This window comes from Scyliorhinus torazame, chromosome 1 (genome assembly GCF_047496885.1).
Source record: "Scyliorhinus torazame isolate Kashiwa2021f chromosome 1, sScyTor2.1, whole genome shotgun sequence".
NCBI classification, from domain to species: domain Eukaryota; kingdom Metazoa; phylum Chordata; class Chondrichthyes; order Carcharhiniformes; family Scyliorhinidae; genus Scyliorhinus; species Scyliorhinus torazame.
Window position 1 is genome coordinate 398,046,825 of NC_092707.1, and position 144,179 is coordinate 398,191,003.

Sequence of the window (144,179 nt, forward strand, 5' to 3'; positions counted from 1 at the left end):
ACACTGAGTACATCCTCGCCCTTCCTCGGGAGACCTTGGAGCAGTGGATCGGGTGACTCAGATCAATGCTCTGGGGACCCGAGTTCGAATTCCACCACGGCAGTTAGCGATGATGAAATCTGAACTCAATAAAAATCAGGAATTAAAAGCCTGACGATGAACACGAACCGTTGTCACAACATCATCCTGTCCTTCAGGGAAGGGAATCCAGGCCGGTTGAAATGGCCCAGCAAGCCACCAGTTAAATGCTGTCCCTGCCAGTGACTCCCTTGTCCCATGAACAAAAACAAAAAGATCCAAGGAGCTGCCAGCACCGACCCGATGGGCTGAATTGCCTCCTTCTGCGTTTTTAAGGCACGGCTAGAAGCACACGGGGCGGTGATTCAGAAGCACAGGAGGAAGGATGCACTGTCTCTCTGGATGTGTTTTGATCATAGAATAGAATCCCTACAGCGCAGAAGGAGGCCCATTCAGCCCATCGAGTATGCGCCGCCCCTCTGAAAAAGGATTCCACCCAAGCCCACTTCGCCACCCTATCCCAATAACCCCTTAACCTAACCTGCACATCTTTGGACACTAAGGGGTAATTTATCACGGCCAATCCACCGAACCTGCACATCTTTGGACACTAAGGGGTAATTTATCATGGCCAATCCACCAAACCTTCACATCTTTGGACTGTGGGAGGAAACCGGAGCACCCGGAGTAAACCCCTGCAGACACGGGGAGGACGTGCAGACTCCGCACAGACAGTGACCCGAGGTGGGAATTGAACCCGGGGCCCTGTGGGTGTGAGCTCCCAGTACTGGGTTTCGGCGAGCTTGGGAGGTCTACAATCTGAACCTGGGCAGTTGACTCGAGCCTGTTGAGAGCCCCTGGTCTGGACATGGCATCTTGGGGGCTTGGCCCTGTCTGAATTATTTGTCCATTTGGAAGCAGTGACAATGGTCAATAAGTCACCTCTCGGTACCCATTCCTGGCTGCCTTCAAGTCATTGAGAGGCAACCGGTGTCGGACTGCACTTACACTTAGGCCACAGCATGTCGGGAGGTTCCTTCGGGTGAACATTAATGTTGTTCCTCTCTGCAAAGCTGCCAGACCTGTTGTGCATTGCCCGGGCAGTTGGTGTAGCAAAGCGGATGCGCAGTAGACCAACACTGTCTGGGTCCTGAGCTCCGGAATGCCTTCCCTGAACCTTTCGCCCTCTCTCCCTTTAATAACGCTCCTCAAAACACACCTCTTTGACCAAACCTTCGGTCACCTGTCCGCCTTCAGCCCTCGTGTACAATTCTGTTGACTTCTGTGAGGCACCTTTTAAAAAGAAAAATGGTGTAAGTGCGACATAAATGTAAGCTGTTGTAAATGCAGCGGAGCCCCATATTGCAGGATCAGCATGTTCCCACTTTCAAACCATTCTCAGAGTCATGCAGAAAAGATCCCAAATTTGACTGTTTTCTTTTCCTATAATCAGCAAAACGATAGCTGCACTCCTGTTCCTAGAAGTGCGACCTTGTAATTATAACTCAATGTTCATTATTGTCAAGGCCACATCTCTGAACAAGCAGCGAGGGCTTGTGCTTTTGGGAGCAGCAAAAGCTGGTTCTGTCATCTTTGAATTGAACTCAGCAGTTTTAGTCCTTTTTAAAAAAAAATAAAAAAATTTTTATTAAAGGTTTTCATAAAATATCAATAACAAAATGAGAAAGAAAAAAGAACCCAACAGGGTTAAGTACAAAACACACAATCTAAAAAAGCAACCCCCCAAACCCCTCCCCCCCTGTACCTAAATAATAAATTAACATTAACACCCCGACTTAACACAACAGGTGTATACACCCCCTCAGACCCTCCAGTGTAAATAACAAACAAAAATAAAGTAAACACCCCCCCCCCCCGAGCTGCTGCTGCCATTGACCAATGTCTATTGTTCTGCCAGAAAGTCTAAGAACGGTTGCCACCGCCTAAAGAACCCTTGTACCGACCCTCTCAAGGCGAATTTAATGAACCCTGCCATATCGCTGATCCAGGATTCCACGCTTGGGGGCTTCGCATCTTTCCACTGAAGGAGAATCCTTCGCCGGGCTACCAGGGACGCAAAGGCCAGAATTCCGGCCTCTTTCGCCACCTGCACTCCCGGCTCCTCTGCCACCCCAAATATTGCGAGCCCCCAGCCCGGTCTGACCCTGGATCCTACCACCCTCGACACCGTCCTCGCTATGCCCTTCCAAAATTCCTCCAGCGCTGGGCATGCCCAGAACATATGGGTGTGATTTGCTGGGCTCCCTGAGCACCTAACACACCTGTCCTCACCCCCAAAGAACCGGCTCATCCTTGTCCCAGTCATGTGTGCCCTGTGCAGCACCTTAAACTGTATGAGGCTGAGCCTCGCGCACGAAGAGGAAGAATTCACCCTCCCTAGGGCATCTGCCCACGTCCCCTCTTCAATCTCCTCTCCCATCTCCTCCTCCCACTTACCTTTAAACTCCACCACCGAGGCCTCCTCCTCCTCCTGCATCACCTGGTAAGTTTCCGAGATCTTCCCCACTCCCACCCACCCCCCCGAGAGCACCCTGTCCTGTACTGTGTGTGGCAGTAGCCGCGGGAATTCCACCACTTGCTGTCTGGCAGACGCCCTTACCTGTAAGTACCTGAAGGTGTTTCCCATACTTCTCCTCCAGCTCACCCAAGCTCGCGAACTTCCCGTCCACAAACAGGTCCCCCTCAGTTTTATTCCTAAAGTACATCACCAATGTTCATTTATATAGCGCCTTAAATGTCTCGAGATGCTTGACTGGAGGGTTGGTGAACCAAAATTGACACTGGGTCACAAAAGTGGACACTATAGGACAGGTGGCCCAAGAGGGGGATTGTGAGAATCATAGAATTTACAGGGAAGAAGGAGGCCATTTGGCCCATCGAGTCTGCGCTGGCCCTTGGAAAGAGCACCCCACTTAAGCCCTCACCTCCACCCTATCCCCGTAACCCAGTAACCCCAGCTAACCTTTTTGGACACTAAGGGCAAATTATCACGGCCAATCCACCTAACCTGCACGTCTTTGGACTGTGGGAGGAAACCGGAGCACCCCAGGAGGAAACCCACGCACACACGGGGGAACGTGCAGACTCCGCACAGACAGTGACCCAAGCCGGGAATCGAACCTGGGACCCTGGAGCTGTGAAGCGACTGTGCTAACCCACTGTCCTACCGTACCGCGAGGACTGTCTTGAAGGAATGGTGAGAGAGACCGGAGACGAAGAGATCTAGGGAGTCAATTCCCACGTTTAGAGTCTGTCCGTCTGAAATCTCTGCTGCCAATGGTGTAGCAAAGGTAAGTGGGGGGTGGTGGTGGTTGCGATGGACGGCTTTTGATCGGGTGGAGTGGGAGTATCTGTGGGAGACGCTGGGAAGGTTTGGTGAGGGCTTCATTGACTGGATGCGGTTGCTCTACCAGGCGTCGGTAGCGAGTGTGTGCACGAACCGGCTGAGGTCGGGGTACTTTAAGCTACACCGAGGGATGAGGCAGGGGTGCCCCCTCTCCCCGTTGCTGTTCGCTCTGGCTATAGAGCCGCTGGCCATGGCACTGAGAGCATCAAGGAATTGGCAGGGGCTGGTTCGGGGGGTGTTGGAGCACTGGGACTCGCTGTACGCGGACGATCTGCTCTTGTACATCTCAGACCCGGCGGAGGGGATGGGGGAGATTATGCAGACCTTGGGGGAATTTGGCAGGTTCTCGGGGTACAATTTGAACATGGGAAAAAGTGAATTGTTCGTGATCCAGGCAAGGGGGCAGGAGAGGAGACTGAAGGAGCTGCCGCTCAGGGTGGTAGAGAGGAACATTCGCTGCCTGGGAATACAGGTGGCTCGGAAATGGGAGGCATTACACAGGCTCAACCTTACCCGGCTGGTGGAGCAAATGGAAGGGGACTTGAAAAGATGGGATATGCTCCCGTTATCGTTGGCAGGGAGGGTACAGACCGTGAAAATGACGGTCCTCCCCAGATTTTTGTTTGTCTTCCAGTGCCTTCCCATCTTCATCCCTAAGGCCTTTTTCAAGTGGGTAAACAAGATTATTTGGGCTTTGTATGGGCGAAGAAAATGTTTTTGGAGCGCAGTCGGGGGGAGGGTGGGTTGGCGCTGCCGAACTTCTGCAACTACTACTGGGCGGCGAATATAGCGGTGATTAGGAAGTGGGTAATGGGGGAGGGGTTGGCATGGGAGCGGATGGAGGCGGCGTCATGCAAAGGCACCAGTTTGGGAGCACTGGTAACGGCACCTCTGCCGTTCTCGCCGGCCCGGTACTCCACTAGCCCGGTGGTGGAGGCGGCATTGAGGATCTGGGGGCAATGGAGGAGGTATAAGAAGGTGGAGGGTGCGTCTGTCTGGAGCCCGATTTGCAATAACCACAGGTTCGCACCGGGCAGGATAGATGACGGGTTCCGGAGCTGGCAGAGAGCAGGAATTAGACGGATGGGAGATCTATTCATAGACGGGAGTTTTCCCAGTCTGAAGGCGCTGGAGGACAGGTTCAAGCTGCCGCCGGGGAATGGTTTCAGGTATCTGCAAGTCCGGGACTTTCTGAGGAAACAGGCGTTGGCTTTCCCGCTGATCCCGCCCCGGGGGATACAGGACAGAGTAGTGGCCGGTACCTGGGCAGGGGAGGGGAAAGTGTCAGATATCTATCAGGGGTTGTTGGAGGCGGAGGAGACCCCGGTGGAGGAGCTGAAGGGCAAGTGGGAGGAGGAGCTAGGTGGGGAGTTGGAGCCGGGTCTGTGGTCGGACGCCCTAAGCAGGGTTAATTCCTCCTCATCATGTGCCAGGCTCAGTCGAATACAGTTTAAGGTGGTCCACCGGGCACACATGACGGCGGCGAGGATGAGCAAGTTTTTTGAGGTAGAAGATAGATGTGCGAGGTGCGCGGGAGCCCAGCAAACCATGTCCACATGTTCTGGGCATGCCCGAAGCTTAGAGGATTCTGGCAGGGGTTTGCCAGGGCAATGTCCACGGTGCTAAAAACACGGGTGGTGCCGAGTCCGGAGGTAGCGATCTTTGGAGTGTTGGAAAAGCCGGGAGTTCAGGGGGTGAAAGAGGCCGACGTTCTGGCCTTTGCCTCCCTGGTAGCCCGGAGATGGATCCTGTTAATGTGGAGGGACTCGAAGCCCCCGAGTGTAGAGACCTGGGTTAGTGACATGGCTGGGTTTCTCAAGCTGGAGAAAATAAAGTTCACCTTGAGGGGGTTAATGTTGGGGTTCTCTCGGAGGTGGCAGCCTTTCGTCGACTTTCTCGGGGAAAATCAAAATGTCGGCAGAAGCAGCACTCTGAAGGGGATGTACAGAAGGGGTTGGGTGGGAAATGTCTAGTTTACCATGTTGATATTTATGTTATTATTGTTTTGTTTGTTATTGTTATAAAAATTTGCAAATGCTTCAATACAAATATTTTTATAAAAAGGAAAGTGGGGGGGGGGGGGGGGGTGGGCGCGGAAGTATCCCGAAATGGAGGAGCGCGGAGATCTCGGAGCGCTGTATGGAGATTACAGATATCTGGACAGGATGAGGCTTTGGAGGGATTTGCAAACAAGTTGCCCATTTTAAAACTGGAGCACTGCCGGACTGAATGCCGATGTAGTCAGCGAGCACGGCGGCAATTTAGTTCCCTCTGGCAGTAGACTGGGCTTCTTGAACCCAGTGGTTAACCTGGCAGGAGGAGTAGGTGCACTGAGAAGTGGGCACCGAGGGGTGAAAAACACAACTGATTTGTAACAAAAACCTCCCTGGCTCAGGAATACAAAGGGTAACTCTCTAACCCAGATCCTGACCTCCCCTTCTAGGCTCCCTCCCCCCCCCCCCCTCACAGGTTACTTAACTTGGGGGATCAGGGGTGAACTGGCAAGGTGGATACAGAACTGGCTAGGCCATAGAAGGCAGAGGGTAGCAATGGAGGGATGCTTTTCTAATTGGAGGGCTGTGACCAGTGGTGTTCCACAGGGATCAGTGTTGGGACCTTTGCTGTTTGTAGTATATATAAATGATTTGGAGGAAAATGTAACTGGTCTGATTAGTAAGTTTGCAGACGACACAAAGGTTGGTGGAATTGCGGATAGCGATGAGGACTGTCAGAGGATACAGCAGGATTTAGATTGTCTGGAGACTTGGGCGGAGAGATGGCAGATGGAGTTTAATCCGGACAAATGTGAGGTAATGCATTTTGGAAGGGCTAATGCAGGTAGGGAATATACAGTGAATGGTAGAACCCTCAAGAGTATTGAAAGTCAAAGAGATCTAGGAGTACAGGTCCACAGGTCATTGAAAGGGGCAACACAGGTGGAGAAGGTAGTCAAGAAGGCATACGGCATGCTTGCCTTCATTGGCCGGGGCATTGAGTATAAGAATTGGCAAGTCATGTTGCAGCTGTGTAGAACCTTAGTTAGGCCACACTTGGAGTATAGTGTTCAATTCTGGTCGCCACACTACCAGAAGGATGTGGAGGCTTTAGAGAGGGTGCAGAAGAGATTTACCAGAATGTTGCCTGGTATGGAGGGCATAAGCTATGAGGAGCGATTGAATAAACTCGGTTTGTTCTCACTGGAACGAAGGAGGTTGAGGGGCGACCTGATAGAGGTATACAAAATTATGAGGGGCATAGACAGAGTGGATAGTCAGAGGCTTTTCCCCAGGGTAGAGGGGTCAATTACTAGGGGGCATAGGTTTAAGGTGAGAGGGGCAAGGTTTAGAGTAGATGTACGAGGCAAGTTTTTTACGCAGAGGGTAGTGGGTGCCTGGAACTCACTACCGGAGGAGGTAGTGGAAGCAGGGACGATAGGGACATTTAAGGGGCATCTTGACAAATATATGAATAGGATGGGAATAGAAGGATACGGACCCAGGAAGTGTAGAAGATTGTAGTTTAGTCGGGCAGTATGGTCGGCACGGGCTTGGAGGGCCGAAGGGCCTGTTCCTGTGCTGTACATTTCTTTGTTCTTTGTTGTTCTTTGTTGCACTGAGATTAAATAGAGGGAATGATTAAAGAGAGGCTGGGCCATAAATTGAACATTTATCAAGGAGACTTAAGGTTATAGCGCTTGCTTCTCTGCAATTGTTTGTAACCCAACGTTGAATGAATTTTAAGATTTGAATTTTATGAGGCAGCACAGTGGTTAGCACTGCTGCCTACGGCGCTGAGGACCCGGGTTCGATTCCCAGCCCTGGGTCACTGTCTGTGTGGAGTTTGCACATTCTCCCTGTGTCTCCTGGGTTTCACCCCCACAACCCAAAAGATGTGCAGGGTAGGTGGATTGGCCAAGCTAAATTGCCCCTTAATTGGAAAAAAAATAATTGGGTACTCTAAATTTATTTAAAAAAAGATTTGAATCTTATTTACAGCAGTGTTCGGCACTTGGACCCCTGTTAACAAAGCTCCACTTCCCTTAACAGTACCTCAAAAGCCTCTCCTACTCACATAGAATCATAGAATTTGCAGTGCAGAAGGAGGCCATTCGGCCCATCGAGTCTGCACCGGCCCTTGGAAAGAGCACCCTGTCGAAGCCCACACCCCCTCCCTATCCCCGTAACCCAGTAACCCCATCTAACGTTTTTTGGACACTAAGGGCAATTTATCATGGCCAATCCACCTAACCTGCACACCTTTGGACTGTGGGAGGAAACCGGAGCACCCGGAGGAAACCCACGCACACACGGGGAGGATGTGTAGACTCCGCACAGACAGTGACCCAAGCCGGGAATCGAGCCTGGGACCCTGGAGCTGTCAAGCAACTGTGCTAACCACTGTGCGACCGTGCCCCCCCCCCCCTTGATTTTAATTTATAATAGCTCCTTTAATGTCTCAAGATGCTTCACTGGAGAGTGAGCAAACACATCGGCTGACCAATGCCTCAATTTTAAAATTCTCATCCCCCTGTTCAAATCCCTGCAAGGCCCCTCCCCTCACTATCTCTGTAACCCCCTCCGACTCCACATCCCTCCAAGAACTTGACTTTCCTCCAATGCTAATGTTTTGTGCGTCTCCTACTTTCTTCCCCCACAATTGCCCGTTGAGCTATCAAGGCCCTAACCTCTGTAGTTCGCTTCCTAAACCCCTCCAACGCTCTCTCTCTCCCCCGACAGGGTTCTAATTGAAGCCTACTTTCCGATGAAGAATTTCCTTGCCTGTCCTCATGACTCGTTCTTTGACGATGTGTGAGAAGGATTGAGGGGTGACTTGATTGGAGTGTATGGGACCCTGACAAGGTGGACGCGGAAAGGATGTTTCCTAGTGTGGGTAAGTCCAGAACTAGGGCCACTGATGAGAGGTCGCCCTTCTGAACAGGGGTGAGGAGAAATCTTTTCTCTTTCGCGGATCGTGCGGCTTGGGAACTCTCTGCCTCAGAAGGCGGTGGAATATTTTTAAGGGGGAGGCAGCTGGATTCTTGTTGGGGAAGGGGCTCAAAGGTTATCGGGATAGATGGGAATGTGGGAATTCAAACACCTACAGATCAGCCATGATCTTTTTGAATGGTGGAGCAGGCTCGAGGGGCCGAACGGCCTACTCCTGCTCCCAATTCGTATGTTCATCTGTGTCGATTTTGCTTGAAGTGCCTTGGGATATTTTACTACATTTTTAGAACAATGAAAATCGATGTTGTGGAGAATCCATGTTTATACTGTTTCTTTTAAGCGGGATTTTTGGGGTCCAGCACTTGGCTCTTGGGGTTTTTGCTGTCAAATCCAATTTCCTGAGCACTCAAAGAGACTGCTTGCAAAGAAGATGCGTCTAAAGGGCCATTACGTGATCCATTGTTGGTTTTAGGTCCTGCGTCCCCCTTCTAAGCGGGACGCCGGTTTACGTTGGCTAACTGATAACCCACCACAAAATACAGGCAAATGCAGGTGAAAGAGGCCATTCGGATCTTCCTCTTCCATCCGTCCAGACGAGAAATGAGCAGCGTCCCCATCACATCTTTCGGGCAGCATGGTAGCACGGTGGTTAGCACAATTGCTTCACAGCTCCAGGGTCCCAGGTTCGATTCCCGGCTTGGGTCACTGTCTGTGCGGAGTCTGCACGTTCTCCCCGTGTGTGCGTGGGTTTCCTCCGGGTGCTCCGGTTTCCTCCCACAAGTCCAAAGATGTGCAGGTTAGGTGGATTGGCCGTGATAAATTGCCCCTCAGTGTCCAAAATTGCCCTTAGTGTTGGGTGGGGTTACTGGGTTATGGGGATAGGGTGGAGGTGTTGACCTTGGGTAGGGTGCTCTTTCCAAGAGCCGGTGCAGACTCGATGGGCCGAATGGCCTCCTTCTGCACTGTAAGGTTCCACTTACACAGGAGGTCATTGCAAGAGCCGGTCACTCAAAGTGAAGCACTCCTCTCTGAAATCCCAATTTTCCTTTTGTCGCTTTTCGTCCATGTCCTTGACCCTTTGACCCTGTCACACAGGGGACCCATGTTCCAGGCGAGGATCAGCTCTGCTACTTGGGATCTTGGTTTCCAGCAGGATGATTAGAGGTGGGGGAGGACCATTTGTAAATCTCCGTGCTCGGACGGTACAACCACAGATTCTGACTCTGATCTAAGCTGAGCAATCGCGGGGGGAGGGCTGACTTAAAGCAGCCAATTAAGGCCGACGTTACAGATTGACCACCCTTCAAAAAGTATAGTCATTGGTTAGGAAGCACTTGGGGACATTTGGGATCCCGCAAAGGCGCTAGATGAATGCCAGTTCCTTCATTGATGGTCTCAGGGTAAACGGCCCAGCCACCTGTAACCTCTGCCCCACATGAATCACCCAGTTTGCCCGACAGGCACTGAATAGTCGTGGCATCGTGACGGTGGCCACAACTTTGACCACATCCCAAGATCAAAATAAAAATCAAGGGAAGAAACGTATCAGGTCCCAACACTGAAGGAAGCCATCACAAAACAACAGCGGGGCTTCCAAACTGACCAGAAGTGGAAGAAAAGAGTGGGCCTAGTTCAGCAGAGCACCAGCACAACCAGCGGCCTTCAACATGTGGGACATATAGAGGTAAATGTTGGCTGCCAAGAGAGTGAAAAATGTTGTTTGCGCCCGGTGCCGTTCGACTGGAAAAGGGCTGCATTGTTCTTTACATCACATCAGTAAATGGTAATGCTTGAGATGTTTAGGCCAAGATACTCTTGTGAATTGGGCCATTGTGTTGAAGCTGGGCGTCAGTGCCCTGAATACGTCATGCGTTGCCAATTGTGGACTTAAAGGGGCATTGTGATCAGATAGAGGGCCTCACAAGACAATGTGGCAGGCCCACAGATAGGATCCCACCACATGCTCTTTAGCGACACAATGACCTTTCAATGTTGCCTGAAGAAAATTGATTCTCCCCACCAACCCCTCGGGGCCTGCCCCACATCACCACTCCCCCCGCCCCCCCCCCCCCAACCCCCCCCAACAAACATTTACAAACCGTGACCCTCTCAAGAAACACATTTCCTCCCGCCAAGATGCGATCTTCCACTGCAACATTTCTAGACCGTCCCATTCACTTAGCTGCCCTCCCCTGGATACGAAGGAAAACAGTGCCCGTTTGACAACATCCCTTCACGTGTCAAAGCAAATCCAACAGTGCAGCTGAATGCTTCTGAGTGACTGACAGTTGCTGAATAGACGTCCATCAGAGAGGCGTGACTCGACAGTCAGCTTAAACACAACACACTGAGGCCCATCGAGGTCAGTATCTGAGCCAGGCCTGCCAGGGGTGGGTGGGATGAGGGCGGGTGGACCGTGGGTAGGGGGTGGGAAGGGGTAGGTGGTGAGTTGGGTAGAATGGGTGCGGGTGGCGATGGGGTAGTGCGACAATAGACCTCAGCATCATTTGTGTGGAGGGAAACAATTGAGCCAGGACTCCCTTCTCCTGCTTGTTAATCACTGATATATGTCAGTGACTTCCATGTGTCAGATAGTGGGAGAGACCATGTGAGTGTGTGTGAACGTCTGTGAGAGAGAATGTGAAAGTGTGCATGAGAGTGTGTGTGAGAGTACGTGTGTGTGTGTGTGATGTGGGAATATGTGTGAGAGGGAATGTGACTATATATAAGGGGGGGTGTGAGAGTGTGTGTGAGAGAGTGTGTGAGTGTGTGCGTACGTGTGTGAGAGTGTAAGAGTATGTGTGTGTGAGTGTTTGTGAGAGAGCGAGTGTGTGTGTGAGAGAGAGTGTGTGAGAGAGTGTGAGAGTGTGCATGTGCGAAAGTGTATGAGAGTGTGTGAGAGTATGTGTGTGTGAGAGAGTGTGCGAGTGTGTTTGTGAGAGACAGAACATATGAGAGTATGTGTGTGAGAGAGTGTGAGTGTGTATGAATGTGTGTCTGTGTGTGTGTTTGTGTGTCTGTGTGTGTCTGTGATTGTGTGTGTCTGTGATTGTGTGTGTCTGTGTGTGGGATTGTGTGTGTGTCTGTGTGTGTGTCTGTGTGTGATTGTGTGTGCCTGTGTGTGTGTGTCTGTGTGTGTGTCTGTCTGTGTGTGTGTGATTGTGTGTGTGTGTGATTGTGTGTCTGTGTGTGCGTGTGTCTGTCTGTGTGTGTGCGTGTGTCTGTCTGTGTGTGTGCGTGTGTCTGTGTGTGTGTGACTGTGTGTCTGTCTGTGTGTGTGTGAGTCTGTGTGTGTGTGTCTGTGTGTGTGTGAGTCTGTGTGTGTGTGTCTGTGTGAGTCTGTGTGTGTGTGTCTGTGTGTGTGTGTGTCTGTGTGTGTGTGTGTCTGTGTGTGTGTGAGTCTGTGTGTGTGAGTCTGTGTGTGTGTGTGTGTCTGTGTGTGTGTGTGTCTGTGTGTGCGTGTGTCTGTGTGTGCGTGTGTCTGTGTGTGCGTGTGTCTGTGTGTGCGTGTGTCTGTGTGTGTGTGTGTCTGTGTGTGTGTGCGTGTGTCTGTGTGTGTGTGCGTGTGTCTGTGTGTGTGTGTGTCTGTGTGTGCGTGTGTCTGTGTGTGTGTGCGTGTGTCTGTGTGTGCGTGTGTCTGTGTGTGCGTGTGTCTGTGTGTGTGTGAGTCTGTGTGTGTGTGTGTCTGTGTGTGTGTGTGTCTGTGTGTGTGTGAGTCTGTGTGTGTGAGTCTGTGTGTGTGTGTGTGTCTGTGTGTGTGTGTCTGTGTGTGCGTGTGTCTGTGTGTGCGTGTGTCTGTGTGTGCGTGTGTCTGTGTGTGCGTGTGTCTGTGTGTGTGTGAGTCTGTGTGCGTGTGTCTGTGTGTGCGTGTGTCTGTGTGTGCGTGTGTCTGTGTGTGCGTGTGTGTGTGTGTGTGTGTGTCTGTGTGTGTGTGAGTCTGTGTGTGTGTGTCTGTGTGTGCGTGTGTCTGTGCGTGTGTGTGTGTGTATGTGTGTGTTCAGTGATGGGCTGGGTATTTAATCAGACAGGGTGGTAGCAGGGTGGACCACGCCGCCCTCATGCCTCCACCTCAATTAAGCCCGTGCCCACAGCCTTCCCACCCTGTCATCAATTGGGGCTCTTAAGTAGGGTGGGGTAATTAATGGCCACTTAAGAAACCCATCCCGCTGCCACTGGGATTAGCACAACAGCGGGTGGGTCCACTGCCACACGTGACGCAGAGCACACAAAGCTCTGTGAGTTCTTGTGCATTCCTGGGGTTGTATGTGGGGCGGGGACGGGGTAGGGGGATACACATCCATCAAAGGCACTCTGTACTGGTTTGAAGGTCCCGGTCTTGGGAAGGGACGGCCCCCTGAGAGCCGCACTGCTGCCCTTGTTGCCGATCTCCCTTCCTCCACCACGACCTCCACACTGTGAAATCCGCTCCCAGCATCGCTTACCCTGGCCTGGGTCACTGTGCAATCATGGGCCTCTGGAAGGTGTATTTCCCACAGCAGCCACCAATCCCTGATGGCGCTGCTGAGCAACAAGGGCTGCCTGTCTTTGATTGGGTCCTGATTGATGCCTGGGTCCTGATCCCGTGAAAGACCTGCCGGTGGCCCGTTAATTGCCCGATAGGGTCGTAATTTGGTGGGCCCGCGGTCGACGGAGGCAACGCAGGCCTCTCACCAACCCTCCGTGCCCCGTCACCTCCATAAAATATGCCGGGTTGCCAACCCTCCAGGATTGGTGTAGAGTCTCCAGGGATTGCAGATCAATCCCCACAACACTGCTGTGTGGAGCCCTGGAGAAAAATCAGCGGGACATTAAAAAATAAATCATTGTTAAATTTCCTTTGAACATTTCTTTTTACCAGGTATTTTAAATGGAGGGGGGGCGGGGAGGGAAAGTCTGTTTGACTGACAGGCAGGCATCATCCAATTGGACAATGAATCTCTTTGCTTTTCAATTGGCGTCGGAAGGCCGTGTGTCGCAAAGATCGATGTTTTGGCCGACTCATGGCTGAAGCGTGTGTGGGGGGGGGGGGGGGGGGCAGGGGAAACAAGTCATGTGATTAAAGTTCCAGGAAAACAGTTCATAACAGATGGCAACCCTACCAATGTTTGCGTGTGCGTGTGTGTGCACATGAAGGTGCATGTATGAGTATGAGTGTTTTTGACTATGAATGCGTGAATGTATGGATACAAATGTGCCTGTGTGTTTGTGTCAATATGAAAGTGTCTGAATGTGTGATTGAGAATGTGTGTGTGTGCATGAAAGGAGTGACGTTGTGGATGCAAATGTGTGTCTGAATGCGTTTGAGAGTATGTGTGTGTGAGGGTCTGAATGTATGTTGGGTGTGTTGTCATGTGAGAGTACCTTTAAGAAATAGGTGTTTATTACTGCAGTGATGTCAGAGAGTGGGTGGAGCTGGCCTGTCTGTCAGCTTTTTACTTTTGTTTTAGGCTGTTTGCTGCAGGGTGTGTTTTAGTTTTGTTGTCCGAGCTGGATAGCTGCAGTCACAGACAGACGGTGTATGAATCTCTCTGTAATCTAAAGACTGTAAATCGATCCTGGTGATTTAAAACGAATAACAGGTGTGACTTTAACCTGATGTGCTTCTGGTAAAAGGTGTTTTAAGTCTTATGGATGTTAAAAGGAAAGTTTAAAGGATTACTTCGTGTTGTATTCTTTGAGGGTTGTATTTGAATTAATGGTTGCGAAGATGTTCACTGTATGTTTTAAAAAGGTTACCTTGAGTTCATAGAATAAACAATGTTTTGCTTTAAAAAATACTTTTCCATTTCTGCTGTACCACACCTGTAGAGTGGGCCGTGTGCTCCCCATACCACAACCTATTAAAAGTTGTGGGTCAGGTGAACTCCATGATACAGTTTGGGGTTCTCTAAACCCTGGCCCATAACAGTGTGTGTGTGTGTGTGTGTGTGTCTGTGTATGTTACAGACTGACATTGATTTACCTCTTTGAGTAGGTTTTGATCTCATCATTGCCACTGTTGCGTGGGCCCCATTGGAATCAATATTGATAAATCTGTGCTAATTGTGCCATCGTAAAGGGCAGCAGAGAAATAAACAGCTAGGCAGGAGCTCAATTCTCAGTCTGCATAATACGCCAGGTAAACTGTCACATAAAAACAAAATTAATTGTTAATTACAACACTCACACTCAATAGAAATTGATCCATTCAGCAAATCCTTGGAGATATTGGAAAGGACCTGTTGGCTTGCTAATGATGAATGACAAAATGGAAAGTGACAAGAATAGAAACATTACTGTGATTCAGCAGAACATTGAATGTCAGCAGGATAAGAAATTCCAACCCAAGTATTAATGGGGAAAGGTTCTCTTTAAAATATCAGCGGCATGTTCTGCATGCAGTGCAGGTAACTTAACCCTTTCGAGGACGAGGAGTTATTTCTGCATCTCGTGTCGCCTCCCCATCAACCTGAGTTCGTCCAAACTCTGCTCCTCAACCCCTGACGCGCGCCAAGTCCGGTTCACTGATGACCCCTGTGTTCACCCACCAACATTGTTTCCTGGTTCTGGAATGCCTCAGGTTTAAAATTTGCATCCTTTGTTTCAAATAAAGCACTCGCTGAACAATCCTGAATGTGCTAATAGCTACACTAACAACTCATTTAAGATAATCAGTTGAGCTCATAATGTGGGTTATTTATGCTTGCATGAAGTGATACACACTCATGCAGAGGGGCCTCTGCATTCCTTCAACTCTGCCTTCTTTTGCACACCCTGCTAACGTCGCCTCACCATTGGCAGCTGTGTCGTCAGCCACGTTGAACTTAAGCTGTGGAATTCCCTCCCTAAATCTCTCCGCCTCCCTACATCTCCCTCCTCTTACTTATCAGCTTTGTGCTTACAGGGGCCGATTCTCCAATTTGGAGCCCAAGTGTTCGCGCCCATCGTGAACGCCGTCGATTCTGGCCCCACGGCACTGGAGCAGTTCATGCCGCTCCAGCCTCCTTTCCGCCACGCCAACCCGTGCATGCGCAGTTGGGCCGCTCCATCCTGCGCATGCGCGGGGGTCTTCTTTACTGCGCCGGCCCCGACTCAAGATGGAGTCGGTGTTCAGGGGCCGGCCGCGCCAGAAAGTAGGCGCCGGAGGGGAGAGGCCGGCCCGCCGATTGGTGGGCCCCGATCGCGAACCACACCCCATCAGAGCCCCCCCCCCCCCCGGTGAAGGAGCCTCCCTCCCCGCCCCACAGGCCGCCCCCCGACTCTTCGCGCAGAGTCCCCACCGGCAGCGACCAGGGATGAACGCCGCCGGTGGGACTCTGTGGTATCGGCGCGGCCGCTCGGCCCATCCGGGCCCGAGAATCGGCGGCCCCGCCGATTCCAGCGGCTCGCGGCCGGCGGCGCGTCAGCACAAATGGCGCCAATTCTTCGCACCTCGGAGAATCGCGCGCCGGCTTCGGGGCGGCGTGGTGCGGTTGCGGCGATCCTCTGGGAGAATCGCCCCCCTAGTCTGGTTGGTTTGGCATTAGTAGTGGCAGAACAGTTGAGTGTACGGGGACACTGATAAACCGTGAGAAAGAAACATAACTAACAAAAGGCAGATTGGAGTTCCAAATGGCAATGCGCGGCTTACATAATGTCCACCCAAAATGGAGGCATATCAACTGGTGACATGTCCTGACACTGGAAAGGCCGTTGATTTTTTTTAAATTCGTTCTTGGGATGTGGGCGTCGCTGGGCTGGGTCAGCATTTGTTGCTCATATTTCTAATGACCCTTGAAGCGAGTGAGGCCATTTCAGTGGGGGGCGGGGGGGGGGGGGGCAGTTAATAGTCAACCGCAACACTGTGTGGGTTTGGAGTCACATGTAGGCCAGACCGGGTAAGGACGGCAGATTTCCTTCCCTGAAGGACATTAGTGAACCAGATGGGTTTTTACGACAGTCGACAATGGTTTCATGGTCATCATTAGACTTTTCATTCCGGATTTTTATTGAATTCAAATTTCACCTTCTACAGTGGCGGGATTTGAACTCAGGTCTCCAGAACATTACCCTGGGTCTCTGGATTATAGACTAATGACGATACCACTGTGACACCGTCTCCCCGATTAAACTGCCTCTCCAGAGACATACCTCTTCATTCACCTGAGGGAGGAGCAGTGCTCCGAAAGTTAGTGACATCGAAACAAACCTGTTGGACTTTAACCGGGTGCTGTAAGACTTCTTACTGCCTCCAGAGATTGGCAGTGAAGGTGAAGACTCCTAGGCTGAAAGAAGATGAAGCGTTGGCGGGGGGGGGCGGGTGCACGGTGAGCATATTCTCTGCTGCATTCCCGACATTCCAACAGTGACTGTTCTTTAAAAAGGACTTCACTGGCTGCAAAGTGTTTTGGGATGTCCTGGGAGCATAAAAGATGCTGTATAATTGTAAGGCTTGGTTTTTAGAGTTGGACAATAATTAAGCGAGAGAGCAGTAACTGACGGGGCTCCCCAGAGGCCAATCCTTGGACCTGAGCTTCTCCCAGTCGGCATTTATCATCTTGATAAGCAGTTGGACACGGAATATGCTGATTACAGTAGCAGATGGGAATATGGGGAAGAGCCTGATATTATTCAGGAGCCCGTGCTTGGAGAGCACTGTGCAATGTGAATAAATGGCACCTAATGACTATGGATGCTGTATACATTGATCAGAAGATGAATGAGCAAAGCCAGAAGGAGGTGGGGCAGGAAACCTCGAGAGCAAATGTAAAGCAGTCTTTTAAAACATCTCCGCCTTACGAGATGGTGATAAATGAGGTGATTGTAGACTCTTAGCATTACGCAGAGCACAGCCCCCAAGATCAAGAGTGTGGTAATGGTTTTATGTAATCCACTGGTGAGGTTTTTCTCTTAGACATCACGTGAAGAGCATTAGGAACACCAGGAAGACATTCAGCCCCTCGCTCGTAAAAACCCTAAAACTCAGTCAGATCATGGCTGACCTGCACCTCAACTCCATTATTTCCGCATCTCTTCAATACCTCCGCCCAATAAATATTCATTCATCTCGGAGTTGGATGATCCAATTCTCCCCAACACTTTTAGGAGGGGCGAACGTAGGGCAGGATTCTCTCAGCCCGGGGCCGGGCTGGCGAATCCCCGCGACTGGCGCGAATCGCGCCACGCCACCCCGACGCCGGTGGTGCGCTATTCTCCACAGAGCGGAGAATCGGTGCCATTGGCGTCAGCGTGGTTGGCGCGCCGCCGGTCGGGGGCCGCTCTTTGAGCGCCCCCCCCCCCACTGCCGATTCTCAGCCCGGGATGGGCCGAGTGGCCGTCATAAAAAACCCGAGTCCCGCCACCGTTCACAACTGCTCTCAGCCGGCAGGAACTTGGTGTGGAAGGGTCCGGGGGTAGCCTGTGTGGGGGGGGGGGGGGGGGGGGAATCCGACCCCGGGCAGCGTGGATCGCTCCAGTGCCGTGCTGGCCCCCTGTAGGGGTCAGAATTGCTGATCCTGAGGCCGTGTTGACGCCGCCGAGAATCGCGATCTGATTGGCCAGCACCTCTTCTGGGTGGTTCTTCCTCCCACTGGGAGACGGAGATCCCACTCTCACCCACTTAAGGCTGCCTGGTGTGCATTCTAGATGCTCCATAGCTGCATTATAGCAGCTTTGTTTAATGTCAGTTGACATTCCTTCTGGAACCTACTACTGTCAATCCCCGCCCCCCCCCCCCGCCCCCTCCGCCACTCCCCCCCCATACCCGACCACTTCCCCTGACTGGAAGCCAGTGAGCAGTGGCGTACCACAAGGATCTGTGCTAGACCCTGTGGTGATACACCACTGTACCTCCCTACCATTGTACATAGTATATAATAGTTGTGCGTAACGTGGCCCTGTAATACTGTGTATTGTACTGTAACTCTGCAGAGGTTCGGTCACTGGTAGGTAACCCGACCTGGCCACGGAGAGTTCCGCCTTAGCCACTCCCCCGGGAGTCAGTATAAGAACCTCTTCTGGGACAGGCCCCATTCTGTCTGGTGTCGTCTGTGTCGGGTAAGCCTCCCATGTAGTATATTAAAGCCTGAGTTAAAGTCTCACATGTCTTTGTGGTTCTTGACGCTTACCGCATCAGACCCCCATTTGTTTGTCATTTATATAAATGACATAGATGAGTATGTGGGGGGTAGGGTCAGTAAGTTTGAGGATGACACAATGATTGGCCGAGTGGTTAACAGTGAGGTTGAGTGTCTTGGGTTACAGGAAGATAGAGGCGGGATGGTCAACTGGACAGATAAGTGGCAGATGGAATTTAACCCTGAAAAGTGTGAGGTGATTCACTTTGGACGGAGTAATTTGCTGAGGAAGTATTCAATGAATGACCTGACACCGGGAAGTTCCGAAGAACAAAGAGACCTTGGCGTTTGTCCATAGATCTCTGAAGGCAGAAGGCAGGTTAAGAGGGTGGTAAAAAAGGCATATGGGACACTTGCCTTTATCAATCGAGGCATAGATTACAAAAGCAGGGAAGTCATGTTGGAGTTATACAGAGCATTGGTGAGGCTACAGCTGGAGTACTGCACGCAATTCTGGTCGCCACATTATCGGGAGGATGTGATTGCACTGGAGGGGGTGCAGAGGAGATTCACCAGGATGTTGCCTGGGATGGAACTTTTAAGTTATGAAGAGAGGTTGGATAGGCTTGGGTTGTTTTCGCTGGAGCAGAGAAGACTGAGGGGCGACCTGATCGAGGGGTACAAGATTATGAGGGGCGTGGGCAGGGTGGATAGGGAGCAGCTGTTCCCCTTAGTTGAGGGGTCGGTTATGAGGGGACACAAGATCAAGGTGAGGGGCAATAGGTTCAGGGTGGATTTGAGGGAAAACGTTTTTCCCCAGAGGGCGGTGACGGTCTGGTACGCACTGCCTGGGAGGGTGGTAGAGGCGGGTTGCCTCACATCCTTGAAAAAGTACCGGGATGAGCACTTGGCACTTCACAACATTCCAGGCTATGTGCCAAGTGCTGGCAAATGGGATTAGGTTGACAGGTCAGGTATTTTTCATGCAGACTCGATGGGCCGAATGGCCTCTTCTGCACTGTATTATTCTGAGATTCTGTTATTCTATCAAATTCAGGCTCAGACTTTCTACACTCCTTCTTGTGAAAGGTCTCCAGGCTGATTTTTCTGTATCTACTCAAGCAAATTCTTTTCGCATCTTAAACACTTTGAGCAGATCACTTCCCAAACTCAAGTGAATGCACTCCAACTTTATTGAACTTGTTATCATAATTTAACCCTCCAAGGAGGTTGAGAAATTGTGATTTCAATGCACCGTAAGGCGGAGGAATGTGGAAGTAGTGCCAAATTTGAGACAGTTCTGTGGTTTGTGCCCAGGCCTTTGTTCTATAATTCCCTAATTCCCTGGCCAAACAAGGCAGGATAATTTAATGATGGCACCACCGACAGTGTAGCTCCTCCCTCAGTGCTGCACTGGGGTTGAACCTGTATGAGGTTCTCCAGCCTCTGCAGCAACAGGAGGGTCACCAGATGAAACACGGCCCACGTTTTCATGGTGGATGTAGGAAAATGAAGCAACAGCAATCAATCACAATTCACCTCCAATGGGAGAACATGGGCCGGGATTCTCCAATCCCGCGGCCAGGTTCTGACGCCGGCGTAAAAAGCGCTGTGAGCCACTTTGGCGTCAACGGGCTTCAAGTGGCAAGTATCCACCCCTTCCCAGGGGGCTAGTACGGCGCCGGAGTGGTGTCCGCAGCTCCGGCGCCCGAAAGCCGGCGCACTATGGCCGGTGTGTGTTCGCGCATGCACGCCGCAGCCGGTGCGAGTTCGCGCAAGCACGTGGGTTCCCGTCTCTGCGCCGCCCCCCCCGGGCAATATGGCGGAGCTCTACAGGGGCCCGGTGCAGAGGAACATAGGCCACCACGGAACTAGCCCGCCCGCCGATCGGTAGGCCGGTGTTGGAAGCGGTTGCGGAGGCAGATGTTTTAGCCTTCGCCTCGCTGATCGCCTAAAGGCGGATCCTGTTGGGGTGGAGGTCAGTCTCTCCTCCCTGTGCCCTGGCGTGGCGGGGGTGGGGAGGGATCTGTTGAGTTTTTAACACTCGAGAAGGTGAAGTTTGAGTTGAGGGGAAGTTTGGAGGGGTTCTGCAATTCATGGGCTTTGTTTATTATGCACTTTCAAGAATTGGATGACATCGAACATTGGTGCGATTGGGGAGGGGGCGGTAGTTGGACTGTGCATGTTGTTGGTGACTATGTATGGGGTGGATGGTGGATTCCTGAATCCTTTCCTTTGATGTTTGTATTTAAATTGTTGATGGTTGTTTGGGGGTTGGTGGGTGGAAGGAATTGTTGGCCAGGGAATTGACATTGTATTTGTTACCGTTGGCTGTTTGTTGGTGGGTGTAAATTTGGATGAAAATGTGAAAAAGAAGAATAAAAATAGGTTTTTAAAAAAATGTATTTGCTCTTTTTCTCAAAGATATCCTAAATCCACACGGCGCAACATTATCCTAATTTGCTGTTGAACATTGAGAATTACACTGCTCGGCATAGAAACATCTCAAAGTGTCCCATTTGAACCAGTCTTTTACCTCATTAACTTTGCAATCTTTTTACCTTGTTGCATTTTATTATGCGGTAAAAACATTCTAAAAAGGCCTCTGGGGTATGGTTTAAGCTCTCTTGGAGCTAATAGTAACTCATTCACAATTTTATCACTCAGAATTTATTAGCTCATTCCACTGGGGGAATATAAGTCGGGACTTCACTCCCGGGCGTTCATTCTCAGCTCAGGTCAAGGTGGGACTGGGCTGGTTTTTATCGTAAAATTGTATCAAGCCTCATCACATCGAACTAACTTGACAGGGGACTGAGATCCTGAGAGAAGGTTCAGCAGGGATAGATGCACAGCCAAAATTAGAAGAGGCATCACGTGAGTCAGGAAAGCATAGAATGTCTGGACCAGTTACGTCACAAGGGATGGTATTTAGTTTAATGCAAGGAGTCTGATTAACAAGGCAGATGAGTCGAGGGCACAAATTAAAACATGGGGGTATGATGTCATTGCTGTCACTGAGACACAGTTGAGAGAGGGGCAGGATGGGCAGCTCAATATTCCAATATACGGGATCTTCAGGCGAGATAGGGAAGGAGATAAAAGAGGAGGGGTGTCGGAATTTTGATCAGGGAATCAATTACAGCAGTATGAAAGGACAACATCTTAGAAGATTCTTCAACTGAAGCCATAAGGGTAGAACTTAAAAACCAAAAAGGAGCAATCACATTGCTGGGAGTGTTATATAGGCCCCCGAACAGTCCGAGAGAAGTGGAAGAGTAGATATGTACTGATACCTCAACCACTTGCCCTGCTCCGTTACCTAAAATTAAGTCCAGGCCCATCCCCCCTCTTGCAGATTCCTCTACGTACTGGCTTAAAAGGTTCGTTGTATTTTAAGAATTCCGGTCCCTGTAAACCGTTTACACTATGGCTACCCCAGTTAATATTGGGGAAATTGAAATCCCCCACTATCACTACCCTATTACTTTTTCACTTCTTTGGAATTTGCCTACATAATAATAATAATAACATGCACAGTCTGTGCGGAGTGTGCACGTTCTCCCCGTGTCTGCGTGGGTTTCCTCCGGGTGCTCCGGTTTCCTCCCACAAGCCCCGAAAGACGTGCTGTTAAGTAATTTGGGCATTCTGAATTCTCCCTCTGTGTACCCGAACAGGCACCGGAATGTGGCGACTAGGGGCTTTTCACAGTAACTTCATTGCAGTGTTAATGTAAGCCTACTTGTGACAATAAAGATTATTATTATGTAGGCAAATTTCAGAGAAGTGTAAAAGTAATAGAGTAGTGATAGAGGGAGATTTCAATTTCCCCAATATTAACTGGGGTAGCCATAGTGTAAAAGGTTTAGAGGGAGCGGAATTCTTGAAATACAGAGAACCTTTTAAACCAGTACGTAGACGGGCCTACAAGATCCTGGATTTAATTCTAGGTAACGAAGCTGGGCAAGTGGTTGAGGTATCAGACAGGGAGCATTTTGCAGACAGTGATCATAACTCCATTAGATTCAAAATTGTTGTGGAAAAGGATAAGGATGGGCCTGAGGTCAAAGTTCTAAACTGGGGGAAGACCGACTTTAATAAGATCAGATATGATTTGGGCAAAGTGGACTGGGAATCAACACTTTGAGATAAATCTGTGACAGAACAGTGGGACGCATTCAAGAAGGAAATAGGGAGTGTTCATGGCCAACATGCTCCAATCAAGTAAAAAGGGTGGGACCAACAAATCCAGTGAACCCTGGATATCGAGGGATATACAACATTGGATCAGGGGAAATAGGGAGACTAATGGCAGTTATCGAGGGCTCAAAACAGCAGAAGCCCTGGAGGTGTATAGAATGTGCAAGAGGGAACTGAAAAAGGAAATTATGAGAGCACAAAGGGGACATGAAAGGAAACTGGCAGGTAAAATAAAGGAAAATTCTAAGTTGTTTACAGGTACATTAAAGGTAAAAAGGGTAAAAAAATGAAATGAAATGAAAATCGCTTATGTCACAAGTAGGCTTCAAATGAAGTTACTGTGAAAAGCCCCTAGTCGCAACAAGGGAAAGAGTCGGGCCCATTAAGGGCAACAGTAGTAATTTGTGTGTGGAGCCGGAGGATGGAGGTTGGGTTATAAATGAATACTTTGAGTTGCTGTTCGCTCATGAGTGGTAAGATACGGGCACAGCAATCAGGGAAAGGACTGTAATAAAATTAGAGAGATTAACAAAGATAGAGAGGAGGTTCTGAGTGGTCTGGCAGGCTTAAAAGTAGACAAGTCTCCAGGGCCAGACGTGGGCAGCACGGTCGCACAAGTGGCTAGCATTGTGGCTTCACAGCGCCGGGGTCCCAGGTTCGATTCCCTGTTGGGTCACTGTCTGTGCGGAGTCTGCACGTTCTCCCCGTGTCTGCGTGGGTTTCCTCCGGGTGCTCCGGTTTCCTCCCACAGTCCAAAGACGTGAGGGTTAGGTGGATTGGCCATGATAAATTGCCCTTAGTGTCCAAAAAGGTTAGGAGGGGTTATTGGGTTACGGGGATAGGGTGGAAGTGAGGGCTTAAGTGGGTCGGTGCAGACTTGATGGGCCGAATGGCCTCCTTCTGCACTGTATGTTCTATGTTCTATCCCAGATTGTTGAGTGAGGCAAGGGAGGGAATAGCAGGGACGCTGGCAATAATTTTCAATTCCTCTCTTGCCACAGGAGAGGTGCCAGAGGACTGGAGGATATCCAATGTGGTCCATTATTCAAGAAGGGAGGAAGAGATAAACCAGGAAACTACAGACCAGTCAGTCGAACCTCAGTGGTGGGGAAAACTACTGGAAGCAATTCCGAGAGACAGAATTAATGTGCATTTGGAGAGGCAGGGGTTAATTGAGAACAGTCAGCTGTTAAGGGGAGGCCATGTCTGACCAACTCGATTGAATTTTTCGAAGAGGTGACCAGGTCTGTCGATGAGGGAAGTGCATTTGACGCAGTCTACTTGGACTTCAGCAAGGTTTTTAATAAGGTGCCACATGGGAGACTGACAGCAAAGTTAAGAACCCATGGAATCCAAGGAAATTTGGCAAATTGGATCCAGAATTGGCTGAGTGGCAGGAAGCAGAGGTTGATGGCTGATGCTTTTTTTTCGACTGGAAGCCTGTGTCCAGTGAGGTTCCGCCGGGATTAGTGTTGGGGCCCTTGCTGTTTGTGATTTATATAAATGATTTAGATATGAATGTAGGAGGGTTGGTCAGTAAGTTTGCGGATGATATGAAAATTGTTGGTGTGGTAAATAATGAGAAGGATAGGAGGACAGATGGGCTGGTCAGATGGGCTGATCAGTGGCAAATGGAATTCAATCCAGATGACTGTGAGGTGATGCAATTGGGCAGGACAAACAAGGCAAGAGAATACATGATAAACAGCAGGACCCTGGGAAGCACCAAGGATCAGAGGGACCTTGGTGTGCATGTACATCGGAACCTTAAGGTAGCAGAGCAGGTAGATGCAGTGGTTAAGAAGTGTTATGGGCCAGGGTTTAGAGAACCCTAAAGTGTATCATGGAATTCACCTGACCCACAACTTTCCTAGATTGTGGCATGGGGAGCACACGGCCCACTCTACAGGTGTGGTATAGCAGAAGTGGAAAAGAATTTTTTAAACAAAACAATGTTTATTCTATGAACTCAAGTTAACCTTTTTAAAACACACAGTGAACATCTTAGCAACCATCAATTCAAATACAACTCCCAAAGAATACAACACTAAGTAATCCTTAATAACTTCCCAAACAACATCCAGACAAAAGAAACACCTTTTAACAGAAGCACTTTCGGTTTACATCCACTACTGAGAACATTTATACTTCTGAATTCACCACATGATCAAGAGATAGTCTTTTAAGGCAGAGAGATCAACAATACACCTGCTCTGTCTGGCTTCAGCTCCAACACTGAAAATGAAACTAAAACACACCCTGCAGCCTGCTCAAAAACGAAAGTAAAAAGCTGACAGACAACCCAGCTCCATCCACTCTCTGACATCACTGCAGTAATAAACACCCATTTCTTAAAGGTACTCTCACTACAGATATTTATATACACACCCATTTATAAACACCCATTTCTTAAAGGTACTCTCACATGACAGAAGGCATATGGTATACTTGCCTATATTAGCTGAGGCATAGAGTTTAAGAGCAGGGAGGTTATACTGGAACTGTATAAAATGTTGATTAGGCCACAGCTGGAGTGTTGTGTGCAGTTCTGGACAGGGCGTGGGGCGGGGGGAGGGGGTGATAGCACTGGAAAGGGTGCAGAGGGGATTTACCTGGGCTGGAGAGTTTTAGTTATGAAGAGAGATTAGATAGACATGGATTGTTTTCCTTGGAGCAGAGGAGACTGAGGGGGGACATGATTGAGATGTTTAAAATTATGGGGGGCATAGGTAGAGTAGACGGGAAGAAACCTTCCCATTGGTGGAGGGGTCAGTGACCAGGGGGCAGAGATTTCAGGTCAGTGGCAGGAGGTTTAGAGGGGATGTGAGTTTGGAACTCGCTGTCTGAAAGGATAGTGGAGGCGGAGACCCTCATATAATTTCAGAAGTATTGAGATGTGCACTTGCGATCCCAGAGAATACAAGGCTGTGGGACAGGTACTGGAAAATGGGTTAGAATGGTTAGGTGGTTGTTTTTGACCAGCGCTGACGCGATGGGCCGACAGGCCTTTGCTGTGCTGTACGACTCTATGAAATACTCCACACAATAAACCAAAGTGAATGCGCAGTCCGCCCCTAGCGAGGGTCCCCAATCAGCAATGGGGGTGGGTCGGAGGTTAATCGGTAGCATGGTAGCATTGTGGATAGCACAATTGCTTCACGGCTCCAGGGTCCCAGGTTCGATTCCGGCTTGGGTCACTGTCTGTGCGGAGTCTGCACAACCTCCCCGTGTGTGCGCGGGTTTCCTCCGGGTGCTCCGGTTTCCTCCCACAGTCCAAAGATGTGCAGGTTAGGTGGATTGGCCGTGATAAATTGCCCTTAGTGTCCAAAATTACCCTTAGTGTTGGGTGGGGTTACTGGGTTATGGGGATAGGGTGTGGAGGTGTTGACCTTGGGTAGGGTGCTCTTTCCAAGAGCCGGTGCAGACTCGATGGGCTAAATGGCCTCCTTCTGCACTGTAAATACTATGATAATCTATGATGATAATCGGGCTTTGGTGTTGGTTTGAGGGAGGAACGTTGGCCAGGACACCAAGGGATCTCTTGGCCCTTGGTATAGGGAGCAGGCCGGACTGTACAAGGTGGTTGATGTGAAGAACAACACCCAGACCAGGCCTGATGGGCAGAATGATTACGCTGCTTTGCTTTGGTATCCGACACTTCTTTAAAATTGTGCTGTGGAATGTTTTGAAGCAGATTGAAACAAATACATGGCACCTTTAACTCAACCATCTATCTTCATCTATAACTCTCTGTCTATATCTACCTATCTACCATCAATCTCTCTGCCTGACTACATATAAAATATATATATTATAACTCCTAATTTAATTAAGTTTTTTCTTTGAGTATTACCATTATGCTGTATGAAATTATTTAGTGAAGCTTAAGAGTGCTTATTACTGTCGGCCTGTCCAGATAATCCAGCTCCTGTAATTGAGACAGAGCTGTGATATCTCACCCACGTCAGTGCTTTTGACAGTCGATGGAATGTTAGATTAATGGAGGAAGAGAGATATAAAATCAAGTTTCAATCTCAGAGAGGGCTGATGCCAATTCACGGCAGGAATGGATATGCCAGCATTTGGAGCCTGAGTTTGCACAGCCGTCCCTGGCACACGGAGGAGCAGAGTCAGGGTTACCCGAATGGTAAGCAGTGACCATTGTGAACCAAAAAGATTCAGGCATGGAATTGGGCGCAGTGCTGCTGCCCACCATAGTTGAATAGTTCTAAGGGAGGCAGTGGTTAGCACTGCTGCCTCACGGCACTGAGGACCCGGGCTCGATCCCAGCCCCGGGTCACTGTCTGTGTGGAGTTTGCACATTCTCCCCATGTCTGCGTGGGTCTCACCCCCACAACGCAAAAAGATGTGCAGAGTAGGTGGATTGGCCACGCTAAATTGCCCCTTAAGTGGAAAAAGAAAGAATTGGATACTCTGAATTTATATATTAAAAAAGTTGAATAGTTCGCCAATACTCGCTGTCCAGTTTCTCGCACGGGAAAAACTGGGGGCCGGATTTCCGCTGTCGGGATTCTCCGTTGCGCCGGCAGCGCACCCACGCCTGGGGATTTCCCGACGGCGTGGGGCTACCCACAATGGGAAACTCCATTGGGCTGGCTGGCAGGCGGAAATCCCGCTGCTGGTCGGGCGCGTCGCACCGACAGAGAATCCCTGTGAAAGATGTGTAAAAGACAACCCCAACAAATCTCACCAGCCTTCAGGAGAGGAAGAATATGGGCAGAAACGTTGCAGGAAGACATGAATCATTTTTATTGCAGCGATACTGTGTGTCCACTTGAGAACCAGGTATCAAACTGTAGCGTTTGTGGCATTTAATTAGCCACCCAATGGTTAGACATCCACATGACCACTTGTAGCCTCCAGTCCCATTCCACAGACATGAGTGCGTAATTAAGGCTGACAACCTCAGTGCAATACTTGCGGGAGTGCTGCACTGTCGGGCGTGCTGTTTCTTCGGATGAAGCATGAAGCAAGACTTTGTTTTCAACTAATGTTTACAGAATGTGTGCGTCGTTGACGAGGTCAACATCTATCACACCAAATGGCATGCCATGCCATTTCAGTGGGAAGTTGAGAGTGAACACATTGCTGGGGGTTTGGGGTCACATGTGGGCCAGACCGAGCAAGGGCGGCAGATTTCCTTCTCCCACCAGATTTTAAAAAAAACTTTTTTTTTAGATTACCCAATTCTTTTTTTCCAGTTAAGGGCACTTTAGTGTGGCCAATCCACCTACCCTGCACATCTTTGGGTTGTAGGGGTGAGACCTACGCAGACATGGGAGGAATGTGCAAACTCCACACGGACAGTGACCCGGGGCCGGGATCGAATTCGGGTCCTCGGCGCCGTGAGGCAGTAGTGCTAACCACTGCGCCGTCGTGCCGCCCCTCACCTGATGGGATTTTATGACAATGGTTTCATTGCATAAATTCAGATTTGAATTCAGGTTGAACCCTGGGTCTCTGGATAATTAGTGCAATGGCAATGCCACAATGTCACTGCAGATATGAAATAAATCCCATGACATTACTTCAAAGAAGAGGAGAGTTTCCCCTGGTGCCCTGGCCAACGTTAACTCCAAAACAACATCATGAAAAATCCGGCCTTTATCATTTTGCCATTCGTGGGAGCTTGCTGTGCATAAATTGGCCGCCACGCTTCCCGTTTTTCAACTACACTTCGAAAAGTATTTCATTGGCTGTAAAGTGCTTGGGGAATTCCCGAGGTCTTGAAAGGTCCAAAATAAAGACGAGTCTTTCTTTACTCTTCGTGGCATGCTGTAAAAGTGAATTTATCATTGTGGTCTGGCTGCAGGAAGGTGAACACAAGAGTTGCTGGGTGCTTTGTAATGAGCCAAGCCGTTCAGCAAAGTGAACCGGCCACGTCTGGGTGTAAAAGCGATTCCAGTCTCATATTTGTGACCGTATACTAACGCCCGGGGAAGCCTCACCACCTTCTTCTCTGCGGTGTGAATGCACCCCAGCCCACACTGCCCCATCACCACCTGTGGTTGCCAACATTGTTTGGATTTAGCTCGGGAAGTTTTCATCACATGCCCACCCACCTCCAACGGCCCGCCCTCCGAGGCTGCCGCCCTCCGAGGCTGCCGCCATTCACAGAGTTCTGGCAGCGCGGAAGGAAGCCATTCGGCCCATCGTGTCAGCACCAGCTCTCCAGACGAGCAATTTGCTGAATGCCACCCCCTCCCCCCCCCCCCCCCCCCCCCGGCCTCCTCCCTGTAACCCTGCTCAGTCTTCCTTTTCGGACAGCAAGTCGACTTCCCGGTCGAATGCTTCGACTGAACCTGCCCTCTACCAGGCTTTCCGGCAGTGTATTCCAGACACTGGCCGAACACTGCGTGAAAAAGCTTTTTCTCATCTCGCTTTAGCTCCTTTCCTCAATCACATTAAATCTGCGCCCTCCTTCTCAATCCTTCCACAAGTGGACACTGTTTCTATCTGTCTACTCTGTCCACACCCTTCATAATTTTGAGCAGCTCCATCACGTCTTCTCTGAACGAGGGCAGCACGGTACCATAGTGGTTAGTCCTATGGCTTCACAGCACCAGGATCCCAGGTTCGATTCCCGGCTTGGGTCACAGCCTGTGCGGAGTCTGCTCGTTCTCCCCGTGTCTGCGTGGGTTTCCTCCGAGTGCTCCGGTTTCCTCCCACAGTCCCAAAGACGTGCAGGTTAGGTGGATTGGCCATGCTAAATTGCCCTTAGGTTAGATGGGGTTGCTGGGTTATGGGGATAGGGTGGAGTTGTGGGCTCTTTCCAAGAGCCGGTGCAGACTCGATGGGCCGAATGGCCTCCTTCTGCACTGTAAATTCTGTGAACCTTCTCTGCTCTGAGGAGCCCCTCATCTCGGGAACCGTTCTCAGGAATATTGTTTGGACTCTTTCCAAACTGTCTCATCCTTCCCAAAGTGTGATGCACAGTGTCGGACGCAATGCTCCAGCCATTGGTCGCCTGGCCTGTCCCTTCTTGCGATAGCCAATTGGATAGCGCTAATTCATTGTTATCTGATTGGATGATCTTGACCGCCAATCAAACAATCCTTTTCTCCTGCTCCTTCAGCGTTCATGACCAGTAAACCAAACGTCCAAAGAAGATTAAAACTAAATTTCAAATGCCCATGTAATATTTCTCCTAGATTTTACCTGTTGCAGTCTCCCGGAGATTAATCTTTATTCCTGGAGGGTCTCTCACAGCCTGAGGACAAGCATCGATTTAAACAAACGCATAAGCCCACCATAAATTAAAGGGGAGAGAGGCTCTGTCAAAAATACCCTTCTGCGCCTGCAGCACCTTTACGCTAATCCCAGGAAACCGTGTCTGCTAATTCGGAGAGGAAGTTCAGGAATGGAAAGCAGACTTTGCTTATTCACGTCACGCGAAAGGTCACGTTGCAGCCTCCTGGGACATCCCATAGTTTTCTTCGCTACTGATGCTTTGTATCTGAAGAACCTTGATCTTTTTTTAATTTGTTAGGGGGAGGCGGGGGGGGGGTGCGGTTGGGGTAAGACGAGGAGTTGGGGAAAATTGTGAGTTTGAACATGTCTGTCAGCTCCAGGAGTTCGCAACAGGGCTGGGATGGTTGGGGTGTGGGGGAGGGGTGTGGAGGGGGAGGGGGGGGGGGGGGGTGGAGGGGGGAAAGGAGTGGGGGGGGGGAGTCGGGATCCAGGGCATTGAGCAGTCACCTGCCTCTAGCCTGGAGAACTGAGCTGATCAGTGTCAATCGTACAATCAAAGCAGGCTCTCTCTTTTCCTGGTTCTCTGTCTATTCACTGATAAACCAGGGATCAGATTTCAGTTCAAACAGGATTTCAGTTGCATGACCCTATTGACACGAAGTCAATGGGATGTTGCATTGGATTTTGCCTTCCTGCCTGATTCCGCAGGGAGAACGGCAACAACAACTGGCATTCATATAGCTCCCTTAACCCAGTCGAACATCCCCAGCTACTTCACAGGATGATTATCAGGCAAAACCTGATCTTAGCCACACAAAGAGCTGTCAGGGTAGCTTGGTCAAGGTCGTAGCTTCGAAGGAGGACCATAAGGAGGGAGAAGGAGGTAGGGGGAGAGGGGGGAGGAGACATTTAGGGGGGGCACTCCAGAACTTAGGATCCAGGCAGCTGAAAGCACGGCCAACAGCAGTGGGGAGAAGGAACTCAGGAGTGTGCAAGCGGCCAGTACCGGAGGAGTGTGCATCTCTAATCCTTTCGGCCTCGCGAACACTCTCCTTGTTCACGAGTCCTCTTAAAGGCTACCGAGAATCATGAAATAATAACAGTGCAGAAGACCATAAGACCATAAGACATAGGAGCAGAATTTGGCCACTCGGCCCATCGAGTCTGCTCCGCCATTCAATCATGGCTGATATTTTTCTCATCCCCATTCTCCTGCCTTCTCCCCATAACCCTTTTCACAGTAACTTCATTGAAGCCTACTTGTGACAATAAGCTATTATTATTAATATTATTATTATTAACCCCTGATTCCCTTATTAATCAAGAACCTATCTATGTCTGTCTTAAAGACACTCAGTGATTTGGCCTCCACAGCCTTCTGCGGCAAAGAGTTCCACAGATTGACCACCCTCTGGCTGAAGAAATTCCTCCTCATCTCTGTTTTAAAGGATCATCCCTTTAGTTTGAGATGGTGTCCTCTGGTTCTAGCTTTTCCTGCAAGTGGAAACATCCTCTCCATGTCCACTCCATCCAGGCCTCGCAGTGTCCTGTACGTTTCAATAAGATCCCCCCTTATCCATCTAAATTGCAACGAGTACAGACCCAGAGTCCTCAACCGAAGGAGTCTATTCAGGCTTTTATGCCACAACTAGCCCTCTGCAAGAGAAACCCAGTTCGTCCCAATCCCTCACCTTTTCCCCAGAGCCCTGCATATGTTTTAAATTCCGATCATTATCCAATTCTCCTTGGAAATGCAGACTCTCGGAAAGTTCATTGTACGCCCTCGCCACTTATTGCATGCCAATGTTTTTCTTCATGTCGCCATTGGTTCTATTGCCAATCACCTTAAATCGGTGTTTCGTGGTCCTCGATCCTTCCTCTATCTACTCTGTGCAAACACTTTGTGAGTTATAACAGCTCTCTCAAACCTCCTCTCTCTTCTCCAACGGGAACAATCTCAGGACCTCCAATCTATCCATGCACCTGAAGTCCCTCAAAGAATGAACAAAAATAACATATTTATTCTGGCAAATCGTAGCTGCATCCACCCCAATGTCTTCCCTCAAGTGTGGCGACCAGAACTGCCTGCACGCTCCAGCTGAGGCCAAACCAGTGTTTTGGGAAACGGCAACATAACCACTTTGCTTTTCTACTTCAGGCCTCTCATTCGAAAGCTGAGGATCCCGCGAGCCTCATCAAGCGCTTTGTCAATCTGCCCCGCCACCTTCAACAATTAAGAACATAAGAACTAGGAGCAGGAATAGGCCACCTGGCCCCTCGAGCCTGCTCCGCCATTCAATGAGATCATGGCTGATCTTTTGAGGACTCAGCTCCACTTTCCAGCCCGAACACCATAACCCTTAATCCCTTTATTCTTCAAAAAACTATCTATCTTTATCTTAAATTGGCGGACATATACCCACGGGTCTCTCTGTTCCTGACCCTCCATCGTCTCTCCTTTCCTCGTCCACTTTGACCATCTTTGGCCAGTTGCCTGAATATCTCTCTCCATGATTTGCTATCTGGTCTTGCTTTATAATGCCCCTGCGAAGTGTCTTGGATTATTTTCCCGTTAAAGGCGCAGAATAATTACATTTTTCTTTCAATTCTTTCATGTGATGCCGGCAAGTCCAACATTCGCTGTCCATCCCCAATTGCCCTTGAGAAGGTGCTGGCCTTTGTTCGTTGTGACACTGTCCTTAAAAACGGGACAGTCCTTGAATCTGTCGCCTTGCTCAACTTCATATTTCACCACAGAAGAAAGTAAACACCAAGCTTGTTTGCTCATTTTGGTAAATACAACAGAATGTGTAGAACTGTACCATGCAAGTCAGAGATTCGGTGATCGAACAGCATAACTTTTAAACAAGACTGGGGACTTTTCACAGTAACTTCATTGCAGTGTTAATGTGAGTCTACTTGTGACAATAAAGATTATTATTAACCAGAGTCCTTCTAGAATACAGCCATTAATTTAACATACATTGCTTGTGGCACCCACATTCCACTAAATATTAAAGTTCCTTCCAGTCGCCTCTTTGCTAATCCATTGCTTGTTTTTTATGAGATTGTGGCCTTCCCTTTTATTCTCCTTATCAGTCGAGATAATCTCTACGTTTCTTCATTTTATTTTAGAATCATAGAATTTACAGTGCAGCAGGAGGCCATTCGGCCCTTCGAGTCTGCAACGACCCTACTTAAGCCCCTCACCTCCACCCTATCCCCGTAACCCAGTAACCCCACCTAACCTTTTAGACACTAAAGGGCAATTTAGCGTGGCCAATTCATCTAACCTGCACATCTTTGGACTGTGGGAGGAAACCGGAGCACCCGGAGGAAACCCACGCACGCACAGGGAGAACGTGCAAACGCCACACAGACAGGCACCCGAGGCCGGAATTGAACCCGGGTCCCTGGAGCTGTGAGGCAGCAGTGCTAACCACTGTGCCACCATGCCGCCCTTTGAACCTCTCTGTCAAAATGCCCTTAAATACAGAGATTCGCTCGCCAACGCCTTCTCACAAAGCAAGACTCTTATTGCTGGTGTCAGTCTGGTAAATCTGTGTTGCACCTTGCTCAGGGTTGTTATTTATTCTGACGGGAAGCAGTCCATAACTGCACACTTCACTTACAAGCAGGCTTCCAATCTAAAATTCCCATCCTCACTGTGAGCTCTTCCAACCCTGCAAGACTCAGCCTTCTCTGCGCTCCTACGCTTCGAACCTGTTCCAGCTTCACGTTGCTCCAGGATCGGAGATTGTGCCATCAGCTGTCTAGGGTCTAAACTTTGGAATCAAACAGGATATTCCTTCGGCTGCCCGCAATAGGCAGAGTACAGGCCGCAATCAAGCAGCCCACACTTGCAAAACACAAAAAACAAAATCTGCTTTTGGGTGCGATTCCATGATTGGCAATGCCAGGGTGGCACTGCCAGAGTGGCACTGCCAGGGGAGCAATGCCAGGGTGCCAGGCTGCTCAGAGGCCCACCACACGGGGGTCTCCAATCACCTCGGAGACCCTCCAGATACCGTTCTGCCTGGTACTGAACGGCGCCCGCTTGGGGTCTCCTCGGCGCGGCCGATAGAAGCTAGGTGGCCGTCAGATCCGGCGCGGGCACGGCTAAGTGGGTTCTTGAACTGACTTAGCCGTGTGAGACTGGGTGGGACCCAGATCGCGACGTCTCACCAGATCTGGTTAGATCCCACAAAGCATACCGGCTGTCAGGAATCCCGTGGGAGATCTCTCCCAGGATCTACCGGCCGCATCTTGCTCCGGTTCCGACGGGGTGCGGCCGGTAGATTGCGGCCATGGGTGTGGGTGAACTTGAACTTCGCTGGCCTGCTCTTCGGATTAATGTTTCTTATTATGGTCGACGCCCAATCCAAATGGTTAGACGTACATCGTATGTCCTCCACGAGTTCTCATGCAACACTCGAAAAACTCCGGCCAAGTGGCTGTATCCACAGCATACCAGAGGACCCTGTTTCCGATAATGGTCTCCTTTTACCAGGGTTCCCTAGCCATGAAATTGGCTGGGTTCCTCTTTACAGAACCGCACCATACCACAGCGATGGGAGTCGCACCGGTGGAATTGTTAACGAGACGTCGATTGGGGACCAGGCTCAGCCTATTGTATTCCAGAGGACCGGAAAGAATCTTCAGAACAGGAGATGCCGTCTATGTGCGGAACTTTGGAGATGGCTCCCAATGGATCCCAGGGGCCGCGCCTGAAAAGGCTGGTCCGGTTTCACACAAAGTCAGAGTCCCAAGGGAATGCCGTGAAAAAACACTTGGACCAACGGAGAAGCAGAGTACCCACTCCAGCAGAGAGGGTTTCAGCAGAGGCGACGTCCTTGACGCCTGCTGCGGCTACCACCCGCACGGGAACACAGCCTGGGGAGCCTCAAGAGTGCTTCCCCCAGGACGATGAATATTCCGAGTCCGAATTGGAGACCGGGGAGATTGATCCTCCTCCGGAGGTCAACATCGAAGACAAACCTCCGCCTCTGGCCCCACGGCACTCAGAAAAGAAGCAACAATCCCCAGTCCGCTTCATCCCGATCCGGGTCCATCTGCCACTAACTTGTGCCAGGCGATGAAAGAGTCCTCTGCGGAAGTTCGGGGGATGATTTGGACTTGAGGGGGGGGGGATGTGATAACCCTCAAGAGGATGACGGGGGAATCATTGATTGATCTCCCCGTGGGCTCTGTAGAATACAAGTTCCTGTGGTGAGTGGGTAGAGGTCCACCCAGATGGGGCTCGTTAGCAGGACCTTTAACTCATAGATTCATAGAATTTACAGTGCAGAAGGAGGCTATTCGGCCCCTCGAGTCTGCACCGGCCCTTGGAAAGAGCACCCTACCCAAGTCCGTACCCTATCCCTGTAACCCAGTAACCCCACCCAACCCAACCTTTTTGGACACAAAGGGCAATTTAGCATGGCCAATCCACCTAACCTGCACATCTTTGGACTGTGGGAGGAAACCGGAGCACCCGGAGGAAACCCATGCAGACATGGGGAGAATGTGCAAACTCTACATTGACCCAAGCCGGGAATCGAACCTGGGACCCTGGAGCTGTGAAGCAACTGTGTTAACCACCATGCTACCGTGCCCCCCAATGTAGCTCTCAGACCCGGACCGGCAGTTTACGATCATCCTGGGCTGGGATGTTTGTTTGTTGAGACGGGGTAATGGCTTTATTTTCAGTTTAAAATAAACCAGTTTGGCCTTTCACTCCGTGCCTCCTGGAATTATTAAAATAATTTACACTTGCTCGAGGCACCATACTCTCATACACAGGCGCCCATTCTGTGCAAACAAAAGGAACATGTTCAAACGGTGCACCGGAAGCTTGGGGATATAATTCCCCGTTGCATTTTCCCGTGGCAACAGCTCAGCCAATCAGAGTCAACGTGCCAACCAATCAGCACCCTTTTCCCATGTAGTTATAAATTGCTGTGATCATTTGAAATTTGGTTTTCTTGCATTTGTCCTGATGAGCGCAAGAGGCAAGGCTTTGCAACAATGTCCCTCTTATCGGCAGTATTCAAATGCTGTATTGCAAAATTGTGACTTTGGCGAGAGCACATTGTGACACAAAATGAAACGCAAGTTAGGCAGCATCAGCAGACAAAGAAGCAAGGTTAGCGTCTCGGGTCAACGACCTTTCATCAGAAGCCTTCTTGACACCAGCTGACTAGGTAAAGCCCCAGGTTCCCATCCAGGGGTCACAGGAAAGATTGGCCATGTTTACCCTGAGCTCAGTCAACAGCTCTGTCATCACACTTTGTCTGCAAGTGGAAATCTGCAGCATCGGAAGAGCCGACGGGGCCCTTTCGAGGTGTTGTTAAAAAGCTCCAAACAACGTGACCACAGGAAATGCTTGTGGAGCCCGGGCTCATGGAGCTTGTTACATTACAGGATTACAGCACACAATAGGCACACAGGTCGGGCCTTCACCTGAGCCACATTCTTTATCTACACCCTGTTGAGCAATTGGGAGTCCAAACAGTAGAGCCTAGTTGCAAACGGCGCGTGATTGGAGAATCAAAAGAAAGGCAGGGGTCCAATATTTTTTTTAACATTCATTCTCAGGATGCCCACCTCGGTGGAAAGGACAGCATTAATTGGCCACCCCGATCGTTGCCCTGGAAAAGGAGGTGGTGAACCTTCTTCTTGAACCGCTCCTGTCTGTCTGGTGCAGATGCTCCCATGGGTGCGTTAACATAGGCGATTCCAGAATTTTGTCCCAGCAAAAGTGAAGGAGGAGCTGCCAAGTTGGGATGGTTTGTGAGACTCGGAGGGGAGCTCCGAGGCGATGGTGTTTCCATGCGCCTCCTCCAATTCCGGCCTCTTGAGCATTCCCGAATTCCATCACTCCACCATGCGTGGCCGTGCCTTCACCAGCCCAGACCCTGGACGTGATCCTCCAAAATGGAGACTAAGCGTTCGCGCCGTCGTGAACGCCGTCGCGTTTGACGACGGCGCGGAACAGGAGCGGGGACGACCGATTCTGGCCGCCACGGGGGGGCCAGCACGGCGCGGGAGCAGTTCACGCCGCTCCAGCCTCCCTGGCGCCGCGCCAACCCGCGCCTGCGCGGGGGACTTCTTCAGCGGCCGGCCTCTACGCAACATGGCGTGGGGGTTCAGGGGCCGGCCGCGCAACAAGTACGCCCGGGGGGGGGAGAGGCCGACTTGCCGATCGGCGGGCCCCGTTCGCAGACCAGACCCCATCGGAGGCCCCCCCCCTCCCCCCGTGGATGGAGCCACCGCCACCCCCCCCACAGGCCCGCCCCCCCGACCCTTCGCGCAGAGTTCCCGCCGGCAGCGACCAGGGGTGAATGGCGCCGGCGGGACTCTGCCATATCCGCGCGGCCGCTCGGCCCATCCGGGCCGGAGAATCGGCAGCCCGGCCGCGGGCAATGCGCACCTCGGAGAATCGCTCGCCGGCGTCGGGGCGGCGTGGCGCGGTTGCGGCGATTCTCCGGCACGCTCGGAGAATCGTGCCCGCTAATCCTTTCAATTCCTTCTGTCCATACACTTCTCGGCCTCTCTATCTCTTTCCCATTCTCGCACCTTTTCTGTCGTCTGCTCTAATATCGCATTATGTTTTTTTTTAAATTAATTTACGGGATGTGGGTATAGCTGACTGGTCCTGCTTTTAACGTCCATCCCTAGTTGCCCCTGAGAAGGTGGGGGTGAGCTGCCTTCTTGAACCGCTGCAGTCCCTGAGGTGTAGGTACACCCACTATGCTGTTAGGGAGGGAGTTCCAGGATTTTGAACCAGTGACAGTGAAGGAACGACGATATATTTCCAAGTGGCTCGACATTCGGGGCGTCATTCTCCGACCCCCCGCCAGGTTGGAGAATCGCCGGGGGCTGCCGTGAATCCCGCCCCCGCCGGTTGCCGAAGTCTCCGGTACCGGAGATTCGGCAGGGGGCGGGAATCGGGCCGCGCCGGTTGGTGGGCCCCCCCCGCTCGATTCTCCGGCCCGGGTGGGCCGAAGTCCCGCCGATAAATTGCCTGTCCCGCCGGCGTAAATTAAAGTACTTTTCTTACTGGCGGGACAAGGCGGCGTGGGCGGGCTCCGGTGTCCTGGGGGGGGGGGGGCGCGGGGCGATCTGACCCCGGGGGGTGCCTCCACGGTGGCCTGGCCCGCGATCGGGGCCCACCGATCCGCGGGCGGGCCTGTGCCGTGGGGGCACTCTTTCCCTTCCGCCTCCGCCACGGCCTCCACCATGGCGGAGGAGGAAGAGACTCTCCACTGCGCATGCGCGGGAAACTGTCAGCGGCCGCTGACGCTCCCGCGCATGCGCCGCCCCGACATGTCATTTCCGCGCCAGCTGGCGGGGCAACAAAGGCCGTTTCCGCCAGCTGGCGGGGCGGAAATCCCTCCGGCGCCGGCCTAGCCCCTCAACGTTGGGGCTCGGCCCCCAAAGATGCGGAGCATTCCGCACCTTTGGGGCGGCGCGATGCTCGTCTGATTGGCGCCGTTTTGGGCGCCAGTCGGCGGACATCGCGCCGTTTGGGGAGAATTTTGCCCCTGATCTTTATTTGACAATTCCTGTGAAGGGCCTTGGGGCAGTTTAACTACATTAAGGAAGCTGTAACAGTGCAAACTGTTGCTGCCTTGCTGCCCTTGTCCTTCTAGTCAGTGCAGGTCGCAAACCTCGGAGGTGCTGTCTCAGGCTGAAACAAGCCAGGTTTTTTTAAAAATTATTGATGTGAAGGATGTGGCATCGCTGGCGAGGCCAGCATTTATCACCCATCCTTAATTGCCCTTGAGATGGTGGTGGTGAGCTGCCTTCCTGAACCACTGCAGTCCCTGAGGTGTTTGCCTTCATTGGCCGGGGCATTGAGTATAAGAATTGGCAAGTCATGTTGCAGCTGTATAGAATCTTAGTTTGGCCACACTTGGAGTATAGTGTTCAATTCTGGTCGCCACACTACCAGAAGGATGTGGAGGCTTTAGAGAGGGTGCAGAAGAGATTTACCAGGATGTTGCCTGGTATGGAGGGCATTAGCTATGAGGAGCGGTTGAATAAACTCGGTTTGTTCTCACTGGAACGACAGAGGTTGAGGGGCGACCTGATAGAGGTCTACAAAATTATGAGGGGCATAGACAGAGTGGATAGTCAGAGGCTTTTCCCCAGGGTAGAGGGGTCAATTACTAGGGGGCATAGGTTTAAGGTGCGAGGGGCAAGGTTTAGAGGAGATACACGAGGCAAGTTTTTTACACAGAGGGTAGTGGGTGCCTGGAACTCGCTACCGGAGGAGGTGGTGGAAGCAGTGACGATAGTGACATTTAAGGGGCATCTTGACAAATACATGAACAGGATGGGAATAGAGGGAATCGGACCCCGGAAGTGTAGAAGATTGTAGTTTAGCCGGGCAGCATGGTTGGCGCAGGCTTGGAGGGCCGAAGGGCCTGTTCCTGTGCTGTACATTTCTTTGTTCTTTGTTCTTTGTTCTTTGTCAGTTCATATCCTGAAGTCGATGTTCCAAGTCTGTAGGAATTCAGAAAAATGTCTTCTTGAGACCAGGCCACGCTGACAGACAATCAATCACCCCCCCCCACCCCCCCCCCCCCCCCACCACCCCCCGTCCTCCCCCCTCAAGCTGGGCTTCAGTCATCTCGGACCATTCATTTAAACAGCGGGTATGTTGTCTCTTACTGAATACAAGAGCTGAGCTTGGGAAGAGGCATCTCTTCTACCTTTAGGATCTGTAAAATCTGACATCCAGCCAGTGTGTCAGAAACCTACAGCGCAAGATTTAGATTTAGATTAGCACAGTAGCACAGAAGCACAGTGGTTAGCACGGTTGTTTCACAGCGCCAGGGTCCCAGGTTCGATTCCGGCTTGGGTCGCTGTCTGTGCGGAGTCTGCACCTTCTCCCTGTGCCTGCGTGGGTTTCCTCCGGGTGTTCCGGTTTCCTCCCACAGTCCAAAGATGTGCGGATTAGGTGGATTGGCCATGATAAATTGCCCTTAGTCTCCAAAAAATGCTAAGTGGGGGTTACAGAGATAGGGTTATAGAACATAGAACACAGAACATAACAGCGCAGTACAGGCCCTTCGGCCCTCGATGTTGCGCCGACCTGTGAAACCACTCTAAAGCCCATCTACACTATTCCCTTATCGTCCATATGTCTATCCAATGACCATTTGAATACCCTTAGTGTTGGCGAGTCCACTACTGTTGCAGGCAGGGCATTCCACACCCTTACTACTCTCTGAGTAAAGAACCTACCTCTGACGTCTGTCTTATATCTATCTCCCCACAATTTAAAGCTATGTCCCCTCGTGCTAGACATCACCATCCGAGGAAAAAGGCTCTCACTGTCCACCCTATCCAATCCTCTGATCATCTTGTATGCCTCAATTAAGTCACCTTTTAACCTTCTTCTCTCGAACGAAAACAGCCTCAAGTCCCTCAGCCTTTCCTCATAAGATCTTCCCTCCACACCAGGCAACATTCTGGTAAATCTCCTCTGCACCCTTTCCAATGCTTCCACATACTTCCTGTAATGCGGCGACCAGAATTGCACGCAATACTCCAAATGCGGCCGCACCAGAGTTTTGCACAGCTGCAACTTGACCTCATGGCTCCGAAACTCAATCCCTCTACCAATAAAAGCTAACACACCGTACGCCTTCTTAACAACCCTCTCAACCTGAGTGGCAACTTTCAGGGATCTATGTACATGGACACCGAGATCTCTCTGCTCATCCACACTGCCAAGAATCTTACCATTAGCCCAGTACTCTGTCTTCCTGTTATTCCTTCCAGAATGAATCACCTCACACTTTTCTGCATTAAACTCCATTTGCCGCCTCTCAGCCCAGCGCTGCAGCTTATCTATGTCCCTCTGTAACTTGTAACATCCTTCCGCACTGTCCACAACTCCACCGACTTTAGTGTCATCTGCAAATTTACTCACCCATCCTTCTACGCCCTCCTCCAGGTCATTTATAAAAATGACAAACAGCAGTGGCCCCAAAACAGATCCTTGTGGTACACCACTAGTAACTGGACTCCAGTCTGAACACTTCCCATCAACCACCACCCTTTGTCTTCTTCCAGCTAGCCAATTTCTGATCCAAACTGCTAAATCTCCCTGAATCCCATGCTTCCGTATTTTCTGCAGTAGCCTACCGTGGGGAACCTTATCAAACGCTTTACTGAAATCCATATACACCACATCAACTGCTTTACCCTCATCCACCTGCTTGGTCAAAGAACTCAATAAAGTTTGTGAGGCACGGCCTACCCTTCACGAAACCGTGTTGACTATGTCTATTAGGGTGCTCTTTGTAAGGGCCAGTGCAGACTCAATAGACTGAACGGCCTCCTTCTGCACTGCAAATTCTATGATTCTATGATTAGATTTAGGTTTATCGTCACGTGTACTGAGATACAGGAAAAGTATTGTTCTGCGTACAGTCCAGACAGATCGTTCCATACATAAAAACATAGGATATACAATAGATACACAATGTAAACACAACGGCACAGATACCAGGTGAAGCATACAGAGAGTGGTGCTACAACAGTGGAGAAGATGTGTGGAGAGATCAGATCAGTCCATAAAAGGGTCGTTCAGGAGTCTGGTAACAGCGGGGAAGAAACTGTTTTTGAGTCTGTTAGTGCGTGTTCTCAGACTTTTGTATCTCCTGCCCGATGGAAGAAGTTGGAAGAGTGAGTAAGCCGGGTGGGAGGGGTCTTTGATTATGCTGCCCGCTTTCCCCAGGCAGCGGGAGGTGTAGATGGAGTCAATGGGTGGGAGGCAGGTTTGTGTGATGGACTGGGCGGTGTTCACGACTCTCTGAAGTTTCTTGCGGTCCTGGGCCGAGCAGTTGCCATACCAGGCTGGGATGCAGCCCGATAGGATGCTTTCTATGGTGCATCTGTAAAAATGTGGACATGCCGAATTTCCTTAGTTTCCTGAGGAAATACAGGCGCTGTTGTGCTTCCTTGGTTGTAGCATCGACGTGGGTGGACCAGGATAGATTGTTGGTGATGTGCACACCGCGGAATTTCAAGCTTTCAACCATCTCCACCTCGGCCCCGTTGATACAAACAGGGGTGTGTACAGTACTTTGCTTCCTGAAGTCAATGACCAGCTCTTTAGTTTTGCTGACATTGAGGGAGAGATTGCCCTTGACCTTGCCCTCCCTGGGCTGCATTCCTGTTGCTTCACTTGCCTTGGCCCAGCAGCCTTCAGCAGATTCACCAATGCCAGTGTTCACTGCTCCTCCAATCAGAGAGTTTCTCTCCCTCATCTGCTGCTGATAGGCTCACTAACCCACCTATCAGAAGGGAAAACAGAAGAATGGCTTGTGATTGGAGGAGCAGCTCGATGACGAATCTTCCATTGAAACCCACCTCTTTGACTGGCATTTTGAAGACTGGTGCTGGGAGCCAGGCCGGACTTTGGACAAGCCTGCGTTAGGCAATCTCTTCACACGGGAGTGCGCCCTCCCATGGGAGCCAGGTAGTGGTCCTTGGTTGGCCACAAATGATTCAGTTGGCCTCCTGGTGGGCAGTCAATCTGCCAGCTTTCTCACCACTGGCAAATGGCATGTCAGCAGGAAGACCCCAGACCCTCCCTCCCAAACCTTCCCCCGCTATTTTGCTGACACCCCGCCTCCCCCCAGGGCCTGGGAAATTCAGGCCGCTGTGTTCAAGGGAACATTAAGAATTAGCGCTGTCGATTTTGTTGCGATAAACAAGTGGCGGGTGAAATGCGGGGTAACACCACCGGGCCCATGCCCACTGGGGCCTGCCAACATGCCCCCGCGGAGGGGTTGAAGCGGGTTTGGAGCACAGGCCAGCTCCTTGGCACCTCTCAGACGGCGCAGAGACTGAGCTGAGCTGCCTGCAATGAGCTGCTTTAAAGCCAGCTCCTCCCGGGTATGCAGTCCCTCAGGGCTGTAACGGAGTGGTGGTGACACTACACTGCGTAGTAACTGAGGCCTGTTCCTCCCTGGGGTTAACAAAGAAGAAGAAAACAAAAAAAGCACACTGACGGCTGGAAATTCTTACCAAATGGAATCCTCTCCACACGTGCCATCCACAATGCAGTCACCGAGGTCTGATAAATTGCCGTCTACTTGTTGTCATGGGAACCCCCGCAGTCATTGAGATTCAGAAACAATGTCATTGTATTTTGGAGCCAGACATGAAGTTACACAGGAGCTAATCCGAGCAGAATGACGTCCTTAACATTGGATTTACAACTCGTCAGCTGGAGATGGGGGTAAGGGGCACTATTCGGCCCACCTTGGTCCCACCACCCAGAATGTCCCGACTATCAGCGACCGATTGAATCAAAGATGGCCCCAGAATATCTTGCTTTAATATACCATCTGGGAACCCACCCCTGTAATAGACACCATTTATGTGAAGGGGGTCCTGATACTGGCCCAATTCTGCTCTTGCCCAGTTTTAACCGGTACTTAGTTAAACATGTGACCTCACAAACAAGGAACAGAAGGAGGCCAATCAGCCCCTCCAGTCTGTTCCGCCATTCAATAAGATGCTAGCTGATCTGACTGTAACCTCCTGGCAACCCCGCAAACCTTTCACCCCCTTGTTAATCAAGAATCTATCTCGCTCTGACTTCAAAACATTCAATTATTCTGCTTCCACTGCCTTTTGAGGAAGACAGTTCCCGAGACTCTCAACCCTCAGAGACAGGATTTCTCCTCACCTCCACCTGAAATGAGCGACTCCTTATTTTTAAACAGTGACCCCTAGTTCTGGAATCTCCCACAAGACGAAACATCCTCTCCGCACCCACCCTGTCAATATCCCTCAGGATCTTATATGTTTCAATCAAGTTGCCTTCTCCTGTGACTCCCTTCTCCGTGGTCATCACCTCTGATGCGTTGGAGAGGCCTTTGTGTTCCGATGACCCTTCAGTTATGCCGTCGGGGGCTCCTTGTTCTTTGTAGCGTCACCCCGGCAACGAGGTCGGGGGAGGTGCCAGACAGAGTGCGGTACAAAACGCCCTCAATGGCAGAACAGGCGAAGGAACCAGGGAAGATTGCTCAACCTATTGGTTGCAAGGGCAGAAGAAGGCTGAAGCAACGAGGTGGTCCTAATCGTCATGGCACGACAACATCACTGAAATCTGACCACCAACCCGTCAAGTTCGTGTGGACAACGATTGCGCCCTAACATCCCCGTGTTAAACACTCCCGTGGAGCACTTTGGGGTGTTTTAAGGCATTGTTAAAAATATAAGCACATGAGAAACGGGAGCAGAAGTTGACAATTCAGTCCCTCAGGCCTGCTCCGCTGGTCAATAAGACCATGGCTGATCCGACTGACCTTACTTTCCTGCCTTCCCTCCATAAACTCGACTCCCTTGTCAATCAGTAATCTGTCCAACTCTGCCTTGAAAATGCCCACAGTGGCCCAACCTCCCATGTTCTCTCGGGTAGAGAACTCCAAAGGGTAACAACCCTCCGAGGCAAGAAATGCCTCCCCATCTCCATCGTAAATGGGGAGACCCCCTATTCTCAAACGGTGCCCCCTCTTTCTAGACTTCCCCAGCCGAGGAACCATCCTCTCAGTACCTATCCCGTCAAGCCGCCTCAGAACCCGTATCTGTTTCCGTCAGATCCAAGTCTTCTCAACGCCATTGAGTATCGGCCCAATCTACTCAACCTGTCCTCGCAAGACAAACACCCCCCCCCCCCCGCCCCACCACCATCTTCAGCCCAGAAACGAACCAAGTGAACCTTTTCCCCAGTTGTTGTTATAAGAAGGTCCAAGTAGATTCACTTTAGGATGGAGAGGGTTTAGGGCTCATTTTAGTGCGTTGAGAGTGTGGAACCTGCTACTGCAGAGAGTAGTTGAGGTGATTGGCATGGAGGCATTTAAAAGAAAGATGGATAAGTGCAGGAGCGAGAAAGGGCAGCGCGGTGGCACAGTGGTTAGCGCTACTGCTTCACAGCTCCAGGATCCCGGATTCGATTTCCGGCCTTGGGTCACTGTCTGTGCGGAGTCTGCACGTACTCCCCGTGTCTGAGTGGGTTTCCCTCCGGGGGCTCCGGTTTCTTCCCACAGTCCAAAGATGCGCAGGTTAGTTGGGGTTACAGGGTTAGGGTAGGGAAATGGTCCTAGGTAGGATGCTCGTTCACAGGATCGGTGCAGAATCGATGGGCCGAATGGTCTCCTTCTGCACTGTAGGAATTTTATGGTTCTAAAGGAATAGGAGGATACGTTGGCACGGTGAGATGGAGTAAGATTGGTGAAGGCATAAACACCAGAATGTGTCAGCTAGGCCGAACAGCCTGTTTCTCTGCTGATGATTCTGCACAGCTCCATTAGGAGGCGGAGGTTGCAAATAGTCGGGTTCAGTTTGAGATTGTGGCCGGGCCAACTCGCTCCAATTTGGGCCAATTTCAAAAATTCCAGTGTTCAATGACTGCAACACAATGATTGGATATGTTAAGCCTCAGTCACACTAACCTCCCAAAGACCTGTGTCAGCTTTGTTTTGTGAAGGGGCTCAGCCAGCAATTGTCCACACGGTCGAGGTACCATCGAAGCCACAAGCCCTACGCTGATATATCTTGCTTAGGCAAAGAGCAGGTGAACGTATCTACCAGGTTGCAACGTAGGTTCAAAGGGTTGTATCTCAATCCTCATATTATCATTTCTGGCCTGTGACCAAACTTTTGGTCAGCCGTCCTATTGCTCTGTTTGCTCAGTCCCCCCTCAAACATCTTGGCCGGGATTCTCCGACTCCCCGCCAGGTCTGAGAATACCCGGGGGGGTGGCGCGAACCCCGCCCCCGCCGCCCGACGCTGGCTGCCATATTCTCTGGGGCCATTTTTTGGGCGGCGCCGGGATTCCGGGGCGCCGTTGACAGTGTCCCCCCCCCCCCCCCCCCCCCCCGCCGATTCTCTGGGAACCGAGCCGGCCGGTCTGCACGTGCGCGGATCACGCCGACTGTCCGCGCACACGCGAGATCACACCGGCCGTTCCGCGCATGCACGAACTCGCGCCGGCCCTTGGGCGCCGGCTGGAGTGGCGCCAACCCCTCCAGCGTCCACCGAGCCCCCTAGAAAGGTGAGAATTCCTCACCTTGGGGGGCCGTTGACGCCGGAGTCGTTGGCAGCAGTTTTCCCGCCGGTGTGGGGATTTAGTCCCCAGAAGGGAGAATCCCGGCCCATGGGTCCTCCATTACCTTAAAGAGAGAAGATTTACCTGACTGGTTCCAGGCAGGCTCCATTTTAGCTCCAAGGTTACGTTGGAAACACAGGGTTTGATCTCCTTGGGACAAAGGAGATTGAGGATAGATTTGATCGAGGTGTACCAAATTATGACAGGTTTGGCTAGGGTCGACAAGGAAAAGCTATTCCAATTATGGCTGATGGTACAAGGACTGGAAGGGGACAGATTTAGGGAGGAACTTTTAGTTCTTTAGAACCCCCCCACCACACAGGGATTCCCTCCCCCCATGGACACGGTAAACCCCCTCACGCACATGCCGCCTCCTCCCCCCAACCTCCCATGGACCTCCCCATTGGACACCCCGCCTCCCTGACTCTGTTCCCTGGCACTGTCCCTGAGCTGCCCTCTTGAAATACTCTGTGTGGTGTAGGTACACCCACTGTGCTGTTAGGAAGGGAGTTCCAGGGCTTCGACCCTAGTCGGGCAGAACCTTTTTACGTAGTGAGTGTTAATGACCTGGAACGCGCTGCACGTGAAGGCTGTCGGAGCAGAAACAGTCCATGATTCCAAAAGAAAGGCAACTAAGGAACAAACGTACGGGGCGGCAGGGAGAGAGCAGGGAATGGGACTGACTAGATTGCTCCACAGAGAGCTAACATGGACCCAAGGGGCCGAATAGCCTGCCCTGGTGCTGTAATGACTCTATGGCTAATAAATGAAAGTTCCTTTGTTCCTCTCTTGACTAAGGAAATCATCTTCCACTGTGTGCCGATCGGATGTTTGAAGCAATAAAGAAAAGAAAATCATGGTTGAATAGCCCTCCAACAGGTATTGAATAAGTGCGTGAACAGGGAGAGTGCAGGACTGGTGGAACCACACCCCAGCAGGTGTGAGTGCTTGAGATCTTTATTCTGATCTTCCCCTCCGTCCCCCCTCCCCCACCCCCCTGTTGAGGGAGGGAGCCGCCTCCAGGAGTCCACCCGCTTCCCCTCCCCTCAAGCACTCACACCTGCTGGGGTGTGGTTCCACCCCATACGTTTGTTCCTTAGTTGCCTTTCTTTTGGAATCATGGACTGTTTCTGCTTCGACAGCCTTCACGTGCAGCGCGTTCCAGGTCATTAACACTCACTACGTAAAAAGGTTCTGCCCGACTAGGGTCGAAGCCCTGGAACTCCCTTCCTAACAGCACAGTGGGTGTACCTACACCACACAGAGTATTTCAAGAAGGCAGCTCAGGGACAGTGACAGGGAACAGAGTCAGGGAGGCGGGGTGTCCAATGGGGAGGTCCATGGGAGGTTGGGGGGAGGAGGCGGCATGTGCATGAGGGGGTTTACCGTGTCCATGGGGGGAGGGAATCCCTGCGGGGGAAGTTCTAAAGAACTAAAAGTTCCTCCCTAAATCTGTCCCCTTCCAGTCCTTGTACCATCAGCCATAATTGGAATAGCTTTTCCTTGTTGACCTTAGCCAAACCTGTCATAATTTGGTACACCTCGATCAAATCTATCCTCAATCTCCTTTGTCCCAAGGAGATCAAACCCTGTGTTTCCAACGTAACCTTGGAGCTAAAATGGAGCCTGCCTGGAACCAGTCAGGTAAATCTTCTCTCTTTAAGGTAATGGAGGACCCATGGGCCGGCATTCTCCCTTCTGGGGACTAAATCCCCACACCGGCGGGAAAACTGCTGCCAACGACTCCGGCGTCAACGGCCCCCCAAGGTGAGGAATTCTCACCTTTCTAGGGGGCTAGGTGGACGCTGGAGGGGTTGGCGCCGCTCCAGCCAGCGCCGAAGGGCCGGCGCGAGTTCGTGCGTGCGCGGACAGTCGGCGTGATCTGCGCATGTGCAGACCGGCCGGCTCGGGGCCCGGAGAATCGCCGCGGGGGGGGGGTGGCGCTGTCAACGGCGCCCGGGAATCCCGCTGCCGCCCAAAAAACGGCGGTGGAGAATGTGGCAGCCAGCGTTGGGGCCGCGGGGCGAGATTCGGGCCACTGAGAGCGAGTGAACATTAGGCTTTATTTGTCATGAACTTGCCTAGCCAGAGTCGGTTGTACAGTTGAATGCCGCCCACAGGCGGCCGGTCTATATATGGCCCCGGTGAGGGCGGAGCCAGAGGCGGAGCCCACCGGGATTACTGTACAGTACCTGGAAGCAGCTCGTATCACCACTTCCAGGTCATAGGTCATAGGTTACAGTATCATGCATGCATTAGGTGAATACATTCACCACACCCTTATTTGCAGCTCGCCCTCTTCACATCCCCAAACTGTTTCCAGCTTGCCTTGAGATTGATTCCTTTTGCACAATGAGGGAGCCACCTTTGACCTCTGGTGGCTACACCCTTCGCACTGTGTAAATCAGGCCGCACGAGCGTCTAAACTAAACAGGAAGAGACAACACCACCTGGGCAGGTGTTACCAGGTAACCATTCACGTGATGCCAAGTTTTTAAAAGGGAAATGCCTTCCTGAAGAAGCATTTGACAAACTTTTGTTCATAATTACTTCCAGACAGAGGGAAGAGATGGGGGGTTTGGGGGGTTTGTGGGGGGTGGGGAGGGGGGGTTAGGTTGCAGGTGTCCCTTAAATCTGTCCTACTTAGGGTTGCCAACTGTCATTAATTGTATTCCTAAAGATTTGATCACCACATTCCTGCCATAATTCAGCCAACTCAATCCATCCATGTGACGCACGGCCTTCCTTCACCAATTGGAGATGATTGCCTGTAAGCCTAACAGCCTTTTGTTTTACCCCTGATGCGAGCATCAATCACACGAAACTGAGAGTAGATGTAAACTGTGGCTTTAATCGACTAGAACAGTGCCTGCCTGCGACTGCTCTGCTAGTGAGAGCCGCCTACAGGGCTGCTGCTCTTTATAACCTCCCCTCGAGGGGCGGAGCCAGGGGCGGAGCCCACAAGGGCACCAACATGATACATTCCATGTAATATCGTACAATGGTCCATAGGTGGAGCCCACATGGGCAACAGTGTGATACAGTGACATACATGGTGGATGGTTAATACAAAACGTTCACCACAACCCCCATTTTCAATACTTTTATACCTGGTAAAGAGAGATACTCCAAAGGCAATGGCAAAAGAAAATATCTTTTTTAATGTCCCGATGATTGTTCTCCAGGGTCGCACTCAGCAGTGTCCTGGAAATCGATCTTCATTTCCTGGGGACTCCTGGCCAATCATGGAGTGTTGCAACCCTGCCTAAGTGACCAGGTCGTTCAAACACAAAAACAATGTCCTGTAATTACAACAAGCAACTTCCCCTCAAGCTGCTCTCCGCTCCAATGCTGTGTACGTGCTGCGAGTACTGGGACAGCTCTTAAGGAATTTCAGTTGACATCATTTGGCTGAAGGTGGGTAGCCTGGAATCATGGGGGTGGGGGGATATGCCACAGATTCATAGAATCCCTACAGTACAGAAGGAGACCATTCGAAAACAAAATGAATATCACTTATTGTCACAAGTAGGCTTCAAATGAAGTTACTGTGAAAAGCCCCTAGTCGCCACATTCCAGCGCCTGTTCGGGGAGGCTGGTACGGGAATTGAACCGTGCTGCTGGCCTGCCTTGGTCTGCTTTCAAAGCCAGCTCTTTAGCCCTGTGCTAAACCAGCCCCATCTGACCCTCTAAAAGAGCATCCTACCCCAAGGCCCACGTCCCCACCCTATCCCCGTAGCCCAGTCTCCCCACCCAACCTTTTTGGACACTAAGGGGCAATTTAGCACGGCCAGTCCACCTAACCTGCACATCTTTGGACTGTGGGGGGAAACCGGAGCACCCGGAGGAAACCCACGCAGTCAGGGGGAGAACATGCAAACACCACACACAAAAGGATGGAATTGAGCCCGGGTCCCTGGCACTGTGAGGCGGCAGTGCTAACCACTGTGCCATCGTGCCGGCCACCTCCCACTGTGCTGTGGATGAATCCACATTCTGTTTGTTCAGCATTTGCCTCGAGTTCCCAATGATGTTCCTCTCGGGGTTTATCCACTTATGAGGCAAAGAAAGGACTTGCATTTGTATAGCGCCTTTCCGACCTCCGGATTCCCAAGGTGGATTTCAGCCAGCGAAGTACACATGAACACAAGAGATAGAAATATGGCCCATGGAGTTTGCTCTGCCATTCTATAGAACCATGGCTGACCTTGTGCAGCAACACCATTTTTTTCACCCACTCCCAATAACCCTTTATCCCCTGCAAGACCAAGAAATGGTCAATCCCAGAACTGTCACTATTGTAATGTTGGAAAAAGTAACAACCAACGATTAAAGAACAAAGAACAAAGAAAAGTACAGCACAGGAACAGGCCCTTCGGCCCTCCAAGCCCGTGCCGACCATGCTGCCCGTCTAAACTAAAATCTTCTACACTTCCGGGGTCCGTATCCCTCTATTCCCATCCTATTCATGTATTTGTCAAGATGCCCCTTAAATGTCACTATCGTCCCTGCTTCCACCATCACCTCCGGCAGCGAGTTTCAGGCACCCACTACCCTCTGTGTAAAAAACATGCCTCATACATCTACTCTAAACCTTGCCCCTCGCACCTTAAACCTATGCCCCCTAGTAGTTGACCCCTCTACCCTGGCAAAAAGCCTCTGACTATCCACTCTGTCTATGCCCCTCATAATTTTGTAGACCTCTATCAGGTCGCCCCTCAACCTCCGTCGTTCCAGTGAGAACAAACCGAGTTTATTCAACCGCTCCTCATAGCTAATGCCCTCCATACCAGGCAACATTCTGGTAAATCTCTTCTGCACCCTCTCTAAAGCCTCCACATCCTTCTGATAGTGTGGCGACCAGAATTGAACACTATACTCCAAGTGTGGCCTAACTAAGGTTCTATACAGCTGCAACATGACTTGTCAATTCTTATACTCAATGCCCCGGCCAACGAAGGCAAGCATGCCGTATGCCTTCTTGACTACCTTCTCCACCTGTGTTGCCCCTTTTAGTGACCTGTGGACCTGTACACCTAGACTTCTCTGATTGTCAATACTCTTGAGGGTTCTACCCCTTGTTATTGCACCGCAAGCTCCCCCACTCAGCTATGTGATAACGCCCAAATAATCTGTTCTGATGATGATGATAATCTTTTTTTTATAATCGTTATTCGTGTCACAAGTAGGCTGACATTAACACTGCAGTGAAGTTACTGTGAAAAGCCCCTCGTCGCCACACTCCGGCGCCTGTTCGGGTACATGGAAGGAGAATTCAGAATATCCAATTCACCTAACCGCACGTCTTTCGGGACTTGTGGGAGGAAACCGGAACACCCGGAGGAAACCCGCGCAGACACGGGGAGAACGTGCAGACTCCGCACAGACAGTGACCCAAGCTGGGAATCGAACCTGGGACCCTGGTGTTGTGAGCAACAGTGCTAACCACTGTGCTACCGTGCCGCCCGTTGAGGGACAGACCTTGGCCAGAACACACTTATAGAACTCTCCCAACTAGAATGATACATGTAGCAACGAGGATATTTTTATTAGTGAAGATTTGTAAATAGACCAAGTCTTAGTTCACCAGATTTGATGAATTTGAAATACCTAGAAAGGGTTAATAGCAAAACCGTATTTGGGGAATTGATTAGGAGATGCAAGTTTAAGGGAGTTGGCATAAAAGGCAGAAAATTGGTTGGTTGATTGGTTGAAGGTTGGGTGATTTTTTTTCAAAGGCCGAGTGGAACCCACTCCAGCAAGAGACCGTTGGAACTGAGTCAATGACAACATTTAAGGGAAGTTGTAAAAATACTAAAGACAGGGATTACCTACCTGTCAAAACCAGTTCTTCAAAACGATTAATTTAAGGAAAACACCAGAGATTGCAATCAGTGACGTTGAGGGGTTTGGAGCTCTGAGCTGTCCCATCACTCACACTTTGTATCCTTTGCGCAAAGCAAACAGTATCATTCAAATCAATAGCTCGCCGCTTTGCTAACAGCTCCGCAGATTTTCTGAGTCATCACATTTGAGACAAACTCCCAGAACTGCAGCGCATCACATCTCACCAGAGCCTTTCAGCATAGGAGCAAGCGGAGGCCATTCAGCCCCTCGAGCTTGCCCCGCCATTCAGTTCGGTCATGACCATAGCAGTTATATAGATATGGTCACACCCAAGGAGCAGGCAGAGGGATGGGTGACCACCAGAAGGGGCAGGCACTCAGTGCAGGAATTCTCTGTGGTTGTCCCCCTCTCGAACGGATATACCCCTGGGTCAGGGGCACAGATAGGCGCTTCTGTGGATGTGAAAGAGACTCCAGGATGGTATGTTGCCTTCCTGGTGCCAGGGTCCAGGATGTCTCAGAACGGGTAGTGAGCACCCTGAAGGGGGAGGGCAAACAGGCAGAGGTCATGGTACATATTGGTACTAACAACAAAGGCAGGAAGGGGGATGAGGTCCTGCAGCAGGAGTTCAGGGAACTAGGCAGAAAGTTAAAAGACAGGACCTCTAGGGTTGTAATCTCGGGATTACTCCCTGTGCCACGTGCCAGTGAGGCTAGAAATAGGAAGATAGAGCAGCTAAACACGTGGCTAAACAGCAGGTGTAGGAGGGAGGGTTTCAGTTATCTGGACCACTGGGAGCTCCTCCGGGGCAGGTGTGACCAGTACAAGAAGGATGGGTTGCATCTAAACTGGAGAGGCATAAATATCCTGGACGCGAGGTTTGCTAGTTTTGATTTGATTTGATTTATTATTGTCACATGTATTAGTATACAGTGAAAAGTGTTGTTGCCTGCATGCTGTACAAACAATGCATACCGTACATAGGGTAGGAAGGAGAGACTGCAGAATATAATGTTACAGTCATAACAGGGATGTAGAGAAAAGATCAACTTAATACGAGGTAGGTCCATTCAAAATTCTGATGGCAGCAGGGAAGAAGCTGTTCTTGAGTCGGTTGGTGCGACCTCAAACTTTGGTATCTTTTTCCTGACGGAAGAAGGTGGAAGAGAGTGTGTCCGGGGTGCGTGGGGTCCTTAATTATGCTGGCTGCTTTTCCGAGGCGGCTGGAATTGTAGATAGAGTCATTGGATGGGAGGCTGGTTTGCGCGATCGACTGACCTTGTGTAGTCTTGGGCAGAGCAGGCTCCATACCAAGCTGTGATACAACCAGAAAGAATGCTTTCTATGGTGCATCTGTAGAAGTTGGTGAGAGTCGTAGTTGCCATGCCAAATTTCCTTAGTCTTCTGAGAAAGTAGAGTCGTTGGTGGGCTTTCTTAACTATAGTGTCGGCATGGGGGGACCAGGACAGGTTGTTGGTGATCTGGACACATAAAAACTTGAAGCTCTCAACCCTTTCTACTTCGTTCCCATTGCTGTAGACAGGGGCATGTTCTCCTCTTTGCGTGAGAGGGTAGAAGCAGCCTTGGTTTAACATCTCACAAGAGGGTCGGTGCAGACTAGATGAGCTGAATGGCTCCCTTCTGCACTGTAGGGATTCTATGATTCTATGAAAGGCAGGACCTTTGACAGTGCAGCATTCCTGCACTGGGAGTGTCATCCTGGATTTCTGGGCCTGGTCTGGGATTTCAATCCATGGCTGCAGACTCAGAGGTGAGAGAACGTCCCACTGAGTCACGGTTGACAACAGGGGGGCAGTGCTCAGTAATATCGGCCTCATTATGCCAGTGGGACTATCTCATTTCAAGCCTCACTCCTTTCGTTCTGTCGCTGTGTTAATTTTCCTCATTGCAGCCCTGTCAAGCCGCTGGGAGCATTTCTCTAAGATAAGGGTCTGTATTCTTCGAACCCCGACGCCGCACTCACACTTGGCGACAGGGCGGAGAATCCCCGATGACGGCAAACCCGGGGGCGGCGCCCCTTTCGTGATGCTCCGTCCCCTGAAAAGGCACACCTTATCCATGGCCTCAGGCCCACCCTGCGATTCTTCCCTGATAGGTTCTTCCCCTCCCATAGTGTGGGAACATTAAGGATAATTATATCGCGACGAGCACAAACTGGGGATTGAAGCTTGGCCCACACGGGGTTTCAAAGGGATTCCAGTGCCGAAGCAGCTGAAGGCACAACGCCAATGATGGACCATTGGGAGTTGGAGGGTTGGCAGAGAACATGCTAAAGGCAGAGGCCGCGGAGGGTTGAGAGAAATACCAGCAGCAGCGATTTTTAAAAGTTCCTTTCCTTTCTTTGGTAAACACCCAACAGCATAAAGTAACTGCGTGGGTTTCCTCTGGGTGCTCCGGTTTCCTCCCACAGTCCAAAGACGTGCAGGTTAGGTGGATTGGCCACGATAAATTGCCATTAGTGACCAAAAAGGTTAGGAGGTGTTATTGGGTTACGGGGATAGAGTGGAAGTGAGGGCTTAAGTGGGTCGGTGCAGACTCGATGGGCCAAATAAGACCATAAGACATAGGAGCGGAAGTAAGGCCATTCGGCCCATCGAGTCCACTCCACCATTCAATCATGGCTGATTTCAACTCCATTTACCCGCTCTCTCTCCATAGCCCTTAATTCCTCGAGAAATCAAGAATTTATCAACTTCTGTCTTAAAGACACTCAACGTCCTGGCCTCCACCGCCCTCTGTGGCAATGAATTCCACAGACCCACCACTCTCTGGCTGAATAAATTTCTCCTCATCTCTGTTCTAAAGTGACTCCCTTTTATTCTAAGGCTGTGCCCCCGGGTCCTAGTCTCCCCTGCTAATGGAAACAACTTCCCTACATCCACCCTATCTGAGCCATTCATTATCTTGTAAGTTCCTATTAGATTTCCCCTCAACCTCCTAAACTCCAATGAATATAATCCCAGGATCCTCAGACGTTCATCGTATGTTAGGCCTACCATTCCTGGGATCATCCGTGTGAATCTCAGCTGGACCCGCTCCAGTGCCAGTATGTCCTTCATGAGGTGTGGGGCCCAAAATTGCTCACAGTATTCTAAATGGGGCCTAACTAATGCTTTATAAAGCTTCAGAAGTACATCCCTGCTTTTATATTCCAAGCCTCTTGAGATAAATGACAACATTGCATTTGCTTTCTTAATTACGGACTCAACCTGCAAGTTTACCTTTAGAGAATCCTGGACTCGGACTCCCAAGTCCCTTTGCACTTCAGCATTATGAATTTTGTCACCGTTTAGAAAATAGTCCACGCCTCTATTCTTTTTTCCAAAGTGCAAGACCTCGCAGTTGCCCACGTTGAATTTCATCAGCCATTTCTTGGACCACTCTCCTAAACTGTCTAAATCTTTCTGCAGCCTCCCCACCTCCTTCATACTACCTGCCCCTCCACCTATCTTTATATCATCGGCAAACTTAGCTAGAATGCCCCCAGTCCCGTCATCTAGATCGTTAATATATAAAGAGAACAGCTGTGGCCCCAACACTGAACCTGCGGGACACCACTCGTCACTGGTTGCCATTCCGAAAAAGAACCTTTTATCCCAACTCTCTGCCTTCTGCCTGACAGCCAATCGTCAATCCATGTTAGTACCTTGCCTCGAATACCATGGGCCCTTATTTTACTCAGCAGTCTCCCGTGAGGCACCTTATCAAAGGCCTTTTGGAAGTCAAATGGCCTCCTTCTGCACTGTATGTTCTATTCTATTCTAACTACTCTGCAGGCTGTACTCTTGCAGTAACAGCTTCTGATGTAGTCTTTTTCTACTCCGTCACCCTCAAACCCAACCAGAGACGTTGAAGCCACCCCCAGATTTGCCGGAAGCCGTTCTGGAAGTCCCTCCGGGAGCACCAAGGCCATGAAAGGCCAGAATAGAACAAACACAGGCCCTGTTAATCTAATGTTATTGTGCCAGGATAGTGAGGGAAATGGTGTGCTGCACTGGACTACGGTGACTGCGCTGTTTACCTGTTGGTGTGGGCTGGATAGTCAGAAACTCCACATAACTATTTGCCTGTCAGTCACAACCTCGCCATCCCCAGGAGAGAACGCTGGCGATCAGACGCAGGTGGAAAAACCTGACCTCAGCAGCTCCTGACAAGCTTCTTACAAGCGATGGACTCTGAGATGTTCCTCCTCAAACACCGTCTGGGTGCTACCTGTTAAATTCTGTTTTGGGATGTGGCCAGACTGCCCTGAATTGAGTGATTGGCTGGGCCTTTTCAATAGGCGGTTAAGCCAACCATAAGGAGGGCAGCACGGCGGCGTAGTGGTTAGCACTGCTGCCTCATGGCGCCGAGGTCCCAGGTTCGATCCCGGCCCCGGGTCACTGTCCGTGTGGAGTTTGCACATTCTCCCCGTGTTTGCGTGGGTTTCGCCCCCACAACCCAAAGATGTGCAGGGTAGGTGGATTGGCCCCGCTAAATTGCCCCTTAATTGGAAAAAATGAATTGGGTACTCCAAATTTTTTTTTAAACTCAACTATAAGTGTGACAAGTTCCCTTCCCTAAAGGGCATCGGTGAACCAGTTGGGTTTCATATGTCTTTTTTTAAGCTGAGCTTAAATTCTCAGGCATCCGATGATTTGAATTCAAAGTTCCCTGGATCATCAGTCCACACTTACACATTGCTAGTCCAGCAATGTAACCTCTGCACTACCCTTGTTAGTGTTACATGACACCCATCCCATGTTATCTGTGTGCCTGTTGATATCACACAATCTCTTCGTCCTTCTACACTTAGTGATTGCTCTCTGTTCCATTCAGAACATTTTTTGTTTGAAATTCTCTCTGGCCACACTCCGAGTTGTGAATATAGCGTGGTGTCTGTTTCTTTAAACTGTCTACGTTGTAATGATATGTATGTAGGCAAGCTAGTGAAGGGTTAATTGTTACATCTCTGTGTAATTCAAACACTAGAGGGCACCACCATTTATCTGTATATAAATCAGACCTCAGGGAATGCTGGGTAGTTAGCAAAGGAAAAAGCCTGAGAATTGCACGAGGAGTAGATTAGATTAGAGAGAGTTAACATGAGGATATTATTAGTGATTACTAGGTTATTGATTACTGCTAGACAGATTCAATATTACTTTATTATTAACTAAAGCTCAGTAGTGTGTGCGAACTTCATTTACTTAATCGTTATACAATAAATTAGTATTAATTCAATCTAATGATTGGTGCTTTCTTCGTCATCAACTCAACAGACCAAGGGGGCAGCACGGTGGTGCAGTGGGTTAGCACTGTGGTCTCACAGCGCCGAGGTCCCAGGTTCGATCCCGGCTCTGGGTCACTGAGGGTAATATAACATACCTGATATCACGAGACAGGTCTCTCCTTCCTTCTGCGGGTGGGTATTGAGGCTTTTTGTTTTACAATCGCTAGTATGAGATAAGTATCTTCACAAAGACGTCCCTCTGGGTTTTAATAATCAATAATAATAATCTTTATTAGTGTCACAAGTAGGCTTACATTAACCAAGTCGCCACATTCCGGCGCCTGTTCGGGTACACAGAGGGAGAATTCAGAATGTCCAATTCACCTAACAAGCACATTTTTCCGGACTTGTGGGAGGAAACTGGAGCACTCGGAGGAAACCCACGCAGACACGGGGAGAACGTGCTGACTGCGCACAGACAGTGACCCAAGCCGGGAATCGAACCCGGGTCCCTGGCCCTGTGAAGCAACAGTGCTAACCACTGTGCTACCATGCTTCACTGCGAGGTTTGTGGTTGAAGCGTGTGAGATAAATGCTCTCCAGTCTGGCCTTTGAATAAAGGGAATTGAAGGGTGCGGTGAAGCAGGCTGCATTTATCCAGTCGGGAGGGAGTTGGCCTGGGTGTCCTTCGGACAAAGAAACAGCCTCTTTAAAAAAGCTGCGGTTAGAAACAACACCTGCTCAAATCAGGAAGCACTTCAAATTTAATGGACTGTGAAGAGCTATAAAAACAAACAAGCAAATCCCTGCTTTGAAATAGCCTGGGCCTGTTAATCAAGAGGCTTGTGAAAGGTAATGGACCATGAAATTGAATGTAAATAATGCAGTTCGAAGCTTTCAGGCTTCTCAACATGACCAGGGCCATGAAAATGTTAAAGGGGAACAACATTGGGCGGGATTCTCCGATATCGGCGCGATGTCCGCCGACCGGCGCCAAAAATGGCACGAATCTGTCCGGCATCGCGCAGCCCCAAAGGTGCGGACGTCTCCGCATCTTGAGCGGCCGAGCCATCACCTTGAGGGGCTAGGCCCGAGCCGGACTGATTTCCGCCCCGCCAGCTGGCGGGAAAGGCCTTTGGTGCCCCGCCAGCTGGCGCGAAACTGTCTTTGCCGGGCGGCGCATGCGCGGGAGCGTCAGCGGCTGCTCACGGCATCCCTGTGCATGCGCAGTGGAGGGGGTCTCGTCCGCCTCCGCCATGGTGGAGACCATGGCGAAGGTGGAAGGAAAAGAGTGCCCCCATGGCACAGGCCCGCCCGCGGATCGGTGGGCCCCGATCGCGGGCCAGGCCACCATGGGGGCACCCCCCAGGGCCAGATCGCCCTGCGCCCCCCCAGGACCCCGGAGCCCGCCCGTGCCGCCGTGCCCCGCCGTCCCAAAGGTGGTTCAATCCACGCCGGCTGGCGTGGGTTGACAGCGGCGGGACTTCGGCCCATCGCGGGCCGGAGAATCGCCGGGGGGGGGGGGGGGGAGGGGCCGCCAACTGGCACGGTGCGATTCCCGCCCCCGCTGAATATCCGGTGCCGGAGAATTCGGCAACCGGCAGGGGCAGGATTCACGCCAGCCCCTGGTGATTCTCCGACCCGGTGGGGGGTCAGAGAATCCCGCCCCTTGAATGTGAAAAAAAAACATTTGAAGGTTTCCAACACATCAAAAGGAAGGCCTTTACCTTCATCTGAAGGATGATTGGTATTGACATGCTGGGAGTGAAACCAAATGTTTCCAGGCTACAGAGGGAAACTTTCACCTTCACCTGACATCTTTGAACTTAACATCAAAGGGTTCCAACATATTAGAGGGAAGACTTTTAGCTACAACCTGACATGCTGAAAGATAGTGTAATGACTTTCAAAGTTACAGAAGTGAAGACCTGTCACACTAGCCACCATCCCGGGAAATACTCCCAACCTGAGGCTCTGCAACCCAGCCCAAGCACCGCCCCTCCCCCCACCGACTCCCCTATCTCCCTGAACGACCCTCCTCGGTACCCTGGAAGTAAATGTAAAGAGGATACTCACCCCCGCACAACCGCTCCCCCCCACAGAGTCCACAGTGTCTGGTATTCCCTTGTCAGGACTAGGAGAGATTGGTACCCATGGGCCTTCCAGCTGGGTGGCAGAACAAAGAACAAAGAACAAAGAAATGTACAGCACAGGAACAGGCCCTTCGGCCCTCCAAGCCCGTGCCGACCATACTGCCCGACTAAACTACAATCTTCTACACTTCCTGGGTCCGTATCCTTCTATTCCCATCCTATTCATATATTTGTCAAGATGCCCCTTAAATGTCCCTATCGTCCCTGCCTCCACTACCTCCTCCGGTAGTGAGTTCCAGGCACCCACTACCCTCTGCGTAAAAAACTTGCCGCGTACATCTACTCTAAACTTTGCCCCTCTCACCTTAAACCTATGCCCCCTAGTAATTGACCCCTCTACCCTGGGGAAAAGCCTCTGACTATCCACTCTGTCTATGCCCCTCATAATTTTGTATACCTCTATCAGGTCGCCCCTCAACCTCCTTCGTTCCAGTGAGAACAAACCGAGTTTATTCAATCGCTCCTCATAGCTTATGCCCTCCATACCAGGCAACATTCTGGTAAATCTCTTCTGCACCCTCTCTAAAGCCTCCACATCCTTCTGGTAGTGTGGCGACCAGAATTGAACACTATACTCCAAGTGTGGCCTAACTAAGGTTCTATACAGCTGCAACATGACTTGCCAATTCTTATACTCAATGCCCCGGCCAATGAAGGCAAGCATGCCGTATGCCTTCTTGACTACCTTCTCCACCTGTGTAGCCCCTTTCAGTGATCTGTGGACCTGTACTCCTAGATCTCTTTGACTTTCAATACTCTTGAGGGTTCTACCATTCACTGTATATTCCCTACCTGCATTAGCCCTTCCAAAATGCATTACCTCACATTTGTCCAGGTTAAACTCCATCTGCCATCTCTCCGCCCAAGTCTCCAGACAATCTAAATCCTGCTGTATCCTCAGACAGTCCTCATCGCTATCCGCAATTCCACCAACCTTTGTGTCGTCTGCAAACTTACTAATCAGACCAGTTACATTTTCCTCCAAATCATTTATATATACTACAAAGAGCAAAGGTCCCAGCACTGATCCCTGTGGAACACCACTGGTCACAGCCCTCCAATTAGAAAACCATCCCTCCATTGCTACCCTCTGCCTTCTATGGCCTAGCCAGTTCTGTATCCACCTTGCCAGTTCACCCCTGATCCCGTGTGACTTCACCTTTTGTACTAGTCTACCATGAGGGACCTTGTCAAAGGCCTTACTGAAGTCCATATAGACAACATCTACTGCCCTACCTGCATCAATCATCTTAGTGACCTCCTCGAAAAACTCTATCAAGTTAGTGAGACACGACCTCCCCTTCACAAAACCGTGCTGCCTCTCACTAATACGTCCATTTGCTTCCAAATGGGAGTAGATCCTGTCTCGAAGAATTCTCTCCAGTAATTTCCCTACCACTGAAGTAAGGCTCACCGGCCTGTAGTTCCCGGGATTATCCCTGCCACCCTTCTTAAACAGAGGAACAACATTGGCTATTCTCCAGTCCTCCGGGACATCCCCTGAAGACAGCGAGGATCCAAAGATTTCTGTCAAGGCCTCAGCAATTTCCTCTCCAGCCTCCTTCAGTATTCTGGGGTAGATCCCATCCGGCCCTAGGGACTTATCTACCTTAATATTTTTTAAGACACCCAACACCTCGTCTTTTTGGATCACAATGTGACCCAGGCTATCTACACCCCCTTCTCCAGACTCAACATCTACCAATTCCTTCTCTTTGGTGAATACTGATGCAAAGTATTCATTTAGTACCTCGCCCATTTCCTCTGGCTCCACACATAGATTCCCTTGCCTATCCTTCAGTGGGCCAACCCTTTCCCTGGCTACCCTCTTGCTTTTTATGTAAGTGTAAAAAGCCTTGGGATTTTCCTTAACCCTATTTGCCAATGACTTTTCATGACCCCTTCTAGCCCTCCTGACTCCCTGCTTAAGTTCCTTCCTACTTTCCTTATATGCCACACAGGCTTCGTCTGTTCCCAGCCTTTTAGCCCTGACAAATGCCTCCTTTTTCTTTTTGACGAGGCCTACAATATCATTCGTCATCCAAGGTTCCCGAAAATTGCCGTATTTATCTTTCTTCCTCACAGGAACATGCCTGTCCTGTATTCCTATCAACTGACACTTGAAAGCCTCCCACATGTCAGATGTTGATTTGCCCTCAAACATCCGCCCCCAATCTATGTTCTTCAGTTCCCGCCTAATATTGTTATAATTAGCCTTCCCCCAATTTAGCACATTCATCCTCGGACCACTCTTATCCTTGTCCACCAGTACTTTAAAACTTACTGAATTGTGGTCACTGTTACCGAAATGCTCCCCTACTGAAACATCTACCACCTGGCCGGGCTCATTCCCCAATACCAGGTCCAGTACCGCCTCTTCCCTAGTTGGACTGTTTACATATTGTTTTAAGAAGCCCTCCTGGATGCTCCTTACAAACTCTGCCCCGTCTAAGCCCCTGGCACTAAGTGAGTCCCAGTCAATATTGGGGAAGTTGAAGTCTCCCATCACCACAACCCTGTTGTTTTTACTCTTTTCCAAAATCTGTCTACCTATCTGCTCCTCTATCTCCCGCTGGCTGTTGGGAGGCCTGTAGTATACCCCCAACATTGTGACTGCACCCTTCTTATTCCTGATCTCTACCCATATAGCCTCACTGCCCTCTGAGGTGTCCTCTCGCTGTATAGCTGTGATACTCTCCTGAACAAGTAGCGCAACTCCGCCTCCCCTTTTACATCCCCCTCTATCCCGCCTGAAACATCTAAATCCTGGAACGTTTAGCTGCCAATCCTGCCCTTCCCTCAACCAGGTCTCTGTAATGGCAACAACATCATAGTTCCAAGTAGTAATCCAAGCTCTAAATCCAAGCTCTAGAATCCAGCCTCAAACCCAGTAATTATATTTCAATGCCTGTAGACCAGCTGACTGACGGCCAGGTACTGCGGGCCAGGAAAATCACGATGGGCTTGTCACCTGGCAAGATTCCTGATTCGGCCCTCTCGCCCGATTCAACGGGCAACCGCCAATCCTGGCTGGGGCTAGTGGTCCCAGCCAATTGCCCCCTGGGTCAGTGGCGGGCGGTGAAGGAACTAACGTGAGAGAAAAACATACTTGACCTCATCCTCACCAACCTGTCTGCTGCAGATACACCTGTCCATGACATATTGGTGGAATATGCACATTCCTTGTGGAGACAAATCCTCCTCCACAATCTGTAACCCATTTCCCACCAAGCCAAGGGATCAATCCTGGTTCAATGAAGAGTGCAGGAAGGCAGACCAGGAAAAATGAGATGTCAGCCTGGTGAAGCTACCACACAGGACTACCTGTGTGTCAGACAGCATAAGCATCAAGTGATCGAAAGGGCGAAGCTATTCTGCAACCAATAGCCCAGATCTAAGCTCTGCAGTCCTGTCACATCCAGCTGTGAATGGTGGTGGGCAACTATACAACTCACTGGAGGAGGAGGCTCCACGAATATCTCGATCCTCAATGATGGAAGAGCCCAGCACATCAATGCAAAAGGCAAGGCGGAGGCATTCCAAACAATCTTCAGTCAGAAGTGCCGAGTGGATGATCCATCTTGATCTCCTCTGAGATCCCTTACATCACAGATACCAGTCTTTACCAAATTCAATTTACCCCACATGGTATCAACAAATGGCTGGATACTGCAAAGGCTAGTGGGCCCTGACAATATTCCAGCAATAGTACTGAAGACTTGTGCTCCAGAATTTACCACACCCCGAGCCAAGCTGTTCCAGTACAGCTACAACACTGGCATCTACCGGTGACGAATGTGATATAAAATAGTTACTTTAGAGATATTAGTTACTGTAATGTAGAGATAGGCCAGTCTCATTCTGGTGAGTTCACAGACAAAGGATTTCAGACCGCATGGCAAAGCAAAGGAAGAGGTGTGTCCACCAAAGGAGGAGAAAAGGATGCTGGGTAATAGGGGCCAGAGGAAGGGATTGGAAGTGAGCCAATTAGGATGTATGACCAGGTCAGGAGGGGTATAGGATGACCTATGGGAATCGTGTATGTGAAACTTGATGCCATTTGAATGTGACTTCTTTGTTCTACAGCCTCACTTGATTCCAGAGGTGTACGAAGCAAGATGTGCTTTGTACCGCTGTGAACTGAGTCAGGCTTGCAAGTCAAATAAAATAACTAATGCTGTACCTGCAAATCCATCTCGACTTTTATTGAGGCCAGGCTGACGGGTAAAGAAATTTGGGATTTGTCACCGGGAATGTGGAAAATTGGCCAGGTGCGTCCTGTACACAAACAGCAGGACAAATCCAACCCAGCCAATCACCGCCCTATTAGTCTGCTCTCGATCATCAGTAAAATGATGGCAGGTGCCATCAACAGTGCTATCATGCGGCACCTGCTTCGCAATAACCTGCTCACGGGCTCTCAGTTTGGGTTCAACCACAGTCATTCATTGTCTGACCTCATTGCAGTCTTGGTTCAAACGTGGACAAAAGAGCTGAATGCCAGAGGTGAGGTGAGAGTGACTGCCCTTGACAGCAAGGCAGCATTTGACCGAGTGTGGCATCAGGAGCCCAAGCTAAACTGGACTCAATGGGAATCAAGGGAGAAACTCTCCGCTGGTTGGAGTCATACCCGGCACAAAGGAAGATGGTTGTGGTGGTTGGAGGTCAATCATCTCAGCTCCAGGGCATCACTGCAGGAGTTCCTCAGGGTAGTGTGCTAGGCCCCAACCATCTTCAGCTGCTTCATCAATGACCTCCCTTCCATCATAAGGTCAGAAGTGGGGATGTTTGCGGATGACAGCACAATGTTCAGCAGCATTCGCGACTCCTCGGATAATGAAGCAGTCCGTGTCCAAAATGCAGCAAGACCTGGGCAATATCCAGGCTTGGGCTGACAAGTGGCAAGTTACATTTGTGCCACGTAAGTGCCAAGCATTGACCATCTCCAATCGAAGAGAATCTAGCCATCGCCCTCTGACAATCTCGCCTGACAACAGCATTACCATCACTGAATCTTTAACTATCAACACCCTGGGGGTTACCATTGACCAGAAACAGAGCTGGACCAGCCACATAAATACTGTGGCTACAAGAGCAGGCCAGAGGCTGGGAGTCCTGCAGTGAGTAACTCACCTCCTGACGACCCAAAGCCTGTCCACCATCTGCAAGGTACAAGTCAGGAGTGTAATGGTAAACTTTCCAATTGCCTGGAAGAGTCGCCTGACTTGAAACTATATTGCCGTTCCCTTACTGTTATTGGTTCAAAGTCCAGGAACTCCCTCCCTAACAGCACTGTGGGTGTACCTACACCACATCAATTGCAGTGGTTGGAGTAGGCAGCTTACCACCGTCTTCTTAAGGGCAGTTAGGGGTGGGCAATAAATGCTGACCGAGACAGCGAAGCTGGAAATGAATTTATAAAACCACCAATAACAATTGCAGTTCTACGGCAACTTCAATATAGCAAGATGTTCCAATGTGCCCCACAGGAACATCGTCAAAACAAACTCCACCCCAATCCCCGTTGAGGAGATATTAAGACATGCGATCGAAAGTTCGGTCAATGAGGTTGGTTCTCGGGTCATTTTAATGGAGCGAGTGAGAGGCAGAGAGGTTTAGGGTGGAAAGTGAAGAGCTTAGGCCCCAGGGAGCTGAAGGGACACTGCCAACAACGGGATGAAGGAAATCGAGATGTGTGAACAGCCATCATTGGAGGCATGAACTCAGACGTTTAGGAGGGTTGCCGGTGTGGAGGAGATTACTGAGATGGGAATTAAAAACAAGAATGACAAAATTATCAGGCAGAGATTTGAACAGGGATTGGGAGCGAGCGAGGCTACAAAGGGATTTAAACTCCTCACTTTATATAAACTCCCTCCTTGATTTTTCCTCTTCCACTTTGAATTGCTGAAAGCCTGTCACAAAGTGCAAATCCTCTTTCCACTGTGTGATAACCCTCACCAGGCCCAGGTACATTGGAACTCCCCAGGTACGTTGACTCGGAGACCCAGCCCAAGCACTTGAGGGCACGGCTAGTCCCCTACACCCTACTCGTGAAGGTGGAGACCAAATTGCGTGGATTGAGAATATAGGCATTATATGCCCGGTCCAATTCATGGAATGGGCAGCACCAGTGGTGCCTGTGTTGAAGCTGGACAAGTCAGTTCACCTTTGCGGCCACTACAACATGACGGTGAACAGAGTCTCTCACTTGGACCGCGCATTGAGGACCTGTATGCAAAGCTAGTTGGAGGTCACAGATTCTCAAAACTTTTCAGTAGCCCGCATACCTCCAGCTGGAGCTGGATGCAGCATCATGGAAATATCATAGAATTTACAGTGCTGAAGGAGGCCATTCAGCCCATCGAGTCTGCACCTACCCTTGTAACCCAGCAGAAAAGTTAGGTGGGGTTATTGGGTTACGGGGATAGGGTGGAAGTGAGGACTTAAGTGGGGTGGTGCAGACTCAATGGGCCGAATGGCCTCCTACTGCACTGTATGTTCTATGTTCATGTTCTATGTTCAGTAACCCCACCTATCCTTTTGGGACACTAAGGGCAATTTAGCACGGCCAATTCACCTAATTTGCACATCTTTGGACTGTGGGAGGAAACCGGAGCACCCGGAGGAAACCCACGCAGACACAGGGGAGAACGTGCTGACTCCGCACAGACAGTGACCCAAGCCGGGAATAGAACCTGGGACCCTGGAGCTGTGAAGCAACAGTGCTAACCACTGTGCTAGTGTGCTATGTCACTATCAATACCCTCAAGGGTTTATATGAATACACTCAACTCCCCTTTGGGGTCTCATCAGAATGTGCCATCTTCCAGAGAGTAATCGAGAACATCCTCCAAGGACTGCCCAGAGTAGCAGTGTACCTGGACGGTGAACTGACCTCAGAAACCACCGAGAAGGAGCAACTGGACAACCTGGAAGAAATCCGCCGGTGTTTCTCCAGCGCAGGCATCCGACGAAAGAGAGGCAAGTGCATGTACTAGGCAAAGGAAGTCACATACCTCGGATACCGTGTTGCTAGGGATGCCTGCACCCGATGTAAGAAAACATACTGGTCATAAAGGGAGTCCTGACGCTGGAAAATATGACAGAACTAAAGTAATTTCTTGGACTCGTTAATTACAACCTAAAATTCATACCAAATCTAGCAACCCTGCTAGCACCCTAACAGGCACGACTAAAGGAGGGCCAAAGGTGGCCCTGGTAAATGCCACAGGACGAAGTGTCACCAGGGTAAAAAGACAATTGTTGTCATCTAACAGACTGGCACACTATAAGCCCTCAAAGCCGCTCACCCTCACTGCGACGCTTCACCTTGTTGAATTGTATTATCCCGGTGGGACGATTGCACTGAACAACCGATAGCGCCTGCATCCGGGACCATGGGTGACGCGGGGATACGCCCAGATTGAGAAAGAGGGATTGGTCATGCTAGTGGCCGTAACCTTTAGGTTTACAATAAACTCAAGTGAACCATCTTTCTCGGTCACCTGGAACGTTATGCACCTTTCTTTAATCAATCCTGAATGGACAATGCTCAGCGCAATTCTGCAGCACCTCCTCCTCCACTCACAATCCCCCAAACTGCCCCCCCCCACCACCCCCACATCCACCTTGTGGAGTTTGAGGATATTATTTTGCCCCTTCCTGTTCGCCAGTCTGGCTGAGGAGCAAAGATTTTATCCTTTTCCTCTCCCCTGTCTCAGGAATGTTACCGTTGGAATGTCTCCGTCAGTCAGGTCAGGCAACTCCAGACCCACCAACTCCAGACCCCCCTGGCTCCTCGAAAGCCTTTGTTTTCATTCACGGCAGCAATAAATCTTGCAGGCTGGCACACAGTGAGAAAGGGAAAGACCGCAAGGCCTGCTGAGTCTCTGGAGAGATAGAGTTAATGTCATCGGCAACAAGGGTTAAACTGCTTTACCCGACCTCTGGTTCACACATGCTGCCTTGGAATTCTCCCTCTCAGTATAGCAAGGCCACAGAGTGAAACAGAAACACCATTGTTTCAGTAAGCAGGATAATGCCAAGAGATAGTATCCCAGTGACAAAGATGTGCAGGTTAGGTAAATTGGCCATGATCAATGCGCAGGGTTACGGCGATAGAGCGAGGGAGCGGGCCAAGGTAAAACGTTCTGCAGAGGATCGGTGCAGCCTCGTTGCGTGGAATAGCCTCCTTCTGCAATATTGGGATTCTATGGACAGCATCTTCATATCATAGGAACAGGTGGAGGCCATTCATCCACTAGAGCCTGTTTCGATGTTCAATCAGACCATAGCTCATCTTTATTTAAAACCCATCACCTTATATTGAGGAATACCTTGATTGCTCAGGATGTACAGACAGCACAGAAATAGGATATCAAACCCAATGGGTCCATACCGGCTTTAATGCTCCACACACACTGCATCAATATACCCACCACCCTGCACTGTATCAATATACCCACCACCCTGCACTGTATCAATATATCCACCCACCCTGCACTGTATCAATATATCCACCATCCTGCACTGTATCAATATACCCACCAGACTCACAGTGTCAATATACCCATCACCATGCACTGTGTCAATATACCCACCACACTCACTGTATCAATATACCCACCACCCTGCACACTGTATCAATATACCCACCACCCTGCACTGTATCAATATACCAACCCACCCTGCACTGTATCAATATACCCACCACCCTGCACTGTATCAATATACCCACCACTCTGCACTGTATCAATATATCCATCACACTGCCCTGTATCAATATACCCACCACCATGCACTGTATCAATATACACAACACCCTGCACTGTATCAATATACCCACCACCCTACACTGTATCAATATACCCACCACCCTGCACTGTATCAATATACCAACCCATCCTGCACTGTATCAATATACCCACCAAGCTGCACTGTATCAATATACCCACCACCCTGCACTGTATCAATATACCCACCACCCTGCACTGTATCAATATATCAACCCATCCTGCACTGTATCAATATACCCACCACCCTGCACTGTATCAATATACCCACCACCCTGCACTGTATCAATATACCCAGCACCCTGCACTGTATCAATATACCCACCACCCTGCACTGTATCAATATACCCACCACCCTGCACTGTATCAATATACCAACCCATCCTGCACTGTATCAATATACCCACCACCCTGCACTGTATCAATATACCCACCACCATGCACTGTATCAATATACCCAACACCCTGCACTGTATCAATATACCCACCACCCTACACTGTATCAATATACCCACCACCCTGCACTGTATCAATATACCAACCCATCCTGCACTGTATCAATATACCCACGACGCTGCACTGTATCAATATACCCACCACCCTGCACTGTATCAATATACCAACCCACCCTGCACACTGTATCAATATACCCACCACCCTGCACTCTATCAATATACCCACCACTCTGCACTGTATCAATATACCCACCACCCTGCACTGTATCAATATACCAACCCACCCTGCACACTGTATCAATATACCAACGCACCCTGCACTGTATCAATATACCCACCATCCTGCATTGTATCAATATACCCACCACCCTGCACTGTATCAATATACCAACCCACCCTGCACACTGTATCAATATACCAACCCACCCTGCACTGTATCAATATACCCACCCCCATGCACTGTATCAATATACCAACTCACCGTGCACTGTATCAATATACCAACCCACTCTGCACACTGTATCAATATACCCACCACCTTGCACTGTATCAATATACCCACCACCCTGCAATGTATCAATATATCCACCATCCTGCACTGTATCAATATACCCACCACACTCACTGTGTCAATATACCCACCACCCTGCACTGTGTCAATATACCCACCACACTCACTGTATCAATATACCCACCACCCTGCACACTGTATCAATATACCCACCACCCTGCACTGTATCAATATACCAACCCACCCTGCACTGTATCAATATACCCACCACCCTGCACTGCATCAATATACCCACCACCCTGCACTGTATCAATATATCCATCACACTGCCCTGTATCAATATACCAACCCACCCTGCACTGTATCAATATACCAACCCACCATGCTGCAAAGTATCAATATACCCACCCACCCGGCTCTGTATCACTATATCATCACACCCTGCACTGTATCAATATACCCACCACCCTGCACTGTATCAATATCCAAACACACCCTGCACTGTAACAATATACCAACCCACTCTGCACTGTATCAATATTCCCACCACCCTCACTGTATTAATATACCAACCCACCCTGCACTGCATCAATATACCCACCACCCTGCACTGTATCAATACACCCAGCACCCTGCAGTGTGTCAATATACCCGCCACCCTGCACTGTATCAATATACCAACACACCGTGCACAGTATCTATATACCCACCACCCTGCACGGTATCAATATACCAACCCACCCTGCACTGTATAAATATACCCACCACCCTGCACACTGTATCAATATACCCACCACCCTGCACGGTATCAATATACCAACCCACCGTGCACTGTATCAATATACCCACCACCCTGCACGGTATCAATATACCAACACACCATGCACTCTATCAATGTACCAACCCACCCTGCACTGTATCAATATACCAACACACCGTGCACAGTATCTATATACCCACCACCCTGCACGGTATCAATATACCAACCCACCCTGCACTGTATCAATATTCCCACCACCCTCACTGTATTAATATACCAACCCACCCTGCACTGCATCAATATACCCACCACCCTGCTCTGTATCAATACACCCACCACCCTGCAGTGTGTCAATATACCCGCCACCCTGCACTGTATCAATATACCAACACACCGTGCGCAGTATCAATATACCCAGCACCCTGCACTGTATCAATATACCCACCACCCTGACCTGTATCAATATACCCACCACCCTGCACTGTATCAATATACCAACCCATCCTGCACTGTATCAATATACCCACCACCCTGCACTGTATCAATATACCCACCACCCTGCACTGTATCAATATACCAACCCACCCTGCACACTGTATCAATATACCCACCACCCTGCACTCTATCAATATACCCACCACTCTGCACTGTATCAATATACCCACCACCCTGCACTGTATCAATATACCAACCCACCCTGCACACTGTATCAATATACCAAGCCACCCTGCACTGTATCAATATACCCACCATCCTGCATTGTATCAATATACCCACCACCCTGCACTGTATCAATATACCAACCCACCCTGCACACTGTATCAATATACCAACCCACCCTCCACTGTATCAATATACCCATCCCCATGCACTGTATCAATATACCAACTCACCGTGCACTGTATCAATATACCAACCCACTCTGCACACTGTATCAATATACCCACCACCTTGCACTGTATCAATATACCCACCACCCTGCAATGTATCAATATATCCACCATCCTGCACTGTATCAATATACCCACCACACTCACTGTGTCAGTATACCCACCACCCTGCACTGTGTCAATATACCCACCACACTCACTGTATCAATATACCCACCACCTTGCACACTGTATCAATATACCCACCACCCTGCACTGTATCAATATACCAACCCACCCTGCACTGTATCAATATACCCACCACCCTGCACTGTATCAATATACCCACCACCCTGCACTGTATCAATATATCCATCACACTGCCCTGTATCAATATACCAACCCACCCTGCACTGTATCAATATACCCACCACCCTGCACTGTATCAATATACCCACCACCATGCACTGTATCAATATACCCAACACCCTGCACTGTATCAATATACCCACCACCCTACACTGTATCAATATACCCACCACCCTGCACTGTATCAATATACCAACCCATCCTGCACTGTATCAATATACCCACGACGCTGCACTGTATCAATATACCCACCACCCTGCACTGTATCAATATACCAACCCACCCTGCACACTGTATCAATATATCCACCATCCTGCACTGTATCAATATACACACCAGACTCACAGTGTCAATATACCCATCACCATGCACTGTGTCAATATACCCACCACACTCACTGTATCAATATACCCACCACCCTGCACACTGTATCAATATACCCACCACCCTGCACTGTATCAATATACCAACCCACCCTGCACTGTATCAATATACCCACCACCCTGCACTGTATCAATATACCCACCACCCTGCACTGTATCAATATATCCATCACACTGCCCTGTATCAATATACCAACCCACCCTGCACTGTATCAATATACCCACCACCCTGCACTGTATCAATATACCCAACACCCTGCACTGTATCAATATACCCACCACCCTACACTGTATCAATATACCCACCACCCTGCACTGTATCAATATACCAACCCATCCTGCACTGTATCAATATACCCACGACTCTGCACTGTATCAATATACCCACCACCCTGCACTGTATCAATATATCCACCCACCCTGCACTGTATCAATATATCCACCATCCTGCACTGTATCAATATACCCACCAGACTCACAGTGTCAATATACCCATCACCATGCACTGTGTCAATATACCCACCACACTCACTGTATCAATATACCCACCACCCTGCACACTGTATCAATATACCCACCACCCTGCACTGTATCAATATACCAACCCACCCTGCACTGTATCAATATACCCACCACCCTGCACTGTATCAATATACCCACCACTCTGCACTGTATCAATATATCCATCACACTGCCCTGTATCAATATACCCACCACCATGCACTGTATCAATATACACAACACCCTGCACTGTATCAATATACCCACCACCCTACACTGTATCAATATACCCACCACCCTGCACTGTATCAATATACCAACCCATCCTGCACTGTATCAATATACCCACCAAGCTGCACTGTATCAATATACGCACCACCCTGCACTGTATCAATATACCCACCACCCTGCACTGTATCAATATATCAACCCATCCTGCACTGTATCAATATACCCACCACCCTGCACTGTATCAATATACCCACCACCCTGCACTGTATCAATATACCCAGCACCCTGCACTGTATCAATATACCCACCACCCTGCACTGTATCAATATACCCACCACCCTGCACTGTATCAATATACCAACCCATCCTGCACTGTATCAATATACCCACCACCCTGCACTGTATCAATATACCCACCACCATGCACTGTATCAATATACCCAACACCCTGCACTTTATCAATATACCCACCACCCTACACTGTATCAATATACCCACCACCCTGCACTGTATCAATATACCAACCCATCCTGCACTGTATCAATATACCCACGACGCTGCACTGTATCAATATACCCACCACCCTGCACTGTATCAATATACCAACCCACCCTGCACACTGTATCAATATACCCACCACCCTGCACTCTATCAATATACCCACCACTCTGCACTGTATCAATATACCCACCACCCTGCACTGTATCAATATACCAACCCACCCTGCACACTGTATCAATATACCAACGCACCCTGCACTGTATCAATATACCCACCATCCTGCATTGTATCAATATACCCACCACCCTGCACTGTATCAATATACCAACCCACCCTGCACACTGTATCAATATACCAACCCACCCTGCACTGTATCAATATACCCACCCCCATGCACTGTATCAATATACCAACTCACCGTGCACTGTATCAATATACCAACCCACTCTGCACACTGTATCAATATACCCACCACCTTGCACTGTATCAATATACCCACCACCCTGCAATGTATCAATATATCCACCATCCTGCACTGTATCAATATACCCACCACACTCACTGTGTCAATATACCCACCACCCTGCACTGTGTCAATATACCCACCACACTCACTGTATCAATATACCCACCACCCTGCACACTGTATCAATATACCCACCACCCTGCACTGTATCAATATACCAACCCACCCTGCACTGTATCAATATACCCACCACCCTGCACTGCATCAATATACCCACCACCCTGCACTGTATCAATATATCCATCACACTGCCCTGTATCAATATACCAACCCACCCTGCACTGTATCAATATACCAACCCACCATGCTGCAAAGTATCAATATACCCACCCACCCGGCTCTGTATCACTATATCATCACACCCTGCACTGTATCAATATACCCACCACCCTGCACTGTATCAATATCCAAACACACCCTGCACTGTAACAATATACCAACCCACTCTGCACTGTATCAATATTCCCACCACCCTCACTGTATTAATATACCAACCCACCCTGCACTGCATCAATATACCCACCACCCTGCACTGTATCAATACACCCAGCACCCTGCAGTGTGTCAATATACCCGCCACCCTGCACTGTATCAATATACCAACACACCGTGCACAGTATCTATATACCCACCACCCTGCACGGTATCAATATACCAACCCACCCTGCACTGTATAAATATACCCACCACCCTGCACACTGTATCAATATACCCACCACCCTGCACGGTATCAATATACCAACCCACCGTGCACTGTATCAATATACCCACCACCCTGCACGGTATCAATATACCAACACACCATGCACTGTATCAATGTACCAACCCACCCTGCACTGTATCAATATACCAACACACCGTGCACAGTATCTATATACCCACCACCCTGCACGGTATCAATATACCAACCCACCCTGCACTGTATCAATATTCCCACCACCCTCACTGTATTAATATACCAACCCACCCTGCACTGCATCAATATACCCACCACCCTGCTCTGTATCAATACACCCACCACCCTGCAGTGTGTCAATATACCCGCCACCCTGCACTGTATCAATATACCAACACACCGTGCGCAGTATCAATATACCCAGCACCCTGCACTGTATCAATATACCCACCACCCTGCACTGTATCAATATACCCACCACCCTGCACTGTATCAATATACCAACCCATCCTGCACTGTATCAATATACCCACCACCCTGCACTGTATCAATATACCCACCACCCTGCACTGTATCAATATACCAACCCACCCTGCACACTGTATCAATATACCCACCACCCTGCACTCTATCAATATACCCACCACTCTGCACTGTATCAATATACCCACCACCCTGCACTGTATCAATATACCAACCCACCCTGCACACTGTATCAATATACCAAGCCACCCTGCACTGTATCAATATACCCACCATCCTGCATTGTATCAATATACCCACCACCCTGCACTGTATCAATATACCAACCCACCCTGCACACTGTATCAATATACCAACCCACCCTCCACTGTATCAATATACCCATCCCCATGCACTGTATCAATATACCAACTCACCGTGCACTGTATCAATATACCAACCCACTCTGCACACTGTATCAATATACCCACCACCTTGCACTGTATCAATATACCCACCAACCTGCAATGTATCAATATATCCACCATCCTGCACTGTATCAATATACCCACCACACTCACTGTGTCAATATACCCACCACCCTGCACTGTGTCAATATACCCACCACACTCACTGTATCAATATACCCACCACCTTGCACACTGTATCAATATACCCACCACCCTGCACTGTATCAATATACCAACCCACCCTGCACTGTATCAATATACCCACCACCCTGCACTGTATCAATATACCCACCACCCTGCACTGTATCAATATATCCATCACACTGCCCTGTATCAATATACCAACCCACCCTGCACTGTATCAATATACCCACCACCCTGCACTGTATCAATATACCCACCACCATGCACTGTATCAATATACCCAACACCCTGCACTGTATCAATATACCCACCACCCTACACTGTATCAATATACCCACCACCCTGCACTGTATCAATATACCAACCCATCCTGCACTGTATCAATATACCCACGACGCTGCACTGTATCAATATACCCACCACCCTGCACTGTATCAATATACCAAACCACCCTGCACACTGTATCAATATACCCACCACCCTGCACTCTATCAATATACCCACCACTCTGCACTGTATCAATATACCCACCACCCTGCACTGTATCAATATACCAACCCACCCTGCACACTGTATCAATATACCAACGCACCCTGCACTGTATCAATATACCCACCATCCTGCATTGTATCAATATACCCACCACCCTGCACTGTATCAATATACCAACCCACCCTGCACACTGTATCAATATACCAACCCAACCTGCACTGTATCAATATACCCACCCCCATGCACTGTATCAATATACCAACTCACCGTGCACTGTATCAATATACCAACCCACTCTGCACACTGTATCAATATACCCACCACCTTGCACTGTATCAATATACCCACCACCCTGCAATGTATCAATATATCCACCATCCTGCACTGTATCAATATACCCACCACACTCACTGTGTCAATATACCCACCACCCTGCACTGTGTCAATATACCCACCACACTCACTGTATCAATATACCCACCACCCTGCACACTGTATCAATATACCCACCACCCTGCACTGTATCAATATACCAACCCACCCTGCACTGTATCAATATACCCACCACCCTGCACTGCATCAATATACCCACCACCCTGCACTGTATCAATATATCCATCACACTGCCCTGTATCAATATACCAACCCACCCTGCACTGTATCAATATACCAACCCACCATGCTGCAAAGTATCAATATACCCACCCACCCGGCTCTGTATCACTATATCATCACACCCTGCACTGTATCAATATACCCACCACCCTGCACTGTATCAATATCCAAACACACCCTGCACTGTAACAATATACCAACCCACTCTGCACTGTATCAATATTCCCACCACCCTCACTGTATTAATATACCAACCCACCCTGCACTGCATCAATATACCCACCACCCTGCACTGTATCAATACACCCAGCACCCTGCAGTGTGTCAATATACCCGCCACCCTGCACTGTATCAATATACCAACACACCGTGCACAGTATCTATATACCCACCACCCTGCACGGTATCAATATACCAACCCACCCTGCACTGTATCAATATACCCACCACCCTGCACACTGTATCAATATACCCACCACCCTGCACGGTATCAATATACCAACCCACCGTGCACTGTATCAATATACCCACCACCCTGCACGGTATCAATATACCAACACACCATGCACTGTATCAATGTACCAACCCACCCTGCACTGTATCAATATACCAACACACCGTGCACAGTATCTATATACCCACCACCCTGCACGGTATCAATATACCAACCCACCCTGCACTGTATCAATATTCCCACCACCCTCACTGTATTAATATACCAACCCACCCTGCACTGCATCAATATACCCACCACCCTGCTCTGTATCAATACACCCACCACCCTGCAGTGTGTCAATATACCCGCCACCCTGCACTGTATCAATATACCAACACACCGTGCGCAGTATCAATATACCCAGCACCCTGCACTGTATCAATATACCCACCACCCTGCACTGTATCAATATACCCACCACCCTGCACTGTATCAATATACCAACCCATCCTGCACTGTATCAATATACCCACCACCCTGCACTGTATCAATATACCATCCCACCCTGCACACTGTATCAATATACCCACCACCCTGCACTCTATCAATATACCCACCACTCTGCACTGTATCAATATACCCACCACCCTGCACTGTATCAATATACCAACCCACCCTGCACACTGTATCAATATACCAAGCCACCCTGCACTGTATCAATATACCCACCATCCTGCATTGTATCAATATATCCACCACCCTGCACTGTATCAATATACCAACCCACCCTGCACACTGTATCAATATACCAACCCACCCTCCACTGTATCAATATACCCATCCCCATGCACTGTATCAATATACCAACTCACCGTGCACTGTATCAATATACCAACCCACTCTGCACACTGTATCAATATACCCACCACCTTGCACTGTATCAATATACCCACCACCCTGCAATGTATCAATATATCCACCATCCTGCACTGTATCAATATACCCACCATCCTGCACTGTATCAATATACCCACCACACTCACTGTGTCAATATACCCACCACCCTGCACTGTGTCAATATACCCACCACACTCACTGTATCAATATACTCACCACCTTGCACACTGTATCAATATACCCACCACCCTGCACTCTATCAATATACCCACCACTCTGCACTGTATCAATATACCCACCACCCTGCACTGTATCAATATACCAACCCACCCTGCACACTGTATCAATATACCAACGCACCCTGCACTGTATCAATATACCCACCATCCTGCATTGTATCAATATACCCACCACCCTGCACTGTATCAATATACCAACCCACCCTGCACACTGTATCAATATACCAACCCAACCTGCACTGTATCAATATACCCACCCCCATGCACTGTATCAATATACCAACTCACCGTGCACTGTATCAATATACCAACCCACTCTGCACACTGTATCAATATACCCACCACCTTGCACTGTATCAATATACCCACCACCCTGCAATGTATCAATATATCCACCATCCTGCACTGTATCAATATACCCACCACACTCACTGTGTCAATATACCCACCACCCTGCACTGTGTCAATATACCCACCACACTCACTGTATCAATATACCCACCACCCTGCACACTGTATCAATATACCCACCACCCTGCACTGTATCAATATACCAACCCACCCTGCACTGTATCAATATACCCACCACCCTGCACTGCATCAATATACCCACCACCCTGCACTGTATCAATATATCCATCACACTGCCCTGTATCAATATACCAACCCACCCTGCACTGTATCAATATACCAACCCACCATGCTGCAAAGTATCAATATACCCACCCACCCGGCTCTGTATCACTATATCATCACACCCTGCACTGTATCAATATACCCACCACCCTGCACTGTATCAATATCCAAACACACCCTGCACTGTAACAATATACCAACCCACTCTGCACTGTATCAATATTCCCACCACCCTCACTGTATTAATATACCAACCCACCCTGCACTGCATCAATATACCCACCACCCTGCACTGTATCAATACACCCAGCACCCTGCAGTGTGTCAATATACCCGCCACCCTGCACTGTATCAATATACCAACACACCGTGCACAGTATCTATATACCCACCACCCTGCACGGTATCAATATACCAACCCACCCTGCACTGTATCAATATACCCACCACCCTGCACACTGTATCAATATACCCACCACCCTGCACGGTATCAATATACCAACCCACCGTGCACTGTATCAATATACCCACCACCCTGCACGGTATCAATATACCAACACACCATGCACTGTATCAATGTACCAACCCACCCTGCACTGTATCAATATACCAACACACCGTGCACAGTATCTATATACCCACCACCCTGCACGGTATCAATATACCAACCCACCCTGCACTGTATCAATATTCCCACCACCCTCACTGTATTAATATACCAACCCACCCTGCACTGCATCAATATACCCACCACCCTGCTCTGTATCAATACACCCACCACCCTGCAGTGTGTCAATATACCCGCCACCCTGCACTGTATCAATATACCAACACACCGTGCGCAGTATCAATATACCCAGCACCCTGCACTGTATCAATATACCCACCACCCTGCACTGTATCAATATACCCACCACCCTGCACTGTATCAATATACCAACCCATCCTGCACTGTATCAATATACCCACCACCCTGCACTGTATCAATATACCCACCACCCTGCACTGTATCAATATACCAACCCACCCTGCACACTGTATCAATATACCCACCACCCTGCACTCTATCAATATACCCACCACTCTGCACTGTATCAATATACCCACCACCCTGCACTGTATCAATATACCAACCCACCCTGCACACTGTATCAATATACCAACCCACCCTGCACTGTATCAATATACCCACCATCCTGCATTGTATCAATATACCCACCACCCTGCACTGTATCAATATACCAACCCACCCTGCACACTGTATCAATATACCAACCCACCCTCCACTGTATCAATATACCCATCCCCATGCACTGTATCAATATACCAACTCACCGTGCACTGTATCAATATACCAACCCACTCTGCACACTGTATCAATATACCCACCACCTTGCACTGTATCAATATACCCACCACCCTGCAATGTATCAATATATCCACCATCCTGCACTGTATCAATATACCCACCATCCTGCACTGTATCAATATACCCACCACACTCACTGTGTCAATATACCCACCACCCTGCACTGTGTCAATATACCCACCACACTCACTGTATCAATATACTCACCACCTTGCACACTGTATCAATATACCCACCACCCTGCACTGTATCAATATACCAACCCACCCTGCACTGTATCAATATACCCACCACCCTGCACTGTATCAATATACCCACCACCCTGCACTGTATCAATATATCCATCACACTGCCCTGTATCAATATACCAACCCACCCTGCACTGTATCAATATACCAACCCACCATGCTGCAAAGTATCAATATACCCACCCACCCGGCTCTGTATCACTATATCATCACACCCTGCACTGTATCAATATACCCACCACCCTGCACTGTATCAATATCCAAACACACCCTGCACTGTAACAATATACCAACCCACCCTGCACTGTATCAATATTCCCACCACCCTCACTGTATTAATATACCAACCCACCCTGCACTGCATCAATATACCCACCACCCTGCACTGTATCAATACACCCACCACCCTGCAGTATGTCAATATACCCACCACCCTGCACTGTATCAATATACCAACACACCGTGCACAGTATCTATATACCCACCACCCTGCACGGTATCAATATACCAACCCACCCTGCACTGTATCAATATACCCACCACCCTGCACGGTATCAATATACCAACCCACCGTGCACTGTATCAATATACACACCACCCTGCACGGTATCAATATACCAACGCACCCTGCACTGTATCAATATACCCACCACCCTGCACACTGTATCAATATGCCCACCACTCTGCACGGTATCAATATACCAACCCACCGTGCACTGTATCAATATACCCACCACCCTGCACGGTATCAATATACCAACACACCGTGCACTGTATCAATATACCCACCACCCTGCACTTTATCAATATACCAACACACCCTGCAATGTATCAATATACCCACCATGCTGCACTGTGTCAATATATCCACCATCCTGCACTGTATCAATATACCAACCCACCCTGCACTGTATCAATATACCAACCCACCCTGCACTGTATCAATATACCCACCACACTCACTGTGTCAATATACCCCTCCACCCTGCACTGTATCAATATGCCCACCACCCTGCACTGTATCAATATACCCACCATCCTGCACTGTCTCAATATACCCACCACACTCCCTGTGTCAATACACCAACCCACACGGCACTGTATCAATATACCCACCATGCAGCAAATTATCAATATATCCACCCACCCGGCTCTGTATCACTATATCAAAACACCCTGCACTCTAAACAATATACACATCACCCTGCACTGTATCAATATCCCAACACACCATGCACTGTAACAATATATCAACCCATCCTGCACTGTATACATATACCAACCCACCCTGCACTGTATCAATATACCCACCACACTCACTGTGTCAATATACCCCTCCACCCTGCACTGTATCAATATGCCCAACACCCTGCACTGTATCAATATACCCACCATCCTGCACTGTCTCAATATACCCACACACTCCCTGTGTCAATATACCCACCCTGCACTGTATCAATATGCCCACCACCCTGCACTGTATCAATATTCCCAGCACCCTCATTGTATCAATATACCCACCACCCTGCACGGTATCAATATACCAACACACCGTGCACTGTATCAATATACCCACCACCCTGCACTTTATCAATATACCAACACACCCTGCACTGTATCAATATACCCACCATGCTGCACTGTGTCAATATATCCACCATCCTGCACTGTATCAATATACCAACCCACCCTGCACTGTATCAATATACCAACCCACCCTGCACTGTATCAATATACCCACCACACTCACTGTATCAATATACAAACCACCCTGCACTGTATCAATATGCCCACCACCCTGCACTGTATCAATATACCCACCATCCTGCACTGTCTCAATATACCCACCACACTCCCTGTGTCAATACACCAACCCACACGGCACTGTATCAATATACCCACCATGCAGTAAATTATCAATATGTCCACCCACCCGGCTCTGTATCACTATATCAAAACACCCTGCACTCTAAACAATATACACATCACCCTGCACTGTATCAATATCCCAACACACCCTGCACTGTAACAATATATCAACCCATCCTGCACTGTATACATATACCAACCCACCCTGCACTGTATCAATATACCCACCACACTCACTGTGTCAATATACCCCTCCACCCTGCACTGTATCAATATGCCCAACACCCTGCACTGTATCAATATACCCACCATCCTGCACTGTCTCAATATACCCACACACTCCCTGTGTCAATATACCCACCCTGCACTGTATCAATATGCCCACCACCCTGCACTGTATCAATATTCCCAGCACCCTCATTGTATTAATATGCCCACCACCCTGCAGTGTGTCAATATACCCGCCACCCTGCACTGTTTCAATATACCCACCACCCTGCACTGTTTCAATATACCCGCCACACTGCACTGTATCAATATACCCGCCACCCTGCACTGTATCAATATATCCACCCACCCTGCACTGTATCAATATATCCACCCACCCTGCACTGTATCAATATACCCAGCTCCCTGCACTGTATCAATATACCCAGCTCCCTGCACTGTATCAATATAACCACCCACCCTGCACTGTATCAATATACCCACCACCCTGCACAATATCAATATACCCACCACCCTGCCCTGTATCAATGTGCCCACCCACCCTGCACTGTATCAATACACCAACTCACCCTGCACTGTATCAATATACCCAGCTCCCTGCACTGTATCAATATACCCACCACCCTGCACTGTATCAATATACCCACCACTCTGCACTGTATCAATATACCCACCACCCTGCCCTGTATCAATGTGCCCACCCACCCTGCACTGTATCAATACACCAACCCACCCTGCACTGTATCAATATACCCACCACCCTGCACTGTCTCAATATACCCACCACCCTGCACTGTATCAATATACCCAGCACCCTGCACTGTATCAATATACCCACCACCCTGCACTGTATCAATATACCCACCACCCTGCACTGTATCAATATACCCACCACCCTGCACTGTATCAATATACCCACCACCCTGCACTGTATCAATGTACCCACCACCCTGCACTGTATCAATATACCAACCCATCCTGCACTGTATCAATATACCCACAACCCTGCACTGTATCAATATACCCACCACCCTGCACTGTATCAATATACCAACCCATCCTGCACTGTATCAATATACTCACCACCCTGCACTGTATCAATATACCCACCACCATGCACTGTATCAATATACCCAACACCCTGCACTGTATCAATATACCCACCACCCTACACTGTATCAATATACCCACCACCCTGCACTGTATCAATATACAAACCCATCCTGCACTGTATCAATATACCCACGACCCTGCACTGTATCAATATACCCACCACCCTGCACTGTATCAATATACCAACCCACCCTGCACACTGTATCAATATACCCACCACCCTGCACTCTATCAATATACCCACCACTCTGCACTGTATCAATATACCCACCACCCTGCACTGTATCAATATACCAACCCACCCTGCACACTGTATCAATATACCAACGCACCCTGCACTGTATCAATATACCCACCACCCTGCAATGTATCAATATATCCACCATCCTGCACTGTATCAATATACCCACCACACTCACTGTGTCAATATACCCACCACCCTGCACTGTGTCAATATACCCACCACACTCACTGTATCAATATACCCACCACCCTGCACACTGTATCAATATACCCACCACCCTGCACTGTATCAATATACCAACCCACCCTGCACTGTATCAATATACCCACCACCCTGCACTGTATCAATATACCCACCACCCTGCACTGTATCAATATATCCATCACACTGCCCTGTATCAATATACCAACCCACCCTGCACTGTATCAAAATACCAACCCACCATGCTGCAAAGTATCAATATACCCACCCACCCGGCTCTGTATCACTATATCATCACACCCTGCACTGTATCAATATACCCACCACCCTGCACTGTATCAATATCCAAACACACCCTGCACTGTAACAATATACCAACCCACTCTGCACTGTATCAATATTCCCACCACCCTCACTGTATTAATATACCAACCCACCCTGCACTGCATCAATATACCCACCACCCTGCACTGTATCAATACACCCAGCACCCTGCAGTGTGTCAATATACCCGCCACCCTGCACTGTATCAATATACCAACACACCGTGCACAGTATCTATATACCCACCACCCTGCACGGTATCAATATACCAACCCACCCTGCACTGTATCAATATACCCACCACCCTGCACACTGTATCAATATACCCACCACCCTGCACGGTATCAATATACCAACCCACCGTGCACTGTATCAATATACCCACCACCCTGCACGGTATCAATATACCAACACACCATGCACTGTATCAATGTACCAACCCACCCTGCACTGTATCAATATACCAACACACCGTGCACAGTATCTATATACCCACCACCCTGCACGGTATCAATATACCAACCCACCCTGCACTGTATCAATATTCCCACCACCCTCACTGTATTAATATACCAACCCACCCTGCACTGCATCAATATACCCACCACCCTGCTCTGTATCAATACACCCACCACCCTGCAGTGTGTCAATATACCCGCCACCCTGCACTGTATCAATATACCAACACACCGTGCGCAGTATCAATATACCCAGCACCCTGCACTGTATCAATATACCCACCACCCTGCACTGTATCAATATACCCACCACCCTGCACTGTATCAATATACCAACCCATCCTGCACTGTATCAATATACCCACCACCCTGCACTGTATCAATATACCCACCACCCTGCACTGTATCAATATACCAACCCACCCTGCACACTGTATCAATATACCCACCACCCTGCACTCTATCAATATACCCACCACTCTGCACTGTATCAATATACCCACCACCCTGCACTGTATCAATATACCAACCCACCCTGCACACTGTATCAATATACCAACCCACCCTGCACTGTATCAATATACCCACCATCCTGCATTGTATCAATATACCCACCACCCTGCACTGTATCAATATACCAACCCACCCTGCACACTGTATCAATATACCAACCCACCCTCCACTGTATCAATATACCCATCCCCATGCACTGTATCAATATACCAACTCACCGTGCACTGTATCAATATACCAACCCACTCTGCACACTGTATCAATATACCCACCACCTTGCACTGTATCAATATACCCACCACCCTGCAATGTATCAATATATCCACCATCCTGCACTGTATCAATATACCCACCATCCTGCACTGTATCAATATACCCACCACACTCACTGTGTCAATATACCCACCACCCTGCACTGTGTCAATATACCCACCACACTCACTGTATCAATATACTCACCACCTTGCACACTGTATCAATATACCCACCACCCTGCACTGTATCAATATACCAACCCACCCTGCACTGTATCAATATACCCACCACCCTGCACTGTATCAATATACCCACCACCCTGCACTGTATCAATATATCCATCACACTGCCCTGTATCAATATACCAACCCACCCTGCACTGTATCAATATACCAACCCACCATGCTGCAAAGTATCAATATACCCACCCACCCGGCTCTGTATCACTATATCATCACACCCTGCACTGTATCAATATACCCACCACCCTGCACTGTATCAATATCCAAACACACCCTGCACTGTAACAATATACCAACCCACCCTGCACTGTATCAATATTCCCACCACCCTCACTGTATTAATATACCAACCCACCCTGCACTGCATCAATATACCCACCACCCTGCACTGTATCAATACACCCACCACCCTGCAGTATGTCAATATACCCACCACCCTGCACTGTATCAATATACCAACACACCGTGCACAGTATCTATATACCCACCACCCTGCACGGTATCAATATACCAACCCACCCTGCACTGTATCAATATACCCACCACCCTGCACGGTATCAATATACCAACCCACCGTGCACTGTATCAATATACACACCACCCTGCACGGTATCAATATACCAACGCACCCTGCACTGTATCAATATACCCACCACCCTGCACACTGTATCAATATGCCCACCACTCTGCACGGTATCAATATACCAACCCACCGTGCACTGTATCAATATACCCACCACCCTGCACGGTATCAATATACCAACACACCGTGCACTGTATCAATATACCCACCACCCTGCACTTTATCAATATACCAACACACCCTGCAATGTATCAATATACCCACCATGCTGCACTGTGTCAATATATCCACCATCCTGCACTGTATCAATATACCAACCCACCCTGCACTGTATCAATATACCAACCCACCCTGCACTGTATCAATATACCCACCACACTCACTGTGTCAATATACCCCTCCACCCTGCACTGTATCAATATGCCCACCACCCTGCACTGTATCAATATACCCACCATCCTGCACTGTCTCAATATACCCACCACACTCCCTGTGTCAATACACCAACCCACACGGCACTGTATCAATATACCCACCATGCAGCAAATTATCAATATATCCACCCACCCGGCTCTGTATCACTATATCAAAACACCCTGCACTCTAAACAATATACACATCACCCTGCACTGTATCAATATCCCAACACACCATGCACTGTAACAATATATCAACCCATCCTGCACTGTATACATATACCAACCCACCCTGCACTGTATCAATATACCCACCACACTCACTGTGTCAATATACCCCTCCACCCTGCACTGTATCAATATGCCCAACACCCTGCACTGTATCAATATACCCACCATCCTGCACTGTCTCAATATACCCACACACTCCCTGTGTCAATATACCCACCCTGCACTGTATCAATATGCCCACCACCCTGCACTGTATCAATATTCCCAGCACCCTCATTGTATCAATATACCCACCACCCTGCACGGTATCAATATACCAACACACCGTGCACTGTATCAATATACCCACCACCCTGCACTTTATCAATATACCAACACACCCTGCACTGTATCAATATACCCACCATGCTGCACTGTGTCAATATATCCACCATCCTGCACTGTATCAATATACCAACCCACCCTGCACTGTATCAATATACCAACCCACCCTGCACTGTATCAATATACCCACCACACTCACTGTATCAATATACAAACCACCCTGCACTGTATCAATATGCCCACCACCCTGCACTGTATCAATATACCCACCATCCTGCACTGTCTCAATATACCCACCACACTCCCTGTGTCAATACACCAACCCACACGGCACTGTATCAATATACCCACCATGCAGTAAATTATCAATATGTCCACCCACCCGGCTCTGTATCACTATATCAAAACACCCTGCACTCTAAACAATATACACATCACCCTGCACTGTATCAATATCCCAACACACCCTGCACTGTAACAATATATCAACCCATCCTGCACTGTATACATATACCAACCCACCCTGCACTGTATCAATATACCCACCACACTCACTGTGTCAATATACCCCTCCACCCTGCACTGTATCAATATGCCCAACACCCTGCACTGTATCAATATACCCACCATCCTGCACTGTCTCAATATACCCACACACTCCCTGTGTCAATATACCCACCCTGCACTGTATCAATATGCCCACCACCCTGCACTGTATCAATATTCCCAGCACCCTCATTGTATTAATATGCCCACCACCCTGCAGTGTGTCAATATACCCGCCACCCTGCACTGTTTCAATATACCCACCACCCTGCACTGTTTCAATATACCCGCCACACTGCACTGTATCAATATACCCGCCACCCTGCACTGTATCAATATATCCACCCACCCTGCACTGTATCAATATATCCACCCACCCTGCACTGTATCAATATACCCAGCTCCCTGCACTGTATCAATATACCCAGCTCCCTGCACTGTATCAATATAACCACCCACCCTGCACTGTATCAATATACCCACCACCCTGCACAATATCAATATACCCACCACCCTGCCCTGTATCAATGTGCCCACCCACCCTGCACTGTATCAATACACCAACTCACCCTGCACTGTATCAATATACCCAGCTCCCTGCACTGTATCAATATACCCACCACCCTGCACTGTATCAATATACCCACCACTCTGCACTGTATCAATATACCCACCACCCTGCCCTGTATCAATGTGCCCACCCACCCTGCACTGTATCAATACACCAACCCACCCTGCACTGTATCAATATACCCACCACCCTGCACTGTCTCAATATACCCACCACCCTGCACTGTATCAATATACCCAGCACCCTGCACTGTATCAATATACCCACCACCCTGCACTGTATCAATATACCCACCACCCTGCACTGTATCAATATACCCACCACCCTGCACTGTATCAATATACCCACCACCCTGCACTGTATCAATGTACCCACCACCCTGCACTGTATCAATATACCAACCCATCCTGCACTGTATCAATATACCCACAACCCTGCACTGTATCAATATACCCACCACCCTGCACTGTATCAATATACCAACCCATCCTGCACTGTATCAATATACTCACCACCCTGCACTGTATCAATATACCCACCACCATGCACTGTATCAATATACCCAACACCCTGCACTGTATCAATATACCCACCACCCTACACTGTATCAATATACCCACCACCCTGCACTGTATCAATATACAAACCCATCCTGCACTGTATCAATATACCCACGACCCTGCACTGTATCAATATACCCACCACCCTGCACTGTATCAATATACCAACCCACCCTGCACACTGTATCAATATACCCACCACCCTGCACTCTATCAATATACCCACCACTCTGCACTGTATCAATATACCCACCACCCTGCACTGTATCAATATACCAACCCACCCTGCACACTGTATCAATATACCAACGCACCCTGCACTGTATCAATATACCCACCACCCTGCAATGTATCAATATATCCACCATCCTGCACTGTATCAATATACCCACCACACTCACTGTGTCAATATACCCACCACCCTGCACTGTGTCAATATACCCACCACACTCACTGTATCAATATACCCACCACCCTGCACACTGTATCAATATACCCACCACCCTGCACTGTATCAATATACCAACCCACCCTGCACTGTATCAATATACCCACCACCCTGCACTGTATCAATATACCCACCACCCTGCACTGTATCAATATATCCATCACACTGCCCTGTATCAATATACCAACCCACCCTGCACTGTATCAAAATACCAACCCACCATGCTGCAAAGTATCAATATACCCACCCACCCGGCTCTGTATCACTATATCATCACACCCTGCACTGTATCAATATACCCACCACCCTGCACTGTATCAATATCCAAACACACCCTGCACTGTAACAATATACCAACCCACTCTGCACTGTATCAATATTCCCACCACCCTCACTGTATTAATATACCAACCCACCCTGCACTGCATCAATATACCCACCACCCTGCACTGTATCAATACACCCACCACCCTGCAGTGTGTCAATATACCCGCCACCCTGCACTGTATCAATATACCAACACACCGTGCACAGTATCTATATACCCACCACCCTGCACGGTATCAATATACCAACCCACCCTGCACTGTATAAATATACCCACCACCCTGCACACTGTATCAATATACCCACCACCCTGCACGGTATCAATATACCAACCCACCGTGCACTGTATCAATATACCCACCACCCTGCACGGTATCAATATACCAACACACCATGCACTGTATCAATGTACCAACCCACCCTGCACTGTATCAATATACCAACACACCGTGCACAGTATCTATATACCCACCACCCTGCACGGTATCAATATACCAACCCACCCTGCACTGTATCAATATTCCCACCACCCTCACTTTATTAATATACCAACCCACCCTGCACTGCATCAATATACCCACCACCCTGCTCTGTATCAATACACCCACCACCCTGCAGTGTGTCAATATACCCGCCACCCTGCACTGTATCAATATACCAACACACCGTGCGCAGTATCAATATACCCAGCACCCTGCACTGTATCAATATACCCACCACCCTGCACTGTATCAATATACCCACCACCCTGCACTGTATCAATATACCAACCCATCCTGCACTGTATCAATATACCCACCACCCTGCACTGTATCAATATACCCACCACCCTGCACTGTATCAATATACCAACCCACCCTGCACACTGTATCAATATACCCACCACCCTGCACTCTATCAATATACCCACCACTCTGCACTGTATCAATATACCCACCACCCTGCACTGTATCAATATACCAACCCACCCTGCACACTGTATCAATATACCAAGCCACCCTGCACTGTATCAATATACACACCATCCTGCATTGTATCAATATACCCACCACCCTGCACTGTATCAATATACCAACCCACCCTGCACACTGTATCAATATACCAACCCACCCTCCACTGTATCAATATACCCATCCCCATGCACTGTATCAATATACCAACTCACCGTGCACTGTATCAATATACCAACCCACTCTGCACACTGTATCAATATACCCACCACCTTGCACTGTATCAATATACCCACCACCCTGCAATGTATCAATATATCCACCATCCTGCACTGTATCAATATACCCACCACACTCACTGTGTCAATATACCCACCACCCTGCACTGTGTCAATATACCCACCACACTCACTGTATCAATATACCCACCACCTTGCACACTGTATCAATATACCCACCACCCTGCACTGTATCAATATACCAACCCACCCTGCACTGTATCAATATACCCACCACCCTGCACTGTATCAATATACCCACCACCCTGCCCTGTATCAATATACCAACCCACCCTGCACTGTATCAATATACCCACCACCCTGCACTGTATCAATATATCCATCACACTGCCCTGTATCAATATACCAACCCACCCTGCACTGTATCAATATACCAACCCACCATGCTGCAAAGTATCAATATACCCACCCACCCGGCTCTGTATCACTATATCATCACACCCTGCACTGTATCAATATACCCACCACCCTGCACTGTATCAATATCCAAACACACCCTGCACTGTAACAATATACCAACCCACCCTGCACTGTATCAATATTCCCACCACCTTCACTGTATTAATATACCAACCCACCCTGCACTGCATCAATATACCCACCACCCTGCACTGTATCAATACACCCACCACCCTGCAGTATGTCAATATACCCGCCACCCTGCACTGTATCAATATACCAACACACCGTGCACAGTATCTATATACCCACCACCCTGCACGGTATCAATATACCAACCCACCCTGCACTGTATCAATATACCCACCACCCTGCACGGTATCAATATACCAACCCACCGTGCACTGTATCAATATACCCACCACCCTGCACGGTATCAATATACCAACACACCATGCACTGCATCAATGTACCAACCCACCCTGCACTGTATCAATATACCAACACACCGTGCACAGTATCTATATACCCACCACTCTGCACGGTATCAATATACCAACCCACCCTTCACTTTATCAATATTCCCACCACCCTCACTGTATTAATATACCAACCCACCCTGCACTGCATCAATATACCCACCACCCTGCTCTCTATCAATACACCCACCACCCTGCAGTGTGTCAATATACCCGCCACCCTGCACTGTATCAATATACCAACACACCGTGCACAGTATCAATATACCCACCACCCTGCACGGTATCAATATGCCAACCCACCCTGCACTGTATCAATATACCCACCACCCTGCACACTGTATCAATATGCCCACCACCCTGCACGGTATCAATATACCAACCCACCGCGCACTGTATCAATATACCCACCACCCTGCACGGTATCAATATACCCACCACCCTGCACTGTATCAATATACCCACCACCCTGCACGGTATCAATATACCAACACATCGTGCACTGTATCAATGTACCAACCCACCCTGCACTGTATCAATATACCCAACACCCTGAACTGTTTCAATATACTCACCCACCCTGCACTGTATCAATATACCCACCACCCTGCACTTTATCAATATACCAACACACCCTCCACACTGTATCAATATACCCACCATGCTGCACTGTGTCAATATATCCACCATCCTGCACTGTATCAATATACCAACCCACCCTGCACTGTATCAATATACCAACCCACCCTGCACTGTATCAATATACCCACCACACTGCACTGTATCAATACACCAACCCACACGGCACTGTATCAATATACCCACCATGCAGCAAATTATCAATATGCCTACCACACTGCACTGTATCAATACACCAACCCACACGGCACTGTATCAATATACCCACCATGCAGCAAATTATCAATATACCTACCACACTGCACAGTGTCAATACACCAACCCACACGGCACTGTATCAATATACCCACCATGCAGCAAATAATCAATATACCCACCCACCCGGCTCTGTATCACTATATCAAAACACCCTGCACTGTAAACAATATACACACCACCCTGCACTGTATCAATATCCCAACACACACTGCACGGGAACAATATATTAACCCACCCTGCACTGTATACATATACCAACCCACCCTGCACTGTATCAATATACCCACCACACTCACTGTGTCAATATACCCCTCCACCCTGCACTGTATCAATATGCCCACCACCCTGCACTGTATCAATATACCCACCATACTGCACTGTCTCAATATACCCACCAAACTCACTGTGTCAATATACCCACCCTGCACTGTAACAATATGCCCACCACCCTGCAGTGTATCAATATTCCCACCACCCTCATTGTATTAATATGCCCACCACCCTGCAGTGTGTCAATATACCCACCACGCTGCACTGTTTCAATATACCCACCACCCTGCACTGTATCAATATACCCGCCACACTGCACTGTATCAATATGCCCGCCACCCTGCACTGTATCAATATACACACCAGCCTGCACTGTATCAATATACCCACCCACCCTGCACTGTAACAATATACCCATCACCCTGCACTGCATCAATATACCAACCCATCCTGCACTGTATCAATATACCCACCACCCTGCACTGTATCAATATACCCACCACCCTGCACTGTATCAATATACCCACCACCCTGCACTGTATCAATATACCCACCGCCCTGCATTGTATCAATATACCCACCACCCTGCACTGTATCAATATACCAACCCATCCTGCACTGTATCAATATACCCACCACCCTGCACTGTAACAATATACCCACCACCCTGCACTGTATCAATATACCCACCACCCTGCACTGTATCAATATACCAACCCACCCTGCACACTGTATCAATATACCAACCCAACCTGCACTGTATCAATATACCCACCACCCTGCACTGTATCAATATACCAACCCACCCTGCACTGTATCAATATATCCATCACACTGCCCTGTATCAATATACCAACCCACCCTGCACTGTATCAATATACCAACCCACCATGCTGCAAAGTATCAATATACCCACCCACCCGGCTCTGTATCACTATATCATCACACCCTGCACTGTATCAATATACCCACCACCCTGCACTGTATCAATATCCAAACACACCCTGCACTGTAACAATATACCAACCCACCCTGCACTGTATGAATATTCCCACCACCTTCACTGTATTAATATACCAACCCACCCTGCACTGCATCAATATACCCACCACCCTGCACTGTATCAATACACCCACCACCCTGCAGTATGTCAATATACCCGCCACCCTGCACTGTATCAATATACCAACACACCGTGCACAGTATCTATATACCCACCACCCTCCACTGTATCAATATACCCACCACCCTGCACGGTATCAATATACCAACCCACCGTGCACTGTATCAATATACCCACCACCCTGCACGGTATCAATATACCAACACACCATGCACTGCATCAATGTACCAACCCACCCTGCACTGTATCAATATACCAACACACCGTGCACAGTATCTATATACCCACCACTCTGCACGGTATCAATATACCAACCCACCCTTCACTGTATCAATATTCCCACCACCCTCACTGTATTAATATACCAACCCACCCTGCACTGCATCAATATACCCACCACCCTGCTCTCTATCAATACACTCACCACCATGCAGTGTGTCAATATACCCGCCACCCTGCACTGTATCAATATACCAACACACCGTGCACAGTATCAATATACCCACCACCCTGCACGGTATCAATATACCAACCCACCCTGCACTGTATCAATATACCCACCACCCTGCACACTGTATCAATATGCCCACCACCCTGCACGGTATCAATATACCAACCCACCGCGCACTGTATCAATATACCCACCACCCTGCACGGTATCAATATACCCACCACCCTGCACTGTATCAATATACCCACCACCCCGCACTGTATCAATATACCCACCACCCTGCACGGTATCAATATACCAACACACCGTGCACTGTATCAATGTACCAACCCACCCTGCACTGTATCAATATACCCACCACCCTGCACGGTATCAATATACCAACAGACCGTGCACTGTATCAATGTACCAACCCACCCTGCACTGTATCAATATACCCAACACCCTGAACTGTTTCAATATACTCACCCACCCTGCACTGTATCAATATACCCACCACCCTGCACTTTATCAATATACCAACACACCCTCCACACTGTATCAATATACCCACCATGCTGCACTGTGTCAATATATCCACCATCCTGCACTGTATCAATATACCAACCCACCCTGCACTGTATCAATATACCAACCCACCCTGCACTGTATCAATATACCCACCACACTGCACTGTATCAATACACCAACCCACACGGCACTGTATCAATATACCCACCATGCAGCAAATTATCAATATACCTACCACACTGCACTGTATCAATACACCAACCCACACGGCACTGTATCAATATACCCACCATGCAGCAAATTATCAATATACCTACCACACTGCACTGTGTCAATACACCAACCCACACGGCACTGTATCAATATACCCACCATGCAGCAAATTATCAATATACCCACCCACCCGGCTCTGTATCACTATATCAAAACACCCTGCACTGTAAACAATATACACACCACCCTGCACTGTATCAATATCCCAACACACCCTGCACGGGAACAATATATTAACCCACCCTGCACTGTATACATATACCAACCCACCCTGCACTGTATCAATATACCCACCACACTCACTGTGTCAATATACCCCTCCACCCTGCACTGTATCAATATGCCCACCACCCTGCACTGTATCAATATACCCACCATACTGCACTGTCTCAATATACCCACCAAACTCACTGTGTCAATATACCCACCCTGCACTGTAACAATATGCCCACCACCCTGCACTGTATCAATATTCCCACCACCCTCATTGTATTAATATGCCCACCACCCTGCAGTGTGTCAATATACCCACCACGCTGCACTGTTTCAATATACCCACCACCCTGCACTGTATCAATATACCCGCCACACTGCACTGTATCAATATACCCGCCACCCTGCACTGTATCAATATACACACCAGCCTGCACTGTATCAATATACCCACCCACCCTGCACTGTAACAATATACCCATCACCCTGCACTGTATCAATATACCAACCCATCCTGCACTGTATCAATATACCCACCACCCTGCACTGTATCAATATACCCACCACCCTGCACTGTATCAATATACCCACCACCCTGCACTGTATCAATATACCCACCGCCCTGCATTGTATCAATATACCCACCGCCCTGCACTGTATCAATATACCAACCCATCCTGCACTGTATCAATATACCCACCACCCTGCACTGTATCAATATACCCACCACCCTGCACTGTAACAATATACCCACCACCCTGCACTGTATCAATATACCCACCACCCTGCACTGTATCAATATACCAACCCACCCTGCACACTGTATCAATATACCAACCCAACCTGCACTGTATCAATATACCCACCACCCTGCACTGTATCAATATACCAACCCACCCTGCACTGTATCAATATATCCATCACACTGCACTGTATCAATATACCAACCCACCATGCTGCAAAGTATCAATATACAAACCCACCCGGCTCTGTATCACTATATCATCACACCCTGCACTGTATCAATATACCCACCACCCTGCACTGTATCAATATTCCCACCACCCTCACTGTATTAATATACCAACCCACCATGCACTGTATCAATATACCCACCACCCTGCACTGTATCAATACACCCACCACCCTGCAGTGTGTCAATATACCCGCCACCCTGCACTGTATCAATATACGAACACACCGTGCACAGTATCAATATACCCACCGCCCTGCACTGTATCACTATATCATCACACACTGCACTGTAACAATATACCCACCACCCTGCACTGTATCAATATCCCAACACACCCTGCACTGTAACAATATATCAACCCATCCTGCACTGTATACATATACCAACCCACCCTGCACTGTATCAATATACCCACCACACTCACTGTGTCAATATACCCCTCCACCCTGCACTGTATCAATATGCCCACAACCCTGCACTGTATCAATATAGCCACCATCCTGCACTGTCTCAATATACCCACACACTCCCTGTGTCAATATACCGACCCTGCACTGTATCAATATGCCCACCATCCTGCACTGTATCAATATTCCCAGCACCCTCATTGTATTAATATGCCCACCACCCTGCAGTGTGTCAATATACCCGCCACCCTGCACTGTTTCAATATACCCACCACCCTGCATTGTATCAATATACCCGCCACACTGCACTGTATCAATATACCCGCCACCCTGCACTGTATCAATATATCCACCCACCCTGCACTGTATCAATATATCCACCCACCCTGCACTGTATCAATATACCCGCCACCCTGCACTGTATCAATATATCCACCCACCCTGCACTGTATCAATATACCCACCACCCTGCACAATATCAATATACCCACCACCTTGCCCTGTATCAATGTGCCCACCCACCCTGCACTGTATCAATACACCAACCCACCCTGCACTGTATCAATATACCCACCACCCTGCACTGTCTCAATATACCCATCACCCTGCACTGTATCAATATACCCGCCACACTGCACTGTATCAATATACACACTGTACCAACCCACCCTGCACACTGTATCAATATACCCACCACCCTGCACTCTATCAATATACCCACCACCCTGCACTGTATCAATATACCCACCACCCTGCACTGTATCAATATAACCACCCACCCTGCACTGTATCAATATACTCACCACCCTGCACTGTATCAATATACCCACCATCCTGCACTGTACCAATATAACCACCCACCCTGCACTGTATCAATATACCCAGCTCCCTGCACTGTATCAATATACCCACACCCTGCACTGTATCAATATATCCACCCACCCTGCACTGTATCAATATATCCACCCATCCTGCACTGTATCAATATACCAAGCTCCCTGCACTGTATCACTATACCCACCACCTTGCACTGTATCAATATACCCACCATCCTGCACTGTATCAATATATCCACCCACACTGCACTGTATCAATATATCCACCACCCTGCACTGTATCAATATACCCACCACACTGCACTGTATCAATATACCCAACACCCTGAACTGTTTCAATATACCCACCCACCCTGCACTGTATCAATATACCCACCACCCTGCACTTTATCAATATACCAACACACCCTCCACACTGTATGAATATACACACCATGCTGCACTGTGTCAATATATCCACCATCCTGCACTGTATCAATATACCAACCCACCCTGCACTGTATCAATATACCAACCCACCCTGCACTGTATCAATATACCCACCACACCGCACTGTATCAATACACCAACCCACACGGCACTGTATCAATATACCCACCATGCAGCAAATTATCAATATACCCACCCACCCGGCTCTGTATCACTATATCAAAACACCCTGCACTGTAAACAATATACACACCACCCTGCACTGTATCAATATCCCAACACACCCTGCACGGGAACAATATATTAACCCACCCTGCACTGTATCAATATACCAACCCACCCTGCACTGTATCAATATACCCACCACACTGCACTGTATCAATACACCAACCCACACGGCACTGTATCAATATACCCACCATGCAGCAAATTATCAATATACCTACCACACTGCACTGTATCAATACACCAACCCACACGGCACTGTATCAATATACCCACCATGCAGCAAATTATCAATATACCTACCGCACTGCACTGTGTCAATACACCAACCCACACGGCACTGTATCAATATACCCACCATGCAGCAAATTATCAATATACCCACCCACCCGGCTCTGTATCACTATATCAAAACACCCTGCACTGTAAACAATATACACACCACCCTGCACTGTATCAATATCCCAACACACACTGCACGGGAACAATATATTAACCCACCCTGCACTGTATACATATACCAACCCACCCTGCACTGTATCAATATACCCACCACACTCACTGTGTCAATATACCCCTCCACCCTGCACTGTATCAATATGCCCACCACCCTGCACTGTATCAATATACCCACCATACTGCACAGTCTCAATATACCCACCAAACTCACTGTGTCAATATACCCACCCTGCACTGTAACAATATGCCCACCACCCTGCACTGTATCAATATTCCCACCACCCTCATTGTATTAATATGCCCACCACCCTGCAGTGTGTCAATATACCCACCACGCTGCACTGTTTCAATATACCCACCACCCTGCACTGTATCAATATACCCGCCACACTGCACTGTATCAATATACCCGCCACCCTGCACTGTATCAATATACACACCCGCCTGCACTGTATCAATATACCCACCCACCCTGCACTGTAACAATATACCCATCACCCTGCACTGTATCAATATACCAACCCATCCTGCACTGTATCAATATACCCACCACCCTGCACTGTATCAATATACCCACCACCCTGCACTGTATCAATATACCCACCACCCTGCACTGTATCAATATACCCACCGCCCTGCATTGTATCAATATACCCACCGCCCTGCACTGTATCAATATACCAACCCATCCTGCACTGTATCAATATACCCACCACCCTGCACTGTATCAATATACCCACCACCCTGCACTGTAACAATATACCCACCACCCTGCACTGTATCAATATACCCACCACCCTGCACTGTATCAATATACCAACCCACCCTGCACACTGTATCAATATACCAACCCAACCTGCACTGTATCAATATACCCACCACCCTGCACTGTATCAATATACCAACCCACCCTGCACTGTATCAATATATCCATCACACTGCACTGTATCAATATACCAACCCACCATGCTGCAAAGTATCAATATACAAACCCACCCGGCTCTGTATCACTATATCATCACACCCTGCACTGTATCAATATACCCACCACCCTGCACTGTATCAATATTCCCACCACCCTCACTGTATTAATATACCAACCCACCATGCACTGTATCAATATACCCACCACCCTGCACTGTATCAATACACCCACCACCCTGCAGTGTGTCAATATACCCGCCACCCTGCACTGTATCAATATACGAACACACCGTGCACAGTATCAATATACCCACCGCCCTGCACTGTATCACTATATCATCACACACTGCACTGTAACAATATACCCACCACCCTGCACTGTATCAATATCCCAACACACCCTGCACTGTAACAATATATCAACCCATCCTGCACTGTATACATATACCAACCCACCCTGCACTGTATCAATATACCCACCACACTCACTGTGTCAATATACCCCTCCACCCTGCACTGTATCAATATGCCCACAACCCTGCACTGTATCAATATAGCCACCATCCTGCACTGTCTCAATATACCCACACACTCCCTGTGTCAATATACCGACCCTGCACTGTATCAATATGCCCACCATCCTGCACTGTATCAATATTCCCAGCACCCTCATTGTATTAATATGCCCACCACCCTGCAGTGTGTCAATATACCCGCCACCCTGCACTGTTTCAATATACCCACCACCCTGCATTGTATCAATATACCCGCCACACTGCACTGTATCAATATACCCGCCACCCTGCACTGTATCAATATATCCACCCACCCTGCACTGTATCAATATATCCACCCACCCTGCACTGTATCAATATACCCGCCACCCTGCACTGTATCAATATATCCACCCACCCTGCACTGTATCAATATACCCACCACCCTGCACAATATCAATATACCCACCACCTTGCCCTGTATCAATGTGCCCACCCACCCTGCACTGTATCAATACACCAACCCACCCTGCACTGTATCAATATACCCACCACCCTGCACTATCTCAATATACCCATCACCCTGCACTGTATCAATATACCCGCCACACTGCACTGTATCAATATACACACTGTACCAACCCACCCTGCACACTGTATCAATATACCCACCACCCTGCACTCTATCAATATACCCACCACCCTGCACTGTATCAATATACCCACCACCCTGCACTGTATCAATATAACCACCCACCCTGCACTGTATCAATATACTCACCACCCTGCACTGTATCAATATACCCACCATCCTGCACTGTACCAATATAACCACCCACCCTGCACTGTATCAATATACCCAGCTCCCTGCACTGTATCAATATACCCACACCCTGCACTGTATCAATATATCCACCCACCCTGCACTGTATCAATATATCCACCCATCCTGCACTGTATCAATATACCAAGCTCCCTGCACTGTATCACTATACCCACCACCTTGCACTGTATCAATATACCCACCACCCTGCACTGTATCAATATATCCACCCACACTGCACTGTATCAATCTATCCACCACCCTGCACTGTATCAATATACCCACCACACTGCACTGTATCAATATACCCAACACCCTGAACTGTTTCAATATACCCACCCACCCTGCACTGTATCAATATACCCACCACCCTGCACTTTATCAATATACCAACACACCCTCCACACTGTATGAATATACCCACCATGCTGCACTGTGTCAATATATCCACCATCCTGCACTGTATCAATATACCAACCCACCCTGCACTGTATCAATATACCAACCCACCCTGCACTGTATCAATATACCCACCACACCGCACTGTATCAATACACCAACCCACACGGCACTGTATCAATATACCCACCATGCAGCAAATTATCAATATACCCACCCACCCGGCTCTGTATCACTATATCAAAACACCCTGCACTGTAAACAATATACACACCACCCTGCACTGTATCAATATCCCAACACACCCTGCACGGGAACAATATATTAACCCACCCTGCACTGTATACATATACCAACCCACCCTGCACTATATCAATATCCCCACCACACTCACTGTGTCAATATACCCCTCCACCCTGCACTGTATCAATATGCCCACCACCCTGAACTGTTTCAATATACCCACCCACCCTGCACTGTATCAATATACCCACCACCCTGCACTTTATCAATATACCAACACACCCTCCACACTGTATGAATATACCCACCATGCTGCACTGTGTCAATATATCCACCATCCTGCACTGTATCAATATACCAACCCACCCTGCACTGTATCAATATACCAACCCACCCTGCACTGTATCAATATACCCACCACACCGCACTGTATCAATACACCAACCCACACGGCACTGTATCAATATACCCACCATGCAGCAAATTATCAATATACCCACCCACCCGGCTCTGTATCACTATATCAAAACACCCTGCACTGTAAACAATATACACACCACCCTGCACTGTATCAATATCCCAACACACCCTGCACGGGAACAATATATTAACCCACCCTGCACTGTATACATATACCAACCCACCCTGCACTGTATCAATATACCCACCACACTCACTGTGTCAATATACCCCTCCACCCTGCACTGTATCAATATGCCCACCACCCTGCACTGTATCAATATACCCACCATTCTGCACTGTCTCAATATACCCACCAAACTCACTGTGTCAATATACTCACCCTGCACTGTATCAATATGCCCACCAGCCTGCACTGTATCAATATTTCCACCACCCTCATTGTATTAATATGCCCACCACCCTGCAGTGTGTCAATATACCCGCCACCCTGCACTGTTTCAATATACCCACCACCCTGCACTGTATCAATATACCCGCCACACTGCACCGTATCAATATACCCGCCACCCTGCACTGTATCAATATACACACCAGCATGCACTGTATCAATATACCCACCCACCCTGCACTGTAACAATATACCCATCACCCTGCACTGTATCAATGTATCAACCCATCCTGCACTGTATCAATATACCCACCACCCTGCACTGTATCAATATACCCACCACCCTGCACTGTATCAATATACCCACCACCCTGCACTGTATCAATATACCCACCGCCCTGCATTGTATCAAATTACCCACCACCCTGCACTGTATCAATATACCAACCCATCCTACACTGTATCAATATACCCACCACCCTGCACTGTATCAATATACCCACCACCCTGCACTGTATCAATATACCAACCCACCCTGCACACTGTATCAATATACCCACCACCCTGCACTCTATCAATATACCCACCACCCTGCACTGTATCAATATACCCACCACCCTGCACTGTATCAATATACCAACCCACCCTGCACACTGTATCAATATACCAACCCAACCTGCACTGTATCAATATACCCACCACCCTGCACTGTATCAATATACCAACCCACCCTGCACTGTATCAATATATCCATTACACGGCCCTGTATCAATATACCAACCCACCCTGCACTGAATTAATACCCCCACCACACTGCACTGTATCAATATACCAACCCACCATGCTGCAAAGTATCAATATACAAACCCACCCGGCTCTGTATCACTATATCATCACACCCTGCACTGTATCAATATACCCACCACCCTGCACTGTATCAATATTCCCACCACCCTCACTGTATTAATATACCAACCCACCCTGCACTGTATCAATATACCCACCACCCTGCACTGTATCAATACACCCACCACCCTGCAGTGTGTCAATATACCCGCCACCCTGCACTGTATCAATATACGAACACACCGTGCACAGTATCAATATACCCACCACCCTGCACGGTATCAATATACCAACGCACCCTGCACTGTATCAATATACCCACCACCCTGCACACTGTATCAATATACCCACCACCCTGCACGGTATCAATATACCAACCCACCGTCCACTGTATCAATATACCCACCACCCTGCACTTTATCAATATACCAACACCCCCTCCACACTGTATCAATATACCCACCATGCTGCACTGTGTCAATATATCCACCATCCTGCACTGTATCAATATACCAACCCACCCTGCACTGTATCAATATACCAACCCACCCTGCACTGTATCAATATACCCACCACACTCACTGTGTCAATATACCCCTCCACCCTGCACTGTATCAATATGCCCACCACCCTGCACTGTATCAATATACCCACCATCCTGCACTGTCTCAATATACCCACCACACTCCCTGTGTCAATACACCAACCCACATGGCACTGTATCAATATACCCACCATGCAGCAAATTATCAATATATCCACCCACCCGGCTCTGTATCACTATATCAAAACACCCTGCACTGTAAACAATATACACACCACCCTGCACTGTATCAATATCCCAACACACCCTGCACTGTAACAATATATCAACCCATCCTGCACTGTATACATATACCAACCCACCCTGCACTGTATCAATATACCCACCACACTCACTGTGTCAATATACCCCTCCACCCTGCACTGTATCAATATGCCCAACACCCTGCACTGTATCAATATACCCACCATCCTGCACTGTCTCAATATACCCACACACTTCCTGTGTCAATATACCCACCCTGCACTGTATCAATATGCCCACCACCCTGCACTGTATCAATATTCCCAGCACCCTCATTGTATTAATATGCCCACCACCCTGCAGTGTGTCAATATACCCGCCACCCTGCACTGTTTCAATATACCCACCACCCTGCACTGTTTCAATATACCCGCCATACTGCACTGTATCAATATACCCGCCACCCTGCACTGTATCAATATATCCACCCACCCTGCACTGTATCAATATATCCACCCACCCTGCACTGTATCAATATACCCAGCTCCCTGCACTGTATCAATATAACCACCCACCCTGCACTGTATCAATATACCCACCACCCTGCACAATATCAATATACCCACCACCCTGCCCTGTATCAATGTGCCCACCCACCCTGCACTGTATCAATACACCAACCCACCCTGCACTGTATGAATATACCCACCACCCTGCACTGTCTCAATATACCCACCACCCTGCACTGTATCAATATACCCACCACCCTGCACTGTATCAATATATCCACCCACCCTGCACTGTATCAATATATCCACCCACCCTGCACTGTATCAATATATCCACCCACCTTGCACTGTATCAATATACCCAGCTCCCTGCACTGTATCAATATACCCACCACCCTGCACTGTATCAATATACCACCCACCCTGCACAGTATCAATATACCCACCACCCTGCACTGTATCAATATACCACCCACCCTGCACTGTATCAATATACCCAGCTCCCTGCACTGTATCAATATATCCACCACCCTGCACTGTATCAATATACCCACCACCCTGCACTGTATCAATATACCCGCCACACTGCACTGTATCAATATATCCACCCACCCTGCACTGTATCAATATATCCACCCACCCTGCACTGTATCAATATACCCACCACCCTGCACTGTATCAATATACCCACCACCCTGCACTGTATCAATATACCCACCACCCTGCACTGTATCAATATACCCAGCTCCCTGCACTGTATCAATATACCCAGCTCCCTGCACTGTATCAATATAACCACCCACCCTGCACTGTATCAATATACCCACCACCCTGCACAATATCAATATACCCACCAACCTGCACTGTATCAATATACCCAGCTCCCTGCACTGTATCAATATAACCACCCTGCACTGTATCAATATACCCACCACCCTGCACTGTATCAATATAACCACCCTGCACTGTATCAATATAACCACCCACCCTGCACTGTATCAATATAACCACCCTGCACTGTATCAATATACCCACCACCCTGCACTGTATCAATATACCCACCCTGCGTACTATCATTGTACCCACCTCCCTGCAGTGCTGATTGGCAACCCCTCTGTCTGCCTACTGTACCATGTGTACTCAGTTTTAGGATCTCAAGTGGAACTATCTTGGCTTGAAATGTTTTTCCTTTGTTTGCAGGTTGCTATGTGCAGCATAAAAACAGCAAGCTCCCAGCGCCCAGCCTGCCTCCTCAACCAATCAGTCACTGGCATTGAACAATTTGGTTTTACAGAACCAAGAACAAGCAGTCCACAAAAGAAGCACATCATCTCTACTGATGACATCAATCACCTCAACCCTGTTGTTGGCTGCACAATGGACTGCCGATAAATAGAGTTGAGGAACACAGTGCAGACTGGACGCTGAGGAGTGTGGTGAATGTATAATTACTGATAATTCACCAGTGCACTGTGTTTTGTTATTAACCCTGTGGGCTCTACCTATGGGCCATTGTGTGGCTTCACCCACAGCGGATATGTTGGTGCATGTACGGGCTCCGCCCATGGCTCCACACCCTTTACAGGAAGTATAAGAGCTGCTGACCTGCGGGGCCGCCTTCAGTGTTGTACCGGTCACAGGCAGGCTCAGTTCTAAGATGATTAAAACCACGGTTTACTTCTCCACGTGTCTTCGAGTCAATTGATGGTCGCATCAAGGAGTGAGTGGGTGCTTCCAGCCACTCTGTTCAAGGACAATTAGGGATTGGCAACAATTCCGGCCTTTCCACCGCTGCCCACAATCCATGAAAAAAATAAATAGAGAAAATGAAGAAAGAGTGTAGGGAGTGGATGAGCGATCCCAATATTCACAAGGAGATAGTGGGGAAGGAATGTAGATGCCATGGAACACAGAATTGCAGAGAAGGTGCGACTCCTGCAGAATGTAGCACCAGGGCCCCATTTAGATTGCTTTTGTCTTTGTGACCTGGTTGGCAACAAGCCGGTTTGAAGAGCTTTTTCGGCAGGATACTCTGCAGCACAAGATTTCAGGCGGGGAGGTGCGGGCAGCACGGTAACACAAGTGGCTAGCACTGTAGCTTCACAACGCCAGGGTCCCAGGTTCGATTCCCAGCTGGGTCACTGTCTGTGCGGAGTCTGCACGTTCTCCCCGTGTGTGCGTGGGTTTCCTCCGGGTGCTCCGGTTTCCCCCCACAGTCCAAAGATGTGCAGCTTAGGTGGATTCGCCATGATAAATTGCCCTTAGTGACTAAAAAAGGTTAGGAGGGGTTATTGGGTTACCGGGATAGGGTGGAAGTGAGGGCTTAAGTGGGTCGGTGCAGACTCGATGGGCCGAATGGCCTCCTTCTGCACTGAATGTTCTATGTTCTTTATGTTCTGTGAGTGGAGAGGAGGCCAGGAGCGAGAGTGGAGGCGTGAGAAGGTAGGTGGAGAAGGGGATGGAGATTGTGGAGTGCAGGTGGTGGTCAGAGTTTTTAACAACGAAAAGAAATTTGGGAGTAAGGGTAGCTTCTGGACCGGTAGGGATGGCAGGGTCGGTGGGGGGGGGGTGGGGGGGTGGTGCATGGAGGTGTGCGGTGGTTAGCAATGGTGGTGGGATCTGAAAGAAGAAGGTTGCCAATTGAGGGAGGAAAGTGTGTTAGCTTCATCGGGTCAGGGTAGCACGGCGGCCCAGTGGTTAGCACTGCGGCCTCACGGCACCGAGGTCCCGGGTTCGATCCCGGCTCCGGGTCACTGTCCGTGTGGAGTTTGCACATTCTCCCCGTGTCTGCGTGGGTCTCACCCCCACAACCCAAAGATGTGCAGGGTAGGTGGATTGGCCACGTTAAATTGCCCCTTGATTGGAAAAAGAGAATTGGGTTCTCTTCATTTATTGAAAAAAGCTTCACTGGGGGCCGGTGGATGGGATGCATTCCTGCTTGTCATCATCTTTACGTTACGGAGCTGTCACTGGAGAGCAGGCGCCCTGTCCGACCCCACAACCCACCTTTGTTAAAACTGGATTGGTCAAGATTCCCATGTTTTGAAATTTATTGGGCAAGATTCCCATGTTTTGAAATTTTAATGGCCGTTCAGTTCTCATCTCCCGCCAATTCGGTGAGAGTAAAATTAATAATGATAATAATAATCCTTATTATTGTCACAAGTAGGCTCACATTAACACGGCAATGAAGTTACTGTGAAAATCCCCCAGTCGCCACACTCCGGCGCCTGTTCGGGTACACAGAGGGAGAATTCAGAATGTCCAATTCACCTAACAAGCACGACTTTCGGGACTTGTGGGAGGAAACCGGAGCGCCCGGAGGAAACCCACGCAGACACGGGGAGAACGTGCAGACACCGCGCAGACCGTGGCCCGAGCGGGAATCGAACCTGGGTCCCTCGCGCTCCCTGGTGTTTCCACTTGTGGGGAAATTCAAAGCAAGGGACCACAAATCAAAGTCATCACTAATATTAAATCGACCCACGCCAGAGGGTGAAGGGTGAAATAGGGCACAGATCTTTCCCTTTTATAGAAGGTTTATCCACGGGACGCAGCAGGCCAGATTTCTAATAATAATCATCTTTTATTGTCACAAGTATGAAGTTACTGCGAAAAGCTTCCAAACGACCTACTCAGCTGGCTCTCTTTGCACACTTTTGAGAATGCGAATAAAATAAAGTAGACTAATTAAACTAATTAACTAATTAAACAAATTAACAGCCTCTTAAAGGGACATTGTAACAAGGACAAAACTTTAAACAAGACTTACATTAAAATGTTTGTTTTGGGGTCTGGTGGATACCCATTGGTTGTGGAAGGCCTCAAGTGGACATCGCACGCTCTGTGTCCAGGGACCCCCGGGTGTGAACGTAGCTGCAGACAGTCAGATTGGACGCCCCCCTCAACCGCCCGCTGCCTGGACCTATTAATGGTCACCTTGGCTAGGCCTGGAAGCAGGCCAACAAGGGGGTCCTCTGCCATGCCTGCCCGCCTTGCCGATGGGTGGCCAAAGATCAGGAGCGTGGGGCTGAAGTGCAAACAGACCTCGAGGGGCACCCCCCGTCAATTAATCAAAGAGGCATCCTCGCACCATCTGTACGCACATGGATCAAGGCTGCAGAAAATACAGGCAGCCTGTATGACAGTACGACTCCAATGGAGAGTGCCCTCCACTGGGGGCCCTCGCCACCTCCAGACAGCAGGGCAGAACACATCTGAATGGCTGCCGAGTGCGAGGAGGTGAAGGGTTGTGCAGCAGCAGCCGGTACAGGCAGTCTCTCTGCGCAGGTTTAAACAGCACGTCGGGAATTTCTGCAAAATGGCTGAAATTGTGAGGCCGGGTTTCCCAAAGGACGTTCCGGGACCGAGGGTCAATGTGTGATTCTGTCCGAATGGGGGTCAGTTCAGGTGGGTATCCAACACACACTCGATCTGCCTCAACATCTCGAGTCGAGTGCAGGAGGGGCTGAGCACCATGGTTCTGAGGTTGTGGGTGTCTTTGGCTGTGAGCTGGACGTCAATAGATGGGCGATGTGCAAGTTGCAGCTTTGTGATGCAACCCGCCCGTCCCCCTTCCAGCAGGTCCCCTACTCTGGTCACCCCAGCAGTCTGACTGCCCTCTCTTCCCCCGGCCACATGGACCGGTATCAATGGAGGTGCGGATTCTTGAGCAGCAGCTCTCTGACGATAGCCGCGACTCCTGACAGGAGAGAACCTCCAACTTGAGGCGACCATATTCCAGGCTTTCATCACTTCCTTCTAAAAGCCAGGCAACACCTGATTGAAGGTTTGGAGACCTCTCAGGTCTATAAACAGGAGCAGCAGTTCATAATTGAGACCGTGCACTTGGCGGAAGAAATACGTCGCTTGTGCGCACCATCGGTGGAGGAACTCGATGTAATGGCATCGCTACAGGTCTGAAGGCAATATTAGGTCGAGGTCGATGCGCCTGATCCACCCGGTATCATTCCTTTTAGACTTTGTAGCTTGCTGACCATTTCAGATGGCAATTAAGAGTCAACTTGTTGCTATGGATCTGAAGTCACATATGGACCAGAGCAGGGAAGGACGGAAGATTTCCTACCCAAAAGGTATGTATGACAATCGACAATGGTTTCCCGATCACAGATCACAGGCTAACTTTGTCTTCCAGGTTTATTAATCAAATTTAAATTCCACCATCTGCCTGGGCGAGATTTGATCCGGTGTCGTCCAAGAATTAGCCTGGGCCTCCGGAATGCTAGTCCAGTGACATTACTGCTATGCCACCGCCTTCCCCCGCATGGAGCAGTTGGGTTGGATGTCGTGTTCCTGTGGGGTACATTCAATGCACTTCCCTAGGTGTGGTAGTCGGTATTAGGGGTATTACGGTACCCTGGATAATGCTGTAAGACCATTGGTGCGGGAGGTACCTGAGACTGCTATTACATTGGTGAAGCCTGCCTGCTGGTTCCGCCTAGTGAGGCGGAGTATAAGAGCCTGTGTCTCCCCAGCAGCTGCATTCTGTACCTGCGCTGCTGGGGGAAACATCCAGTCCAATAAAGCCTTCAATTGTCTTCCAATCTCGCTTCTGGAGTTATTGATCGAGCATCACTAGGTGACCAACATTAAGTGTCACAACAGTTCGAAGGGAGTTGCTGTAATCCAGAATGTGCTTGCTGAAAGGGTGACGCAAACAAAGGCAACAATAGAGTCCAAAAGAGAAGACGATTAAACACTGGAAAAAGGGGGAAAAAAGTACTTACAGGGCTAAGGAGAGAATGAAAAGCAAAATACTGCAGAAGCTGGAAACTGGAAATAAAAAGTAAATGTCAGGGGTGCCCAGCTGGTCAGGTGGCATCGCAGGCGAGAAGCAGAGTTAATGTTTCAGGTTAAGCTGACCTGTCACCTTTATTACACAAGGTCAGCCCAGCCTGAAACGTTAACACAGGTTCTCTCCACAGTCGCTGCCCAACCTGCTGAGCATTTCCAGCATTTCCTGTTTATATCCGAGGTGGGAATAATTGAACAGCTCTTTCAGCGAGCTGGCATGGGCAGCGCTGGCATGGGCAGCACTGGCATGGGCAGCACAGGTCAAATGGCCTCCAAAGTGCTGTGCGATTCTAGGTCACCTGCTACATTCTGAGTGTTGGCGTTGCAAGGCATTGTAAACCGCTACCCCGCTGGCTCTGTAACATTCCCAAGTGCGAGCTGGCAGCATTGGCATCTCAAGATATCTCTCACCATCCGATATCCAATTCCTCTTGGGCATTAGTGCCCAGCATTAGGAGGCCATCAAATAAAATCATAACAATTAAATCGGGTCAACTTGCTTCACACCGTTCAAATGGTCCATGGGAGGCGGTTAATGCGCAAGATGTTAATTCATCAAAATCCATGGACAGAGGGGGAGTCTCTCCTGGGTTTTAGATGGATGTGGGTAAATAGTCTCCATGCGCACGCGGCCACCTCCTGACTGAGCCTGTCTGCGGGAGTTACCCCCAAAAGTGTGCTGTTGTCGTGAGGGTGATTGGGGTTGGGGGTGAGGGGTGGAGTTATATGGATTCTCTATTAAAGGAGTCCTCTCCGTCTGGTGAAAGAGCCTTTTGTGAAACTGCAGGTCACTCGAGGCATGTTTTTGGGTCACGCTCAGGACGAAGGTGCAGCTGCGAAGACTCTCAGATATTTCAGCAGTTTTCCACGTGGACGTTACCGCAGGAAGACTGCAGGAGGGTGATGGCGACGGTGAAGAGGTGGACGCGAAGAGAAAGAGTTTTCGAAGAAGCAAGAAGGAGGTGTAGCCGGGAGGGCAGTGAAGTATCCTGGTGAAGAACAGGGCAAAGTTGAAAGGAAGAGAAAGAAGTCAGAAGATAAAAGAGGCAGAACCCAGAACAGAATCTCAAACAGTCGAAGCTCGGGTGGACTTTCCTTTGGCATTCTCTTTTTGTATCCTGCTCCCAATCCCTCAGCGAGCAGATTACTTCCCTTCCTCCGTCTCTCCAGACTCCTCCAACATACCGGCTTTTAACCTCGAGCCTGCCGTCAACCAGCCATCGTTCTCCTGGCCAGTCTCCTACCTTTCACCCTTCCTGAGCTTAAACTCAGCGAAAATTCTGATGCCCATGCCCTATCTCGCACCAACTCCTGTTCACCTGCCACCAGGGAGACCACCTGCCCCATATGAAGTGCTGTGACCTGCAAGGCTCCAGACCAGGTGATGGAAAGTGGGATTAAAATGAGCGCTGAGAGGGCGGCACGGTGGCGCAGTGGTTAGCACTCCTGCCTCTCGCCGCCGAGGACCCGGGTTCAATCCCGGCCCCAGGTCACTGTCCGTGTGGAGTTTGCACATTCCCCCCGTGTCTGCGTGGGTCTCACCCCCACAACCCAAAAGATGTGCAGGGTAGGCTAAATTGTCCCTTAATTGAGAAAAAAGAATTGGGTAGTTTTTTTTTTTAACTGAGCGGTGTACTTTCTCTTTTCCTCGCTTTTAGGCTGGTGCAAACATGATGGGCTGAATGGCCTTTTGCTGTGCTGTGACTTCTCGATGGTTCTATTTTATGGGATTGCCCCTTATTTTGACTGTTTGACCCATGGACCCTAAGGAATGTCTTTTGTTCATCTTTCTAGGACAGCCTGTGGGAGGTGGATGCTGGGAATTTCCAGGATGGGTTTGACTGATGTGACCGGGACTACAAATGAGTGAATTGTTTTAATCCCCCTTCCTCCGCAATGATCTTAAGACTCCGCCGCTTCCACTCTGACTCTTATGAACTCCCCCCCACCCCCACCCCCCACCCCACCTGCTCTCTGGAGATTGCCCTCAGCCCAAGTTCCAATTTTATTTCATAGGATTCGGTTACCCTTCCCACCCACCCCTGTGCTCACTGGCATTACATTGGTCTCCAGTCCAGTGATGCGACGGTTTCAAAATCCCTCTTTGGCCTCGCCCCTCTGTGTGACCTCCTTCAATCAATGTTCCCTCTCGACCCCTGTGCAGGCCCAGCAGAAGCCAGCTCCGTTAAGTTGCCATGCTTGATCAAATATTTCAGAAATGTCCTTGTTTTCCGACCTATCTTTGCGACATCAGCAGATTTAGCAACCACACATTCAATCCCTTTGTCCACATCAATGAGGGATAAAGGGGAACATGTGGATGTTTTTGTAGAATTTATAGTGCAGAAGGAGGCCATTTGGCCCATCAAGTCTGCACCGGCCCTTGGAGAGAGCAGCCTACTTAAGCCCACACCTACTGTACATAGATATCCAGAAGGCATTTGTCAAGGTGTCACATTAAATGTCACCACCAAAATAAGAACTAAAAAAGCTATAAAGAAGAGTAAGATAGATTATGAGAGTAAACTTGCTCAGAATATAAAAACAGATAGTAAAAGTTTCTACAAATATATAAAACAAAACAGAGTGGCTAAGGTAAATATTGGGCCTTTAGAGGATGAGAAGGGAGATTTAATAATGGGGGATGAGGAAATGGCTGAGGAACTGAACAGGTTTTTTGGGTCGGTCTTCACAGTGGAAGACACAAATAACATGCCAGTGACTGATGGAAATGAGGCTATGCCAGGTGAGGACCTTGAGAGGATTATTATCACCAAGGAGGTAGTGATGGGCAAGCTAATGGGGCTAAAGGTAGACAAGTCTCCTGGCCCTGATGGAATGCATCCCAGAGTGCTAAAAGAGATGGCTAGGGAAATTGCAAATGCACTAGTGATAATTTACCAGAATTCACTAGACTCTGGGGTGGTCCCGACGGATTGGAAATTAGCAAACTTGACACCACTGTTTAAAAAAGGAGGTAGGCAGAAAGCAGGTAATTATAGGCCAGTGAGCTTAACTTCGGTAGTAGGGAAGATGCTGGAATCTATCATCAAGGAAGAAATAGCGAGGCATCTGGATGGAAATTGTCCCATTGGGCAGACGCAGCATGGGTTCATAAAGGGCAGGTCGTGCCTAACTAATTTAGTGGATTTTTTTGAGGACATTAACAGTGCGGTAGATAACGGGGAGCCAATGGATGTGGTATATCTGGATTTCCAGAAAGCCTTTAACAAGGTGCCACACAAAAGGTTGCTGCATAAGATAAAGATGCATGGCATTAAGGGGAAAGTAGTAGCATGGATAGAGTATTGGTTAATTAATAGAAAGCAAAGAGTGGGGATTAATGGGTGTTTCTCTGGTTGGCAATCAGTAGCTAGTGGTGTCCCTCAGGGATCAGTGTTGGGCCCACAACTGTTCACAATTTACACAGCTGATTTGGAGTTGGGGACCAAGGGCAATGTGGCCAGGTTTGCAGACGACACTAAGATAAGTGGTAAAGCAAAAAGTGCAGAGGATACTGGAAGTCTGCAGAGGGATTTGGGTAGGCTAAGTGAATGGGCTAGGGTCTGGCAGATGGAATACAATGTTGACAAATGTGAGGTTATCATTTTGGTAGGAACAACAGCAAAAAGGATTATTATTTAAATGATAAAATATTAAAACATGCTGCTGTGCAGAGAGACCTGGGTGTGCTAGTGCATGAGTGGCAAAAAGTTGGTTTACAAGTGCAACAGGTAATTAAGAAGGCAAATGGAATGTTGTCCTTCATTGCTAGAGGGATGGAGTTTAAGACTAGGGAGGTTATGCTGCAATTGTATAAGGTGTTAGTGAGGCCACACCTGGAGCATTGTGTTCAGTTTTGGTCTCCTTACTTGAGAAAGGACGTACTGGCACTGGAGGGTGTGCAGGGGAGATTCACTAGGTTAATCCCAGAGCTGAGGGGGTTGGATTACGAGGAGAGGTTGAGTAGACTTGGACTGTACTCGTTGGAATTTAGAAGGACGAGGGGGATCTTATAGAAACATATAAGATTATGAAGGGAATAGATAGGATAGATGAGGGCAGGTTGTTTCCACTGGCGGGTGAAAGCAGAACTAGGGGGCATAGCCTCAAAATAAGGGGAAGTAGATTTAGGACTGAGTTTAGGAGGAACTTCTTCACCCAAAGGGTTGTGAATCTATGGAATTCCTTGCCCAGTGAAGCAGTAGAGGCTCCTTCATTAATTGTTTTAAAGATAAAGATAGACAGTTTTTTGAAGAATAAAGGGATTAAGGATTATGGTGTTCGGGCCAGAAAGTGGAGCTGAGTCCACAAAAGATCAGCCATGATCTCATTGAATGGTGGTGCAGGCTCGAGGGGCCAGATGGCCTACTCCTGTTCCTAGTTCTTATGTTCTTATGTTCTAAGAACTGATGCTGTAGGGGGTGACATTTTAGCATGAATAGAGGGTTATTTAGCTAACAGGAAGCAGAGGGTAGGGAAAAGAACATAGAACATATAGTGCAGAAGGAGGCCATTCGGCCCATCGAGTCTGCACCGACCCACTTAAGCCCTCACCTCCACCCTATCCACATTGATGCACTATCAATTACGACAAGACAAGAGTAGAGAGTAATCGAGGGTTTATTAAGCAGAGATGTGTGGCCTCCTGCAGCTGCTACCAGAAATGGGAGCAGCTCGGTGTGCACACACATTTATACTCCGCCTACTGGGCGGAGCCAGCGGGCAGGGATTTACCCCCGTACCTGTAGTACTTACCGTATTACGTCTAATACAACTATTATACAAACAGTATAATTTACAAATTTAGCCAGTTGGGTGCCTTGATCCTCCGCTGTGAGCGCCCTGGTCCCGGTGGTGATGCAGGCGCCGACTTGGTCGCCTGTGACTCCGGGAGCATGTTGTCCTCATCCTCATCCCCGGGTGGAACCAGTGGGAGGACGGATCGTCCTGGGGCGGGGGCTGTAGTGGGTGGCGCTGGGGCAATCGGAGGGGGGGGTGTCGGGTGGTGGGCCATGGGTGGGAAATCCAGGTGGTGCCAGGTCCCTGAGGGAGACTGTGTCCTGGCGGCCGTCGGGGTACGCCACGGGGGCGTACTGCAGGTTCGCGTGCAGTAGATGTATCCTTTCGACCAACGGGTCCGCCTTGTGGATCCGCACGTGTGTGCGGAGGAGGACGGGTCCAGGAGCTGCCAGCCACGTTGGGAGCGCAACCCCGGAGGTGGACATCCTGGGGAAGGCAAGGAGACGATCATGGGGGGTTAAATTAGTCGCAGTGCAAAGTAGTGATCAGATGGAGTGGAGTGCGTCAGGGAGGACCTCCTGCCACCTGGAGACTGGGAGATGTTTAGACCGCAGGGCCAGCAGGACGGCCTTCCAGAGCGAGCCGTTCTCCCTCTCCACCTGCCCGTTTCCCTGGGAGTTGTAGTTGGTCGTCCTGCTTGAGACAATGCCCTTGCTGAGCAGGAACTGACGCAGCTCATCGCTCATAAAGGAGGATCCTGGTCGCTGTGGACGTAAGCGGGGAAACCGAACAGGGCGGAGGTGGTGTTGAGGGCTTTAATGACCGTGGCAGACGTCATATTGGGGCATGGGATGGCGAAGGGGAATCTGGCGTATTCATCGACCGTTTCATTCAGGAAGTACGTGTTTCGGTCGGTGGAGGGGAGGGGCCCTTTGAAATCCATGCTAAGGCGTTCAAAGGGGCGGGAGGCCTTCACCAGGTGCGCTTGGTCTGGCCGATAGAAGTGCGGTTTGCACTCCGCGCAGACCTGGCAGTCTTTGGTGACAGTCCTGACCTCCGCAATGGAGTAGGGAGGTTGCGGGCCTTTATGAAGTGAAAGAACCGGGTGACCCCTGGGTGACAGAGACCATCGTGTAGCGCCCGGAGTCGCTCCACTTGTGCACTGGCACATGTACCCCGGGATAGGGCATCGGGGGGCTCGTTGAGCTTCCCGGGGCGATACAAAATCTCATAATTGTAGGTGGAGAGCTCGATCTTCCACCTTAAGATTTTATCATTTTTGATCTTGCCCCGCTGTGTGTCATTGAACATGAAGGCAACCGACCGTTGGTCAGTGAGGAGAGTGAATCTCCTGCCGGCCAGGTAATGCCTCCAATGCAGCACAGCATCTACGATGGCTTGGGCCTCCTTTTCGACAGAGGAGTGCCGAATTTCGGAGGCATGGGGGGTGCGGGAAAAGAATGCCATGGGTCTGCCTGCCTGGTTGAGGGTGGCGGCCAGAGCGACGTCCGATGCATCGCTCTCGACCTGAAAGGGGAGGGTCTCATCGACCGCGTGCATCGTGGCCTTGGCGATGTCAGTCTTGTTACGGTTGAAGGCCTGGCGGGCCTCAGCCGTCAGGGGGAAAACTGTGGAGTGGATGAGTGGGCGGGCCTTGTCCGCATAGTCAGGGACCCACTGGGCATAAAGGAGAAGAACCCCAGGCATCGTTTGAGGGCCTTGGGGCAGTGGGGGAGGGGGAGTTCCATGAGGGGGCGCATGCGGTCTGGGTCGGGCCCTAGAACTCCATTTTCCACAACATAGCCAAGGATGGCTAAGAGGTTGGTGCGGAACACGCACTTCTCCTTGTTGTAGGTGAGGTTCAGGAATTTGGCGGTGTGGAGAAATTTGAGAAGGTTAGCGTCGTGGTCCTGCTGGTCGTGGCCGCAGATGATGACGTTACCTAGGTACGGTTACCTAGGCCCGTACCGGTCAACCCCCTATCTGCGACGGACTAACCCTCGGACGCACAGAAGCTCCAGGTCCTTTACTCACGGGTGAGCTCCGTTATTTTTCCCCTTATCCGGTCAACCATTCGGTCCATCTAGTGACGCCGAAGGGAACCCTAAGGAAGTGGTAAAGGCAGCCGTCTGCTTCGAACGCAGTGTACTGGCGGTCCGCCTTCTGCATGGGGAGCTGGTGGTAGGCAGATTTTAGGTCGACAGTCGAGAAGACCCAGTACTGCGCAATCTGATTGACCATGTCAGATATGCATGGGAGGCGGTACGCGTCGAGCTGCATGTACCAATTGATGGTCTGACTGTCGTCAATGACCATCCTGTGTTTCTCCCCAGTCTTTACTACTACCACTTGGGCTCTCCAGGGGCTGTTGCTGGCCTTGTGATGCCTTCCCGCAGTAGCCGCTGGACCTCCGACCTGATGAACGTCCTGTCCTGGGCGCTGTACCATCTGCTCCTGGTGGCGACGGGTTTGCAATCCGGGGTGAGGTTCGCAAACAGGGAAGGTGGGTCGACCTTAAGGGTCGTGAGGCCGCATACGGTGAGGGGTGGTAAGGGTCCGCTGCATTTTAGAGTTAGACTTTGGAGGTTGCATTGGAAGTCCAGACCGAGTAACAGGGCAGCGCAGAGGTTGGGGAGGATGTAGAGTCTGAAGTTGCTGAACTCTACGCCCTGGACGGTGAGGGTGGCGATGCAGTACCCCCGGATTTCCACGGAATGGGATCTGGAGGCCAGGGAGATTCTCTGGGTAACGGGGTGTACCGCGAGGGAGCAGCGCCTTACCTTAGTGGGGTTGATGAAGCGTTCCGTGCTCCCGGAGTCAAGAAGACAGGAGGCCTTGTGCCCATCAACTTTCACCGTCACCGTCGCGGTTGCGAGTTTGTGAGGCCGGGACTGGTCGAGCGTGATGGAGGCGAGCTGCGGCTGGTGCTGGTAGGCCCCGGGCTGGTCGGCGGCGGTGGCAGGCGATGAACGGCCAGACGAAGTTCCCGATGAACTTGAGGTCCTGAGGTGCCGTCCAAAATGGCGCTGAAGATGGCGGTGCCCATGGGGCGCACATGGTGAGTGGCGTTAAAGATGGCGTCGCCCACGGGGCGCACATGGCGAGTGGCGTTAAAGATGGCGGCGCCCACGGGCCGCACATGGTCTGCGGGGATGAAAATGGCGGCGCCCACGGGTCGCACATCGGGGGTGCAGGAACGCTGGGCCTAGAAACTGCAGCGATCGACCGGGCCTGGCACACAGCAGCAAAATGTCCTTTCTTTCCGCAGGCCTTGCAGTTTACACTCTGCGCTGGGCAGCGCTGCCGGGGGTGTTTGGTCTGCCCGCAGAAGTAGCATTTGGGCCCCCCAGGGTTGGCTGGCTGCCGTGCGGCGCAGGCTTGGGGTGGGCGGGGGGTGGAAGCTGGTGGGGCCCATGATGTCCACGAGGGTGCCGTGCGGTCGGGAGCGTATGACTGTACATTACGGGAGGCAACAGTCAGTGAGTTTGTGAGCTGCCTGGCTGCCGCAAGGTCGAGGGTACCCCTTCTAATAGGCGCTGGCGGATGTACGCTGACCCCATGCCCGTAACAAAAGCGTCCCTGATTAAAAGTTCAGTATGTTCGACTGCCGAAATCGGCATGCAGAAATCGTCTAAAGACTCACCAGGGAGTTGCTGTCTCGTGGACAGGAGGTGCCTGGCGTACAATTTGTTGATCGGGCGAATATCATGTCCTTTCAGGGGCTCCATTGCTTCCGTGTAAGTAGGCGCATCCCGGATAAGGGGAAAAATATCGGAGCTCACCCGTGAGTAAAGGACCTGGAGCTTCTGTGCGTCTGAGGGTTGGTCTGTTGCGGATCGGGGGTAGCTCTCGAAACAAGCGAGCCAGTGGTCGAAGGCTGCTTGCGGGTGCAACTGTAGGTGATCAGGTTCGATGCGTAGTTCCATCTCTGTAATATCTCAGCTTAATAAATAGATGCACTATCAATTATGACGAGACAAGAGTAGAGAGAAATCGAGGCTTTATTAAGCAGAGCTGTGTGGCCTCCTGCAGCTGCTACCAGAATGGGAGCAGCTCGGTGTGCACACACATTTATACTCCGCCTACTGGGCGGAGCCAGCAGGCAGGGATCTACCCCCGTACCTGTAGTACAGGAGTCTTACCGTATTACCTCTAACACAACTATTATACAAACAATGGTGACTACCACACCCCATAACCCAATAACCCCTCCTAATCTTTTTGGACACTAAGGGCAATTTAGCGCGGCCAATCCACCTAACCTGCACGTCTTTGGACTGTGGGAGGAAACCGGAGCACCCGGAGGAAACCCACGCACACACGGGGAGAACGTGCAGACTCCGCACGTACAGTGGCCCAGCAGGGGATCAAACCTGGGACCATGGCGCTGTGAAGCCACAGTGCTAGCCACTTGTGCTACTGTGCATTAATATGATTTTAGGTTTTTTCTGACGTTCTTGCCTCCTCCCCCAATAGGTTAAATGGCTGTTGAACAGATGTTTCTAAATATGATAATTCAGATATCAATCACTGTGGTCAAAGCTTGATGGAGTGAATGATCGTTTCCTGTACAATGTTCGTACAATGTGTGTTCTAGTCACAGTTCATAGAGTTTTACAGTACACAAAGAGGCCCTTCTGCCCATCGAATAAGTGTGGGTTTTTTTTTGGATTGGCAAGATCTGATGAGTGGAGTGCCACAGGGGTGAGTGCTGGGGCCTCAACTCTTTACAATTAATATATACCTTCTAATGTTCTAAAATACGGTGCTGAGACGCCCTCCCTAACAGCACGATGGGTGCACCTACACCACATGGACTGCAGCGGTTCAGGAAGGTGGCCCACCACCACCTTCTCCAGGGCAATTAGAGATGGGCAACAAATGCTGGACTAGCCAACGATGCCCGCATCCCGTGACAGAGGCTGCTGTGTGATCCTGCGGAGTGACTTGGGATGTTTTACTCTATTAATGGTGCTATATAAATGCAATTTACACTCCCAGAAGACAACTGGGGGTGGCAAATGAATACTATTCGGATACATGCTGGCCTTAATTTCTGGTAATGATGGGCTGACCACTTATTTCCCTGTGTTCCGATATGACCTTGCCAGCATTACCAACACTCGGGAAACAAATTTGTAAAAGTCACTCAGCTCGTTGCTTATTGTGGGGTCTTGCTGTGCAGAATTTAGCTGCCCAGTTTCCTCCAATACGATAGTCATTATACTTCAAAAGTACAACACCTGTGGGAAGGAAAACGGCTGTTAAGTGTTTTGGGAGCTCCCGAGGTTGTGAAAATGCTGCATAAATGCGAGTCATTGTGCATTCATTGCCTGTGAGATATATTGGGTCTTCTCCAAGGGACACACAATTAAGGTGTTAAATTATCACATTCCACTGCAAAATTTACTGTGTCCTTGATGTCATTGGGCGTGTTTCTTCAAAGGAGTGCAGCCCCGTCTCCCTCTGCGTTATCCTTTGTCCTTTATATGATAAATCCTGTATCATTAGGTCCTGGAAGGAGCTGATGGGGGGGGGGGGGGGGGGGGGAGGGGGGCAAAGAGTAAAACAAAACAGGGGGAAATCTCTCCGCAGCTTGCGAACAGACAGAAGTCCAGTGTCTCTTTGTCAGTGGATGGTCCAATTAATCTTCCTTCTTCAGTATTTGTGAAGTGCAGTCTCTGGGGAGTGTAGTGGTGAATCGACCTGATGCTTCACTTGCTTTGCGTTGCTGTGGGTGTCACAGGGGATGTCTACTCTCTCCAGTCTCAGGTTCAATGTTTATGCTACAACCACTCAGCACAGCTTGTTTCAACTGTTTTCTTACTCACCATTTTTCCACCCGGCCCCTGTCTCCCCTGGGACAATTGTCAGTTGGATAGCTTTAAGCAAACAGACACACATAAAGACATGCACACACATAAACACACCCACACGAACACATACACACACATGCCTACACACGTATGCACACACACAAGCACACATACAAACACACATCGACACATATAAACACACCCACACACACATAATAATAATAATATTTATTATTGTCACAAGTAGGCTTATTTAAACACAGCATTGAGGTTACTGTGAAAAGCCCCTAGTCGCCACACTGCGGCGCCTGTTCGGGTACACTGAGGGAGAATTCAGAATGTCCAATTCACCTAACAAACACGTCTTTCGGGACTTGTGGGAGGAAACCGGAGCACCCGGAGGAAACCCACGCAGACACGGGGAGGACGTGCACAGACAGTGACCCAAGCCAGGATTCGAACCCGTGTCCCTGGCCCTGTGAAGCAACGGTGCTGACCACTGTGTTACCGTGCCGCCCAGTTAGCCAGCATTAGGGAGCTCTGATCACTCTCTGTGTCCAACACATTCCAATCTCCACTCATCCTGATTGGTTACCTCTGTTGCTGTCTCCTTAGAAGCAGAAAATGTCACCACTTGGTCCATTATGCTCGTGCCAGACTTTTGTTGGAGCGACCCAATGATTTTTTTTTATGCTACGCCGGCTTCTCTGCCGAGGCCAACATTTGTAGCCCATTCCTAATTGCCCCTGAGAACATGCGAACATAGGAATTCAGAGCAGATGATTCAATTCAGCCCTTCGAGCTGCTCCTTCATTCAGTCAGATCATGGCTGAGGAGGTGTTGGTGAGCTGCCCCTTGAACCGCTATAGTCATGTGGTGTAGGTACACCCACTGTGCTATTAGGGAGTTCCAGGATTTTGACCCTGCGACAGTGAAGGAATGGAGATACATTTCCAAGTCAGGGTGGTGAGTGACTTGGAGGCGAACACCCAGATGGTGGGGTTTCCGTGTATCTGTGGCCCTTGTCCTTCTAGATGGTAGTGGCCGTGGGTTTGGAATGCACTGCCCAAGTAGTTTTGGTGAGTTCCTGCAGTATATCTTGTAGATGGCACACATGGCTGCTCCTGTGCGTCGGTGGTGGAGGGTTTGAATGTTTGTTGAAGGGGTGCCAATCAAGCGGGCTGCATTGTCCTGGATGGTGTCGAGCTTCTTGAGTGTCGTTAGAGCTGCACCCATCCAGGCTAGTGGAGAGTATTCCATCACACTCCTGACTTGTGCCTTGGAGGTGGTGGACAGGCTTTGGGGAATCAGGAGGTTAATATCTGCTGCAGGATTCCCAGCCTCTGACCTGCTCTTGTAGCCAAAGTATTTATATGGCGGTCCAGTTCAGTGGGGGATTCAGTGATGTTAATGCCATTGTCCAGGTCTTGCCGCATTGCCACTTGGGCTGCTTCAGTGTCTGAGGAGTCATGAATGGTGATGAATTATGGGCAGCACGGTGGCGCAGTGGTTAGCACTGCTGTCTCACGGCGCAAGGTCCCAGGTTCGATCCCGGCCCTGGGTCACTGTCCCCCTGTTTGCGTTGGTTTCGCCCCCACAACCCAAAGATGTGCAGGGTAGGTGGATTGGCCACAGCTAAATTGCCCCTTAAGTGGAAAAAAATGAATTGGGTACTCTAAATTTAGAATTTAAAAAATGAATGGTGCTGAACATTGTGCAGTCATCAGTGAACATCCGACATCTGACCTCGTGTCGGAAGGAAGGTCACTAATGAAGCAGTTGAAGATGGTTAATAATAATCTTTATTATTGTCACAAGTAGGGTTACATTAACACCGCAATGAAGTTACTGTGAAAAGCCCCTGGTCGCCACATTCCGGCGCCTGTTCGGGTACGCAGTGGGGAATTCAGAATGTCCAATTCACCGAACAAGCACGTCTTTCGGGACATGTGGGAGGAAATTGGAGCGCCCGGAGGAAACCCACGCAGACACGGGGAGAACGTGCAGACTCCGCACAGACAGTGACCCAAGCCGGGAATCGAACCCGGGACCCTGGCGCTGCGAAGCAACAGTGCCAACCACTGTGCCACCGTGGTTGGGCCGAGGGCAGTACCCTGAGGAACTCCGGCAGTGATGTCCCAGGACGGAGGTGACTGATCTCCAACCACCACGACCATCTTCCTTTGTGCCGGGTATGACTGCAACCAGCGGAGAGTTTCCCCCCCCTGATTCCCATTGAGTCCAGTTCAGCTCGGGCTCCTTGATGCTACACTCGGTCAAATGCTGCCTTGATGTCAAGGGCAGTCACTCTCACCTCACCTCTAGCATTCAGCTTTTTGTCCATGTTTGAACCAAGGCTGTAATGAGGTCAGGAGCTGAGTGACCCTGGCGGAACCGTAAGCAGGTTATTGCTGAGGTAATGCTGCTTGATAGCCCTGTCATTGACTCCTTCCATCACTTTGCTGATGATGGAAAGTAGGCTGGTAGAGTGGTATTGGCAGAATTGGATTTGTCCTGCTTTTTGTGTACAGGTGTTTCAAAGAGTTGACTTTTTATTGATATTAATATTGAAGGTGGTGCAAAAGGTTGTGTGACTGACAGTGAGCACTCAGCTAATTTAATAATGAAAAGTCTGGCTGTTTTCCAATTGGCCCTCGGAAGACAGGGTGAAGTAATTTGGTAACGGCCTCAATAAAGAAATGGAAGACTTGCATTCTAGCACCTTTCACGATCCAAAGTGCTTTGCAGCCATTTTGAAGTGTTGTCTTATTGTATCACTATTGACAGGAGGCAGGGAGAACTCCCCTAACTTTCTTCAAATAGTGCCAGAGGATCGGGAGGCCAGACAGGATTTCGACTTAACTCCTTGCAGCTCTGGTATTGCAGCACTCTCTCTGTGCTCTTCCGGAAGTGTCAAGCCGGAATTTGTGCTCGGGTGTCTGGAGTGCAACTTTTACCCATAACGTTTTGACTCAGAGGAGGCAATGGTGTTGTGGCATTGTCATAGAATTTACAGTGCAGAAGGCGGCCATTTGGCCCATCGAATCTGCACCGGCCCTTGGAAAGAGCACCCTACTTAAGCCACCCTATCCCCGTAACCCCACCTAACCTTTTTGGACTGTAAGGGGCAATTTAGCATGGCCAATCCACCTAACCTGCACATCTTTGGACTGCGGGAGGAAACCGGAGCACCCGGAGGAATAATAATAATAAAAACCCTTATTAGTGTCACAAGTAGGCTTACATTAACACTTAGAGGATGCGCTGATAGGGTGAGATGTTAGGGTGAGTGGGAGGAGTATAAACACCAGTGTGGACCAGTTATGGCCAAGGACCTGTTCCCCCGCTGCTTGACCATGCAGGATAATTCAATGTTACGCCCGTTGTCAAACACCTCGGGACGTTTTTCTCTGTGAAGGGCGCTATATAAATGTAAGTTGTTGCTGCTCAGTCTTGATCCATCTGGTCTGAACTCCCAATGAAGGGGAAACCCCTCCTTGCCCGGTGACATATATGTCGGCCGACCACAACCACTTTGTCAACTTGAGGTTTGACTGCGCTGGGTGTAGATGTAAATTTAGGATTATTTTTCTCGGATCATTGAGTTACCAATCAGCTGTTACCACAAGTGGAAGCAGGATATCCTGCACACCACAATGCCACGGAATTAAGATGCGTGGACCACGGGAGCTTCTGGGAAAACTAGCAGGAGGAGACAGGGTGTCGGAGGAGAGGGCTGGAAAACTCATGAGCTGGAAAACCTGCCTCCGGCTTCGAATGAGATGAGCCAGCAAAGTTTCTCCGCTGTCTCCTTGAGGATCCACTAATGATTCGACCAGACCGCTGGCAGGAAGTAAGTCCTTTTTTGAGCTTTGCAGCTCTGCGGATATGCCTTTTGTTGAAGGTTAGTTTGGTGACACTCGCAGCTCATTGCTGCTCTTGGTAACTCCTTTCCTGACATGTCTTTTTGCTGGATTGGCTGGGAACAGGTCCCACAAAAACGGGACGGCTTCCGAGTGTGTTCCTGAGAGAGCGTGAGCTGTTGTTTACATGCAGGCCGAGCGGAAGAAACCCAAAGCGCTTCACATGCGACAGATCACACTGTGCATGTGGGTAACAGCATACTGCATTATGAGAGACATAGACAACTGCAGCATGGAGGGAGGCTCTTCAGCCCATCATGCTCAATGCCGGCCCACAAGGAGCCACCCAGCTTAACCCCACTTTCCTGCTGTTTGTCCACAGTTCTGTAGTTTACAATGCTTCTCGTGCATATTCAAATACTTTTTAAATGTGCTGAGGGTTAAGAACATAAGAACTAGGAGCAGGAGTAGGCCATCTGGCCCCTCGAGCCTGCTCCACCATTCAATGAGATCATGGCTGATCTTTTGTGGACCCAGCTCCACTTTCCCGCCCGAACACTATAACCTTTTATTCCTTTATTCTTCAAAAATTATCGATCTTTATCTTGAAAACATTTAATGAAGGAGCCTCAACTGCTTCACTGGACAAGGAATTCCAGAGATTCACAACCCTTTGGGTGAAGAAGTTCCTCCTAAACTCAGTCCTAAATCTACTTCCCCTTATTTTGAGGCTATGCCCCCTAGTTCTGCTTTCACCCGCCAGTGGAAACAACCTCCCCGCACCTATCGGATTATTCCCTTCATAGTTTTATATGTTTCTATAAGATCCCCCTGCACCGTCTAAATTCCAACAAGTACAGTCCCAGTCCACTCAACCTCTCCTCATAATCCAACCCCCTCAACTCTGGGATTAACCGAGTGAATCTCCTCTGCACACCCTCCAGCGCCAGTACGTCCTTTCTCAAGTAAGGAGACCAACACTGAACACAATACTCCAGGTGTGGCCTCACTAACACCTTATATGGTTTCTGGGTCTACCACTCTTTCAGGCAGCAGACTTTGGATCATATCATCCACTCCATGAAAAAAAAGCCTTTTGGTTCCTCTCTAAACCTCCTACCTCTTTCCATAAATCCATCCCCCTATTTATGGACCATTTTCCATGCATCACCTTCAGCATTTACTCCCTCCACCACCGACGCACATTAATAGCCGTGTGTACCATCTACAGGATACACTGAAGGAATTCACCAATGCTCCTTCGACAGCACCTTCCAAACACGTCACTTCTATCATCTAAAAGGACAAGGGCAGCAGGTAGATGGGAATATCACCTCTTGGAAGTTCCCCTTCAAGTCGTTTGCCATCCTGACTTGGAAATATATCTCCATTCCTTCACTGTCGCTGGGTCAAAACTCTGGAACTCCCTCCCTACGAGCACAGTGGGTGCACCTACACCACTGGGTCTGCAGCGGCTCACCACCACCTTCTGAGGGGCATTTGGGGATGGGTAATAATTGCTGGCCGAGCCAGCAACACCCACATCTCATCAAAGAATATTTTAAGAATTGGCAAGGGTTGGTAAACAAAGATCACAGGCTCAAGCACCACTCCAGAGACTTGTGAACCGAGGAAATACTACACTGCCTGAGGTACCATTCTTCGAATGGTGTTTTCAACAGACGCCACGCCTGACCACACAGGCAGATGTAAAAGATCCCAGGCACTATTTTGAAGAAGAGTACGGGAGTCTTCTCCAGTGTCCTGGCCAACGTTTAACACCACAGCGTGACAAAGGTTGGTTAATCTGTCTCTTGTAACAATGCTGCCTGAGGGACAAATATTTTGTCAGGCCGGTTGGGGGAACTCACCTGCTCTTCTTTGAAATATGCCACAGGACCATCGCCATCCACCTGACAGGACCTGGGGCTTCAGTTTAACAACCCATTGATGCACGATCAATGACCACTAAAGCGAGGTCGTAGTCCAACTGAAGGCTTTAATAAGCTAGATGATTCCCCCAGCAGCTCAGGTACAGAATGAGGGCTGCTGGGGCGGCACGGGTTCTTATACCCCGCCTTGCAGGGCGGATCTATCATACATCCTAACCAATAGAAAGCATATAGTTTCCACCAATGGTGCTTTAGCCTATCAGGTACCATAATACCTATAATACCACACCCACGCAAAAGGCCGTTTCTCTGACAGTGCAGCACTCCCTCAGTACTACACTGGGGTGTCTGCCTGGGTCATGTGCTCAAGCCACTAGGCCCTGAACCCACAATCATCTGGACTAAAGGCTCCCCATATTCATGGGTGACACCTGGAGAAGAGGTCAGAAAAGGGGACAGGGTTTTGCACCTCCCACTCCTCACAGGAAGCTGGCTGGCTGGTGGGGTGCGTAAAGTCCGGTGGCTGTGGTGGGGGTGGTGGTCACGCCATTTAGACACCTCTGCTGTAATTATTACCATTGGTGAGGTAAGTGTTGGTTTCCCTGCTAGCCTTTGAGCCAATTAAGGCCCCAAGTGACACTTAAGGGCCTTATCATAGATTATCATAGAATTTACAGTGCAGAAGGAGGCCATTCGGCCCTTCGAGTCTGCACCAGCTCTTGGAAAGAGCACCCTACCCAAGGTCAACACCTCCACCCTATCCCCATAACCCAGTAACCCCACCCTACACAAAGGGCAATTTTGGACACTAAGGGCAATTTAGCATGGCCAATCCACCTAACCCGCACATCTTTGGACTGTGGGAGGAAACCGGAGCACCCGGAGGTAACCCACGCACACACGGGGAGAACGTGCAGACTCCGCACAGACAGTGACCCAAGCCGGAATCAAACCTGGGACCCCGGAGCTGTGAAGCAATTGTGCTAACCACTATGCTACCGTGCTGCCCGGCCTTCTCCAGCCACTGTTGAAAATTCACATGCAGTGAGGTGGGGGGGGGGGGGGGGGGGCTTGTACATGTGTTTTCTCGAGACCACTAGTTAAGCACTGATGGCTCAAGAGGTGGTCCTTCCTATGCCCAGTGGAGGAACCCATCCACTCATCCAGTGATCAGCTTTTCCTGTTTGTTGAACCCCTCTGGTTTCCCGATCGCGGCTTCCCATCTCCCCCATCGGAGTCTGCCCAGCTGGCCCAGGCGAAGCTGCCGGGCCTACCCTGCAGTCTGACCTTCGTGCCGCTCTACGTGGGAGGCTGACTGCAGTCCCAGCAATGGCCACGGAGCCTGGTGGCGCTGCTGGGACTGGAGAGCTGCTGGCCATTTGACTGGCAAGCAGCTCTCAGAGAGGCGAGGCATCCTCCCAGATGGGGATGGAAGCCATGACCTTAGCCACTTAAAACAGTCAAGATGGCTGTGCTTTCTGGGCCTACGGAGGCGGGCTCATCCCTGACCTTTCAGCCGACTGTGCGAGGGGCTCCGGCCTGTCTCAGGGTGTACGCGACTCAGGAGTGAAGTTCTAGGGCGAGATTCTCCGACCCCCCGCCGGGTCGGATAATCGCCGGGGGCTGGCGGGAATCCCGCCCCCGCCGGTTGCCAAAGTCTCCGGCACCGGAGATTGGGCGGGGGCGGGAATCGCGCCGCGCCGGTTGGCGGGCACCCCCACGCGATTCTCCGGCCCGGATGGGCCGAAGTCCCGCCGCGAAAATGCCTGTCCCGCCGGCGTAAATTGAACCACCTGCCTTACCGGCGGGACAAGGCGGCGCGGGCGGGCTTCGGGTTCCTGGGGGGGGGACAAGGGGTGATCTGGCCCCGGGGGGTGCCCCCACGGTGGCCTGGCCCGCGATCGGGGCCCACCGATCCGCCGGCGGGCCTGTGCCGTGGAGGCACTCTTTCCCTTCCGCCTCCGCCACGGTCTCCACCATGGCGGAGGCGGAAGAGACTCCCTCCACTGCGCATGCGCCGCTCGGAGATGTCATTTCCGCGCCAGCTGGCGGGTCACCAAAGGCCTTTCCCGCCAGCTGGCGGGACGGAAATCAGTCCGGCGCCGACCTAGCCCCTCAAGGTTGGGGCTCGGCCCCCAAAGATGCGGAGCATTCCGCACCTTTGGGGCGGCGCGATGCCCATCTGATTTGCGCCGTTTTGGGCGCCAGTCGGCGGACATCGCGCCGTTTCCGGAGAATTTCGCCCATAATGTCCATAAAATGGCCATAAAGAACTTTGATACGCAAGCAGAAGTCAGAGCAAAGTCACTGCCAAGGCACATTGATTGAGTTAGTTCCTACTTAGAATTCCAGGAGGATTTGGATTCAACACATTAGCATGCGAATTCGGTGCCTCTTTTTGAGTACTGAACACAGCACCAGTCTGGTGAAGGGTTGTTCAGACAAATGTTCAGCTGTGACGAGTTGAATTCAAATTTTAAATGTGAGAGGAACATGACAAGGGTTTCAAATGTGAGAGGCTCACGTCGCTCTCCAGGCACACCTGCCGCAAAACGAATCTCTCATTCTGCAATGGGGCCAGAGCTTTGAACGTATGTGCGAAGCCAACATCTTCGTTGCAATATTTCCAATCCGGGAATCGTGAAGAATTGACCTGAGGTTACAAAACAGGATTAATTGTCGTTCAACCCATCAAGGTCCATTATGATGTGATGTGGAGATGCCGGCGTTGGACTGGGGTGGGCACAGTACGAAGTCTTACAACACCAGGTTAAAGTCCAACAGGTTTGTTTCGATATCACTAGCTTTCGGAGCGCTGCCCCTTCCTCAGGTTAATCATTCACGCGAGGAAGGAGCAGTGCTCCGAAAGCTAGTGATTCGAAACAAACCTGTTGGACTTTAACTTGGTGTTGTAAGACTTTTTATTATAATGAGGGCATGGTTATTGGTATATTTAAAGGACAGGCTTGCAGACCACGAAGATATAAGCAAACAAGAGCTTTATTGGAAAGGTGTTTACCCTGCAGGCTCTCTGTTCGCCCGCCCAAACTGCCGATGGCCTCATCAGTATGTCATGTGCTCAAACTCTTAAAGTGACCTTGTTCCAACTAGCGCCCAACATGAAAACACAACAATCACATTTATCGTATGTCCTTAGCCACTGGTCAGTTGTCCATACATTCTAGAGTCAACTATTCCAACAGACTTCAACGTTTAAGCTACAAGGAGAGATTAAACAAAGGAGGGTTGTATTCTCTGGAATTTCAAAGGTTAAGGGATGAATTGATCATAAGCGATGCCACCTTTCAGCTGCAATGTTACACCGAGGTCCGGCCTGCCTACCATTTCGGAGAAGAGGAGAGGGGAGTTCTGCTCTGAGAGTGTCTTGGCCAACACTCATCCCTCAATCAACATCACTACAATAGATTATTTGGTCATTTCCATCTGGCTGTGGGGTCTTGTTGTGCATCAATTGGACCGGAAAACAGGCTCAGTACCAGATATACCCCGAGATCTTAAAGTGAGCAGTGTTTACCTTTACCTAACTGCTTACTGAGCCGAACCAGTGCACTTCAGCAAACTTCCTGAACTCCTGGCCCTGGCACAATCGACTCGACGTTCTCATGTCGCAACATTCTCATCTTTTCCCTTGCCATTGATTGCCAGAATGTGACTAGTTTGGGATGGCAGTCTGTGACTGTAGAACCATAGAATTTACAGTGCAGAAGGAGGCCATTCGGCCCACCAAGTCTGTACCGGCCCTTGGAAAGAGCACTCCACCCAAGCCCACGCCTCCACCCCCATCCGCGTAACCCAGGAACCCCACCCCACCTTTTTTTGGACACCAACGGCAATTTATCATGGCCAATCCACCTAACCTGCACATCTTTGGACTGTGGGAGGAAACCGGAGCACCCGGAGGAAACCCACGCAGACACAGGGAGAACGTGCAGACTCCGCGCAGACAGTGACCCAGCAGGGAATCGAACCTGGGACCCTGGAGCTGTGAAGCAACTGTGCTAACCACTGTGCTAGCGTGCTGCCCAACTAGTGGCGTACCGCAAGGATCAGATGTGAGAGTCACAGCTGGTCACAGTCTATCTCAATGATTTGGACGTGAGGACCAAATGTAGCATTTGCCGATGACACAAAACTCGGTGGGGATGTAAATTGTGAGGAGGTTGCAGGGAGGCTTCAAGTGGACTTGGAAAGGCTAAGAAAGTGGGCAAGAACATGGTGGATGGAATATAATGTGAATAAGAGTGAATTTATCCACTTTGCAAGAAAAAACAGAAAGTCAGAATACTTCTTACATGGTGGGAGGTTGACAAGTATTGGTGGCCAAAAGGACCTGGTGTGTTTGATCATGAATCACTCAAAGTCACTTAAATGAGTCACTAGCATGGAGGTGCAAGAATCATTTAGGAAGGCAAGTGATATGTTGGCCTTCGTTGCAAGTGGATTTGAGTACAGGAGTAAAGATGTCTCGCTGCATTTGTATAGAGCCTTGGTGAAACTGCGCCTGGAGTATTGTGTACAGTTTTGGTCTCCTTACCGAAGGAAGGCTGCTTTCCATAGAAACAAGGGAGGTTCACCAGTCTAATCCCCGGGAAGGCAGGGTAGCACAGTGGTTAGCACTGCTGCTTCACAGCGGCAGGGACCCAGGTTCGATTCCCGGCTTGGGTCACTATCTGTGCAGAGTCTGCACGTTCTCCCCGTTGTCTGCGTGGGTTTCCTCCGGTTTCCTCCCACAAGTCCCGAACGACGTGCTTGTTAGGTAATTTGGACACTCTGAATTCTCCCTCTGTGTACCCAAACAGGCGCCGGAGTGTGACGACGAGGGGATTTTCACAGTTAAGGCGCTGGGCCGATTGCATTCACAAAGCCAAACGCGCAACCTCGCACGCCAAACACAAAGGACAGAAACAAACCTGCCAGCTGTGCCCTATTGAAGACTGCACTGTGACATTCAGCTCTGTCAGCCGTGCCAACGCTGCCATCTGCACCCATTTGGCCACCTGTGTCAAGAGTGCCAATTATTTCAGTTACGCCAATCAATTTCTACTGTGCTATTTTCATCCTTGGCTGCCGACTTCATGCCAACCTCACTGTCAGTGCCAACAGCAGAAGCACTGCCAGTTTTACCCTTTCGTGGCCATGATTGCGTGAATTTGGAGCATTATAGCTGTGTTTACTCTGCGTCCCTTCTTTGTAACAAGTGTCAACCCTGCCTCAGTGCGCACCGAGCGGGCGCCCAGTCAGAAGGTGATGTCGGCAAGTCCCATTCCGGGGGTATGGGTACAATAAGGTCGGCACTCCCTGCGTTACGCTGTGGGTATGTCTTTGACAAGGTCAATCATAGCATCCACCTCCAAAGCCAGTCAATCATCATCAGTTGGGTGTGAGCTCACGTGCCTGGTTTCAATCCTATCTATCCAGTTGATTGAGAATCGCCTGCAATGGTTTCTCTTCCCATTCTCATTCTGTTAACTCTAATGTCCCCCAAGTATGGACCATTTGCTCTTTCCTTTCCTCATCTCGATGCTGAACCTCAGCAACATTATCCGGTAAGGCAGCCTGTGAGTCCACTTAAATGCTGCCGACACTCACCAACACCTCTATCTCTATTTCTTCCAGCTAAATATTTGGAAGATTGAAACCACTGTCTTTGATTTCTGCTCCGAGCTCTGTCCCCCAGCTACCGACACCACCTTTCTCTCTGGAGATTGCCGAAGGCTAAATTGGATTGGACACAACCTTGCTGCCATATCTCAAAGGCTGCTTAGTTCCAACTTCAGCCTGATCCCAGGTCATCGGCTGCCAAAACCCTCATCCTTGCCTTTTGTTCCCTCTCGACCTGACTATTCCAGCATACTCCTGACCAACCTCTCACATTCCACCCTCCGTAAACTTAAGATCATCCAAACCCCGCGGCACGGTAGCACAGTGGTTAGCGCAGTTGCTTCGCAGCTCCAGGGTCCCAGGTTCGATTCCCGGCTTGGGTCGCTGTCTGCGCGGAGTCTGCACGTTCTCCCCGTGTCTGCGTGGGTTTCCTCCGGGTGCTCCGGTTTCCTCCCACAGTCCAGAGATGTGCAGGTGACCTGGAGGAGGGCGTAGAAGGATGGGTGAGTAAATTTGCAGATGACACTAAAGTCGGTGGAGTTGTGGACAGTGCGGAAGGATGTTACAAGTTACAGAGGGACATAGATAAGCTGCAGAGCTGGGCTGAGAGGTGGCAAATGGAGTTTAATGCAGAAAAGTGTGAGGTGATTCATTCTGGAAGGAATAACAGGAAGAGAGAGTACTGGGCTAATGGTAAGATTTTTGGCAGTGTGGATGAGCAGAGAGATCTCGGTGTCCATGTACATAGATCCCTGAAAGTTGCCACTCAGGTTGAGAGGGTTGTTTTATAAGGCGTACGGTGTGTTATCTTTTATTGGTAGAGGGATTGAGTTTCGGAGCCATGAGGTCATGTTGCAGCTGTACAAAACTCTGGTGCGGCCGCATTTGGAGTATTGCGTGCAATTCTGGTCGCCGCATTATAGGAAGGATGTGGAAGCATTGGAAAGGGTGCAGAGGAGATTTACCAGAATGTTGCCTGGTATGGAGGGAAGATCTTATGAGGAAAGGCTGAGGGACCTGAGGCTGTTTTTGTTAGAGAGAAGAAGGTTAAGAGGTGACTTAATTGAGGCATACAAGATGATCAGAGGATTGGATAGGGTGGACAGTGAGAGCCTTTTTCCTCGGATGGTGATGTCTAGCACGAGGGGACATAGCTTTAAATTGAGGGGAGATAGATATAAGACAGATGTCAGAGGTAGGTTCTTTACTCAGAGAGTAGTAAGGGTGTGGAATGCCCTGCCTGCAACAGTAGTGGACTCCCCAACACTAAGGGTATTCAAATGGTCATTGGATAGACATATGGACGATAAGGGAATAGTGTAGATGGGCTTTAGAGTGGGTTCACAGGTCGGTGCAACATCGAGGGCCGAAGGGCCTGTACTGCGCTGTAATGTTCTATGTTCTATGTTCTAGGTTAGGTGGATTGGCCATGTTAAATTGCCCTTAGTGTCCAAAAAGGTTAGGTGAGATTACGGGCAGAGGGTGGAGGCATGGGCTTAGGTAGGGTGCTCTTTCCAAGGGCCGGTGCAGACCGATGGGCTGAATGGCCCCCTTCTGCCCTGTAAATTCTATGATTCAAAGCCCTGCGTTTGCACAACTACATTGACTCCCAGCTTAGGGACTCTTTGGTTTCACATTTCTCAGCCTCATTCTCAAATGCTTCCATGTTTTTACTCCTCCCTCTCTCCATATCTCCTCCAGCCCCATAACCCTCCAAGATATCCACAATTCTCGTCCCCTGATGATCCTCTATTGTAATTGCTTCACCAGTCTTGCCTCCAGATCCCCGAATCTCTGGAATTCCCTCCCTTAACCTCTCCACTTCTCACCTTCTTTAGGACTCGTCTTAAAACCGGCCTCCTCAGCCAAAACCTGCTGTCATCTGCCCTGACATCTCCCTATGTTGCTCAGGGTCAAATATCATTCGTAGCTCTTGTGGTAGTCACCACTAGTGGCATATTATATGTATTACGGCACTGCCCGTATATTATGGGAACAGCGGTAAACCCCTGCCCGCTGGCTCTGCCCCTCCGGGACCTGGCACCCGCTGGATCCCCACCCACGACCCCCGACCTGACACCCCCTCCCCCCGGTTGCCTCATTCACCCCTGCGCCACTCACCCTCCCTCCAGCGAACCTCACCGCAGCCCCCACCCCAGCAGAATCCGTCCTCCCACTGGATCCACTCAGGGGTGACGAAGACGAGGACAACACGCTCCCGGAGTCACAGGTGACCAAGTAGGCGCCCACATCACCACCAGGACTGAGGCGATCGCAGAGGAGGGTCAAGGCCCCCGCCAGACTTAACTTGTAATGTTTCCCACCACCCCCGCCGGACTCCTTTTTTGGCAACTGAGGCTGTTGCAGCAATGCCGTCGTCATGGGGGATGCTGGTATAGAGCGCGGAGACGTCCATTGTGACGAGGAATGTTCCTGGTTCAACTGGTCCATGGGTGCTGAGTTTCTGTAGGACGTCCGTCGTGTCGCGACAGAAGCTGGGCGTACCTTGTACGATGGGTTTCAAGATGCCCTCGATGCAGCCAGAGAGGTTCTCACACAGGGTCCCATTGCCTTGGATCCAGATCAGCCTCAGTACTCAACACCGACAACTGCCAATCTCCAGGCGCAATTCTGCAACTCATCCGCTTCATTCTGGATCACAACGTCTTCACCTTCGACAACAAGTTCTTCATCCAGACGCACGGAACAGCCATGGGGACCAAATTCGCACCCCAATACGCCAACATCTTCATGCACAAGTTTGAACAAGACCTACTCACCGCACAGGACCTTCAACTGATGTTATACACCAGATACATCGCTGACATTTTTTTCCTTTGGACCCCCGGCGAAGAATCACTGAAACGACTACACGATGACATTAATAAGTTCCATCCAACCATCAGACTCACCATGGACTACTCTCCAAAATCAGTTGCATTCTTGGACACACTCGTCTCCATCAAGCACGGTCACCTCAGCACTTCGCTTTACCGCAAACCCACGGATAACCTCACGATGCTCCACTTCTCCAGCTTCCACCCTAAACACATTAAAGAAGCCATCCCCTATGGACAAGCTCTCCGTATACACAGGATCTGCTCAGACGAGGAGGAGCATAACAGACATCTACAGACGTTGAAAGATGCCCTCGTACGAACGGGATATGGCGCTCGACTCATCGATCGACAGTTCCAACGCGCCACAGCAAAAAACCGCACCGACCTCCTCAGAAGACAAACATGGGACACAACCGACAGAGTACCCTTCGTCGTCCAGTACTTCCCCGGAGCGGAGAACCTACGACATCTTCCTCACAGCCTTCAACACGTCATCGATGAAGATGAACATCTTGCCAAGGTCATCCCCACACCCCCACTACTTGCCTTCAAACAACCGCGCAACCTCAAACAAACCATTGTTTGCAGCAAACTACCCAGTCTTCAGAACAGTGACCACGACACCACACAATCCAAAGATGTGCGGGTTAGGTGAATTGGCCAATGATAAATTGCCCTTAATGTCCAAATTGCCCTTGGTGTTGGGTGGAGGTGTTGAGTTTGGGTGGGGTGCTCTTTCCGGGGGCCGGTGCAGACTCGGGGGGCCGAATGGCCTCCTTCTGCACTGTAAATTCAATGATAATCTATGATTAATCTAGGACAAAGGTTCGGCACAACATCGTGGGCCGAAGGGCCTGTTCTGTGCTGTATTTTCTATGTTCTATGTTCTATGTTCTAACCCTGCCATGGCAATCTCTGCAAGACGTGCCAGATCATCGACATGGATACCACCATTGCACGTGAGAACACCACCCACCAGGTACGCGGTACATACTCGTGCGACTCGGCCAACGTTGTCTTCCTCATACGCTGCAGGAAAGGATGTCCCGAAGCGTGGTACATTGGCGAGACCATGCAGACGCTGCGACAACGAATGAACAGACATCGCACGACAATCACCAGGTAGGAATGTTCCCTTCCAGTCGGGAAACACTTCAGCAGTCGAGGGCATTCAGCCTCTGATTTCCGGGTAAGCGTTTTCCAAGGCGGCCTTCAGGACGCGCGACAACGCAGACTCGCCGAGCAGAAACTTATAGCCAAGTTCCGCACACATGAGTGTGGCCTCAACCGGGACCTGGGATTCATGTCGCATTACATTCATCCCCCACCATGTGGCCTGCAAAATCCTACCAACTGTCCTGGCTTGACACAATTCACACCTCTTTAACCTGGGGTGACCCCATCTCTGGATCTGTAAAGATTTAATCACCTGCTAATGGTCGCATTCCAAGCATTGTCTGGCATCTTTGAATCTGTCTATATATATGTTTCTGGAACAGACCTCTTCATTCACCTGAGGAAGGAGCAGCGTTCCGAAAGCTAGTGACATCGAAACAAACCTGTTGGACTTTAACCTGGTGTTGTAAGACTTCTTACTGCCTTCAAAGATGAGCAGGGCAGTTATCCCTGGTGTTTGGTCAATATTTATCCCTTAATCAACACTGCCAAAACAGGCTCTCTGGTCATTATCACAAAGCTGTGTGTGGGAACTTGCTGTGTGCAAATTGGCTGCCACACATCGTACAGTAGATTTGCGACTGCAGTTCGAACGTTTTTTGTTGCTTACAAATTGCTTTACCTGAGGAAGTGAGAAGATGCTTTGTTCTGTCCTTCCTTTGAGTTTCACATTCCGACTCAACTCCAACAAACATAAGTGAAGGAGGCACTCGGAAGTACGAGGCACCGGCAGAATACATATCTCATCCTTCAACATAAGACAGAGACGATACTCCTGCACTCTCTGAAGGATGCTAAGTGCAGGGAGTGTGTGGTATAGATCAGAGGAGAATAATTATTATGTCTGAGGTATTTCAGGCGATATTTCCACTTGGGTGTCATTGCAGTAACCTATAATTTTATGATTTTATTCCAGGGGTTTCCGACCTTTTATAACAGGTTTACAACCACCTTTAGGTTAAAGTGAGTGTGTGAAGGTTTAAAACCCACTTTGCGGCCTGTTTGGAGGCAGAAGATGTCAAGACAGACACACATGACCTTCTGGAAGTTACCAGAGCTCTGGGCAGAGGGAGGGGGGATTTTGAAACGATCCTATGAAAGATCCGGACTCAATGAGGGGCTGGATTCTCTGCACCCCGTACCCGGAGAGTACGCCGTGCCGGATATCACCTACCTGCGGCCATTGCTGGAAGCCCGCCCCGCCATTCTCTGCCCCGACCGGCCGAAGTCCCGACGGCGCGGGTGTAACATGGTCCTGCTGCCGGTCGCGATACTAGCGTGGCCGATGCAGACTCAGTCCACGGCCGCCCTGGTGGGGGGGCGGGCCGATCGCAGGGCAGGCGGGCCTTATACGGGAACGGGCAATTTTTGGGCGTGCGGTACGGGCCGGGTGCGCGGCCGATCGGGGGCACTATGTTTAAGGTCCAGGTCCGTGGTCTGAGTCCGCCATGGAGCACGGCGCAGCCGCTGGAGGCCACCAACGTGCGCATGCGCGGCCTCTGACCGGGACGTGCGGGGGCCCATATCTGCAACAAAAGCTGCGACGGGTTTTACGACGGGACCATGCCCGCCCCCTGCAGGGATATGAATGTGCGGCCCTTTCACGCCAGTTTTTACGACGGCGTGGGGACATAGTCCCAAAAACAGAGAATCTAGCCCGAGGTTTGTTATGAGCACGGTAGCTGGTTAGCACTGTTGCTTCACAGCTCCAGGTTCTCAGGTTCGATTCCCCGCTGGGTCACTGTCTGTGCGGAGTCTGCACGTTCTCCCCATGTGTGCGTGGGTTTCCTCCGGGTGCTCCGGTTTCCTCCCACAGTCCAAAGCTGTGCAGGTTAGGTGGATTGGCCATGATAAATTGCTCCTTCGTGTCCAAACAAAAGGTTGGGTGGGGTTACTGGGTTACAGGGTGTGGTAGTCACCACTGTTGTATTATGTTGTATATATGGGTATTACGGTAAGGCCCCTGTACTACAAGTACGGGCTAGATCCCTGCCTGCTGGCTCCACCCAGTAGGCGGAGTATAAATGTGTGTGCTCTCCGAACAGCAGCCATTTCGTAAGCTGCTGTAGGAGGCCACACATCTCTGTGTAATAAAGCCTCGATTACTTTCCACTCTCGTCTCGTCGTAATTGATAGCGCATCACAGGGATAGGGTGGGGGTGTGGGCTTGGGTAGGGTGCTCTTTCCAAGGACCGGTGCAGACTCGATGGGCCGAATGGCCTCCTTCTGCACTGTAAATTCTATGGTCTTGGTAGAGACTCCTAACCTATATAAAAAAAGAAATTTGAATTCCTGAGTGTTAGCTGAAGAGACCACACAGGAAGATTCCATGTTTAAGGGCAAAAGCTTTTCTGACAAAAAGAAATGAACAAATACTGCAGAGTATGAGCAATTATGCTTCAAACCAAATTGCCGAACAGAACTATTCCCATTGTACGTTTAATTTCAATTGAGAGCTCCTTTTTTATCTTACAGGTTATTGAGTGTCAGTTATCATCCTGCAATCAAACCACTGTGCATCTCAGCTCCCAGGGATCCTCCCTAGCTTCCCAGTCTGGGGTTTAGACTTCCAGAACTCTCCGTTGAAGTGTTGGGTGCTCTGCTACACAGACAAACCAACACGGTTGCGAATGGTACAACTCAGTTTTATTTCAAACATCTATTTACACTGGTAAACTGTTTACTGAGGTTAGATCATGGCCCTTGAATCTGGGGACCTATTCCTAACACTATCTTGGAGTGGCACTCAGCACATGGTGGATGCCTGAGTGGCTTGCTGTGAGCTCTGTGCCCTGAGCTGTCTCCTTGCTCGAGTGCCCAGGAAGTGTCATGTTCCCTGTTTTGTACTGTGTATGCTCTTGCCTGTGATTGGCTGTCGTGTTGCGTGTGTGTTGATTGGTCCGTTGATCTGTCCATCAGTATGTATGTATGTGCTATGATGTTTACCTGAATATCATGACATCCGTGTCTATCTCTCCCGCTATTGGCATATCTGCCAGCCTTTAAATCCTCACCTGTTTGGGCCTGTCATTCTGAGCCTGGGCCCAGCACTCACAATTCCTCGTGACTCCAAATCAGGATCACCCCTGGTTCCTGAGGGCCTCTCTGCTCCAGTCTTTATTCTTTCACGGAATGTGTCTATCGCCAGCCAAGGTTAGCATTTGTTGCCCATCCCTACTTGCCCCTGAACCGTACGGCTCGCCTGGCCATTTCAATGGACAGTGACAAGTCACTGTGGGCGTGGAATCACGTGTAGGCCAGCCAAGGTAAGGATGGCACGAAAGGACATTGTCGAACCAGATGGCATTTTCAAAATCAGTGATACTTGTCACCATTACTGAAACAAACTTTATAATTCCGGATTTATTCATTGAATTTGAATTCCACTGGCTGCCATGGTGGGATTTGAACTCATGTCCCTACAGCCTGGGCCTCTGGATTACGAGTTCACCACCACCAAGTCCCCATCGTCTCCTTGCCTTGGCTGCTTCAGACACAAATTCACTAAAACAACCCAGGTATATCGAAACAGAACTTTCGAACCCCTTTAACCTATCTCCATGGCAATTGACACACGTGTTCTGATCCCAGGAGGAAATGCAAATGATTTATTTTTAACTTTAAACCTGTTCTTTGATCTGAAATGTCTGTGGACACATTTTATTCCTTCTTAGCTCCTCTGGAACGCGGTAGACTTCGGTTCGTTGGGTTCCAGGAAGGCTGATAAGTTTAGTGTGCGGTCTGCGGACTGCGCCATGCGGGGCAGGTGGGGTATATGAAGGGTTGGGTGGATGGGTTGGTTGGAGATTTGCGAGCTCCCTCCAACGCCTCGCCGTCAATTCTGCATGTTCCCGTGAAAGTTTCTCGATGTGCTCATTGCCTTCCCGAATCAACCTTTTCCATTTTGGTCGGTCACAAACCAGAGCTTCCGATGAGCCAGCTAGAATGTTTGATCTCTTCAAGGATGCTTGAGCACATCCCGAAAGTATTTCCGTTGTCCTTCCGGATGTCCCCTGCCACAACTGAGTTCTGAGTAGGTCAGTTGCTTCAGGAATCTGGGGCGCGATTCAATGGGAATGAAGCAGAACCACCTGTGTCGAGTGCGTTTACCCGGGTGTTTCCCGGTGTCTGGCAGTGCCCAGAGTGACCCCGGGATTAAACGGGACTCTGTTTGATTTCTGGGCCTTGGTGAGGAATTCCCCGCCGAGACCACACTTTATCCTGTTTCCTGCTCGCAAGTGCCGCAAGAGATTGGGGCGCTATTTGGAAATGGCGCTACGACCTCTTGATCCCCCTCCCCCCAGCACGGCCACCGGACCCCCCCCCCCCCCCCAATGCCCTAACTCACCAATAACGGGGTCATCTATTCCCCCACACCCCCCCTCACAAAGGCAGGGCATCCCCGGGCCCGATCCCAAACACAGGCATGATGCCACCTGGGCGACGCCAGCCTCACACCTTGGCCGTGCCCTTCCAGCCTGCTAGAGTGGCACTGCCAGGGTGCCAGGCTGACAGTGCCACATTGCCTGGGCGTCATCAAGGGTGCCAGGGTACCTCCCTGGCCAGAGCAGTAACGTCGTGGTATTGTCACTGGACTACTGATCCAGATGCCCAGGATAATTCTCTCGAGACCCGGGTTCGAATCCCACCGTGGCTGATGGCGAAATTTGAATTCAATAAAAATCTGGAATTAAACGCCCGATGATGACCATTGTCAATTGTCGTTAAAAACCCACCTGGTTCACTAATGTCCTTTCGGGGAAGGAAATCTGCCGTCCTTACCCGGTTTGGCCTACATGTGACTCCAGACCCACAGCAATGTGGTTGACTCTTTACTGCCCTCTGAAATGGTCCAGCCGGCCACTCAGTTCAAGGGCAATTAGGGATGGGTAACAAATGCTGACCCAGCCAGCGACGCCCACATCCCATGAACGAATAAAAAAAGACTACCCAGAAGCCCTCGGTCAGCAGGGCGAACCCCCCAAGTGTCGGTACGCCTGGCCTATGTTTGTGGAAACCAGGCTGAAAGGTGTCCGTTCGGGGTCTCTGCGACGAGGTCCATTAGGTCCCGGTCGCTGGGTGACCGGAGTAGACATGTTCAAGTGACACTAACTGCTTACTTGACTATTCAGATCTGGGTCGTGTCCTCAATGGGCGGGATCCAGATCGTGACGTCTCCCGAGATCTCGTTAGATCTTGCGAGGCGTGATGCTGCCGTTAAATAATAATATAATAATCTTTATTATTGTCACAAGTAGGCTTACATTAACACTGCAATGAAGTTACTGTGAAAATCCCCTAGTCGCCACATTCCGGCACCTGTTCGGGTACACAGAGGGACTTGTGGGAGGAAACCGGAGCGCCCGGAGGAAACCCACGCCGACACGGGGAGAACGTGCAGACTCCGCACAGACAGTGACCCAAGCCGGGAATCCAACCTGGGACCCTGGAGCTGTGAAGAAACAGTGCGAACCACTGTGCTAGCGTGCCTGAAATCTTGCCCCTCGTGAGATTTACCAGTCTCTTCGTGTCCCGAGTCGGGTGCGGCGAGGCCAATAGATCGCATCCAAGGTGTGGTTGAATACCGGTGTGGATCGCATCCAAAATGCCGGATGGGAAAGACCCCGCCAAACCCACCCAAAATGTCACTTGGAAATATTTTGTTTGAATTCCGCCCGTTGACTTGAGAGAGGGGACTGCCGCTGTTGCATTGCCTTTTTGGCCAAGAGTTTCATTTCTAAAAAATCGGCTCGGACTAAATCCATCCCTGTAACTCGCTCGTTTCATTTCGTCAAGTTGCTTGGCAGGAAGGCAAGGTCCACACTTTTTAACCTCTTCGAAGCTGGGAGTCAGTGGGAAAACAGGGAACAATGTTCGCGAGCGCAGTGCACATATATGTCAGTACCCGTTTACGTGATGATGTTTCTTGTCATTATGCTGCCAAAAGAAATGTCCAAATTGGTGAGAATTTGTCCAGGAAGTTTTAGTTGCTATGAAATGGACGTTTGCAGTGGGGTCGGTGGAACTTTCAGTGTGTTTTCCTCACTTTTCTGCTCCTTTGGGACTTCCTGCTCCCATCCACTTAAGTTACTGCGGCCCTTAACTCACGATGTAAGAACAGAAAATGCGGGGAAAACTCAGCAGGTCTGGCAGCATCTGTGGAGAGAGAATCGGAGTTAAAGTTTCAACTATGATATGAGTTATGAATCTCTTCGGAATGAGTTACCCTTATTAGGTAACTGAGCATCATGATTCCCCAGCAAAGCTCACCCAACAGCTGCCATGCCACCTAGGCTGATACTCTAGGGCAGGACCAAGTGGGTATCGCACTGTCAGAGGTGCAGTCTTTCAACGAGACCTTAAGCTGAGTCTCTGTGATGGCATGACTTTGAAGATCGGCAGAGAGATCCTGGCCAATATTTGTTCCTAAACCATAACTTAAACCAGGCAATCTGGATCAGTATACCATTGCTGTTTGTGGGATCTCTTTATGGGATTCCTGTTTGACAGGAGTGAGATAGAGAATCTGGTGAACTGGTGCGACGACAATAATCTCTCCCTCAATGTCAACAAAACGAAGGAGATTGTCATCGACTTCAGGAAGCGTAGTGGAGAACATGCCCCTGTCTACAGCAATGGGAACGAAGTAGAAAGGGTCGAGAGCCTCAAGTTTGTAGGTATCCAGATCACCAACAACCTGTCCTGGTCCCCCCATGCCGACACTATAGTTAAGAAAGCCCACCAACGACTCTAATTTCTCAGAAGACGAAGGAAATTTGGCATGTCAGCTATAACTCTCACCAACTTCTACAGATGCACCATAGAAAGCATTCCTTCTGGTTGTATCACCGCTTGGTATGGAGCCTGCTCTGCCCAAGACTGCAGGAAACTACAAAAGGCCGTGAATGTAGCCCAGTCCATCACACAAACCAGCCTCCCATCCATTGACTCTGTCTATAATTCCCGCTGCCTCGGAAAGGCAGCCAGCATTACTAAGGACACCACACACCCCGGACATACTCCCTTCCACCTTCTTCCGTCAGGGATAAGATACCAAAGTTTGAGGTCATGTACCAACCGACTCAAGAACAGCTTCTTCCCTACTGCTATCAGACTTTTGAATGGACCTACCTCGTATTAAGTTGATCTTTTCGCTACACCTTGCTATAACTGTAACATTATATTCTGCAGTCTCTCCTTCCTTCCCTATGTACGGTATGCATTGTTTGTACAGCATGCAAGAAACAATACTTTTCACTGTATACTAATACATGTGACAATAATAAATCAAATCAAATCAAAAATCTTGCTGTGTGAAGATTGGCTGCTGAGCTTCCTGCATTACAACAGTCACACCATGGGCGTCATTCTCCGACCCCCCGCCGGGTTGGAGAATCGCCGGGGGCTGCCGTGAATCCCGCCCCCGCCGGTTGCCGAAGTCTCCGGTACCGGATATTTGGCGGGGGCGGGAATCGGGCCGCGCCGGTTGGCGGGGCCCCCCGCCGGATTCTCCGGCCCGGATGGGCCGAAGTCCCGCCGATAAATTGCCTGTCCCGCCGGCGTGGATTAAACCACCTTTTGAACGGCGGGACAAGGCGGCATGGGCGGGCTCCGGGGTCCTGGGGGGGGGCGTGGGGCGATCTGGCCCCGGGGGGTGCCCCCACGGTGGCCTGGCCCGCGATCGGGGCCCACCGATCCGCGGGCGGACCTGTGCCGTGGGGGCACTCTTTCCTCTCCTCCTCCACCACGGTCTCCACCATGGCGGAGGCGGAAGAGACTCCGTCCACTGCGCATGCGTGGGAAACTGTCAGCGGCCGCTGACGCTCCCGCGCATGCGCCTCCCCGATATGTCATTTCCGCGCCAGCTGGCGGGGCAACAAAGGCCGTTTCCGCCAGCTGGGGGGGCGGAAATCCCTCTGGCGTCGGCCTAGCCCCTTGGGGCTCGGCCCCCAAAGATGCGGAGCATTCCGCACCTTTGGGGCGGCGCGATGCCTGTCTGATTGGCGCCGTTTTGGGTGCCAGTCGGCGGACATCGCGCCGTTTGGGGAGAATTCCGCCCCACGGCACAGGTCCGCCCGCGGATCGGTGGGCGCCGATCGCGGGCCAGGCCACCGTGGGGGCACCCCCCGGGGCCAGATCGCCCCGCGCCCCCCCCCAGGACCCCGGAGCCCGCCCATGCCGCCTTGTCCCGC

At 49.7% G+C, this 144,179-nt stretch overlaps 1 long non-coding RNA gene across 2 annotated transcripts; it reads left to right on the top strand.

The window, feature by feature from the left end:
- Window positions 1-8,160: 8,160 nt before the first annotated feature.
- LOC140410147 (uncharacterized) lies at window positions 8,161-105,904 on the top strand. Of its 2 annotated transcripts, none has more exons than XR_011940522.1 (2): window positions 8,161-8,275; window positions 105,422-105,904. It is a non-coding gene; the product is annotated as an uncharacterized lncRNA (long non-coding RNA). The 2 variants fall into 2 exon arrangements; XR_011940553.1 differs by lacking the exon at window positions 8,161-8,275 and adding an exon at window positions 10,552-10,693.
- Window positions 105,905-144,179: the final 38,275 nt, after the last annotated feature.